Source organism: Eupeodes corollae, chromosome 1, assembly GCF_945859685.1.
Source record: "Eupeodes corollae chromosome 1, idEupCoro1.1, whole genome shotgun sequence".
Lineage (NCBI taxonomy): Eukaryota > Metazoa > Arthropoda > Insecta > Diptera > Syrphidae > Eupeodes > Eupeodes corollae.
Window position 1 is genome coordinate 56,136,589 of NC_079147.1, and position 144,179 is coordinate 56,280,767.

At 33.0% G+C, this 144,179-nt stretch overlaps 3 protein-coding genes and 1 long non-coding RNA gene across 4 annotated transcripts; 3 read left to right on the forward strand and 1 right to left on the reverse strand.

The window, feature by feature from the left end:
• The first annotated feature begins 688 nt into the window (after positions 1–688).
• LOC129940984 (polyribonucleotide nucleotidyltransferase 1, mitochondrial) lies at positions 689–3,459 on the forward strand. The gene is made up of 6 exons (XM_056049519.1): positions 689–893; positions 957–1,376; positions 1,440–2,111; positions 2,168–2,713; positions 2,773–3,130; positions 3,185–3,459. Exons 1-6 carry the CDS (start codon positions 739–741, stop codon positions 3,347–3,349), a joined length of 2,316 nt encoding a protein of 771 aa, XP_055905494.1. The 5' UTR covers positions 689–738; the 3' UTR covers positions 3,350–3,459.
• A 10,203-nt stretch (positions 3,460–13,662) lies between these two features.
• Positions 13,663–27,715, forward strand: LOC129938677 (eIF-2-alpha kinase GCN2). Its single transcript, XM_056046360.1, has 13 exons — positions 13,663–14,044; positions 14,182–14,351; positions 22,285–23,400; positions 23,471–23,762; positions 23,821–24,006; positions 24,066–24,175; positions 24,235–24,408; positions 24,505–24,997; positions 25,057–25,314; positions 25,376–26,113; positions 26,185–26,922; positions 26,989–27,158; positions 27,220–27,715. Exons 1-13 carry the CDS (start codon positions 13,976–13,978, stop codon positions 27,347–27,349), a joined length of 4,644 nt encoding a protein of 1,547 aa, XP_055902335.1. The 5' UTR covers positions 13,663–13,975; the 3' UTR covers positions 27,350–27,715.
• Positions 27,716–35,839: 8,124 nt separating this feature from the next.
• LOC129942959 (uncharacterized) lies at positions 35,840–36,937 on the forward strand. The gene is made up of 2 exons (XR_008781133.1): positions 35,840–36,323; positions 36,753–36,937. It is a non-coding gene; the product is annotated as an uncharacterized LOC129942959 (long non-coding RNA).
• Positions 36,938–41,273: 4,336 nt separating this feature from the next.
• Positions 41,274–97,935, reverse strand: LOC129940764 (Y+L amino acid transporter 2). Its single transcript, XM_056049215.1, has 10 exons — positions 97,043–97,935; positions 71,587–71,973; positions 57,500–57,746; positions 48,157–48,282; positions 47,977–48,070; positions 47,520–47,734; positions 47,198–47,427; positions 46,829–47,081; positions 46,601–46,662; positions 41,274–41,655 (listed from the first exon to the last, which is right to left on the reverse strand). The coding sequence occupies exons 2-10, from the start codon at positions 71,863–71,865 to the stop codon at positions 41,653–41,655; spliced, it is 1,509 nt and encodes a 502-aa protein (XP_055905190.1). The 5' UTR covers positions 71,866–71,973; positions 97,043–97,935; the 3' UTR covers positions 41,274–41,652.
• Positions 97,936–144,179: the final 46,244 nt, after the last annotated feature.

Sequence of the window (144,179 nt, forward strand, 5' to 3'; positions counted from 1 at the left end):
TTTTTGTCGCTGGGTCTCAACTCTCAAGAAATTTTTCTTAGGTGACAAACTACACTTACGATCAATAATGATAGTCAATTCTTAATGCTATGCAATACAAATACAAGATGTCAGATTATTCTTCACCATGAAAAAACTTTAAATCATCATCTGTCAACAAGCCTTAATTCGACATGAACGACTTTGTACCTTGTTTCCAAACATTACTAATTCATTGAGACTGATTTTTTTTACTGTCAACTCATTTTTTATACGTCTCTCACTATACTTTGTAAAAGACCTTATCAAAATTGGTGCAAACGCATGAAATAAATTATTGGTGGTCTTTACACCCAACAACTAAGTTGCTTGCAACTTAAAGTTGAGTACAAGTTCTGTCAATAGCCACCAATATTAAACAGTGGGACAAGAAATTCACAGTTATTTTAATAGTAAAAAAATAAACGTTTATGCTTGTGGAATTCCTCCACCCGTAAACTGTCAGAGATTAATTTGTTTAGTCTTTTAGAGCGATTGAGAATACAATTTCAACAACATTACAATCGATTTGCAATTAATACCCTGATTCTGAACATTTATTTTCGTTCACCAGAAGTGAACTTCCTTTATGTCGACAATGTGAACACAGTATTAATAAATTCAGCATTCAGCTGTCATCCAAATATTAACTGTCGCCTGTCATCTGTCATACACCATCCAGTCTCGTTTATCGTTTTTTTTTGCCTTTTCTCTTGAAAAATGTCGAGTTTCCTCTCGACTTCTACCGTATTTTTCCCTAGAAAATATCTAAAAATCCTGACCACAAGCCTCAAAAATGGATCACTTAAATCTACAAAATTCTGCCATACACTATCGGGTGCAAGTCCAGAAGCAGAAGTTAAATTCTCAAATGGGTAAGTTCACTCTAACCAAAACTCTAAAAACAATCAATCCTAATCTTATGGGTCTTCCTTTAGACGATATATGAACCTATCCTCTGGCAAGTATGCTCGTTTTGCTAATGGAACTGGGGTGTGTACCATGGGCGATACAGCAGTAATGGTTACAGCAGTTGCCAAAGCAAAACAAACTCCCGGCGCCTCTTTTATGCCTCTGGTTGTGGACTATCGCTTGAAAAGCGCTGCTTCAGGTCGAATTCCAACGAACTTCATGCGCCGGGAAGGTGGTCCTTCGGAGAAGGAGATTCTCAGTGCCCGTCTGATCGACAGATCTGTGAGGACTCTTTTCCCCGCTGACTTCAAAACCGAAACCCAATTGGTGTGTAATATGCTTGCGATGGATGCAGTCTTCTCACCGGATATTTTGGCCATTAACGCTGCCTCAATGGCCCTGAGTTTGAGTGACATTCCATGGAATGGACCAGTTGGAGCTGTTAGGTAAGATATTTATCCAATTGAGGAAAGAGAGAGAGAGGGAATACCAAATTCGATTCGCTCTAGACTAGGCCTTTACGATGGCGAAATCATTGTCAACCCCACCCGGAAAGAACTTCAGACCTCACAGCTGGATCTTGTAGTCACAGCGACGAAACAAAATCTGGTTGTCATGCTCGAGGGAAAGGGCAACGTTGTCCTAATGCAGGACCTACTGAAAGCCATCAAACAAGGCACCAGAGAAGCACAGTTCATCATCGCGGAGATAGAAAAACTCCAAAAAGCTTATGGTAGACAGAAGCGTCCACTGGACACTCCACCCGTAGTCGACCAGGAAGTGTACGAAGCTGTCAATAGTCTGGCGGAGATGCGTCTCCGTGAGGTTTTCCGTGACGGGAAACACGATAAACTCTCTCGTGACCATGCAGTCAACGATATTCGAAGCGATGTGGTGGATAGAGTCTGGTCGAGTTACCCAGACGTGGATCCGTCTCTCATCTCGGATATTTTCAACAAGACCTGCAGGTCCATCTTTCGTGAGCTGATCTTCGAGGAGAACCAGCGATGCGACGGCAGGAACTATGACGATCTGAGGAACATCAGTTGTCAGGTGGACTTGTATAAACCTCTGCATGGCTCGGCGTTGTTCCAGCGTGGACAGACTCAAGTCTTTTGCACAGTTTCTCTAGACTCCCCAGAGAGTGCTCTGAAGCTCGACACTGTGTCTGCTCTAGAATCGTAAGTATTTACCTGCTCTTTGCCAGATCGTGAATTCAATGTAATTCCATTTTTAGAGGTTTGAAAGCAAAGAACTTCATGTTGCACTACGAGTTCCCGCCATATGCCACTGGGGAAGTTGGTCGGATGGGTCCGGCTGGCCGTAGGGAACTCGGCCATGGTGCCTTAGCCGAAAGAGGTCTGCTCCCAACACTGCCAAGTGATTTTCCCTTCACTGTTCGCCTAACCTCTGAGGTGCTCGAGTCGAATGGCTCCAGTTCTATGGCAACTGTTTGTGGTGGGTCTTTGGCCCTCATGGACGCTGGAGTTCCTGTTATGGCGCCAGCAGCTGGAGTGGCAATCGGTTTGGTGACAAAATTCGAAAACGAAGACACAAAGCACCTCCAAGACTACAAAATTCTAACCGACATCCTTGGAATCGAAGATTACATGGGTGACATGGACATGAAGGTGGCTGGAACCCGTCGTGGATTTACTGCCATTCAAGCTGATTTGAAGATCCCTGGAATTCCGCTGAAGGTCGTGATGGAATCGCTACAAAAAGCCACAGATGCCAAAGCCTCGATTCTGGATATTATGAGTCAAACTATTCGGGAGCATAGGTAAGATGATGAGATGAACTTGGGAGTCGTTGTTTCTATTTTCATATTTTTGGTGGTAGGAAACATCGAAAAGATTGTTGGCCAGTAACGGAAAAGATGTCCGTAGAACCTCATCTGAGAATTCGATTGATTGGCCCAAGTGGAATCAATCTAAAACGCATCTACCTCGAAACCGGAACTCAAATAACTGCCGAAGACGAAACAACATTCTCTTTGTTCTCTCCCTCCCAAGAAGCCATGAATGAGGCCAAAGAAATGATCGATGGACTTCTGACAAAGGAAAGGGTTCCGGATCTTGAATTTGGTGGAATTTACAGAGCCACCATAACAGAATTGAGAGATACCGGAGTTATGGTGACATTGTATCCTTCAATGCCTCCAGCACTCTTGCATAATTCTCAACTAGATCAGAGAAAGGTAGGAAAGAATTTTGGACTTGGAATTTTTAGATAATAAAGTAAACTTTACTAGGTTGCCCATCCATCGGCTTTGAATCTTGAGGTAGGACAAGAGATTCAAGTGAAGTATTTTGGACGAGATCCTGTATCAGGATTTATGAGACTGTCACGGAAAGTCCTGCAAGGACCAGCGACTGCAATGGTTAAAAGTTACAACACAGCATCAGCAGAAGAATAACAACACGTTGTTTTTCTTCTTATTTGTAAATAAATGTTTTAGGCATCGTTTTATGAATCGTTAGGTTAAATTTAAAAAACAAATAAAACCCAAAGGGATACAAAAACAAAGTTAATTTCTAATTTTCTTAAAATTTTTAAATTATATTAGACCAATGTACAATTGAACAATTTAGAAATTCATATAATGGGTGTTTTTCTTTGAAGTAAGGAACTTTAAGTTGTGAACACTATTTTGACTGGCGGCCATTTTTTCAACTGTCAAATGATTTTCAGTTTTGTTTGGCGTTTCAAAATTAATACGAATAGACTGACGCCTGATAAACTCCTTAAAATTGTGAACATGGTTTTGTTCGAAGCAGGTTTTAGGCGAATTTTGTTTTGCTTATGAAAAATACTTGGTCGAATGGATACTTGTGCTGTATTTGGAGTGATGGTACGGATTGACATTTTATTTGACATCTTAAAATGTCATATTTCAATACATTTTATTTCTGTCCAGCTGAAATTTTGGGACACTCCAGCTGCCATTTTTAAATTCTGACACTTTTAAAAACTGAGAAAATGTAGATTTATGGTGGCTTAGTGGTTTATTTTTAAACCATTGGTTATTTTGACACTGACCTGACAGCACTATTCTCCGCTAGAAATTAGACAGAATAGACAGGTTCAGATAACATAAGGGACTTCATTTACAGTCAACTACATTCTTTGAAAATAAATTTGGACCAAGGCAACTAGTTAGTTTTTCAAGCGTCATGAATTTCCAATTCAGAACTTTACTTCGCAAATCTCTACTTTAAGTTCATAGAAAAAAAATACCAACAAAATAACTGTCTTAAAAACACTCCTCAGGGAAGCTACAAATCTACCATTTCTTTACCAAATTGACAAGGAAAGCGTTAAATAAAATTGTGCAGAAAATAAATAAATCATAGAGTAATAAAGTTCAGATTTCAGTTTTGATAGAAGTAGACTTGACTTAATAGTTAGGGAGATTTTTCTTGACTAACTTTCCAGTCAGCTTTCCATTAAAGTTGCCATAGTTGGAAGGAAATTTTTTGGCAGCTGGCCAATCAGATACTAAAAACTTGCTTAACTTTCAAGTCTCTTTTGTCGTCTGAACCTGCCCAATATCAGAATCATACACTTGAAGTTTTGGCTGATAAACAACACTATCATGTCCAACGTCACTATAGCCGAAAGTGTGAGATCTAAGCTACAAACACAGCTTGGCCCTTAAGGCCCAACTATAATAGGCATAAGCAAACATAAGCTTATGTCAAAAACCCAACGAAAATTCACTTAAGTTTGCTCACGTATCTACATGTCAGATTTTACCTATGCGGCGAGCGACTGGGATCGCTCTTGCTTAAGTGTGCTTAAGTTAACGAAGCTGAGAAAAATTGAACGAAACGGAGCTAGACTCCATTATGTTCACTCGTATTGAGATTCTTTGTATTCGCACGTTTACTTATGCTCGCATATGCTATTATAGTTGGGCCTTTAGAATAGCTTAAATTGCACAATAAACAGAGACGTATTTTCAATTTTTCATATCGGTGGTAGTCCCGTGAACAAACAAAATTGGCACATCATACGCTCGGAAAATTCTTTAGTCGTGTTGGCAGACGTCTTGGAGATGTCAGTTTGATTTCTCGAAACTGCAATTTAACAAATTTATATTGTTTATATTTTTGATTTTTTAAAGTCCAAGCTATGTCAGGAAGTCCAATTTTATAAATAAGAATTAAAATTTAATTCAATAACATTAAACAAGATGTTAATATTTTGTTGGATACCGTTGATTGATAAAACTCCGTCCAGTCGATTGGGCATTTTTTGTTTTAAATTTTTTTGAAGGTATTCAATGCCTTTTTTATCGATTCTTCTTGAAGCCGTTGCTTAAATGCACTTATTGACGAGACTAATTCTCGATTGGGTTAAGATCTGGAGATTGTGTAGATGTTTGGATAACTTTTGAACAGTTATACAGAAGCCATACTCTTAAAACATGTGCCTTGTGCTTCGAGTCGTTGTCCTGGTAAAATTTCAAATTCCTCAAAATGCCCATTTTCTGGACACTTTGCTTTAAATTTTCTCTTAGGATCCCTAAATAGCATTTCTTATTCAATATACCGTCGACGAATACTAATTTCCCATGCCTCTTGCCGAAATGTACCTCCAAACCATGATGTGCCCGCCTTCATGCTTCACTGTTGGCTTTTTAATCCTGCTTTTAAGCTCTTCATTTGGCTTGCGACACACCATAACTCTCCAATCCGATCCAAAGAGGTTGTACTTACTCTCGTCAGCAAATATTACATCATCCCACCCAGTTGCATCCTTATTTTTGTGTTCCCACGCAAATTTGATCCGAATTTGCCTGTTGCCCATATTGATAAATGGCTTTTTTTCGGGCAACACATTGAAGCCGTTTGCCTTTATGGTTCAGCGTACCGTTGATATAGATATTTTCATTTTGCATTCCATTAACACTTCTTGCACAATTTTTGGTGCACTTAAACGAGGATTTGTTTTAATTTTTCTTGCTATAAGCCGTTCTTCTTTCGTTGTTAACTTCTTTTGTTGACCCATCTGCTTCTTTGGTTCGATCCTTCCTTCCCTTTTATACCTCCGAACGATATCACCGACAGTGTTTGGCTACATGTCTAAAATATCAGCAATTTTTGTTTAATGTTTCACCTTTATTATGGTGAAAAATAACAAGATTTCTTTTTTCAAGGCTTGCATTTTTTATTTGTGCCCCATGATTAACTTTTTAAATAAAATCAAACGATCTTACACTAAATTGTTTTAAAAAAGTGAACACTTTATTGTAACGGTACTATTGAATAGACAAACTGTTAATCGGCAAATGTCAAATTTAGCAAACAAAAACGAAAAAACCGAATATTAATGAAGCGTTTACATGCGTCTTTTTTGCGTTGTTTATTGTATATCTTAATGCAGCTAAGTGATTACACTTAATGAAATATTTAGGGAATAATATATTTATTTATAAAATATCCAAATAATAAACCTAAATTCAACTTTACGAGAAAAACACAAAAAGTAGGTTTAAGAAAAAAAACGAACATTAATGACACTGACTGTATATTGCACCACCTTAAGTAAGTAAGACTGTATATTGCACAAAAAATATGATCGCATAATAATAAACTGAAGAATATCAAAAGTTAATATTGGTAGATGTTAAAACTATACATTTTAATATCACAAGTGTTTTCATATTAAACACTTTTAAGTAAAGTCTTCACCGTTCTTAGCATAGAGAAATATATCTAATATATGTATATGAATAGCCCCTTGTGGACTTTCGGCCTTTAACAGCTGTAGCCCAACTTGCATCGGCATATCCTACAAGTTTTGAATTTGTATTATATCCAACACAAAACTGTAGCTGTTGAGTTTCTTTCAGGTACCTTAAAATGCGTTTAACTTCGTTCCAATCACAAAATACTTTTCTGCTGAGAATTGAAACAGCTGCTGCTATGTCCGGCCTTATATTTCCTGATAGGTAAAGAAGTAAGTCAATAGCTTTTCAATTAATTTCATTGTCGTCTAAAACCTCATCTTTCGCTGTTGTGTTTTTGAAATAGTTATTTTGGATGCATTCGAATAATCCAATAGAGACCAACAATCCAACATCCAGTCCATAAAGGAAATAATTATCATATAATAATTATAATATATTTCCTCTATGATCCAGTCCATGATCCGGTCATCGCAGTTTGGATCAAAATCCTTCCATCAAATTTGACGTTTGTGTTGTATGAAGTGGTGAGTGTCCATTTTTCACAGTCTTTTTGAAATTCAAATTTCATTTCGTTTAAATTTTCGTGGTATTGCGGTCATACCTACATATTTTTATATTAAGTGAGTAAAATTAATTGAAGAAAAGTAAAATCTATTTAATTTCTTATATTGTTTCATCTTGAATATCCATTTACAACTTATAGCCTTTCTACCTTTCGGTAACTCCACCAACTCCCAAACGTTATTTCCTTGCATAGCCTGCAATTTTTCTTCCATGGCATATACCCATTGCGCACAGTCAGAACTTTCCAATGCGTCTTTATAAGTTGTGGGTTCATCTAGGTAAGTTGTTTTATAGCCATATCTCTTAGGAGGTACGCCTTTGTTGGTTCATGTTGATTTTCTTACATTATCTTCAGGATCAATGCCATCTTCTTCAGAATAGTAAATGCTTCCATCTTCTGATAATTGTTCTTCAAAATCAACATTGTTTTCATCTTCAACAATATCCTCATTTTCAACCTTATTAGTTGTTAAGTTGTCGTTTCCTTGGCTCTTGCTGGTAAAAAGATTAATTTCAAAAGTAGAATCATCTTCATAGTTTGTAGCATCAGTTAGTTTGTATTAATTCCAATAGTCTATGTGCCTTTGATTCATCACATAACTCTACAAGTACATATTTATGAGATATATCTTCCCCCTTATGTCAAAGTTTCTTATTAACATAATGGGCAGGTTCAGGCGACATGAGGGACTTGAAAGTAAGGAAAGTTTCTAGCATCTGATTGTCCAATGCCAAAAAATTGCCTTCCAATTAAGGCAACTTTATTGGAAACTTGACTGGAAAGTAAGTCAAGAAAAATCTCTATAACTATGAAGTCAAGTAAATTTGACAATCGATCTTGTTTTTTTAATTAACTGAAAGTTGAACTTTATTTCTCTACCACTTATTTATTTTTCGCACAATTTCATTTAATATTTTGTGTAAAGGAGTTTCTCGTTAAATTGGAAAAGAAATGAGTAAACGAAATGCAAATTAGAATGCACTTGTAGTTTGCTGAGGACTGTTTTGTAGACAATAAGGTTGTTGGTAGTTTTTGTAAGGTAAACTGAAGGTAGAAATTAGGGAAGTAAGCTTGAAGTTTGAACCTGCCCAATAATATGCCACGCATCCAAATGTTCTTATATGAGCCAAAGCCCGTTGTATTTGAAAATATATTTCATAAGGAGTTTTCAGAGTAGCTTTCGATAGTAATATATTTTGTAAATAATTATCAGTATTTAAAGCTTCTGCCCATCATTTTCTGTTCAGTCCAGATTGTATGAGCATGCACCGTTCCATTAGACTCCAGTTCTTTCGTTCAGCTACACAATTCTGATGTGGACTATAAGGGGTTGTTAACTGCTACTTTATAACTTTACTTTAAAGATAATCTTTCAACTTTATGCGGCGGTCAAAAGTATGGACATATTCCTTTTCAATGTGTGTTACCCTCTATGCATAAAAATCTTCATTTAGCCTATAAAGGTTTGTATGTAAACTAGCCGTTGCATATATTTTACCAAGATGTGATAGTTCACAATTTTCATCTTTAAATAGAACTTGCCAACTACTTTTTTAAATGTCCGATTCTTTCACAAGAAAAGCAAGTTTTCAGTGCAGCATCTTCTAATGGTCCATTCGAAGATTCGTCATTTTTATTCTTATATTTTGAATCAGCTTTAATTTGACTAATTCGAGTGTTAACTCTTACTTTTTTCTGACTCAAGAGCAGTTACCAAAGAATTGTAGTCCTGAGAGAAACGAAACCCCAAGATGATCTGCTAATTGCTAGCCTAAGCCAATAGACGATCCACAATGTCCAGCTTTTCAAAAATGTAATCTTCCATTGTTTATCATGTGCTTTCTTCAAAGCTTCTCAGCATTCTTTAGCAGTATTCAATTGCATATATATATTGCCAGCATATAAAAATGTTCGCTCCGCGAAACTCATGAAGCTTCAATTTTAACTACAAAAAGTGTTTTCGACAATGCTCATGGCTTTAGTGGACGCGAATTACAGATTTGTAATGGTTACCATTGGAGTTCATTCGTCAAATTCAGATTCAACAATATTTTCTTCTTGCTATTTTGGAAATCACTGGATAAATAACGCAGTTAAACTAAAAGTACCAGCTGATACTCCATTACCGTGCACAACTGAGCCACAACCATATGTTCTTGTTGGGGATGAAGCTTTTGGTTTAAGACATGCTCACACCGTATCCGGGGACTTCTCTGAGCCAAAAACAGCTAATTTATAATTATGTATATCCATTAAAAAAAAATAATAAATACAAATTAATTACGTTGTTGTTTTCAGACTTTCCAAGGCTAGAAGAATAGTAGAGAGCACATTTGGAATCCATGGCTTTCAGCTATTGCTCATCTTGCAAAAGCTCTTCAGCCAACAAGTTTAAAATTTTTCTTTGAAAATTAATTTGTCGTCGTTGGTTGAAATGTTACACTTGCTAAGGAAAGCAATGCTCAAGAAAAAAATCTCCATCGGTTTCTTCTTTTCGATGTTTTCGATGGCTGTTAGGACCCGCTCAATCGGTTCATCCACGGTAGCATCAGAGTATCGCTTCCTCAGTTTTTTCTTTTAGAGGCTACGGAATTCGAAGGGCATATCCAGGGTTTCATCATGGCCGCCAACAATGTCTATAATTTAAGTCCTTCGACTGCCTTCACCTCAACTTGACTTGTATCCTCGCTGTAGTTCCCACAGTCACTTTAAAACAAAAATATTAATATATAAAAACATCAAAGAAGTAAATAAACGAAACATACTCAGTTGGAACCTTTACGTAAGGAATAAGGAACCGCAAGCTTTGGAAATGGACCCATTTTATACTGCCCGAGTTGCCTGAGCCACTCGGAACATTGCTCTCCAGCTTGAAGTAGCTTCGGAACGAATCCCTCAGAAAACTCCATTTATTTGGCATTCTTCCACCACAAAAAAATTTTAAATATATATATTAAGTATTTATATTCAAGTATTAGTCACATTAACTAACCTGCCCAGAAAACTGGATATGTCCTCCCATGGCTTCGATATTTATTGCTGTAATAAGGGTCTTTTTCGCATAAAGACGAATATGATTCTTCACTTCCATTATAAGTTTTGCCTCGAACTCCTGTTTTCCTGCTTTCTTATAGTTTTTTCTATTTGGTTCATTTTTCTGAAAAATAAGATTTAAATGTTAATTTTTTAACCATACACTGAATCAAATCAAATCGTACTCACGCTTTATATTTTATAATCATGTAAATGTTAAATCAATTAACTCAGCTTGTCGATGAGCCAACTCATATTCCTGACGTTACAGGTCAATCCGCCAACACCCTAGACTTGTTTCTTACCTCTGACCCTAACAAATACACAATTAGTGTGTAACCGCCTCTAGGCACATCAGACCATTCTATCGTATCTGCAAAATTCTCATGTCGAAAAAAACCCAGTTAAAGAAAAAACTCCTATGAGAACCGTTTGGCAATATGAGAAAGCCAACTGGGACGGTCTCAATGAATTCTTCAGGAACTTTAACTGGTCACTATGCTTCCTCGATAGTGACGCGGATTCCAGCGCAGAAATGGTAACGAATTTAATTCTTTGTGGAATGAGAAATTTTATCCCGAATAGGGTGAAATCTATCAAACCCAAAGAGAACTCATGGTTTTATTCGAGCTGTAAAGAGGTTATTAGTTCAGAGATGTAAGTTTCCGTTGTTATAAAGCCAACCCGACTGAGGAAAACCGGCAATAATAAGAATAAGTTTAAACAAGCTAGAAAGACCTGTAATGGTCATATTCGACGAACAAAATTTTTGCATGATCAGAAATTAAGGCAAAAAATACTACAATGTCCCAAAGGTAATGAAAATTTCTGGTCATTTGTAAAAACCGTACGAAACACCACGTCATCCTCGGGTCCAACGCTCGTCCACAATGACACTTCCTATGTAAACTCGATTGATAAAGCCAATTTGCTTACAGCACATTTTGCTGTTAATTCGACGCTACCGGATAGTGTCATGAGTCCTCCTGTTCTTGCGAGCGTAAATGATTCTATGGGACGAATCTTCTTTCGTCAGTCGAAAGAGTACTGAAAGACCTTGACATACACAAATCCACTGGCTCGGATAATATTCCCCCTATTGTTCTGAATAGGTGTTCCTGAAAGGCGAATCCTTCTCTCCCTCAAACTATCGTCCAATTGCACTTACGTCCCTTCTTTCTAAGGTCATGGAAACGCTGATTGATTTTCAGCTTAAGAAATATCTTGAAGAACGGAAGCTTCTTAATGACCGACAGTACGGCTTTCGTAGCAATAGGTCCACTGATGATCCATGGTTCATCGAACAGTGGAACAAATCTTTACATCGTTTTGGAGAAAGTAAGATTATTGAACTTGATATTTCAAAAGCATTTGATAGAGTTTGGCACCAAGCTCTCTTATCGAAAATGCTTTCTTTTGATATTGATGAAATTCATAAAATAAATGCTGGTGTCCCCCAGGGGTCCGTTCTGTCTCCGACTCTCTTCCTTATTTTCATAAACGATCTTTTGTCTGTCACTTCTAATCCATTAAACTGCTTCGCTGGCGACAGTACCATCAGCTTTTCATATTCGTTTGTCCCTCGGATGTGGAATTTCAACGACAGCGTATGATAAGCTCATTAAATTCTGATCTTGGCAGCATTGTCCAATGGGGAATCAAAAACCGTGTAGAATTTAATGCTTCGAAAACTCAATGCTGTCTCCTGTCGTTAAAGCGTAACCCACCCCCAATGCCGCTATCCATGAGCGGCACTTGAATCCAGGAAACTAATGAACTTTCAGTACTCGGTATGTGTATTACAGACCACCTCTTATGGAATGATGACATATTCAATATCGCCAAAAATGCTGCCAGATGCTTAGGATTTCTCCGACGATGCAAGACATTTTTCACCCCTTCTGATCTGACTATAATCTACAAAGCTTTTATCCGTCCAAAGCTTGAATATGATTCGCATATCTGGACAGGTGCCCCCAAAACAAGTTTAAATCTCTTGGATAGAATTCAAAAAAAGGCTTTAAAAATTATAGGCACAGAACTATAATCCAAACATTTACATCGCTAGAGCACCGTTGCAATGTTTCATGCCTTTCGTTATTTTATAGATATTTTTACAAACAATGTTCTATCGAATTAGCCAGTTGCATTCCACCCCTTAAACAATTCAGCCGTAATACTCGCACTTCTAAGAATGCTCATCAGTTTACGCTTGAGCTCAATTTCGGGCTTACTGTCAAGTATAGAGATTCTTTCTTAAATCGCACATCGGGAATGTGGAATGCTTTGGCCATATATATATAATTCGTCAAAAATTGGGTTAAACTTGCGGAAACTGTGGAATGACGATGTCAGAAGCTAACTCAAACCAGTGGAAAAAGATCTTTTATGAAATAATCCAACTGACTGATGAAAACGAAAGATATGCCTTTATCGAAAAAGCTCGCAGTTCAACGGACCGAAAGTATTATTCATTAATCAATGACAATCTTAATGAAAATAACTACTTTAAAAGCTGTTCCTCGTGCTACAACATAGGAACCATCTTCAAAAGTAGAGGCGAACTCATCGAATTAAAGTTTACTCCACATCGAACGGTGGGGAACTGTAGTTTATGTAATCTGTAAGAGAGGGAAGACATCCTTCATTTTATTGGAGTTTGTCCCGTGCTTAAAGAAATAAGGCGTAACTACTTTGGTAAATATGTTCTACTCATCGAGGAAGTAAAGAGTTATCTAAATGGTTTCGACTTGCAGCTTCTATTCAACTATTATAGAAAGGCCTATGCCTATAGAACAAGGATAAACACCGAAAGTTTTTAATTAGCTATGCAATAATGTATGTTTTAGCACTTTGTTTTTAACTAAACTAAAAGTCATTCCGTTTTAACTAAACTAAAAGTCATTAATTTTTAACTAAACTCAAAGTCAACGAAAATTGTTTTAAAAATTGTAATATTACAAATATTTGGCAAAATGTATCAGTTAAAAATCAAATTAATGTTCAAAAATTATAAACGAATTATTATTACATAATACTGTATACTACAGACACACGACAAACTTTGTCATGTCTTAATTTATTCATATTCACTATTCAATAGAATGTATAAAAATTAGTTTTTCATGAATAAAATGTATCTATCTATCGATCTATATACAAAAATAGATATATACATTTTATAGTAAAGTATATGCATACAAATAGTTAGTAATTTATATACTAACAGGTGTTCTATCCCCTCTTCACTGGAACCTGGTGGTAAATTTAATATAAAAATTAACTTTGAAAGGCACATTTAAGGTCGACGCTGTGGTGAGCCAGTTATGTTCATTACTTAACATTCATTGCATTTCCAGCCTAAATGCAATATCCAAGAACTAAACATTAATCTACTACATTTTTCCTTATCACTTTGACAGCTTTCTTCTTTCGTCTGTCGAGTTTCGGTTTCGGCTGAAGTGAAGTGAAATTTTGCAACAAACTGAACCTGATCAAACGCGTATCGCGACGCGACGTCCTATTTACGCCACGGCTAGTTGCTCTCTTCTCTGCTAAAAAAATCAACAAAAATTAAGACATTTTCATAATCCCAATTTTCCCAAACAACTGAACCAAATTCCACTAAAAAAAACAGTCAAATTGATAAGAATAAGAACTTCCTTAAACATTTTATTGAAATTATAATATTGTGTCCAATATGTGTTCATTATTGAGCGCCCTTTAGCGCCCACGCTGCCTTTCCAACAATGGCAACAACTCCCGCAACTAAAGAATCATTTCGCGAACGACAAATCTCGGAACTCGAAGTGATAAAGGTACGTCTATGATGCGTAAATACATGCGGCATAAAAATCCTACGAAATTTCCAAAGTTTATTGCCTCATAACATAACAACTTCCTAGTTTAGTTATTTGGGCGAGTGTTGATAAAATTTATAACCTACATTTTTCAGAGCATATTTGGAAACGATGTTGAAGATCTGCGTGACAAGAGTGTTGCTGGCATCTGGAAGCCCCCGGATATACGTATTCTGTTGACCCCCTTACGGGATTCTTCCGGCAATGGAGAAGCTTATGTTAGGACGAAGTTACGGATTATTTGCCCGGCGAAATATCCTAAATTGTAAGTAGTTCTGTTATGCCTCGGGATACTAATGGGAACTTTAATTGACCTTGGAGTCTACGGTTTTAAGGGATGTACAAACAAAATTCCAATAAGAAGGAACAAATCTAGTTGGGAAGCAAATTGTTCCGCTTGATGTTAGATTGTAGTCCATAAGCATGCAACTAATGTAAATATTGGCTTATCAGTTGATTCATTGCGTCGCGCCGCCAATATAATTAATTTTTTCATACACTCCGGTTCACTTAATTATGCCCATTTTTTTTTCGTTTGTTCTTTACTGAAACTTGAATAATTTATTCTTAAAATCAAAACTTTATGAGTCCTCAATAAAATTGTCTTTTAAGTTGCTTCATCATTATCGTAAAGTAACTTGTCTCACCTTTTAAATTGATAATGCTTTAGAGAAATAGTCAGTTGCATACCTCCGTAATACTTACGCCTCTAGGAATGCTCATCCTCCAAAGTATGTATACCTAAAATCGAATCCAACTTCGCCGTACTATCAAGTTAGAGATTCGTTTCTTAGCCGTACAACGCGAATGTGGAATGCCTTGCCACGTTCTTTCTGGCAAATAAGGTCTCAAATGTTCAGTATTGTAATACGACTTTTGTTGAAGGCAAAAGAACCATGAAAGTTTTAAGAGCAGGTAAAACGAAATTCATAAGTACATAAACCTTGAACCAAAAGCTGGCAAGACGAAAGTGGAAACATCATAGTGGAATAGCAGTCAATGTTGGGGATATGGAAGGAATACTTCTGGAGAATGTATAGCGGCGACGACGAACCGATGATGATCCACTCATATAGACGACGAAAGCCAACAATCCCGTCCTCTCGACATAGAAGAAGTACAGATTGCCACATCTAAGTTGAAGTCTAACAAAGCCGCTGGAGCAGGTGGCTTGAATGACGAGCTCTTCAAAGCAATTGGATATAATCTAGATAGAAGCATGCACCAACTTATCTTTAAGAAATGGTCGAGAGAAAGCATGCCCGATGAATGGAACCTTAGTATTGTTTATCTGATACTGAAAAATGGAGACCCTCAGTGGCGATTCCTGCTCATGATCTCAGGGTCAGCTACTTTCTTCTAGAAGTTGAAGATAAGTTTTCAAAAATAATAGTTCATTTTATTCAATTTTTCTGCAGTCCGCCCTGAGCTTACATCGATAAAGGCAGCAAATTAGATAATTGGGACTTTATATGAATGTCAGACAAAGCTATAAGCTCTGGCTATCGGACTCTATCAAAAATGTGATCGCCTAAAACGTCAGCAACAGTGTTGATTAAATCATTTTGGATAGCAATTGGAAAACTTTAAAAACTGTTGACGTTTTAACACCGCACGATTTTTTTGAATTTTTTATTGGCCACTTCAAGATTCGTCTTTCCTAGTCTGACCAAAGGTAGCTAATTTAATTTCATATTGGAAATGGGAGGCATTTAGCTTTTGTTGTCTCTGAAGTGTGGTTAGAGTGTTCATATTGTCCACATCCGAGGAGCTCCATGCAAAAGAGATACAGGAAAAAAGCAAACAAGATCAACAAAATAATTTCTTGTTATTCTCGCCATCAAATAGCTTTTCGATAAAGGTTCGAAGGTTCATTTTAAATCTGTAGGAAGCCCATTATTAGCTTCTCCGAAAACGATATTGTTGAAAATGGTTTCTCTAATAATTTTTCAATTATGGTCTTAGCTTGAGAAGTATTGGTGATTCCATTTTAATTCCTAACAAAATAAAAGTTCCTATTGTTACACAAAGATCATGAAAATAAAGTATCTATTTTCAAACAAACAAAGAAGGCTCTGTTTACAACGTCTTATCTCATAGCCTAAAACCATATTCTTAGCTGGTCATAGAATTATGCAATTCCATGACTTAGAAATTAAATTCAATTTTTTATTGAATACAATTTAAAAATTAAACTTCATACAATTTGTATTATTTGTTTCATTGCAAAGGAATTGACGTTGGTCCAATGCAGCTGCATAAGTCCTAATGTTCTCTTATTCATTTTTTTTTCACGTTGTTAGCTTCCAATTTAAAGTCTTATAGTTTTCATTTTCGCTATGAACTCTTCAGAATTTTGGACCTTAGCTCGCCATTTAAATGGTACTAAATATATTATTGACATCAGCTTAAGCCCGCAAGTTTTGCAGAAAAATGTTTAGCAACTTTTAAACCCAACATCAAACGAGTTATCCAAGTACCACTACGCCCCACCTAACTTTCAAGAGCCTATTTTAGATTCACCTATCACTATGCAAGAAGTTTCTTCTATCGTCAATGGACTCAAGGATGGTAAAGCAGCTGGATCGGATAGGATACCTGTAGAATTTTACAAATACGGATCGAATAATCTCATTCAGACGCTAACCGGCCTAATTACCAGCGTCATGGAAAATAGTGTAATAACTGAACAGTTTAAGGAAGCTTTAGTGTTCCCCATTTACAAGACGTGTTGTGCAATGAATCCTGCGAACTACAGAGGTAATTCCTTTCTAAATGCCTCCTATAAAATTTTCACCTCAGTACTTCAGAATCGGCTCAAAATGTGGATTTCATCAAAAAATCTCTTAAGTGAATTTCAGGCGGGCTTCAGATCGGGCATTTCTACTATTGATCACATTTTCGTGTTCGAAAGTATTGCTGACTCATACCTTGCAAGAACTAAAAAGTTGTATGTCATCTTCGTGGATTTTAGAGCAGCGTTCGACACGGTCGACCGGGATGGCCTATTGTACAAGTTGTACGGGCTTGGAATGTCGTTAAAATTTGGTCAACTCATTCAAAGTATCTATCGAGATACGGAATCGTCAGTTTGGAATGGTGCTAATAGATCAGAGTGGTTTGCAACCAAAACAGGAGTCAGACAAGGCTGTCCTCTTAGCCCCGTTTGCACTTTTTATAAACGACTTGATCTATTGCCTACCTGGTGGCATAGAATTTGCGGGACTGCAAATTAAAGCCCTTCTTTTTGCAGATGTTGTAGTGATGATGGCAAACTCACCTGAAACTCTACAGTAAATGTTAAATAAGCTCCAAGAATTCTGTAAATTGTGGAATCTTGTGGTTAATCCGGATAAGTCCAAAGTTATGGTAATTCGAAAGGGAGGAGGGAGAACTAGCGCAAACAAGAAATGGTTTTACGAAGGGAATGCTGTTGAGGTTGTAAAAGAATACAAATATCTTGGTGTACTATTCACACAAAATATGAAAAAGGATAAACAATTAAAAGATAAATTATCTAAGGCGAAAACTGCAATAAACGCTACTTGGAAAAATTGCTTCAACAACAAATTAATAAAGCACAGTAGTAAATGTCGGGTCTTTGAAACTGTAGCGGAATCAATCATCGTTTATGCTGCACAGGTATGAGGAGGTTCAGAAAATGAATCGGTTGAGAAACTTTTAAGGTACTACCTGAAACGAGCATTTCATAGTTCGGTGATAATGATAACTCCGTTACTAATTAAAACACTCAAACACAAGTTGACTATGTTCTGCGTGTCATGCAATTGCCTGACCACCGGCTAACTAAGATGGTCGCCATTCAAGTGGTGCGAAGCAAAAGAGGATTTTTTAAAGAATGGGAATGTTTTAGCCGAAGAGTGTGGATTTGTACTTGTTATAAATGTAGATGATCCAAGTACTGCGAGACCCTTAGTGTACGAACTTATAAAAAAGTAGACCTTAGATAAAGGGAAAAACACGAGAAAGAAGCAGCAGGACAACTAGTTTCCGTGTTGGACGATCATGTTCGATTCGTCAGTGTTGTTCTTTCTTACATAATCCATACGAAGTATAAAGAGAGAAGACATCAAACTCTTGGTCGAGCCCGGTCTTCTATGTTGTGTCACTAATGTGTACCTTCATACTTCGCGTGGTTATCGCTTTATTTTGCGCTTACCTTTCTACTTATTTGTACAGGCTTTTATTTGAATGTATTTAACCCAAATATATCAAATCGACACCCACCATCTTTTCATCGATTTCAAGGCCGCAAATTACATCATATACAGGAACGAGCTGTATAGAACTATGTCTGGTTTTGGCATTCCTGTTCTTTTTCACTATCACTTCTGCTATGACGACACTTAACGTCGAATACTCAATCTGTGAGTTGATTAATCTAATGCTAAAAATCAGGATCATTAACTCTAAGATGGGGGATTTTTGTACGAAAAGGTCTGTAGGTAGAGGCACTCCGCAAGGTGTTGTTCTGTCCCCTCTCCTGTGGAACATAGTGGTTAACGAACTACTAATATCCCTTGAGAGGGAAGGCTACAGAGTGGTTGCATATGCCGATGATGTTGCTATCGCCGTCAAGGAGAACATCCTAATAGACTGAGAGACCTCCTTCAAAACACACTCAATATGCTCACTAGATGGGCTGATCACTGCGGACTTAGTATTAATCCTCAAAAAACAGACCTTGTCCTTTTTACAAGAAAATACAAGATCCCAGTAATTATACCTCCTTCAATAAAAGGTGTACCACTAATTTTTACCAATGAAGCTAAATATCTTGGTCTGATATTGGACAAAAAATTAAGTTTGAAATCTAATATTCAGGAAAGAGTTAAAAAAGCTACAGCAGCTCTTTTCTCTTGCAAGAAAGTCATAGGAAGCAATAACCTACTGGCTATACACAAGGGTCATCCGACCAATACTTATGTACGGGGTTGCAGTATGGTGGACTGCACTGGAGAAAGTCACATACTACGACAACCTCAGCAGACTCCAACGCACTGCATGTCTCCGCATAAGCGGGGCATTGAGAACCACCACACCCTCAGTAGCGTTAGAAACCTATAAGACAGCAAATAAGTGGCAGCGAGTACAGCTATTAGACTCATCGCCTCATCTTAATGGACCAACAACAATTTACGGTACTCCATCATTTTGAACCTATTTGGTTCTATACCAAAGTAAATGGTGATTTTTTAAGAGCTTGAGAACTTTTAAAAAAAAAAAAAAAACGCATAAAATTTGCAAAATCTCATCGTTTTTTTTTATTTGAAACGTTAGATTGGTCCATGACATTTACTTTTTGAAGATAATTTCATTTAAATGTTGACCGCGGCTGCGTCTTAGGTGGTCCATTCGGAAAGTCCAATTTTGGGTAACTTTTTCTAGCATTTCGGCCGGAATAGCCCGAATTTCTTCGGAAATGTTGTCTTCCAAAGCTGGAATAGTTGCTGGCTTATTTGTGTAGACTTTAGACTTGACGTAGCCCCACAAAAAATAGTCTAAAGGCGTCAGATCGCATGATCTTGGTGGCAACTTACCGGTCCATTCCTTGAGATGAATTGTTCTCCGAAGTTTTCCCTCAAAATGGCCATAGAATCGCGAGCTGTGTGGCATGTAGCGCCATCTTGTTGAAACCACATGTCAACCAAGTTCAGTTCTTCCATTTTTGGCAACAAAAAGTTTGTTACATTGAACGATAGCGATCGCCATTCACCGTAACGTTGCGTCCAACAGTATCTTTGAAAAAATACGGTCCAATGATTCCACCAGCGTACAAACCACACCAAACAGTGCATTTTTTCGGGATGCATGGGCAGTTCTTGAACGGCTTCCGGTTGCTCTTCACTCCAAATGCGGCAATTTTGCTTATTTACGTAGCCATTCAACCAGAAATGAGCCTCATCGCTGAACAAAATTTGTCGATAAAAAAGCGGATTTTCTGCCAACTTTTCTAGGGCCCATTCACTGAAAATTCGACGTTGTGGCAGATCGTTCGGCTTCAGTTCTTGCACGAGCTGTATTTTATACGGTTTTACACCAAGATCTTTGCGTAAGATCTTCCATGTGGTCGAATAACACAAACCCAATTGCTGCGAACGGCGACGAATCGACATTTGACGGTCTTCGGCAACACTCTCAGAAACAGACGCAATATTCTCTTCTGCACGCACTGTACGCATTCGTGTGGTTGGTTTAATGTCCAATAAAGTAAACTGAGTGCGAAACTTGGTCACAATCGCATTAATTGTTTGCTCACTTGGTCGATTATGTAGACCATAAATCGGACGTAAAGCGCGAAACACATTTCGAACCGAACACTGATTTTGGTAATAAAATTCAATGATTTGCAAGTGTTGCTCGTTAGTAAGTTAGTAAGATGAAATGTCAAAGCATACTGAGCATCTTTCTCTTTGACACCATGTCTGAAATCCCGCGTGATCTGTCAAATACTAATGCATGAAAATCCTAACCTCAAAAAAATCACCCTTTACATAGACTACACTATTCCTAAACCCCAATTTAGAAAAAACTTCCAGGTATCCATTCCATCCGGAGGTGAATGGGAAGACAAAAAACTCCTGGATAACAAAAGTATTCATTTTTATACAGATGGATCCAAGACAAATGATGGAGTTGGTAGTGGTGTGTACTCAAAAAAGCTTAATCTAAGCATCTCATTCTGCCTCCCTAATCATTGCAGCGTCTTCCAAGCGGAAATTTTAGCGATCAAAGAGGTTCTCTCCTGGCTAAGAGAAAACGTGATATCAACTTCTGATATCCGCATCTTCTCTGGCAGTCAGGCTGCTATTAAATCTCTTGACGGTGTCTCAACCAAATCTTAAACGGCCCTTGATTGTCGATCGTCTCTTATGGAGATTTCGCAGCAATTTAACATTCACCTATGTTGGGTGCCGGGCCACAGAGACATCACGGGAAATTGTAGAGCCTATGAACTCGCTTAAAATGGTACTATCATGCCTTTTTCACCTGAACGGAAGGAGATAGGTATACCGATAGCTAACTTATGCTAAAAGAAACAGCTTTTGCGGAAGCAAACTCTAGGTGGCACAATTTACTAACATGCGCACTTACAAAACTCATATGGCCTTCACTGGACCTAAAGACTTGTTATCTCAAAGCACACTTCATATTAGCTCCCTAATAGGTGTCCTTACGGGACACTGTCTTATTGGCAGACACGCAATACGACTTAGTGTAGCCTCAAATGACTTCTGCAGGAGCGGTATGGACGAAGAAGAAGAAGAAACAATCTCTCACCTCCTCTGCGCTTGCCCTGCTCTTTCACCCAGACTATGACAAAAGCTCAAGACAAGAGTTCTTCGCGTGAACGACAAGCTTCGCATCCAAACCCGTAGGACATCGTAGGTGGCTCACACAAGTGGAAAGTGATCTCACCCAACTTAAAGTAAGCAACCGGAGACATCTAACTAGGGACCGAACTAGATAAAGAAGTTTATTGGGTGAGACCCTATATCAAAAGCGACAAGAATCACCGCTAACGACGATCTAAGTTGAGCGACTTCAAACTTGCCATTGTTACTTATTCCTTATTTTTCTACATATGGAGCACTTTTTGGTCAAATTATCATAAGCACAATACAACTTTCGATCAAAAAGGACTGACAAAATTGTACCCATAGTCGAAAAATTATGAAAAGTAACCTAATCAAATGAGCCACAGTGTAATACCTAAACTGATTCACCTTTCCAGGCGCTGAACAAACAAAATAAAAAGATAAATCCCCCCATTAGTTTATTTTTGTTAAAATTTTTGTTACGATACGTCACATTTATTATTGCAATTATTTTGTAATAAGCTTATTAAAGGGTTTGATACCTTTTTTCAAGTGCTTGTGTGATAAACTGATAGTGATTTAGTTACCGTAACTTATTGTTTATACTTAAATCATTACTGATAATGGGCTTTTTTTAAGTGGGCTTGAGTGGCTTGGCGTAAACGCTATAACAATATCAGTTGGTAATTTCTTCTGATTTAAGTACACTAAAATTTGATTATAGTTTAAGCACTACCCGGTAGGAGGGGTAGAGGGGGCAGTTAGATCATTATAAACCTAAAAAAAATAACTTATCCCCTTTTAAACAACTAAAACAAATATAATTACAATTACAATTGCATTCGTTGGTTTTTCTAGACCACCAAAAATATCGCTGGAGGAAACCAAAGGCATCTCCGACAGCCTCATCGATGAACTGCTCAAAATGCTGCACCAGCAATCCGTTGAACTCCGCGGTGAAGTTATGATATTCGAGCTGGCCCAAACTGTGCAAGCATTCCTCCTCAAACACAACAAACCACCGCGTGGCAGTTTCTACGACGAAATGGTTCAAGAGAAACAAAAACGAGAACAAGAAGAACTCTACCAGAAAATGCAGAAGGAAACCCTCGAGCGCCAGAACCGCTTGGATGAGGTTGAGAGGCGCAAAGAGATTTACAAGAGTGAAGCCCGCCGACGAGGTGAACCCCGACGCAGCATGAGTGAATCGAATCGCAATCCATCGTCATCGGAGAGTTCGGAGAATTCTCTGCCATATTTCCGTGGGTTGGTGTATCCGAATAAGTGTTTGGATCATCGCAGCTGCGAGACGCTGTATTTTCAGCGAGTTGGTCGTCAGATTAAACGCGGCTGTTGCTTGGGACACTCGCCCAAGGGATGCATCGCTTACACGGGGCTCGACGTTGACAACGGCCAGTTGCTGTTCATAACCGAATGGAACATCAAGTACTCTCAGCTCGAACAACGCTGCACTGGCAGCTGCTTCTGGGGCGTAGAAACCAAATGTGGGGGCCACAAAATTGACGAGATGTGTTTGGCCATCGAGAAACAAGTCGCCCAACTCTCCCAACTGAATCACAAGAACCTAATTCCCTACGAGTGTGTTTTGTGCATGAAGCGCAAAGAAGGTGTACAAGTTTATCTCGCTCAGGACTTTGTCCTCGGAACGAGTGTTTTCAATATAAGTTCCTCTCTGGGATGGTGTATTGACGGGGCGAGGATGGTGACGAGGGGAGTTATCGATGCTTTGGTTTATTTGCATAACAAAGGCGTCTCGCACAGTCATCTATTTGATACCACTGTGTTTATGGATAACACTGGAACCATACGATGTACGGATTTTTCGCTAGTTCCCAATCTTCTTGACTTGGTGGGAGGACAGAAATCTTCAAAAGGAGATTTGCCAGCTTTGGGGGCTTTGGTGGAATCCCTGATGCCCACTCTAACGTTTGAGATGAGAGATTTTATTGACAAGTAAGAGTCAAGAATCAAGAGAATCTAATTCTTAATCCTTACAACTGCCTTCTTTTCCATTTTCCTCTAGGTGCAATTCGGATCGAACCCTTTCTGCTTCGGAACTCCTTGAACATCCATTCCTCAGATCAGCTGCGTATCATGACGAAAAAGAAAATGGTATTCCTCATAAGGCAGCTAACTGCGAACCGAGAGCTGTGGTGGAGAAGAACAACAAACGGGACACTTTAGCTGTGCCCTCATTCAATCCCGACCGATCCGGTTTCACTATACCCACTTTGATTACAAGTCATAGCCGACTAAAGACCGAATTCGAGGAACTAAAGTATCTCGGAAAGGGGGCATTCGGCGATGTCTTGAAGGTAATTGGCTTCTTCCAGTCTCAAACTAATAGACAATACTATGTGGAAGGTCTTTTAGGTTAGAAATATCCTCGACAATCGAGAGTACGCCATCAAACGTATCCCTCTCCCTGCAAGAAGTCGTCAGCTGTACAAAAAGATGACTCGAGAAGTGGAACTCTTGTCGCGCTTAAATCATGAGAATGTTGTGAGATATTTTAACAGTTGGATCGAGAGTGCAACCGATGCTGATATGGAGGAAATGGTAAGATGTTTAGTCTTGCGCATCAAGAATAGAAGCTTATGAAAACCTCCTTTAACTAGGATAATAGTGTCTCAGGAGATTTGTCTGTGAGCTATGAAAGTACAAAACCTAAAGCTGCATCAATTCCTGACATGGACGAAAGTTCCTCAAGCATTTGGAAGGGTTTTATGTGAGTTTGGTAAAATGATATTGGACTTGAAAACGTTTTAATTCCAAGTCATCCTTAAGGCCAACTATTGATGACTCGGACAGTGATGGCATTGAATTTGTCAATTCCAATGGAGAGGTAGCTGTCTACGAGGAGGAGTCGTCTGATGAAACAGTCGAGAAATGTGCTTCCCCTCGTCCAATGGCTCAAGTTATGTATATTCAGATGGAGTTTTGTGAAAAGTGTACATTGAGGTGAGTTTTTCTTACTCCAAATCCTCTTTCAAGCCTCTTCCTCCCTCCTTGAAGAATGCAAACAAACACTCTCAATCCTCTTTGTTTGATGTAAAGAACTGCCATAGATGACAACTTATACGAGGACACAGATCGATTGTGGCGATTGTTCCGGGAAATCGCCGAAGGCCTCTCGCACATCCATCAACAGGGCATGATCCATCGTGACTTGAAACCCGTCAATATATTTCTGGATTCGCATGATCAAATTAAGATCGGTGACTTTGGATTGGCGACGACGAGTTTCTTAGCACTACAGGCCCAAGAACACGTCAACCATTCTCATGTGCCAACAACCGAAGAAGGTACAGGAACCGGCAAAGTAGGTACAACGCTGTATGTCGCCCCAGAGCTGACGGGCAACGCTTCGAAGTCAACCTATGGCCAAAAAGTCGATATGTATACTTTGGGGATAATTCTCTTCGAGATGAGTCAACCTCCCTTTGAAACTGGAATGGAACGGGCTAAGACGATTCTATCGCTGCGTACTCCGGCCATCATCATCCCAGATTCTATGCTGAAGGATTCGAAGTGCGAGAAGACTATACAGGTAAGATTTAGGGTAATGATATCTTTCCGTTTCTAACAAGGGTTTTTTCTATGGAATAGATAATTCGATGGCTTCTTAATCATGATCCCTGTCAACGACCCACCGCCGAGGAGCTATTGGCCTCAGATCTGGTGCCACCAGCACAATTGGAGGCAAATGAACTTCAAGAAATGCTGCGACACGCTCTTGCTAATCCTCAGAGTAAAGCCTACAAGCACTTAGTGGCTCGATGTCTCCAGCAAGAGAGCGATGAAGTCCTGGAGCACACCTATCACCTCGGATTAGTGTCCCTGAATCCAGCCATTGAGTTTGTTAAGGTAGCTTCTTAAAATTCACATTGAACAAATAAAAAATTTGAATCTCTTGATACCTTTTCAGTCAAAAGTTGTGGGTCTGTTTCGGAAGCACGGAGCAATCGAAGTAGACACACCGCTTCTCTCGCCATTCTCGAAAAATAGCAGTGTCTGGCTGAATCCAGTCAAGCTTATGACCCACTCGGGGGGAGTTGTTGTTCTGCCAAGCGATTTGCGGGTGCCCTTTGCCCGCCATATTGCCATGAGCGGGGTGAATATGATCCGACGATACTCCGTCGACAGGGTGTATCGCGAGAAGAAGGTCTTCAACTTCCACCCGAAGCAGAACTACGAGTGCGCATTCGATATCATCACCCCGATGCCTGGGAACCATCTTATCGACGCCGAGATTATGTCTGTCGCCTACGAGATTACAAATGAGATTCCCCGCCTCAGGGATAAGAACATCTGCATACGGATGAATCACACAAGTCTGCTGCGATCCATTCTGATTTACTGCAATGTGCCAAAGTCAATGTATTCAGAGCTGTTCGGCAACATTTTGGACTACATCGAGGGCCGTTTGTCGAAGTTCCATTTCCACTCTGCCGTAACTGCCATAATGGAGAAGTCCAAGACAAGTGCCAGTGCATTGATAGATCTGCTGTTGGCGGATTTTATTGTGAATGGCCAGAGAAACAACGCTGATGAATCGGCTTTGAAGTCTCTGGTACGTGGGAAGGGGGAAGCATCTTCTTTGGCCAAGGGTGCCATAAGAGAGTTGGAGGCGATTGTTATGCTTGCCAAGAGTCTTGGAGTCACAGTAAGTTCTGGGGCACATTTTTTAGCATCAGAGAAGTTTGTTAGTTAGCTGGTTTTTGTTTTGTTTTAAAGTGTCCAATCCATGTGTGTGCTGGGCTTCCTATAAGTTTTGAAAGGGCGTCTTCCGGAGGGATAGTGTGGCAGATGATTGCTGACGTGAAGCCAAATCGATCTGCACGTCCCTCGGTTCTGGCGGTGGGTGAACGCTACGACACAATGTTGGTTGAGTTCCAGAAACAAGCGCAGAGCTTCAACGCGAACATCCCGAATCGAGGGATTTGCGGGGCGGGTTTATCGTTTTCCCTGGACAAGCTTGTCGCCGCTGTTGGCTCGGAGTTCGATGAGGAATGTCGAGCCATTGATGTTGGAGTCTGTGTCACCGGCTCAAGGCCACCCCTCAAGGATGTCACCTATATTATGCGAATCTTATGGTCTGCCGGAATTCGAAGCGGAATCGTAGAGGCTACCGGACCCGAAGAAGCCCAAGATCTGGCTAAAGATCTTGGTGCTGTTCATGTGATTCTTGTCGCAGAGAATGGATCGCTTCGGGTGCGCTCGTGGGATCGAGAACGCTTCCAAGAGCGACATGTTACACACGCCGAACTGGTCGAATACATACAGAAACTCCTCCGACACGATAACAACTCCCTAGACTACATGACGCAAGGCTTCTCTGGACTCAGCATGTCTGCCTCAACTACCAGTATTAAGAACAGTGGAACCCTCCTTAGTCACTTACCAAAAGTGCAAGTTGTGTTCATGACTCACGAGAAAATGACTGCTAACAGTCGACGACGTTATGAGAATCATGTAAAATTTCGATATTTTAAGGATTTGAATTTAAAATGTGATCCTGGTTTTATTTATTTTTCGAAGGTAACTCAACAAATGACAACAACTTTATTGCAATTTGGAAAAAACGAAGATTTTACCGTCCTTGTTGTGGATCTGCCATCAACAGCTATAAATGCCATCGTAGGTGCTATAAATCCTCGAGAAGTCACAAAGAAAGAGACTGAACTGGAATTGAATATTGTGATAGAAAGGTTCTTTTTGTTGAAGTCCAAATTCGACACTTGTCTTAAGACTCATCTTTTCTTCTTTTAGATTTCCTAAACATAGACGCTACATATCTACGATTTTTGATGAAATCATTGATATATTATCGGAAAAAAATAACACTCCCATTGTGGCCTTGTACAATATCAGCGATTCATATTATCGTGTGATTATTTAACTTAACTTAACTTAACGAATGTCGTTTTTGATTTTAGTTTCTCTTACTTACTTTTTTCTTCATATTTTTACATATAAATAGTTTCGTAATAAATCTCATCCTCGCGTCATTTTGTAAATTGTAAGAATTAATTAAAAAAATATGTTTATTTTTCTTCCTTTTTGTACGCTCGAAATATGTAATCATAAACTAAAATTATACTTTTCATCATTTAATTAAAAAAAAAATTAATATTAAAAGTTCAAAAGTTAGGAAAGTTCAAAAGTTTGAAGGGAAATAATAATCTCTGAAAGCTATTTGAGTGTTTTGTCATTTATTTTGCATTATTTTTGTTACCTAACATCTTTAATTAAATCATTTAAAAATATAATAATTATTACTGTAAATAGTAAAATTGATTTGTTTTATCTTTGGATTAAACTCATGTTTTATCCCTTGGGATTAAATAAATAGAGGAGAGATAGAAAGAATTTATGAAGCACTAACTTCCCAAATGTAACAGCCACGAACCGAAGCATATAACGACGATCAGGGGAACATCGTAGTAGATCCCCAATTTATGCTGAGAATATGGAAAGACCACTTCTCTAAAATATATAACGGCGATGACGAACCGAATTCCGCTGTAAGGGAGATAGAATCATTTAACTTAGGCTTGACTTGGAAGGGAGCATGCACCAACTCACCTGCAAAATATGGTCGGAAGAAAGCATGCCTGATTAGTGGAATGTCACCATAGTTTTCCCAATACACAAGACCCTCTGAATTTCGCCGACTAAAGAAGCGTCACTCTCCTGAACATCGCATATAAGATCCTTTCTGCCGTATTATATGAACGTCTGACGCCGTTCGTCAACAATCTTCGATGGCAGTGAAAGCTCGAGTGAGGAGGTTCATGTACTCTCGTCGTGTTGTGTGAATTACCAATTTAGCGTCACTTCTAAAGGCATAACACTAGTAGTGAGGTTCTATTGTAAACACCTTTTTGGTAATTTTAGAGAAGATTATAATAATGTTCGTGGGCTGAGATCGAATTTTCTGTCTGTGTACATCCACACTGTTTCTAACGGACAAGCTGTTTTGGCATTGAGTGAAATTCAAGAAGGTGAAGATTCCCATCCTGCTGAATTTTGAATTCATGGGTATTGCTTGGTGCCATTATTTTTCTCACATCATGGTCTCGCCATATATAGGAATGATGTTGCATTTCAACTTTTACCACAATATGGTCACTGTTCAAACTCCCTCTATAATTTTATGTGGTTAAAACTTTTTTTAGGAATTTAATGCTCCGACTGACTCCATCCAAAGAATTATCTCCCTGTATCCTCAAACTAAATCGTTATTACGGGCGATTTCAACGTTCACAATTCTTCGTGGCTTCTCCATTCGGTCCAGACAGCACCTGAAGGAATATGTGCTAACATTTTTGCTGAGTTTAACCATCTTACTCATCTGGTCAATGAGCCAACTCGAACATCAGACGTTAACCCTGCAGTCGTCGCGCACCAAAATGTTACACCAGTCGTCGCGTGGATTACATATGTAATCCATTTTAAAATTAGAATAAAACAAAATGCTTTAATTTTTTCAAATTTATTTTGGCTTTAAAATGTAATTACATGTTATTTTAAGTTAAGTTAACTAACTGTTCTAACTATTTAACTGTAAATACTAAAAGAGATGAAAAATCCCCATCACTAGTTTCTTAGGAATACTCCATTTTGTATGAGTGGAATACAATAGTAATCCGCGCGACGACTGCAGTGTTAACGGCCGGGTAGAAACTACATGTGACTTGTTTCTCACTGCTGATCCTGATAAGTACACATTCGTGTATTGATGCCTCTAGGCACATCGGACCACAGTGTCATATCTGCTAATTTTTCGTGTCAAACAAATCCAGTTAAAGGCAGTAGGAGAAAGCCAACTGGTCTCAATCATTTTTTCAGGATCTTTAACTTGTCATTATGCTTCCCCGGTAGTGACGTAGACTCCAGACTCCAGTGCAGATATGGTTACTAGTATGATTCATCTGGAAATGATAACTTTTATCCGGAATAGGGTTAAAAGTATTAAAACTAAGACTAAATCATGGTTCGATTCGAGCTGCAAAAAGGTTATCATGGAGAAAGAGGTGAGCTTCCGGTGTTTAAGAGGCAACTCAACTTAGGAAAACCGGAAAAAGTTTAAACAAGCCAGGAAGTCCTGCAACGCCCATATTCGAATGTTCCAAAGGCAGTAAGAATTTTTGGTCATTTGTAAAAAAACGGCGGTTTCGACGCTCGTCCTTAATGAAACTCCTTTTGTTAGCTCTTTAGAGAAATCCAATCTTTTTGCAATGCAGTTCACCGCCAATTCAACGCTGCAAGAGAGGTTTATGACTCCGCCTGCACTTCAGCGAATTAGTGATTCTATGGGACTAATCTTTTTTCGTACTCTTACTGTGGTAAGAGTTCTTAAAGAGCTCAACATTCATAAATCCCCTGGTCCGAATGGTATCCCCGCTAATATTCTAAAGAGGTGTTCTTCCACGCTAGCAAAACTACTGCGTATGCTTTTCCATCTATTCTATTCTTCTGGGCTCGTTCCGAGTAGCTGGAAAACTGCATTTGTTTAGAAAATTCCAAAAAAGGCGAATCTTCTTCCCACGCAAATTATCGACCGATATGACTAACGTTGTTTCTTTCTATATCATGGAAACGCTGATTAATTATCTGCTTAAGAAATATCTTGAGGGGCGGAAGCTTCTTAATGACCGTAATCTCACGGTTCATCTTACTGAACAGTGAACATATTTGTACATCGTTTTGAAGAAATTAAGATTATTGCCCTCTGATATTTCAAAGGCATTTGATAAAGTCTGGTATCTTGCTGTTTTATTGAAAATGCTTGCTTTTTGTAAATTTTCTTTCCAAGTTGTTTTTGACGGATTTAAGCCTGAAACCCATAAAATAAATTCTGGTGTGGCCAGAGCTCCGTTTTGTCTCCGACCCTTTTTCCCATTTATTTAAATGATGTACCGTCTGCTACTTCTAATCCAAACATTGTTTTGCTGACATAGCTTTTCACATTCGTTTTCGGATGTGGAACTGCAACGAAAAAATGTGATTAGCTCATTAAATTCCGTCCTAAAAAACCGTGTGGAACTAAATGCTTCGAAGCCCCAATGCACTCTTGTGTTGTTAAAGGGAGATATACCCTCTTTTCCACTATCTATGAGTGGTACTTGTATCAACGAAACTGAAAATCTCCTCGGAATGCGCATCAGCAACGAACTTTTGTCAAGCCATCACAAATGCGATGTTTCCAAAAATTCCGCAAGATGTCTAGGTTTTTTGAGACGATGCAAGAAATTTTTTCTCCATCTGATCTGGCTACAATCAACAAAACTTTTATACGTCGTAAAGTTTCTTGTCTCCCATTTTTTACCGTAATTTTAACGGTCTATGCCCTAGTGAAATAGTCATTTGAATTCCTGCCCTTAAATAATTTAACCGTAATACCCGCGCTTCTTCGAATGCTCATCAGTTTTCCCTAGAACCCAACCTCGGAATGCAGAGATTCATTTTTTAGCCGTACTACGCGAATGTGGAATGCCTTGCCACGATCTATCTTTCCCTTCTATTGAAATATCCAGGAATTTAAAAATTAATATACACCGACACCTCATATCCAAACCTTATGCTCAGACTCACACTGTGTCCTTGGCCTATTTAAGGGTTTACAAAGACCCTTTCGGTGTTCACTAATTATAAACAAAAATATTTGCTCAAATACCCCAGAACTCTGTAATTTAAACTGATTATCCAAAAGCTTTTAACCAACTTTCTCATGATATCATAATATTTAAGCTTAGAGCTTAAACATGGATTTCATCTTATCCTCAGAATATATCAAGTAAAATTCACAAGTTCTTTGTCCGACCCTTTTATTGCTAAATCAGGAGTTCCCCAGAGTAGTAATTTAGGACCTCTACTTTTTATCTAAGTTATGATTGTGTAGGATAAAGTAAAATTTTAATCTATGCGGATGATATGAAAATCTTCAAAAGCATAAATCTATAAATGATCGATTAAAACTCCAAGAGGATATTAAAAGTTTTGTTATTTAGTGCAAAAGAAGGGGCTTAACATTAACCCAATTAAATGTCAGACAATGACTGTCTCTAAAAAAAAGGACTTCTAGATTGATTGATTATAAAATATCGCGTTGATAGTTTTAATAATCTTGAGTTTTTTTTTTTAATTTGAATCTCAATTTCAGGGCGCATATTAATTCGATCGTTAGTAAAGCCAACTGTATGTTAAGATTCGTTAAACGTTGGCCTAAGGAATTTCAGGATCAATATATTGCTCTCAATCTATATAGCACTTTAGTCCGCCTTATTTTGAGCGCGCATTTCAGGTATGGACTCCTTAACAAAATTGAGCGTAAGCTTCAGCCTGTAGAAAATTGTTTTAAAAAATGGAGATTGGAAAATAAATACATGCATATGCGGATTGACTTGTTTTAGAAACGCAAATGGTAAAGGACATTATCTAGCGGTGAAAGAGAGTGAACAATTAAGTCATTAAATATCGTCGAGATTCCATTACGATCTGAAAAAAAGTATCTAGGAATAAATTTTCAAAATCGATTTATTTTTAATAAACACGGCAGAGCAGTTCTTAAAAAATGCGAGAGTGGTAATAGGATCATTATAAACTTTATTCAATTCGTAATCTATGTCAGTAAATCAACTTTTGATGTAAAAGACGATTATAAGACCGTTCCTAACATACGTTTTTTGTACTTCACATAGCGTAATGAATTGGAGATTTTTGAACGGAAAATATGGAGATTTTACTGTGGAATGATTAGAAAATCATTTAAGAAGTCGTTTTCAAATCAAACAATATACGAAGTTCGAAGCAACTCAGGTTACGCCATTTATGAAGTACCAAATAGGTATTCTTTCTAAAAATAATGAAACGGATAAGTCTCCAAGCAAATCCACTAGTAACATCCTTAATGTTAAAGCAATTTTTTTTTGTCAGTTGAAAGTCTGACATTACGAAAATGGATCACTTTACAATCGAACAATGCTTACAAATTGTTAAAACCTATTACAAAAATGGTGATTCTGCCACTGGGGCTTTAAGAGAAGATTATGGTTTACATAATGTTCCAAAAACGCAATCAGTTGGCAAAATTGTGAAGAAATTTGAACAGACATTGAAACTAAAAATATCGCTGCTGTAAGTAAAAATGTTGCCTAAGACCCAAATTTTTCGATTCCTCCTCTTTCTCAGGAACTAGGACTATCTTACCGCACTAAAAGGGTCGTATTTTGCATTTATATGACCGTTCACAACGGCGTAGAAACGTCGAATGTGTGTTTGAACAACAGGCGGTGGACGGTAATTTTTCGAACAAACCTTCCTTCAGCGACGAAGCACATTTCTCAATTGGTGGCTATGTTAATAAACAAAATTGTCGCATTCGTTGTTCTGAGAATTCAAAAGTAGTTTAAGGGAGGCTATTCCATCCACAGAAAGTCACTGTTTGGTGCGCTCTATTGTTTTGTAGGTTTTATTGGACCTTTCTTCTTAGAAAACGACGATGGAAGGACAGTAACCCTCAATTCGGAGGGTTATGGTCATACTTTTTCTGTCTGTTATTAAAGAATACGACTTGGAGAATATGTGGTTTCAACAAGACAGTAACACATGCCACACAACTCCAACGAATATGGTTTAGTTGCAGGACACATTTCCTGGCTGCGTAATTTCTCATCGTCGCGGTAGTGACGATATCAACTGGGCAGCGAGATCATGCGATTTGAGAGCGCTGGATTGTTTTTGTGGTGCTACGCGAAAGACCAGGTTTATGCCGATAAACCTTTAATTCTTGAGCATTTAAAAACCAACATTCGTCAAGTTATGGCTGAAATGCCGCCCAATATGTGTTAAACATTTTTTTTTATTGTCCGCGTACTCAAGGGGACATGCATACCCGTATAATGATTATACACAATGTGATCAATTAGGAAGAAGGGTTAGGATTGGAAAGGAGATACCGATGCACATTGGTTTTGAATGCGTGCACAATGCAATGAAAGGGAAATATTGAGTCTGGTAAAGCATTTCACATTCGTGTAGTGCAGTTAAAGTAAGAATCTCTGTACTTTACAGGACGTTTGAAATAGGGTTTAAGGCTGATAAGAATTCCTCGAAGAACTATTACGGTTGAATTCTTTGAGTGAAGGATTGTAACTGTCTATTTCATCAGAGCATTGTTTTTGAAATTAGCGATAAAATAAAAGATACAAAAGTTTTAGTTATACAATAGTCACCTATCATTTTTAGAGCTCTCTTTTGAATTCTGTCCAAGATGTCCAAGTGTGTTTTTGGAGCGCCTGCCCAGATATGGGAATTGTGTTTGGACAAATAAAGGGTTTTCAAAGCATTCAATTCTACACTGTGTTTGATTCGCCATTGTACAATGCTGTCAAGATCAGAATTTAATGAGCTTATCATACGCTGCCGTTGTTAGTCCACATCCGAAAAACAAGGATGAGAATCTAAAAACGAATATAAAAAGTAAAGGGTGCTGTCATCAGCAAAACAATGTAGTGGGTTAGAAGTTTCAGACAAAATATCATTTATGAATATAAGGAAGAGAGTCGGAGACAAAACGGAGCCTTGGGGCACACCAGCGTTTATTCTGTAAATATCATATTTGAACCCATACTTCTTGAATTGAACGGCCCGAAAGGTAATTTATAACGAAACAAAGAAGAGATTTATCAATACCAAAAGCACGCATTTTCGATAAGAGAGCTTGATGCCAAACTCTATTAAATGCCTTTGAAATATCAAGTGCAATGATCTTACTTTCTCCAAAACGATGTAAAGTTTTGTTCCACTATTCGGTGAGATAAACCATAAGATCACCAGTGGATCTATTGCTAATAGTTTGGGAGGCGGCGGCCGCCTCCTGGATTATAAGAAAGCCAGCGAAGAAGCTTTCGTTCTTCAAGATATTTTTTAAGCTGAAAATTAATCAGCGTTTCCATGACCTAGCAAAGAAGGGACGTAAGTGCAATTGGATGATAGTTAGAGGGACAGGCTGAATAAATGCTGTTTTCCATCAACTGGGAAATAGACCTGTAGAATAGGACAGATAGAAAAGCTTACGCAGTGGTTTTGCCAGCGTCGAAGAACACCTCTTCAGGAGATAAGCGGGGATACTATACGAGCCAGCGGATTTGTGAATGTCAAGATCTTTAAGTACTCTAGCAAGTGGTTGAAAATTACCTGAAAATTTGCCAGGTGGCCAATTAAATGATGTAATGTTTCGCGCATAATGTCAACGTTCAAACTTTGTTTACTTTAGCCCATATTATTTATAGGTAGCCATTTAATATTCTTGTCATTTTCCTTGTTAACACTCGATACAAACTTTAAATTCCGCTTTGCGAAAGAGTTTCCCTTTTTAATTAGAGAGGGTACTATTATATAATAATCGAAATATTTATGTTTCACTCTAAACATAGAATTTTGTAGAATAGTTACCGTCAGGGTTATCCATAAATAAAGGTTGGAAAATTAAGCCTTTCCGGGTTTTTGTCTTTTGTATTTCGCGGCTATGTACAAAGCGCTACATTGGTCTTGTTGTAGAGGTATAAACATTGAGTTTACTAACGCCGAAGTTCGCGCTATTTTAGAATTTTCCTTCGTTAAAGGCAAATCCCCTAGAGAAACGGGTGGTACTCTATCACTTCGAACCGCGAATGATTTCTACGATTCAGAGCCGGTGAAAACAACACCATGGACAAGCTAGACGGCGGAAGACCGGTGTAGACGAATACCGATTAAAATCATGGAAAACATCGATTAAGACCGGCATGTGGCATCTCGTGACATCGGCCAGGAGATGGGAGTTAGTCACCAAACTATTTTAAATCAGATGGATAGAAAAAAGCTTGATGTCTAGGTGTCGCATGATTTGGAGCAAAAAACCTTCTGGACTGAATCTACGCCTGCGATGGAGCGCATGGTGACTGGCGAAGAAAATGGATCACATACGGCAATATTAAGCGAAAACGGTCGTGGTTAAAGGCCTGTGAATCATCCCAAACAGTGGCCAACCGGGATTGAGGGCCAGGAAGGTTTTGCTGTGTGTTTGGTAGGATTGTAAGGGAATCATACACTATGAGCTGCTACCATATTGTCAGACGCTTAATTCTACCATCTACTACGAAAAACTGGACTGCTTGAAGCGATCGACCAGAATTATCCAGAATTGAGCAAAAACGCAGAAGGGAGATATTTTCCAACTTTCAAAATTTGGACGTCTTTAGTTTTAGTTTCTTTTAAAAACCCTTCCCTATACGATACCATTTTTTTTTTAAATTAATAATAATTTCATTCCATTTTTTAAATCATATTTATTTATATTATAGATTACATATAAATACGTACATATATATTTTTTCTTGCAGAGAGTATAATAATTTTCTTTTTTTCTTTTTAGATTTAAAACAAAAATACATAGGTATAATTATGTATAATATACTAGGTATAATAATATTATTGTCAACAAATCTTTATATATTTTTTTTTAAATTTATTATACTGATAAATTCTTTATTTTGTTTAACAGTTCTTCAGATAAGTAATACATTTTATTTTGTGCCAACACAAACTTTCAACAACATACAGAAATATACACATGATTTTATTTGTTATAATTATTAAAAAGTTATGCATTAAAAGTTTTTTTTTAATTTATATTTTATGGATTTGATTTTTTAAATAAAAGTGTTGTAAGATTCCTTGATAAATGATAAAGAGCTCATCAAGAAAAAGATAGGAGCGAAAATGCAATGAATTCTGTGTACTGTTTGTTTTTTTTTCAATAAATTAATAAATACAATTTTTGATATGTTTCAGGAAAATGTTTAAATCATACTAAATTATTTAATTTTGTTTAAAGCCTAGTACGCTGCTGATGCGAAACGAAATTTTTCGGTGGTCTCCAAGTGTAGAGCGAAATTAAAACGAAAACCACAACGGAAAAATATTTGTGTAGAGTTCTGTCAGCTGTGGAAAACAAAAAACAAAAACACCGAAAGTCACGAGTAAACAATTTTCAATTTTGATTTGTAAACAATTTTTTCCAATAAATAAATTAAACGTCAAAATTTCGCAAGCAATTAATATACCGGGCAATTAAATTGAGAACGAAAAGAGTGGAGAATTGTACTAAAAAATCTAGTACAGCTATCCACTAAAATGACACATTTCGTTGTTCAGCAGCGTACTGAAAAACGAAAAGCACAGCGAAATTTTTCGTTTATGATTTCGTCATGTCATTTTTGTATGGGAAATTTCGTTTCGCATCAGCAGCGTACTAGGCTTAAGCTGGCAAATATAATTCAAAAATGTTTTGATTTGGTCAAGTATAAATTCTAGGTTCTAGTTTTACAAATACATATGTGGCAGTTATTAATTTTTTCTCGCAAATGTTAACATTATTTATACTTTTAAAAGCAATGTTTTATGAGTTTTATTGGTTGCAAGCATAAAAATGATAAGTAAATTATATTTAAAGATAAAAACTGTAAATATAAGAAATTTTAAGCTATGAATGTTTTGTTTTTTAACAAAATATAGACAATTCTAAGATTAATATAAAAGTGTGGGAAAAGTAGTTTCATGAGTATTTTATTATTTAAAAAAAAAAATAAAATTATAAAAATAGTCAATTGTTAATGTCTTATGCACATAACTCTAATTTTTCTATAACTGCATTAATTTTTTTATAAATCCAATCTTAACTTTTATAAAAAGAAAACCAAAAGTTAGAAAAACAAAGATCATACTCATCAGCGGGAGACTGAAGAGACGAAATGTGTAAAAAATGTACCCAAAATCTTAACTTAAACAAAACGTCCTTTCCTCCAGCCATTTTTTCTGAAACTTCATTTCGAATCTTTTCATTTTAAACCGAAAAATTTTCTTTTAGGGCATTTCATTTAACGGTTTTGGTTGGAAGCACTGACATATGACATCTGTCAAACTTAACTGTCATTTAAAGTGTCATAATGGATGCGTTCAATCTTATGCTATATTTCGATTTTTAGATACTTTAATTGAACGAGTTGGATACCTAAACTAAGAAGGCTGTCAAAAAATAAAAACTTACATCTGTTCACAAATGAAAAACGAATATTAATATTTATAGGTCTGAAATTATTGTTAAGTAAAATTTCTATTATTTACTGGATTTTTAGCAACAAAAATATACACATTTGAAACCAATTTTCAGGCTTCTTTACATTAAATCATATGTTGAATCAGCGTTCTATTAGGCAGAAAGGTATAGGTAATAGAATTTTTTGGATAGGGTTATTGATAATCCAGATGTTATGGATCAAAAAGCTCTCTATCACTATCTATCTGAAATTAAACTCAGCCAATATGAGTTGAATCTTTGTTATTTATGATAATGTTTAGCTTAACAGTCGAAGAATGCGTAGCGATTATTAAAAATAGCTGCAAAAGTGTTAATTCCAACATAGCCACATTTTCTCACTAGGAGATGATTAACCGACCAACTACAAAAGCAATCGGTAAGATTGTGAAGATATTTGAGGGAAGTGATTTCCCAGCGACGTTCAAGACAATTGAATGTGTTGACACTTTTTTTTTGCCGGAAGCCCTGCGATTGGAGGTCATGACTTGAGTAAAAAGGCGCTCGAATATACAAATTATGGTTTTATTGCGTGAGAAGTTTCCTGGGCGTAAAATATCACTTTTTGGCAACAAAGATCAGGCGCGATTGTGCAATAATCATTAAATACCATCATTTCTCAAGGTATAACCGAGTTGCCGCCCAAAATGTGCTTAAAAGTGGATACAACAGCCTTTTAAATGATATTGTTTTTTACAATTAACAGAAAAGTTCAAATTTTAAGTTTAAGTTGTAAGAAAAAAAAAACTTCGCTTCTACAAAATATGCACAATTGTTTTCGAAAATGCTTTTTACATTGTATTCAAATATTGAGGGTTTTTGTGACATCTGTCGATGCAATTTAAGTGTTTTTTAATGAAATTTAATCTTATTTTAAGACCAATGGATATATCTACATGCCTTACAAGTGTTTCAAAACCTTAAATCGTCAGCTGATAAAACTGGCCAAAATCTTATTGGCTTTTATTCTTACTTAAAAAATCTAGATTGGTACAGATGAAAAGACCTGCAACAGCAGCTTGAGAAGACGAGCAATTTTAAGGCCTGCATTGTTGTGATTCTGGGGCAAAAATAAAATACAAGATTGGCATATACGCAAGTCTCTTAACATTTTAAAAAGTTGTTAAAATAGAGGCGTCATACACGAATAAAAATTAAGAAAAAACCGGTACTTGAAGAACAACTGAAAGTTATTCTATTAGAGTTTTTCAAAACTCAAATAATCTTGAAAAAAAATGGTATCACGAGGTTTTTTCAGACTAAACAACTATTTAATTTCTGGGACCTAATTGGTCAACCTTTTAATTTTACAATTTGGTGTTTCAAGCTCCTTTTTAACATTATGCGTCCACTAAAGGGGTTATAAATACCCCTAAAATGATTAGACACAGTGCGATTAATTAGGAAAAGAAGATAGGATTAAAAAGAAGAAGCCAATGCACATTGACTTAGAATGTCTTCTCACATTGTAATGAAAGGGAAATATTGAGCCTGGAAAAGCATTCCACATTCATGGAGTGCACCTAAAGAAAGAATCTCCGTATTTAACTGTACGTCAGAAATTGGACTCAAGGGTAAACTGATGGGCATTCCTAGCAGTAAGGGTATTACGGTTAAATTGTTCAAGGGGAGGAATCCAACTGGCTATTTCGCCTGGTAAAGAATTTCACATTCGTGTAGTGCAGCTAAAGAAATAATCTCTGTATGTAACAGTACGTCTAAAAATGGTAAAACTGTCAGTTATTATGGAACAGTTAAGGTTGAGGTTGTTAATAATATTATAAACAATCTGACTAAGCCTACCAACATGATAACGCACCTATTCACTCGGTGCTCATAATAAAAGCTTGGGAATGCGAAGAACCTACAATTAATGAAGGTGCACAGAAAAAAAAGTTGTCACATTAATAATCTTCGATAGAAATTTGTCCAAATTGGCAAAATGACAACCTTATTTTTAAAATTGACAACAGGATAGTCAATAGAACAATTCTCGATTATCAATTTTGGGTTTTTAATATGACAATAAAAGTAGTCAATTGAAAAACTTCGGTGAACTTCAACTTGATTGTCATATTGACTACCAAAATTAACTATCGAGTATTTTCATATTGACTACCCAGTACTCAAATTACATTTCGGTTTTCAACAAATATTGTCATATTAACTACCGCAGTTGTCGTTTTGACTATTGCAGGTGTTATATTGACTACCGTAGTTTCAACTTCTTTCAACCAAAATTGTCAAATTGACTACCGCAGTTGCTATATTGTCTACAGCAGTTGTCGGATTGACTACCACTTTAGTCAATATGACAACCGTAGTTTCAATTTCCTTCAACCAAAAGTTGTCATTTTGAATACTACAGTTGTCATATTGACTACCATTTGTAAGAACATTTTGGGTCCCAAAATTGACAACCGAAAATTATTCTATTGATAATCGCGGTTATCGTCTGAAAATTGACTACCAAATGGTCAATTGACTACTAAAAATATTTAATGGGGTGACTTTTTTAGTGTGATCGTAAGTTTGAAGACAAGGAATGCTTCATTTCTGCAATTAAGTTAGCTGGGAAATTTCGTTGCAAAATGTCAAAAAGCTGTAGGATTCATATTGAACTTGTTTTATTGGAAGAAAATAACAATCTTAATTTCTGTACCTATTCAGTTGACTCAACAAAATATTCAACTTTTTAAAGTAGAAAGCTTTGCCAGTTGGCGAAAGAAAAGCTAGTGATTCATTTTGGACAGTTATTTTCTTAAAAATCTTAAGATACTTATCAATATTTGGAAAATATGTAAAAAGTATTTTAAAAATGTTTGTGCGTATTCAGTGTAAGCGGAATGTAAATCAATTTTTTTCAAAATTGAATATACATATAAGTCAATACTGAAAAGTCATAGTGGTCCGAACAGATAAAATAAATATATTATTTTGCAGAAAATTAAATTACCACTTGTCATTCTATATTCTTCAAAACCAAAAGCACTGCAAAGAGTTGCTTATAGATTTTTTGATTTTGTCCCAGCAAAACTATAATACCATTTTAAGTGACGTTAGTTTTTAAGGTTAAATTTAAATTCGAAGTTAAATTTTAGTTTGACTTTTAGTTCTTGCTTATTTTTTTAGAAGTAAATTTAAGTTCTTTCAGAAAAAATAATTGAAAGTTTTCGGACAACTAATCCAAAACGGAACAAGCGACCGTTACTGAATTTTTAAACTGAAGTAATCAAAATGTATTATTATTAACAAGCGAGCACGATAAGATTTTTAACCATCAAAATAGATTATGATTTTTAATATGGAAATATCACTTGAAATCGAATTATGCGTAAAACTTTGGTTTTAACGTAAAGTATAAAATAATAGGAAAACTTTTTAAACAATTTCTTCATAAAATAAAAATTTATTAAAAATAACTATAAAAATCATAAATTGTAGGCAAACTTAAAATAATATAAAATTAAAGTTTAGGAAAATTAATGATCATTATTATCATGATTTTACTTATTATCTAAAACATATTTTCACTTAAATAAAAAGTATATCTATTTATTCAACAACATTATGAATTTCGATTCTTATGAACTTATATAAATAATTTAAAAAAATAAGTTTTGTAAACAAAATATCTGTAAATCTATTTGTATGTATACAAATAAATGTTTATTTATTAACATTAAAAAAAATGCTAAGCATTGAGTTTCACAATAATTTGTATATGGGTGCTTTTTAAACTTAATAAAATGCAAAATGAAATACTTAAAAAAGAAAAGATATACATAATCTGTAAATACGAAATGTTATATTCTTTTTTTTTGTATGAAGTATAATTAATAATATTTATATTGATTCTTGTTTAAATTTGTTTGTTTATGTTTACGACAAGCAACTAAATAATAATTAAATATTAAACTGTAGGTATAAGTTATGTTTTTTTTTTTAATTTTTACTTTTGTTCTTTATTTTAATTTTAATTAATTTATATTATTTTTACACCTGAGCTGGTTTGGTTTTTCCTAAAACCATGAGCATCTTTTGCAGGAAAATTGTTATATTTACTGAAAATGAAACAAGAAACAAATTTATTAGTGAAATGGAAATAATGTTATTATAAGTACATACATGCATCGGTCTAAGTTTTATTTGATAAATGTTTTAAAACTAGATTAACCATTTATTTTATGAAAACCTTTTTTTTTTAATTTATTTACAAATATTGTTTTCGTCAAGCATTTATGAAAGCATATTCACAATATTTGCAAAATTTCGATTTTAATTTAAATGAGTTTTAACGTATTTTTCGTGACTTGAAGTGGAATTTTAATTTTTTTTATATTCATTTTTTTATTTTGTTATGGTGACATCTGTCAAATAGTTTTTTATTATTAAGTTGCTTATGCCAAATCATCATGGAAAGTTTTACGATTGAACAGCACGTTCAAATGATACACATTTATTATCAAAATGAGTATTCGTAAACGAAGACGTTGCGCGCATTGTGCCTATTTTAAGGTAGACGTGGTAGCCCTTCACAGTCGACTCTTTAACTCTTTAGTAAACAATCAGCCAACACCCGTACGTTCAAGGAACGCAAGATCGGACGAGAACATTGCCGAGGTCCGTGAAAGTGCACTGGAGAACCCGAGGCAGTCTGTTCCTTCCATGCACAAGATCTCAGCCTTTTGCTGACTTCAGGTTGGTGAATTTTTCGTTGGAACTTGGGCCTACGCCCGTACAAGATACCAACTGACTTAGGAGCTCAAAGTTCATAGCCAAAGACAACGTCGTTTGTTCGCTGGCTGGGTTTCGAATAGTTTGGAAGAGGACTTCAATTTTGGCCGAAAAAATCATCACGAGGCGTATTCTTAGATGAATGTCTCTGTTAACAAGCAAAATTCTTGTAAATGGGACGACACCAACCTACGCGAGGTTACTAAAAAAGTTACCGTTTGGTGTGGATTTTGGGCGGCGGCACTGTGTAATTGGCCTGTACATTTTTGAAAACGATGTTAGAGTGGCGGTCACCCTCAACAGCGAGTCCTACATAACTAATTTCTTATGGCCCAAATTGAACCATATGGACTTTGACCACATGTAGTTCCAGCAGGATGGCACTACGTGCCACAGTGCAAAAGTTATGCCACAACATCTACACACAACATCTGAAAAACTCTATACAATGGATAAGTTTTAAACATAAAGAAGAGATCAGTAGACAATGTGGACCCTTCAGGTACACTACCATTTATTTTGCAATTTTTAAATGGGCGAATTTTGCATAAGGTAAGCCTACATTTACTATGAAAAATGTGACCATTATACAAATAACTTCCCTATTTCTTGTTTTGTTTAAAACTTGAAGAAAATGCTTATTTTAATGGGAGCTTTACTTCCATTTATGTTGCTTAATTGAAGCTGTTAGTATGGGGGTGGGTCAGAATGAGTTTGAGGTTATAAGTGCTAATGTTGAAATCAAATGAATGTGGAATAGAATTGACCAACCGAAACGCACGGGTCAGAGGTTCGTTAAGCCCATAGGAGGTGCGGTGAGTTGGTAAATAGAAGAGGCAAGAGTTTCTCAGGTTGCGGGTGTTAAAAGAAATCGAATTATAAAGAAAGGAGCAGTCAACTGAGCCAGATAGAAGCCGGTGCATGAACAGTATGTCACAATTTTTTTCCATTTCTGGAATGAGTTGACAATCACAAATAAGGTGGAAAACCAAAGGATTTTCAAAAGGAAGAAATCGTTTGGAAATCAAACCTGCGACGCATATTAACGGAGAGGTCGGACATGCGAGTACGTCATGCATAGCGATCGGGTCACGTAAGGGTTAGAAAATTCTTTGGACCATCTTTTAATAAAACCTAATTCAGAGCTGGCCTTGTGAATTATTTCCTCAATATGAAGTAGAAATTTCAGAGCACTACGATTATAAGATTTTTTAATGCGTTTACGCGAAAAAGTGTCTGGCATTTGCCTTGAGATCTAAGACATTTTTTGAACACTGGGAGGAGAAATTTTCGAGATATGTTTGGAGAAGAGATAAGTCTTCATGAGTTGCAATGATTAAAAAAAAAATTGGTATCAAAAGGATATTTGACAATGTGTAATGAATATGTTAATGTCAGTAATTGTAAGGATAAAAAGTAGAGTGCCTAAACAACTAACTTGGGGAACACCAGGATTTGCTAGAATAGGATTGCAACGAGTGGATCTAAATTAGATATAATATTCACTATATTCAATTAAAGAAGTAATCCATTTCAGGAAAAGAGTTTTAAACCTAAGTAGAAAAGTTTGAAGAATATAAGACTATGAGAAATTTAGTCAAACGCTTTGCTGAAGCCAGTTTTCTAAGGCTCTTAAAGTGAACAAAATGAACTGTTCAAGGTTTGTGGTAGTTAGAGATGTAAGGGGTTCCTATAGAATGCTTTCAAACATTTTTGGGGTATGAGAAAGTTTAGCAATCGGTCGATAGTTTATCACCTTTTCGTAGGTCCTTTCTTTTGAATTGAAGTTATAAAATATGTTTTCTATATTTTAGGAAATATTCATTGAGATAAATCGTTGAAATGAGAATAAGCACTAAAGTACGTAGTGTAGTCAGGTAGGCATTAAGAGCGTAGGAATATTTTCCACAGCTTGTTGGTTTGGTTTTGCAGATATCGAAGTTTACGATTATATAAAGGCACATTAATAGAAGAGTTAAACAAATTTAGGCTATTGATACAGATGATCAGATTCGTTTCATTCAAAGTGTAGACATCTAAAGGAAGCAAATATGATGATCTTGAGACTGACTGAGTTGCATTTTAATAATAGATAGTTAAAGGCAGTTGTTGACGTGTTTGAGGGGAGTTTTGATTAGGAACGAAAAAAACGGTTGCGATCATTTCTGTTGTGCTGCAGATGAGATATTCGCTTTATCATTTGCTTTTGAATGTTTGATAAACATTTCATAAGCTTCATGATATTCTTTTTGTTTCTTTAGATGGGCTGGAAGTACTATGAGGGATTGAAGGAGCAATCTTGAAGTTAATATCTTTGTTCTCCTAATAAATGAAGCGACAATCATTACTTATCTATCAGTTTGTTGTTGTTTTTGTAGGTTTTCTGGGTTTTGATCGACAAAAATTGGTATCACGAACATATGAACACATCCATATCTCTCTTAAAATCTTTGCTGTAGATTCTAGGTACCTTGAAACGTCGAGACCTGTCTTCAATTCGACAAATCAGAATGACTACAATAGATTCTTATATGTTAAGTTAAAAAGAAGCTAGGATGAGACCCACACTGATAACTTCCCATCCCGTCTGTCCATTTGTCTTGCTTAAAAGTTTGTAGGTTTTTGAGTTGGGTCAAAAAAGTTGTCAATTGAATTATTTTCACAAATTTCTAAATTACCAACAATATTTTCATATAATGAAACAGTTTGATTTAAAAATCTATTTTTTTTAAATGGGATTTTTAGTTGAAAACAATTTTTCCAATTTTAGTATTAATTTTTATTAGGTTTTTAATTTTTGTAAAAAAAAAACTGTTGACTCAATTTTTCTCAAATTTTTACGAATGTTGAAAGCAATATTTCTTATAAGTGAAAATTAATTAGAAGAAATAATCTCAAATTTTTGAAAAGATATTTGAGTCGAAAATCGATTTTTACCAACTTTTGTTATATTTTTTTTAAGTTTTTAGTTTAAAAAAAACTGTCAATTCGATTTTGCTAACAATTTGATTGAATCTTTACAAGAATATTTTTAAAATATAAAGTAGTTTAAAGCCAAAGTTTTGAAAAGATATTCGAGTCGGAAATCAATTTTTACCAACTTTTACTATTCTTTTGGTTAGGTTTTATTTTTTTGTAAGCAAACTGTCAATTCGATTTTTCTCAAAACTATATAATAATATTTCTTATAATTTAAAGTAAGTTAAAAGCCATATTCTCAAATTTTTGAAAAGATATTTGTGTCGAAAATCAATTTTCATCAACTTTTGGTTAATTTTCTTTTAAGTTTTTATTTTTTGTAAAAAAACTGTCAATTTGATTTTTCTCAAAATTTTACCAGATTTTAAAAACAATATTTCTCATAAGACAAATAAGTTTAAAGCCATAACCTTAAGAATTTGATAAGATATTTGAGTCGAAAATCAATTTTTGCAAACTTTGATAAATGTTTTTTTAGGTTTTTATTTTTATAAAAAAACTGTCAATTCGATTTTACTCAAATTTTTATCAGATACTGAAAACGTTATTTTTAGTTGCACATAATTGTTTTGGAGATGAAACCATTTTTTAATCGTAAAGTTTCCGTACAAATTGTCCGTTCTTTTATTTCGACTCTAGGGACCTTGACACGTCGAGAAATGTCAACATTTTCAATACGACAAATCAGACCCATTAAAAAGGAGTTATATTTTTAAATTGAGGTTTAATCCTTAGGCAACCATCTGAAACTGACTTGTTTTTAACGATCTAAAAGTACTTCACAGGTTGTGCTTTTTAGTTTCTTTGAAATAAGCCGTTTTAACCTTGAAGAAAGTTGGAAAATATTAAAAAACTTATTTCCAAAGTGAGGAATGCTGTAGGTGCAACCATTATCTTTGTAAATTCAAGTGACAGAATGACATTTTTTTGAAGCCAACCCAGGCAAAAAATTGATCTTAATAGTAAAGTCGTAATTTAAATGGATAAATCTAATTATATTATTTTATTGCATTTTTAAAAACAGTACGAAAAAGATATTAATGAACACGAAATTCAAAATAAAAATGTGTGCAAGTGTAAGTAGATTGTGTGTATGTACAAAAAAGCATATAAAATATCAAAACTTTTCAATACAAAACGAAGTTAACATAAAAAAATGCTTAATTTTTCTTTAAACAAAAATCTAAAAAGTGCATGAAAATTGAACGTAAGTGCATTTCTAGAATTCAAACATTCAAAATAAATATTTATTTTTTAGAAAATAATTAAATAAAATAAAAATTAAATAAAAACCTTGGAAGCAGTTTTAGGTCGAACAACCATCATCATTTTTTGCAGTACTTGTGTAAATCCACCTAAAAAATAGTATAGGTATTTTTTGAAAAAATAAAATAATAAATTAAATTAAAAGAAAATTAAAAAAGAAAGTAGAAGAAAAGAGGAAGAGATAGTTACGAATATGTGTGTTGAAGTGTTTTAAATTTCTTAAAATAGGAATAATCTAAATTGACTAGAACTTACCCATTGTTCTCTGGAACCATAATGGCTTATTTTTCCACGCAATAAATACCAAGTAAACTGGCACACTGGACAGAATCATTAAAATACCATAGCCAGTCTCTACCGGACTAGCATACATTGGGACAATGGTGACGAAAAGTGTAGCAAGCAAATATACAATTGGGAAGACAAGGGGCACACGAATTGGTCGTGGCAGGTTGGGTTGAGCCCATCTCAACCATGGCAGGCAAAGGACCGACACTCCGATACTCAACTGCAAAATTACCATTCAACATGAGCCAGAAAAGAAAAATTAATGTAAGCATATTTTATTTCTCAAAAAAGGATATAAATATCCTTCTCACAAGACTAATTTTTCTTCAAACTTACCCATGTGGCAAAGCCGACATAATTAATCAGTGCAAAGATGTTGGAGCTTGTAAGATACAACATCGAGAGGAGTGCCATTACCAGAACAGCAGGGGTTGGAGTGAATCGTTGTATTTGGATCATTGTAAGAATCTCAGGCATTTGTCCCTCGCAAGCGCCAGCATAGAAAAGTCGTGATGACGTTAAGAGGATTCCGTTGACAGCTCCGAAAGTTGATAATGCCACAAAGACTATTAATGTAGAGGAAAGATGAAAAAGCACGTTATACCCAACTTACATACACACATAAATGAGGAAAAATAAATATATTGCGAGTTCTTACCAGGAATTGTCCATGCGAATTGTCCAAATATCCTATCAGCGTAAGCAACAGCGACAGCTTCTGACCCAAGGACTTCTTCCGGCGATAGAGTTGTGTAGAATGCAACATTAGCCAGCAAATACACCACCGTCACCAGAGTGCATGATATCGCAATGGCTCTTGGTAGATTTTTCACTGGGTCCTTAAGTTCCTCAATAATGAAGTTGAGATAGTTCCTGGTGATGGGGATGTGAAGAAAATGGAATTACATAGGATGATTGTTTATAAAAATATTCCGCTCTTATAACAACAGAGAAAGATCCCTTGAGCTTTCAAAATAATAATACAATTTTATAATAGGATTGGTCTAGATTTTGTGTGTGTAGACTGTAAGTTGATGTGGGGGGTTTCGGTTTGGATGGTTTAAAATTGAAGGTTCATTCTAATTGGTTTTCAAGAGGAGGCGGAAACAACTTACCATCCATTGTAGGCGAATAATCCAGAATAGAATGAAAGTGCCAATGAAGTCACTTGAGTATTTGTATTTTCAAATGTGAAGTATTCAGTTTTTCCTGTAGGATACAATTTAAAAAAAAAACAGAAGAAGATTATAGTTACTATAAATAGAAGCATAACAAAGAATGGTTAAGATACTTACCCAGACTTAATTGATACATGCCAGTTGCAATGACAATAAACAAAGCTAATAGCTTGGCGTAGGTGAAAATATCCTGCACCCATGTGGCCCATTTAACATCCCAGCAATTTACAAACGTCAAGACCACTGAAATGAAAAATAAAACAAAATAAGTTATTACATTGTTATGTTTATGGTATAGTGTTGTAAGGTAAGGGAATGGATTAACTATGCAAAATGAGTAATTTTTGATGCAATCCTATGAGGGTTTGACAATTTTTTTAAAGAAGAAAGCAGAATATTAAATGGTCTGTGAAACCCTTAATCTTAATAATTTAAGGAGAATTTGCAGATCAATACTTATAGTTATTAAAATAAGGAAAACATAGATCGGATATATAAGTACGTGACCCAAGACTACTCAAAAGTATATATCTCGTCGAAGATTTGTTGGTTGGTGAAAGAAGGTGTTTGATTTCCGTCGAGTCGTTCAGAAATCTTAACAGAAATGCCAAGAAGACTACAAAATTCACAGCTTTTCGGGCTTTCGACTGCATTCAATTGGGAAAACTACTACAGCTAAAAAAAAAATGTACTTGAGTATTTGTTAAATACATCACATGAGAAGTGTGCGGTCAAAGATATTGAGAGGTCTAGAAGTAGAAATTAAGTTCGAAAGTTGTATAAGCAGGTGAATCGAAATTCACAAGTCCATAAACCTCAAACCGAAAGTTGTCAATGTAGAGGATATGAAATGCCCACTTCTACAAACTGTATAACGTCGAAGACGAACTGAATTCCACTGTCAATGTGGAACACGAAAGCCGTTTTTCAGATTTAGATGAAGTAAAGTTAGCCATATCCAAGCTGAAGTCTAACAAAACCGTTGAAGCAGATAGACTGAATGCCGAGCTCTTTAAAGCTGCTGGAGATAATTTGGTAAGGAGCATGCACAAACTTCCCGATGAATGGAACCTCAATACTGTTTTACCCGATACTGAAAAAAATGAGAACTTCTAAACTCCACCGACTATAGAAAAATCAGTCTGCTTAACATCGATTACAAAATCTCTCTCGAAATCATCGATTTCAAAGCTGCATATGACAGCATCTACAGGGACGAGCTATATAGAGCCTTGTCTAGTTTTGGCATTCCTGCCAAACTCGTCCGTTTGTGAAGAATGGCTATGGAAAATTTGCGCTGCTCCATAAAAGTTGGAAAAAACTTAACAGAACCTTTCGATGCCAAAAAGGCTCTAGACAAGGTGATGCGCTGTCATACGATTTCCTTAACATCGTCCTGGAAAGAATAGTGTAGAGCTCCAATGTCACCACTAAAGGCAATATCTTTCAAAAATCAGTTCGATTACTGCTAAACGCTGATGACATTGACATAATCGGAAGAATTCAAAGTGATGTCAATGTAGCTTTTGTGAGTATTAAAGCAGATGCGGCAAAAATGGGTTTTGCGGTTAATGAGGATAAAATAAAGAATGATTGATGGGCTGTACGGGCTGTGCAGTAACGCAAAACTTTTTGTTTAGAATTTGTTCAAAAGATCAAGTTCAATGTCTTCGAACGAATTGATGTAACGTCTGAGTATCTGTAGCCCATTTTGCGCTTTGACAACCTTCCTCAAATTTCTGAAATATGCAGGCTATGCATTCTGGAGAAAGAAGCAAGAATAGCGACGAAATAGGACGAAAATCAATACGAGGAAAAGAGGCTGGGATGCGACCCACACTGATAACTTTCCATACCGTCTGTCTATTTGTCTTGCTTTAAAGTTTGTAGGTTTTCGTGTTGGGTTTTTGTAAGTTGGATTATTCTTACAAATTTTAAAATTACCAACAGTATTTTTCATATAAGAAAATAATTTAGTTTGAAAATCTAATTTGTAAAAAAAGATTTTTAGTGAACAAAATTTGCTTACCACTTTTTTTTCTTAAATTTTTACAAATTGGATGAATGAAATTAATTTAATAGATATCAAGAACCGAACATCAATTTTTACCAAATTTGCGTAGATTTTATTTTTGTATGAAAAAACGTACTGTTGGATTTTTATAAAAAAAACTACTGAATATCAAAAACAATATTTTCTGTAAAATAAAACAAGGTTTGAAGGCAAAATTTTTAATTTTTGAAAAGCTTTTTAAGTCGAAAATCAATTTTTAACAACTTTTATTAATTTTTTGTTTAGTTTTTTTGTATGTAAACTGTCAATTCGATTTTTCTCAAAATTTTTCAGAATGTTGAAAACTATATCAATAATTTTATAAGAAATAAGAAGAAATTATTGGGAAGCCATGATCTTAAGTTTTTGAAAGAATATTTAAGTCAAAATTCAATTTTTACCAATTCGAAATTCAAAATTATGTCTGCTTTTTCCTTAATTAATTAATTTATATGCAGGCTTTAATTCAGATAGTTAATGTTTTGAGAGCTAAATGTCACAGATAATTTTGACAGTTGTCAATTATTACAATGGATTGTAATGGCCAAGTTGAGTCGACATAAGGGATTTAGAAGTAAGGCAAGTTTCTAGTATCTCATTGGCCACTACAAAAAATTGACTTTCAATTAGACAACTGTATTGGAAAGTTGACTCCCTAACTACTTATTTCAAAATGACATTTGATCATGATTCTTGATTAAACTGACAGTTGAACTTTATTACTCTATTGTTTATTTATTTTCTGCTCAATTCCATTTAATGTTTTCTGTAAATGGTTTCTTGTGAAGTTGGAAAACAAAAAAGTTATATTTCTTTACAATATAAAATACAAATTGTGATGGCCTGAAGCATGCCTGAGTATTGTTTTGTAAACAATAATATTTTGGTAGTTTTTGTACGATGAACTGAAGATAAAGGTTTGTGAACTAAATTTCTGAGTTAGAAGTTTATGACACTTAAAAAACTAACTAGTGGTTTTGGTCAAAATTTACATTCAAAGAACGCAGTTGACTGCAAATGAGGTCCCTTATGTGACCTGAACCTGCCCAATGTGACTGTCACTAATAACTTTACAGTTGTCATTCTTCACCAATAGATTTTAAAATTCTCCGAAAGCCTTGGAATATTAAGAAATTGGTTAAATATTTAGAAAGTAAAAACTTAATAAATCCATTGATCTAAAACATACAACATCAAAAAATAAGTTAAAAAAAAGTTGTCAATTCCATAGTTGCGTCAATGAGAATTTTGTGTCACTTTTTTATGCTTTTCTTTGTATCATTGATTTCTAGCAATTAAACAATTGTTGGAATTGTATTTATGTACCTCAAGTTTAGAAAAAAAAGAAAGGGGTAAAAAGAAAGAAATACATTATTGACATAAACGCCTCACCACTCTTCACCGTACTTCAAACAAAGACGACAAAGATACTTTTTTTTGGATTGTGTAAAATCGGAAAAAGTTTCATCATTCAATCTTCAATGTTGTCTTGACTCTGAGACATAGACATAGGTAGAATAAAAAGATAAACGTTGATGTTTTGTCTGATCATGATGTTTGTCTTATAGCTACATTAATTTTAATTTCATAGGAAAAAGTAATTGGATTGGATGATGAACAAAGGGTAATGATTTACTGATTGTTTTCATGTATATTTATTGATATTCAATAATAATAATAATTACTTTTAATGACCTCTTTCATTTGACAAAAACTAAGTCACAGCCTGTCTGTCTGTCTGTTTGTCTGGGATGTTAAATATTTAACAATTAAATGAAAATAAATATTTACCTCAACAACAAAAGATCGAACTATTACAAATGTCTCATAGAAGTTCCGGTGCATTAATTGATTTAGTGATGAGAGAATTTATTATAAGATTTATACTGTACCCTTCATTCATATGATGCGATTGGAAAATCACAGATGTTTATAAAGTTGGAAAAAAATGCAATTCAAAATTTATTTTTAATCTAGTTCTACGGATATGTGATAATTCTACTCACGAAATTCACTTAATAATGACAAGGTTTACTAATGTAAGGTCATTCATGGGGAAGTTTTACTTTCTCGCCTTCGCCTTCGAACAGAGGGAACATGACATCGATAAATTATTCAGTCTAATAACATTACAGCATGCCTTTGCATTATTAAGCAAGACTAGGATAAAGATGATTTATTGGATATTTAAAAGGAAAATTTAAGGAAGAACTTAACTTTGCACTGTATAAACTTTTTTTCTTGAACGAAAAGCCGATTAGTCAGTTTTTTTTTTATTCATTGCCAAAGGTTTTCTTCTTTGATTGTGCTTATCTTTTATAGCACAAAACGAATTGCAAAATATTTTAATACTTGGCAATCTCAACGGAAGGATCGGAATTTTCAGAACCCAGCTTAAAATGTTTCTCCTGTGTTTGAAGGTGTAAGGAAATCTATGGATGAAGTAATTAATAGATGCGGGATGTAACTTCTAGAATTTATTGATGACTTTGGTTTCATGGTATTAAATGGAATAAGTAAAGCAGACAAAAAATTAGGAGCATGAAGTGGTTTGGAAATCGAGCGGAAGTGTACAAACGAAGACTTGATGCTCAATTAAACTACCTGCCTGAACAAAAAAATTGGAGTAGTGACCAGGCTAGTGAAAATATTTTAGATGTTGTACGTCAAGCATATAGTATGAGAAAAAAACCCCAAGGTGGTGGCATATTAGCGGCTGAATGGTTTGTCTGGGAATACATGAAAGGGTTTAGCTCTTTTTAACCTTTTAAGGAAGAACTATTCCGTGTTTTTCAAAACACTTTACGTAGTGGTGTAGCTACCGGTCTTTCATCATGGAAGGACTCAAAAATATTTTGGTCAAAGGTGAAGTTCTTAGGTGGTTGTAAAAGTGTGGCATCTTCGGTGTTGGCAGTTGAAAAACTTGCTGATCACTTCAAAGTTCTTCTGAACCCGTTATCGGTTGAGCTAACGTTTGAATATGCTCTACCTTTGTGAAAATCCTGGAACTCGATGGGCCAATTTCAATGTAAGAGTTGCAAGATACTTTGAAAACAAGGAAAAATGATAAGTCAGCGGGAATTGACGGTATTCCCGTTGAATTTTACAAAAACTCATCAGAAAATTTTTTGGTTCGTATTAATTTATTCTTTAACAGGTTCTTGATGAAGAACATATCCCCAAATCTTTTTTAAGAGTATGGATTTGCACAATATATAAAAAAGGTGATCTCCAGCGCCCAGACAACTACAGGAGCATATCGATTTTACCGTGCCTTCGGAAAATATTCACCCATCTTCTATACCATAGGTTAAAGAAATTGGTTGAAGAAAATCAACTACAAGCCGTCTTTCGATCGGGTCTATCAATGGTTGACTATATATGTATTTGAACTCCTACTATAGTCAAGATGTTTTTAGAGAACAATTTAAAAGCGGCCTTTGATACAGTTAACAGGAGTGCTTTAATTTATAAAATGTCTACCCTATCAACAAAATTTCTCAACTTATGTATGCTTATTATAACCGTTACTTCTGCTGCTGTATGAAATGGAAGTAGAATGTCTAATTTCTTCAATACAAGTGCTGGTGTTCCACAAGGTTGTGGATAGAGACTATTAATTTATTGTGTTTTATTAGGCTCTTTTGGTCTTTTTGTTTTTTGGAATGCGAATAAATAAAAAACTATTCCATTCTTTTACCCAACGTTTCGTAAGAATTCCTTACTTCTTCAAGGGATTTTTTTTGTTCTTTATTCAATACTTGTATTAAATCACATTATAATTGTTAAAAACTCCGTATTGCATCCTCCCGACAGCACTGACACAAATTTAAAATAAATAACAAATACAATATAAAATGAAACAAACAAAAAAAAATAAATTATTAAACTAGACGAGAAAGACATTTATATCACAGCTTAATTTTAAGGTACTTGATGTTAAAGTGCTACAGCATAGCTTTGTTTGATGTTATCGGTGTCTTCTATCCAAACATTGATATAAAGGTTGGTGAAACATTTATAAAAATGCTCCTATACGCGGATGACATTCTACTATTGGCTGATAATCCCACAGCTTTGTAGTTACAAATAAACAAGCTCAAGCGTTTTTGTGATCTATGGGATTTAAGTATAATTGTTGCAAAGTCGAAAATCATGGTTTTTGAAAATACTCATCGAAGAACACATTCCCAAAAAAAAGGTTTTTGGAACTTGAACCAATAGAAATAGTTAATGAGTTCAAATACTTAGGTTTCTTGATAACTAGTAATCTTGGTTTTGGTACACATGTAAAAGAAAAATGCACTGCATCCAAAACGGCAAAAAAAATCTTATGTGGAATAATTTCTCCTGCAACAAGTATGTGGATGCAACTGCTAAATTTAGAGTGTTCGATGCAACCATTAACACATGCCTGTGCTATGCAAATCAAATGCTTGGCTATCAAAACTTAGAAGAATTTGAAGTTTTTAAACGCTTATTACATAATAAAAGTTATGAAAGGCCTGATTCAAATCTTCAAAAATAGATATTAAAATATGCACTTAGACGTCAAATATCGCCTTTCAAAGAATGGAATGATCTAGCTTTTAGACACAGCGTAGACTAACCTCAATAATACAGCCCATATCAATTAGCAGGACTAGTACTTTTATTATACAGCTGTATCACTAAAATAGATAATTCCCTGTATTAGCAATGTCTGAATAGAGTGCAAATATCGACAACTAGGCTTATATGTAAAGAATTAAACCACACACTTATTATTTTAACGAAAAGCTATCTCTTAATCAAATGAGTGTTATCTTTAAAATAAGGACTAAAAAGCTTTGTTAAAGTTATATACCTCATTGAACTGACCTTCGCCCGATATGTAGTTTGTACAACCGCAATGAAACTAAAGACGTGTATCATTTTCTAGCTGTGTGCCCAATCTTACAAGAAACCCGCTTGTATTTTCTTAAATGTTATATTATTTTTAACTTTTACCTTTTCTTTCTTTTTTACTAAAAACTCGAAATAAGTCAATTAGGCAGAAGGCAAAATTTTTGTCAAGCTTTACAATTCTTATATCAACAAAATGTAAACAATTATCGCGAATAAAAGAATATATTAATAATAAAAACAATATCAGATAACCTTTAGACCTTTTTAAGTTTGAAGTTATTTAAACCAAAAACTTTCTTCTGAGCTAACTCTTTCCGTTCGGTTAATAGAAGTGTTTTAATTAGTACTATTTACTAGGTCCTCCTCTGATTGCAAGTAAAACATTTCTTTTCGTCAATAAACTTTAGCATTGCTACCTAAAGCTGTTATATAATTTAACTACAAGAGTACCATTACACCGGCTTATGTTATTTTTTTTTAATAATCTTATAACGGAACTTAAAAATGTTAAGTGCCAATTTATTTAAAGTATCTATGTATACCAATTTCCAAACATCAGGTACTTGAGGGGTACCTATATTTAAAATATTTCAGCAAAAGTGTCTTTGAAAGACTTAGTGATTGCATTTAGTAATAAGTAATTTCAAGACTTTTATACTTGAGCAATACTTCCGAATACTTGATTAGCAGTGCTTGAAAGAAGTAGTCATTATTCAAAAGAGTCAAATTGAAAATTTTGACATTTCTCGATGTTTCAAGGTCCCTAGAGTCAAAATAAAAGATGTTTAGAAAGATGTCTGTGCAGTGCATGCGTGTGTACGTACGTTCGCGATTTTTTTTTCGTTGGCCATAGCTCAAGAACCAGAAAAGAAGAAAAGATATCGACTTCAAATAAATTTTGTTATACACATAATAATGCACAAAGATGCAGAAAGGGCTCTCAAAAAAATTGCGCTAGTTTTTTTGTTACTATAGTAGTTTAAAAAAAGGTAAACATTTTCGTTAACCCTACATATCTCACGAACCAAAAACACTAGCGACTTGAATTAAAATGTATGTTATATATTGAAACGTGATACCAAACAAGTAAAAATCTAACTAACGGTTTGTTTTATAAATCAAAATAAATGAAACAAAAAATTTGTCACTTCAAAAATTTTACGAAAAATAACGTTTTTAACATCTGGTAAAATTTTGAGAAAAATCGAATTGACAGTTTTTCTTATAAAAAATATTATAAACCTAAAAAAACATTACTCAAAGTTGGTAAAAATTTAATTTCGACTCAATTATTTTTTTTAAACTTTGAGATATTGTTAATACTAATTTCATCGTTTAAAAAATATTGTTGTAATATTGATCAAAAAATAAAAAAATATGAAAAAATAAACAATACTGAAACTTTACTTTCTAAAAAACTACTTTCGACTCAAATAGTTGTTTTTTTTTTATAAAAAAATAAAATCTACAAAAAATAGTACGCATATTTGGTAAAAAGTGATGTTCGGTTCTCGATATCTCTCAAATTAATTTTATTCATCCAATTTGGATTTGTTTATATAAGAAATAAAAACTTTTAGGAAATGCTACTAAAATTGCTAAAAACTGGTTTCCGACTAAAAATTTCATTAACAAAACTAGATTTTGAAATAAAACTATTTCATTATATTCAAAATATTATTGGTGATTTTGAGATTTGTATGAATATTTCAAATGACAATTTTTTTAACACAACACGAAAAACTACAAACTTTTAAGCAAGACAAATCGACAGATGGGATGGGAAGTTATTAGTTTGGATCGCCTCCCAGCCTCTTTTTTGTAATATTTTGTATTGATTGCTTTTATTGTTTCGAAGTCCTCGCTGTAAAAAGACTTATGACATTTTTGATTTCTACATAATATATCCGATGTTAGAACGTCCATGACATCATGACTTACGTTCATAGCATTGAAGTTACCGTGCCGGGGGTAAAGGGTTCATTATTGGGAAAACATTATTAAAAGTAACCCGGATTTTAAACTTGTACATCGTTTTGCAACACAAAGTATAGCTAAATGAACATTATGGATTCTTTAAAAGATATGATGTCCCTACATTTGAATTGACTTCTTAAATCTGTAGTTTTTGTGAGCTGGACTTTTCCGCGTCCATTATAATATTGTCTAACAAATTATTATTATTTTACATTGTAATACGTTTTTTTTTAATCGTTCAAAGATTTAAAATCCATGATACACCAAGTTCTAATATCCTAGACGCTCAAATTTAGGGATCTAATAACTCGTTTTATCTCAGACTTAGATACGAGTTCTAACGCCCGAGAACTTGACGAAGAAATGAGTTAGAACCCAATAATAGAGTTCAAAATTTTCAATAAACCAAGTTTTAGGAATTGACCGTAAGGCATTTGAATTTAGCGTTTTTAAAGTTACAGAAATAACAAATCAAAAAAAAATCCTTAAATAATTTATATCTCTTATTTTAAATACAAAAAAAAAGTTTCCATTTTTACTTACAAATACAACACACAGCTAATAATCGTGCTGAATCTTCTGGCGGTTGACAGTCTGGGAAGAATGGCTTTAAAACATACACGCTAAATGTTAGTGCAACAATTGCTTGTGAACATGGTCGCACTATCATACACTCAATCCACAGTCTTATGAAGGCCATAAATGGTCCAAAGGTTTCCATGATATATGCATAATCTGCACCGGATTTTCTTATCATTGTTCCCAATTCTGCATAGCAGTAAGCACCAACCTGTTAACGAAATAATAGAAAAAAAAATGAATTTATTTATATAAGACATGAGGTAACAAAATAAATAAAAACGTGCAGAATGACCAGCCCCCTTTTTAAGAATATCTACATATTGATAAAATCTAAAGTCATGATAAAGAAATAAAAATAATATTCAACTTTGAAATTGAATGTGTTAAGAAATAAAACCCTAGGGCTATCGGGCTATAGGCATTTCCATATTCGAATAATAAATTATTCAAACTAATTTTCAAGCATACTGCCAACAGGTGTCACCTCTTAACGAGCTGTGAATAAAACTATAAGACCAATTTAAAAATTGATTTTTGACTCCTTTCCTTTTGCATTTCAAATATTTCTCTTGACTATCTGTACAGTTTTGATTGATTCATTTTTATTTAGAAAAAGAATCCAATTCTTATTTAAATATGTATGAACATTTATTAATATGAACGACTGGGCCGATTTGGCTAATTTTGTTCTTGAATTATTTGTGGAAGTCCAGAGAAGGTTGTTGAAGAGTTGAATACATTTAAAAAACTCTTATGAATTAAACCATGAGTTGTAAGGAGAACCACATTGAAGCATTGGCAGAAATAGTTCGTTCAAATGTTTCACAATCAAATCAATAACAAAGAATTCCGTACGACTTTTTGATGGGAGTTGTCAATAGTGGATTTGGTGGAGGAAACGGAAAAACGTTCTTAATTTCATTGCTTTTGGCAAGGATTAGATCGCCAAATGAATTAGCTCTAGTGTTGCCTTATTTGGACTAGCTGTTGCTCTGCTAGAAGGCGGGTGACCTGCTCATTCTGCTTGAAATTATCATTAAATATATGCAAATCAACGAAATGCAAATTTTCAACGTCTTCGGCAAAAATAGCGTAATGGCCAAGATCCTGCAGGAAGGAAAATTGATTGTATGGGATGAATGCACAATTACCTATAAGATGTCACTAGAGGCACTGGGCGAAACGTTGAAAGACATTTTTGCAACAACATAAAACTGCAAATGTGTTTCCAAACATTAGAAATAAGAAATTCGCAGTTGAAACTTTGACCAGATTTCATTACCCACAGATTTCTGTTAGATCACAGACTCAAGGGAGAAGCTTATTCAGCGTGTTTTCCCAGATATAACGCAACCGTAATTGGTTAGGTGAACCAATGTCGGTAAAAAATAACGTTGTCAAGGACAGTTGGTTCTTCAAATCAACTATTCCACGGAGTTTTTATAAATTCACTGAAAATTCCCACAGATTGCAGTTAAAAGAAGGATCAGTTATTATCATGCTACTTAACATTAATGAACTTCAAAATTTTTAATATTTCAAGACTGGCTATGCAAAAGGTGATGAATAATGTCATTGAAGGAACCATCATAAAGGAAAAATATAAACTAGACAAATTGATGTCTGAAATCTGTTTATTCCTCCGAATAAAAATGATTTCAACAGATATACAATTCGATCTTAAATGTTTAGAATTTTCATTAAATCTGGCCTTTTCGATGAACATAAATAAATCGCAAGGCGAGTTTATATTATATAAAAAGTGCGTATACACCTAAGTGTACCATATTTTTTTATCGTGCACCGCGTCGTTTAAAAAGTGAATGAAACTTCAGTTAATTGGTTGTTTTATTATTGTTTTTTTTTTTTATAGTAAACCATTTTGTTGCTAATGTAAAGTGACCAATTTTTATCTTCAAATTATTTATAAATAGTTCTACCACTAGTCCCGGAAAATCACATAAAAAATCTATTCTTGAAAAAAATTGTGACAAAACTGAAACTTGGAGCATAAATTAATTTAGTGCCATATAATTCTTTATGAAAAGTACCTTTATCTTCTAGAAGAATTTAAGGTGGGCTTATTTAAAGTGCACTTCTCTATTGTTTTTTTTTAATACCTACATCAAGAAGATGTAATAAAATTATATTTTTTGGTGAGGAAATTTAGTTTGGGTTGGTTTGAAAAAAAAGTTATTTAGTTAAATTAACAAATTTCACACTGCTACCGGAACTTAATGTTTGTTTTGCAGTTTGTTTAATAACTTCCAAGAAGTTAATTTTTTTCAAATTAAAATATCTAGGAACCTTAGACAACTCAGTAATTTACAAACTAGAAAATAAACGGCGCGGCCGGCGTCTGTACTTTTAATTTACTCCCGTGTTAAAGCAGCAATGATTTTTTTTTTTTTGTCAGTACAGATGTTAGAAAGCTAAGATCATTCAAAATCCTACCTTACTCTAATATAAGTAGTATATCATGATGAAGTACAAAATCTTCTTAGGCTAGATGGCTGTTTCAATCTATGTTAAGTTTTAACTTGTTTTTCAGTGAAATTTTAAATGTCTGATAAAAATAGGTTAGATGCCAAAGGTTATGAAAAAATATAAAGAATCTTTAAACCTTCTCTTCAAACTTTTCACTTGTTCTTACTAAAATTATTTTCTTTTTAAAATAGGATGTTATAGGAATATGAACATCAAAGAAAACAAATAAAACGCTTTTTGGTTTTAATTTGATTTCTTGAATTCATTTCAATTAACTTCCCATAGGAAGTTTAGTCTGAATTGTCGACTTAAAAATATTTCGTGTCGTTTCAATCTCCCTGGAATCTAGTACCAGTACCAGTATCGGGATCAATGGCGGAATCAGACTTTTAATGAGGGGGGGGGGGGGGGTTCACACGCTTAACATATAGACGAGTTTTTACTCACAGCATAAAAATGTTCTTTAATGGTATGTAAAGGATGCTAACTTTCACAAACTAGCCGTTCGGATTCGGCATAAAATTGTTGGTCCCTTCCATTCCTGACAACAGTACTCGCACACAGGAATGGTTGAGAGTTTTAAGTCACTAGGCCCTGGTTCACAACGGACTGTTTCGCCACCCCATTTGATTTGATTTTTTTTGAAAGGATGCTAACAAAACTTATATAACATAATGCGTATCTTTACCTTATATGTACACATTTTATAGGCTGAACTAAAAACTTAAGTTTTTAAATTATTTACGAATGCTGTTGTTCAGCAAGGTGTAATAGTGTAACTATTTAATTTGGTTGACTCTCTACGTATGAAAGCATTCCAAAATTCCAATGGTTTTTTAAATGTGCCATATATAAAAGGGAAACACAACAGTTTAGAGGGTTGACGCAAAAATGTTAGAAATGTTTTTGAAACTTTTTTCCAAAAAGAACATTTTCATTTTGTTGCCATATCTATTAATGCGAAAACGTTACAAAAATTCAAGACCACAAAAAATGAGAGGGAATCTGATATCAAGAATTTTCTTGCTTTTTTTGGCGTATTTTTTTCGGGCTCAATTTACGGGAATGTGTGCTAGAAAGTATTTTGATGTTGAACGAGTTAACACAACTTAAAAATTGTGGAGAGAAAAATGTCAGTTAGTTAGTTTAACAAGATTTCACTTTTGCTGTTTTTGGGACATTTATAATTTTGAAATTCATGTTTAAATCTCAATTCTAGAAAATCTTAAGCAAATTCACTTTAAAGAGTAGATTTCTTAATTTTTAAAGATCTTAAAACAAAAAATCAATGTAGAAAGAAATATAATGCACGACTTGGTCGCTAGAACTAGCTTATTTCTTCAAAAAATTCGGTTTAAATTTTTTATTATACTTTAAGATTTAAAAATGTACCTGCAAAATAAGTTTTTCCCAAAACTTCAAATGTCATTTCTCAAGAAACCGAGATTATCTTTTTTTTTTTTTTTTTGAAAACACTAGTTTACAGTACATCTGTTGCCAAAGAAATGTTAGTTGTTGCTGGACTACACATGATATGATATTTTCAAAAATATAATTAAAAGATTTGTATCAGCTCTAGTTTCTGAGATTCAGCTTTGTAGGATTAAACAGGAAAAATATGTATTTATTAAAAAAAAACTTTATTAGAAAGAATTAATCGTTCTAAAAAACTTTGTTTTAAAGCTTTTCGGTGATGTGTAGACTTTGTAAAGTGACGCATTAATGACGAACAATAGTCAGACATCATGTTCTAATCCCAGAAATCTGGTAGTGCTCTTCCATGACCCGTAAGCGTTGATGCATACGCTCTCCCTGCTATTTGCTCATATCTCCTAAATTTTCCGGAAACCTGTAAAGGCGACTGTGGAGGAAGTGGAGTTTTATGTTCATATTGCACCCCATATTTTTTAACTGTATCAGAGTGTCTTCTACGAGTTCAATATAATTTCCGGATTTCTTATTTCCGAGAAAATTTTACAGAGACGAAAGCTGTCCAAGCCTTTAGTTCTATCTCAGTCATAGAATTTATAAATTGGGTATCTTTCGTCAGTTGTCTGATTTGGGAGCCATCAAAAATACCGGCTTTAATTTTTTGCATAGTGACCCGAGGAAATTTTTGGCAGATGAAAGCAAAACAGTTCCCGTAATTTTGTTCAAGACTAGCGAAATGTTAAAATATTCTTCCTTCAACCTGGTACTGTGGGAAATAGGTACATCAGCATATTTGTTTCCATTATGTAAAAGAATACATTTTGGGTTTCGTTTTGAACTGGCAATGAATAAACGCCAGTCTTTTGGTTCGTATTTTTGTAAGCCCATTTTTAACAGTAAGTTTTTGATATCTGAACAAAAGGTAATATCGTTTTCTTCGAAAAAATAACACCGTTATTCTTTATCTCTCTCACGATAAAAAGTTATTTTTTTCTTTCAATCTTGATGCTAGCAGTTCTGAAGCTTGTTTAGACAGACTTAAATCTCTTACAAGATCATTTAACTCCTTTTGGGAAAAGCATTTTGACTCATTTGACATACCTTGAAAATCAGCATCAGCATAAGTATCATTTTGTGATAAACTTGGTCCTTCAATGTCTTGTTTTAAGGGTTCAGATTTATTTTTAAGCACTGAAGAGTAAGGTGAACGCTGCCCTGGACGTTGAACACAACTAGTACTTGGGTTACTGCCATTAAGCTCTATATAAAGTATTTAAACCATTTATATTCACGCTACAAAAATAACAGTCCTCGAGATAAATTTGTGGTTCTCGCCAAATAGTCGGTGTTTTAAACTTGAAGACACTTCTTTTACCACTTTTCATAATCTTAAATATTCTACACACGACTTACAAACACAATTAGGGCTAGCACTTCCCATTTTTATTCAAGAGGATTATTTATCCCACAAAATATTGTTATGAATATTTTGTCAAACTTTAAAGCAAGACAAATTTACAGACAAGATGGAAAGTCGAAGTCGCATCCCAACAAATTTTTTTTTCAGAAGTTGTCCTGTCAACTGATTTCCTGGTTCATGTAACTTATGACTTTTGATAACTTTTTATGGTGCTACACTTAACCTCATTGGTCTATGCCGACAAACTATTAGCTCTTAAGAACATTTGAAACCAACTGAAAACTAGACCATTCAAATGGGCTATAAATTTTCTATGAAACAGATAAATAAAACTATCTAGCCTTGTATTATTATTTAAAGTTCTAAAGCTATTAAAAATAAACACTCCATATAATATATCGCAATTTGTTACACTTTGCAAACCGGAAGTATCTCAAACCTTCACAATATTGTAAAAAACCCAAAGCACCATATAATTTAAATTCTTATTCCTCAAGAGAGTGTTAAATTTTAACATTAATTTAAATTAAATATCTTTATAAACGTTATTTTTATTTATTCAGGTCATTTCTTTAAAAAAAATCCCCAATGTACCATTCTTAATAATAAAATTTCCGTTTGGGTATCCTTAGAAACTATAGTACGGGGGTTTTTCCTGTCTTCAATATTAACTTTTATGACCAACCATCTCTTCAAACAAAACAATTGTATCAGACATGTGAATATTATGTCGATTGATGGTGATTCAACAGTCGTTCAGTGATACATTTCCAATGAATGAAATTCCATATCTCAAACCACAAGTCCACAACCCACACTCATTATATTGACCGTAAGTCTAAAGTAATAATATTAATTCCTGTATAAAATGTCAACCGAACGATTTGCCTTTTTAAGAAGTGTGAATTACAAAATACAATGATTGTTATAAAACAATCATCACCATCATCATCATTATCATAAAATTCAGTCAACATCATAAGTGAGAGATATTGTACATCAACAAAATGATGCGAGAGACATCAAAACACAAGTCACAACTTAGAAACACGCTAAAAAACAAGTGTAAGCACGGGAGTATAATGAGTACGGGTAGTTGAAGTATTTTGATCTCGTTTTCAGAACCACTCACCTACTTAAAATGTTGAACTCGTCATCATCATCATCGTCATCAGCATCGAAGAGTACTCGTATAGTTGTTCTGTTTATTGGATTTTTCCCTCAATTTTCTTTCACATTCTGAATTCCATTTAAAGTGAAGAGAAAACCAATAAAAATAACCCCAAACCCCTCCTCTTGAAAGCTGTCGCACGCATAACTATCTACGTACTGCTCCATTCATGTCTGAGGCAGGCTTTAACATCGGTCGGGTCTTCACTGTCAATGTGCGTCCGTCAGTCGTCGTCGTCGGTCGTTGGTTGCTGCAGAGATGATTCATTTTTTGAGAACAAAAGGATTCAAAGAGAAGATATGTTAGGTAGAGGTATGTTGGGTTCGCATTCAAGACCGACCAAGAAAATAATCCTTATTGGGAATTGAGAATCTAAGGAATTCACATTCAGATCTAATGAGATAGATGAAAACTCTCATCTCAGTGATAGAGGCTATGAGCCCCGAACGACGACGACGAATATGGCGGCTATGAGGCTCCAAGAAGGCACGAAGAGCATTTAATTAAATACCTATACTCTATTTGTCGATTGAGTTGAAAACAGAAAACACAAAATGCTGTAATATAGTTCAAATCGATTGTGCAGTACCCTATTTTCAAAAACACTGTTCGACAAAATCTAGCAGGGATAAGAATTACTTTTATATTTTTGTAAGGCAAGTGAAATCTAAATGAAGACTTTTCAAATATTATATGAAATAATGTAAATATTTCACCTGAATATTAAAAAAAGTATTAACGATTTGAAAAACAGACTGCTTAATAAATGTGTGTATATAGTCTCAAAAGGTCTTAAATACTTGTTTTTTTTTTGTTTGTCGAACTATAAAAATTAATACCTCAAAAACCTGACGTGTTACATTCATTTTGAAGCCGGAATTAAATTTAGACAATCGAAACCTATTCGAAAAGTGCCATTACAGGAAGAAAACCTTGCAAACCTTGAAATCGGATCTTTTGAAAAGGAAAAAAAAATGTTTAAGCTTTGAAATTGTAAGTTATATAGATAAGGATTTCAACATAGCTGGCCTGGCCTTAGATTTAACCTTCAAACTTAATTTTTGGTGAATGAAAAACATATATTGTCATATTAAAGCATCAGCACTCTTGAAGCTGTCATTTTTGACATTTTTATAAGTTAAAAATACAAAATTACTAAAAATGGAACGTTATACGATTCAAAAAGTGTTAATATTGTTAAAATTCACTTAAAAAATGGTGATTGTTTTGCTGTTCAAAGTTCGAAAAAACAAAACACTTTTGAGTAATCGCGAAGAACCTTCTTAGTCGAAATTAGTGAGATTGTTTCGAAACAGTGACTTGCTGCTTTAGCCCGTGGTGTAATCAGAAAGTTTGTCCGCTTCTCTTACATCTTTGGAATTAGACATTCCACAAACCACATTGCGCGGTTTTAATAAAGAAGTCTTAGGGCTTTTAAAGTTCAGTTCAGTTCAGAAATAAAATACAGGGTGGCATATTTATGTTTTTAAATACGATTATTTCATGACGTAATGAACAGTGCTGTGGGGGGTTCGTTGGTGTCATTGAAATAAGTGATGGTGCTGATTTTTCAGTCACGATGTCACACTGGTCAACTGAGGCATTTGACAAAAATAATTGATGGGATGAGTTTGAATTTAATTCGGTCGTGGGTGCATAGGTTCCACGCAACTGCTTCGGCTATGAACACTCCATTGAAGTGGCCAAAGAGAGTTTACATGCAAATCCACTACTTTAGATACAGAAAAAGGCAGCATCACTGGGACTTCTAAGAGCGATTATTCATAAAGTTAAAACAAAGAGGCTGGGATGCGACCCACACTGATAATTCCCCATCCGGTCTGTCAATTTGTCTTGCTTAAAAGTTTGTAGGTTTTCGTGTTTTGTTAAAAAAAGTCGTCAGTTGAATTATTCTTAAAAATGTTCAAATTATCAACAATATTTTTCATATAAAGAAAAAATTTAGTACCACTGCTTAAATTTTTATAAATTGAATAAATGAAATTAATTTGATATCAAGAACCGAACATCAATTTTTACCCAATTTGCGTACTATTTTTTGTAGATTTTATTTCCGGACGGTTGGGTTCTTTTTAGGTTTTTAGTTTTTGTAAAAAACTGTCAATTAGATTTTTCTCAAAATTTTACTGAATATTAAAAACAAAATTTTTCAAAAGATAAAAGTAGTTTAAAGCCTATATCTTAAAGTTTTGAAAAGATATTTGAATCGAAAATCAATGTTTACCAACTTTAAGTAATGTTTTTATTTTTTACGAAAAAAAAACTGTCAATTTGATTTTTCACAAAATTTTAACAGATGTTAAAAACGTTATTTTTCACTGCGCAAGATTGTTTTAGAGATGAAATCAATTTTTATTCTTAAAATTTTCGGGGTGACGCATTTTTGTTGAGATCTTTCTGACACATCTTTCTGAATTATTATCTGTGTAACAAAACTTATTTGAAGTCAATATCTCTTCTGGTTCTTGAGCTATGGACGACGAAAAAACATTCGCGAAAGTACGTACCCATGCACGCACAGACATCTTTCTAAAAATCTTTCATTTCAACTCTAGGGAATTTGAAACGTCGAGAAATGTGAAAATTTTCAATTTGACAAATCGGACCCATTACAATAACTTCCTATGGAAAGTTAAAAAGAATTTATAATTCCACCCATTCAAAATTCAAAACTCAAAGAAAGTGATTTTGTTTCTACCAAATTTTGTGTGATACGATGTTTTAGCGTTTTCGTTCTGTGAATCAAATTTTTAAAGTGAAGAGGCTTATTTAATTTAAACAGGCATGTTAATGAACAAAAATGCCGTTACTGGCCTCCCAAGAACCCATAATTCTCTTTTGAAATACAAAGGCAATGCATTGCCCCACGGTAATTGTTTGGAGCGCCTTATCCCGTATGGGAAAATTAGAACATTTTTTTTAAAGTGCTCGGGCCCAAGCGACAAACGTCAATAGTCAATAGGATTTCTTTTGCCGAATCTGCAAGCTTATTCATAGTCGTTCCAACAGGATTTGAGATTCGATGAAATTGCTTCGGGAAGCTTTCCCTCAAAACCTTATCAGTCACTTTGGGTCATCCCCGTGGTCTGCCAACTTAACCCTAATGGATTTTTTTTATGGGACTCCCTTAAAGATAGGCGTACCCGTGGCATGATGGTTAGTGTGTGTCTTGGGTTCGATACCTGCTTGTGCCACTTAAAGTTTTTTTTTTTTAACGGGTACTGACTCTTGCGAGGAATTGACAAATTCCCCAAGAGTAATTCTTATAACGAAAAAGTGCTTTCTCAAATTAGCCGTTCGGATTCGGCATATAAACTGTAGGTCCTCTCCATCGCTGCAATTACTCGCACACAGGAATGGTTGAGAGTTGGAAGTCACTAGGCCTTGATTCTCTACGGACTGTTGCGCCACCTAATTTATTTATTTATTTACCTCATAGATAGAGTTCACAGCAACAAACCCTGAGCTCAGTGCAATTGAATTACATTTACTGCAGCGCGTGGCGCATCACGTGAGGGTCTGTTTTAAACAGTGCGTGCAACTTGACGGAAGGCATGAAAGGGACCTACAGTTTTTCTTATGCCGAACCCGACCTGCTAATTTGAGAAAGCCATTTTTATAACAAGAATTACTCTTGAAGGATTTGCCAATTCCTCAGAAGAAGCTGTGAAGAACCCTTTTTTAAGTTGAGTTTGAACCAAGTCCTGTTGCCTGACGGTCCTTCTCACTAACGCTCACGCCTTGAAAAGCTGCTGTGATGCATTTTCATAAAACTTGAATTTGACTGCACTAGATCTCATGAATTAACAATTTTTTCTCAGTGTTACAAGCAACCGAGAAAACATAGCACACCCTTTTCAGCAAGCAAAAGTATAGGTATTTAAATAATTGCGGAACCAATGATGACGTCCCATAAGAATGAACTTGTGAATGAACATAGTAGGTTAGGTATACCCAAGTATCTGTTGTAGTATTTGCATAAATTCCAAAGTCGATGACGCCAATGACGTCTGACGACAACGGACGACGTGGAGACTCACTCATGGAGATTCACTCATACAATTTATATTAAATAATTTGGTTATAGGACTTGCATCACTCTCTTATCATCTTGACATTTATGAAACGTGATAAGGATACGTAAGTTCGTATTTAATTTCATATTACATTCAGTCTCCCAGACAACCTCCCAGGATGTCTTTCTATTTGTTCTAAAAACAGTAAGTAGCTTTTTCTTCAAAGTACTCGTTTATATCTGCCTACTACTTAATCATAAATAAAAGAGGAAAACAAGAATTGTCTTATTTACCCAATAAGACTTTATTATCAATTACTTGAATTTATTGGCAATCGAACCACACCCACTTTATTGTGGAGGTGTGTAAAAAAAGAAAAAAATAGCACATAATGGATTGAGTGATTAATTGATGCACAGGTTATTATGAACAACCATTAAATAAAATTCAATATAAAGGGGTGATAACATGTCGATAAGTTGTGTCGTTTTGTAGAATGCCTTAAAGAGACTTTTAAGTCAATGGTGCACGAATTGTATGGCAATTAATAATAAGTTGATAATTTAAGACACAAGGATGATATAAATTATGTATACAGTAGCAGGGTTTTCCAAATACTCCTAAATGATTAAATGCAGTGCGAGTCATTAGGAAAGGAGCATAGGATTAGAATAAGATACCTATGCATATTGGTGTTGAATGTCAGAGAAATATTGAGCCTGGAAAGGGGTTTCACATTTGTGTAGTGCGGCTGGGGAAAGATTCCCTGTACTTAATAGTCTGGAATTGGGAGCAAGGGTAAGCTGATGAGCATTCATAGAAGAACGGGTATTGAATTGTTTGAAAGGAAGAATACATCTGACTATTTTGCGATGGTATTGCTTGTGAAAATATCGATAAAACAATGATAGGCAAGCAGTGTCTCGGTAAAACAACTTTTTTCTTTCATTTTCAAAGTTTTCAATTCTATCCAAAAGACTTAAGTACGTTAAGCCCAAATATGAGAATTTTACAGGAGTTTTGGACGAATATGAAAAGCTGGGGATACTGTCATCAGTGAAAAAATTAAGTGTGTTAGAAATTTAAGACAAAATATCATTTATGAAAACAAGGAAAAGTGTCGGAGACAAAACAGAGCCCTGAGGCACACAAGCGTTTATTTTTTGGATATCAGGTTTTAGCCCATCCAATACTACTTGAATTGAACAGTGTGAAAGATAATTTCTAAAACCAACAAAGAAGAAATTTATCAATACCAAAAGCACGCATTTTTGATAAGAGAGCTTGATGCCAAGCTCTATCAAATGGCTTTGAAATATCAAATACAATAATGTTCATTTATCCAAAACGATGTAAGGATTTTTCCCACTGTTAGGTGAGATATTCCATGGGATCACCCGTGGACAAATTAGAACGACGGTCATACTGTCCGTCATTAAGAAGCTTTCGTTCTTGAAGATATTTTTTAAGCTGAAAATTGATCAGTGTTTCCATGACCTTTAAAAGAAAGGATGTAGAGGGTAAGGAGCACTTGCCCTTTTTAGGGACAATCTGAGCAAATGCTGTTTTCCATTAACTTAGAAAGATACCTGTAGAATATGACAGATTGAAAAGCTTACAAAGTGTCGTTGAAGAACACCTTTTCAAATCAAAATCGGGCATACTACCCAAGCTAGCTTATAGTCAAGGTCTTTCAGTACTCTTCCAACTGCACGCGTGCGAAAGAAAATTATCCTTAACGCCGAGATTACAAAAGGAGAGGAATTGCCCCCATGGCCACTGTGATTTAGTCATAAAATGTATCATGAAACCAGTTTAAGTTCCTTTCGAAACATGAAAGACTTATTAAGTTGATATCATTGAGATCGTTTAGATCATTATAGAAGAATTTTGTTACTTAATTTTTGAGTTTTTGAGCTTGAGCAGGGCATGTAGAGAGGAGGTGAAGAACTGTTCTCTCCTCTACCGCATCCATACATTTTCTGCAAAAGTTAAAAAGTTGAGAATGCGCATAGCTACGTGGCGTCCTTTCCTGTTAGACAGTGCCCAAGCTTGTATGCGACATAGGCCAGATGCTTTTTGGGACCTAACAAATGGTTATGACAATCCACCTGATGTTTGTCTTTTTCATAGCGTCCTGCATTAGCAATAGCTTACATGTAGCGATTATTATTCCAGCATTAGCCAAACGTGATAAAATGGGTTGTACTGTAGCTAAGCCCAGCACCCAGCAAAGATGAATATTAAACTGTTGTGCTATATCCAGTTTTGGACCGTTATAGAGTTTGTAAAGACAGAGTCCATAGATTTGATAGCGACCTGACTATCTGAGAAAATACGGATGTCAGATGGTAATACCACGTTTTCTTTTAGCCAGGGCAAGACTTCTTTTATCGCCAAAAGTTCCGTCTGGAACACATCGATTGGGAATGCGGAATAAGTGACTTAATTTCAGTTCAGAGTACACAAACCACCAACCACTTCATTTGTTTTTTATCCATCTGTTTAAAAGTGGACTTACACGTCTTCCAGGAATGCCCTATTCTCCCAGAAAGATTTCGAAGGTATACAAATCTGGAAGTGTCTTTCTAAATGCACTTGAGGGATGGTGGAAACAATTCTAAATACTTAAGAATTACAGAGTGCCCAATGCTGTGGTTAACGCACCAAAATGAAGCTTTGAGGCAAATAGTAAAGCTTGCAGCTATTTGTTTGCTAAGTATATCAAGAGCTGTTTGGTAGAGTAGGGTATCCTATCTAGTGCCGAAAATGAGGCCCTTCGAAGAGATCCTCTTATACATAGGCAAGCTGAACATTGAAATTTATTTAGTAGGCATGTTGCCATATAGACAGAAGTCATTTATCAATACTTAGCTTTTAATGAATATCAATTAATGTTTCTAGGGTCTTAAGAAACTTGTACTATTTGTAGGTCGTATATCTTTAAGGATGACTTGTGACCATTTTGTTGCTTTCATTTCTCTCCATTTTAAGAGAATATTAGACAGCTGTTAGAAATTGCTTCAAGGATTGGTGCAATTATGTATAAGGCTATAAGTAGTTCGGCTGATATTATACTATCTGGCTTTGCAGATTTAAATGTTTCGAAGCTGTTGAGATCCCACTGAAGCTTGTCCCTTGTGGTCAGACTTTGTTGTTATGTTACAATGGAACTTGAACGAATTTGATTGTTACAAGCTGTGGTAAGAGAGCTACTAGGAAAGTAAGAAACTGTCACCCATCTGCATTTTTCAGACAGCTTGACATCGCTGGATAAGTTGAAAGAATTGTGTGTAGTCTGGAGGCCTGGAAAGATCGCTTAGATTTTCTTAGTGTATTTTTATAACTTCTTAGGGATTCTTTATAAGAATCCTAGTGCGAAATTATTCTTGTGGCATTAGCTCAGTTAAAGAGCTGCATTCTGATTCCATTCATACAATTTTAAAAATTTGAACTATCTTTGACTCTAAGATGGTATTTATACTTAATTATTGTTACTTACCATTGAAAACAGTCCAGAAGCTACCCAAACAATCAATGCCAAATTAACACTCCCCGTGTGCATTAGAACACCTGTTGGTGAAACGAAGATTCCTGAACCAATAATCGATCCGACAATCACTGTGACACCATTTAGCAGACTCATTTTGGCTTTGAGTGTGACTTCTCCACCGCCTCCATCACCTCCCGAGGGTTTCTCATCTCCACCACCCGTACTGCCGCCATTTGCAACAGAATTTTGTCGTGATGTAGATTTGTTGTTAAGTGATTCTGTTTCCATTTTTAAGTTATTTTGTATTTTTGATGTGAGTAATGCAATATTTGTTTGATGTGTTATTTAAAAGTTAACACTTTTAGTTCCTTATCGCTTTGATACCAGTTTTTAATTCTGAAATAAATAGAAAATAAAAACATATTTATTAACATATTAGAGACAATTCGAGGAAATTAGAAAAACTTCAATGTCATTTTTGTAAATTAGATGTTTTTTTTTAAAAGGAAGAAAATGAAATCAAATCTTGGCGATATAAATAAGCAGTTTAATCAGTTTAGAAGATTTAGGGGTCAAGTAGTTCTCTCAAAAGTGTTTTTCTTTTATTTTTGCTCAATTTCTAATTAATTTCTATTTTTAAGTTTGATTTTTTTGTGTGTCTCTATATCAAGCGGTTGTAAGTAAAGATAACCCCATAAAACGATGAGAATCCAGATAACCATTATTATTATTACTAACTCTCATCATACACTAAGCTTATCATATGATTATGTTTATTTAGAACAACTTTTTATAAATATGTTTGTATCATGCTTAAACTACAAATATGACATTGAGAGTCAAATTATTATGAAAGCAGAGCATCTTATTTATGTTTATGATTTGAAAGAAATCTCATTATCACTTTGGGTTCAATGACAGTCTGGTTTTGAAAAAAGCTAACTACAAAATTAGGTATTTGTTTAAGAATCTAACCAATGTTGATTGTGACCTTAATATTTGAGTCAATACTATTTGACTATATTTTTGTGTTCATCAAACATAAATGGAAAATACTGAAACATTTATGTTTGATACCAAAAAATAGTAAAATCTTAAAATCAAGTAAATTTCTATTCTTCGGAAAGAAATTATAACAAAAATTAAATGAGTTTTGTTTTTTGTTAATTTTAGTATTGGTTTTTTTTTAATGCCGAATTTCAAATATTACATTTTCAAGAAATTTGTTTAGTTTCCAACATTTCGTAACTATCTGTAAAAACTGTTAATTTACATAATTTAAATGATTGGTGGATTTATTCATACAAAGGGCATACAAATCACTTTTATTATTTGCCAAATTATGAGCTTGTGCTTTGTTCTAAAATTTAAATCTATGGTTTTTTCTTAAAATGACGACTTACTAAACAAAAAGAAGTACTGATGGCGAAACATTGTCCGGGCTCAGAATATTGCAACCTCGAAACGCTTAGAACTCTAAATACTAATCTGGCATATGTAAAACAAATTAATTCTGTTATTTCAAGAGAAAGCATTTCCTAGGCTGTTAATACTTTCTTTCCCTTTAAATCTCCAGGTTTGAAAGGCATGCTACTAATAATGCTTCAAAAACTGCAAAACATAAAAGTAACATTGCTCGAGACCCCATCTTCAAAGGATGCTTCTATCTTACTCATGTACCGGAGACATGGAAACAGGTTAAAGTAATTTCTATGCCAAAGCAGGTAGGCGGGGCGGTGAATGAGAAGACACTTTCAAACTTTCAACAACGTCCTTACTAAATCGATTCACGAATCATTTACTCACTTTTTTTCAGGAATGGATAAGTGATATAAGGATTTAAGCCTCGTTATGTAATACAATTTCTTCAACATGTGAGTAGAAGAACACCACAAAAGCGAACTTGGTTTTACTGGTGTCAATAAAGTTCGTAACTGTGATACACGAAATCAAGGTTCAGAAGACTAGAGTGGACTAGGTGTTAATCAGAGCAAAAACTGAACTGATGCTTCTTACGTCCAAAACCAAAATAACTGTATCCACCCTACCCCGACTCAATCCGTGAAATAGCTAGGAGTCATTCTAGATTGCAAAATAAACGTGAAGGTAAACAACCGGGTTTGTAGTACCCGTAGCATGATGGTAAGTGCGATGGACTATCATGCGAGAGGTCTTGGGTTCGATCCTTGCCTATTCCACTTAAGGTTTTTTTTTCACGGGCACTGCCTCTTGCGAGGAGTTGACAAATTCTCCAAGAGTAATTCTTGTCATGAAAAGTGCTTTCTTAAATTTGCCGTTCGAATTCGACTTAAAAATGTAGGTCCCTTTCATCCCTAAAAAAACAGTACTCGCACACAGGAATGGTTGAGAGTTGTCAGTCAGTCAGAAGTTATTTATTAACTTCCCATAGGAAGTTATTGTAATGGGTCAGATTTGTCAAATTGAAAATTTTGACATTTCTCGACGTTTCAAGGTCCCTAGAGTCGAAATAAAAGATTTTTAGAAAGATGTCTGTGCGTGCGTGTGTACGTACGTTCGTACGTCCGTACGTCCGCGACGTTTTTTTCGTCGTCCATTGCTCAAGAACCAGAAGAAATATCGACTTTAAATAAATTTTGTTATACAGATAATAAGGCAGAAAGATGCAGAAAGGGCTCTGAAGAAAATTTCGTCTGTGGTTTTTTTACCATAGCAGTTTAAAAAAAAGGTGAAAATTATGGTTAACCCTAAATATCTTACGAACCAAAAACGCTAGAGACTTGAATTAAATTTTATATAATATATTGTAATGTGATACAAAACAGGTGTATTTTTTGAAAAAAATCAATATAACGCTTTTTTTATAAATCAAAAAAACTAAAAAAAAAAAATTTGTAACCTCCAAAATTTTACGACTGAAATATGATTTCATCTCTAAAACAATTTTGTGCAACGGTGAATAATGTTTTTGACATCTGATAAATGACAGTTTTTTTTACAAAAAATAAAACCTAAAAAAAAGTATGGATCGATTGCTTCGTAGTCTGCGCTTAACAAGAAATACAATATCGCGAAACTAAGGAAGGTTCATAGAATACCCAAAGTTGACACTACAGGGGCCCTTCGATCCTGCCCAACAGATAGGATCGTGTAGTTTGCGAAGACTTAAGGAATCAAAATGTTGGTTTTCCAGATCTTATGGGCAACACTAACGAACTGTTTCCAACTAATATTTTTGGCAGGATGGCATGGTTACGAAAGGAAACACTTCGATACCACTTTCTGTAGTGAAGGGTCATATATGGAGTCCTTAAATGTCTCTTAGTCTTCTCGGCTACCTGATTGTGCCAGTTTTTTTCAAGCAGAATTACTAGCAAGCAGAGAAAAAATGTAAAATACTCAAGTCCAACTTAAACCTAAATAGAACCACAGCTATCTGCACTGACTGGAGAATATTTTACGAAGAACAAATTAATTAATATCCAAAATATTTTTATATATATATGTTAGGAAGAACAGCGTTTTTGACATCTGGTAAAATGTTGATAAAAATCAAACTTTAAACTTTAAGACATTTCAAACTAATTTGATCTTATCGAAAATATTGTTTTCAAAGTTTAGTCAAATTTGTATAAAAAACCAAATAATAAAAAATATTACGTAAAATTAGTAAAACTTTATGTTGCGTTTTAACGAGAACGTGAATTTACGTTTTTTGCGTTCTAACGTTTGCTAAGCATGGTCTAGAACAAAAAATAATACCGGTATTTAGCATAGATCATAACCCCAGTGATACCGGTGGCCTCGTACCCTCTAGTTTATACAACTGACGTGGTGGCCCTCCACATTCGATTTTTCAACGTTTGGTGATTTAAGATGAGACCGGTTCAGTAAACAATCAGCCAACACCCATTCGTCCAGGGAACACAAGATCGGCCGAGAAAATAGCCGCGCTCCGTCAAAGTGTGAAACAAAACCTAAGGCAGTCTATTCCTCGCCGGGCAAAAGAACTCGGCCTTTCGCAGACTTCAACTTAGCGAATTTTGCATCGGGACTTATGCCTACACCCGTACAAGATCCAACTGACCCAGAAGCTCACAGTTCATGATCATAGACACCGCCCGCCGTTTGTTCGCTGACTGGGCTTCGAATCGTTTGGAAGACGACACCAATTTTAGCCGAAAAATCATATTTAAGGACGGAGGCGAAGTTTTAGATGAATGGCTGTGTTAACAAGCAAGACGACACCAACTCAAAAAGTTACCGTTTGGTGTAGATTTTGGGCCGGCCGGCGCGGCGGCAGCGTAATTTGTCTATTCCTTTTCTGGGACAAGAAACGACGTTAGTGAGGTGGTCACCGTCAACAGCGAGTGCTATATTATAATGTAACTAATTTATTATGGCCCAAATTGAACCATATGGACCTAGACGACATGTGGTTTCCGCAGGAGGGCACTACGAGTCACACAGCAAATTCCAAGATTGAAATTTTGCATGAACGATTTGATGGTCATGCCAAGGTCATGCGATTAGACCCCGCTAGCCTCTTTCCTGTCTATGGTCTATGCAAATAAGCCATCGTTCTAATTCAATCGGATCTATGCCACCGTAAGAAGCTGAGGCTAAATGGCATACATGCGCCTTTCAAATACAAAATAATTTTGTTAATACCTCACACACAGCTTGTTTTATTTCATTTTAACGTTGGATAAGAGGTTACGCTGTACATTAATTTTGAATTCGTGAACATTGCGATGATAGGGAAATATAGATCAAGGCAAGTCATTCCACATTCGCGTAGTACGACTCAAAAGTGAATCTCTGTACTTCAAAGTTGGACTCAAGAGTAAGCTGATGGGCATTCTTAGAAGCACAGGTATTACTGTCAAATTGTTGAGAGGGAGGAGTTCAACTTGCTATTTCACTAGAGCATAGTCCTTTAAAGTAACTGTACAAAAGTGGGACAAGAAACTTTACGACGATGTTCGAGTGACGTAATCGAGTTGATGATGATGCTAATTTCACTGATCATTTTAAATCATTTATATTGCAATTTTTGTTTTTACAAGTGCTACTTGTAGATAGTGGCAAGGAGGGTACATCATCTTTGACGATACAAGACAGCATTGGTTTTTGGAAGCATTAAATTCCATAAGGTTTCTTATTCCTCATTGTGCAATGAATCTGCTAATCATATTTTGTCGTTGCAATTTCAAAAATTTAAAACATTAGCTTCAAAATATTTTCATCTTATAGAAAATATTTTTTTCGACGTTCAGTAACATTTGTATACAAATCCAAATTTTATTTGTTTTATAAAAATTAAAATCTACAAAAAATAGTTCGCAAAATATTGATGGAAAATTTTGATGTTTGATTCTCTATATCTCGTCAATAAATGAAGGTATTGACTTCAAAATTAGTTAATTCTGTGATATATTTTCTTAGAAAAATCCAATCCATATTTTTGTTTTTAAGAAACAAGAACTTTCAAAAAATGTAATTAAAATAACGTGTGACCACAGATAGATAATTTTCATGGATACAAAATAATTTTAAAAACATATTCTTCTATTGTTAGTTAAAATCAACTTATAACTGGAAAAGTTTTTTATTGATCTTTAAAAGTGTTACCATGCTATTGTATGTTTCAGTAAAAAATAATGTGCTTTCACTTTATAATTTTTAGAAGAGGACATTCAACTTTTTACCTACCAACCTCAAAATTATCAAACATTTCTGATTATTCTTTGGAAAAGTTCCGCTCATGCTTATTTTTTTTATTATCATCTCAAGAATTGAAAATAAGCTATGTTACGATTACCTTTCCTACTTTATCAGTATTGTTATTAAATTACGTGATTCCTTTAATCTTATATTCTGACGCATTATTTGATATGACGTACAAGTATGTTTAAAACGAGTTTAAGTATTGATATGAAATTCATTCCTAATAATTTTTGGTTTTATTTGAAGAACATGGATTTTTTAAAATAATTTTTCCACATAAATTAAAAATGCCAAGATAACCTTTGTCAAAAATTTTTAAATGAAAAATATTTTTTTCTGGGTTTAACTTCCGAATGAAATCAACAAACGAAACGTGTGCACGTGTGTTCTAGATATTGTTGACCTACATAGAGGCATTTACTTTAGCGGATTCTATTTAATTTGAAAACAATGTACATAAATAAAATATTCAATAAATAGGATACAAATTAGAATGGATATTTGTTTAAAGTAATATAAACTAAAAATAAGTACGCATACGCCCCAGTGCACAATTTGTGTTTGATTTCTTTAATGAGAGAAAATGAAGCAAAGGCATGTTAATTGTTTAATTTTGTCTTTTAATGTATCTACAATATTGTATGCCCATTTGCATGACACAGTGATGTAGTGACGTATTTTTATGTTTCACTGAAAAATCGAACCTTAAAACAAGCTTTTATATCAAAGGATTCGTGAACTGTGTTTTACTCATAAACTTCGCAGTAAGTTGACACTTTGAATTGTGTAAAATTAATTAATTTCTTTTTGTTAAATGCTTTAAATGTTTTAAATTAACAAACAATTATTATAAAGTATGTAAATTAAATGTTAAATACAAGTCATAAGTTATCATAGAAATAATATGACAACTTTATTAGCTTTGTGCACCTGTTGATGTTTTGTTTAATTTTTTTAGATGCAAAACAATTTGTTTGTCTGAGAAATGATATATGAAAAGTATTTTGAAACTTTTATGTCTATGGTAATTAAGGAGACAGATTTCACTCTCAGTCAAAAATAAAAATTAATAAATGCAATGTATGAATAAATTATAAGTCTTATTATGGAGTTTCCGAAAAAACAAGCTGCATTAATTTATTCATCAAAATTAAAAGAAACAAAAATAAATATAAACAAACAAATAGCAGATTTTAAATAAAAATGTTACTCATAATAGGGCTTAATTTTAAGATTTCAAGAACATTTTAAAAAGTTGATTTAAATTTCTTATAGGTGTTGAGTGTTTGGTTGTTTGGTTGGGTGGGCGTGTGACACATTCTAAAATACCAAATTGAATTTTATTTATACGCAAAAAAGGCGTTGCAGTTGTTACGTTTATTCAAAAAGAGAATACAAATTGATAAATAAAGTTTTGATTTTGTTTTTCTTAATTCTGTACAACGATAGCAATGTTTTTATTTTATTTTTGGTAAAAATGATGCCATGGGAATTGACCAATAATAAAAATGATAATTATTTTTGAATTTATTAAAAGTTGATATACGAAAATAAAACAACAAAAAGACTGTTTAATTGCATGATAGAAATGAATCGGCAGTAAACAATTTCATCTTTAGAGTGCATTGCATTTTATGCTAATCAACTTGATGATTGTTGTCTTTTTTGAATTAGCAAACTTATCTAAACTCAAATAGCGAGTAATTCAGATTTAATAAGAGCCATAAATCTTAGAAATACAAAAATCTCAAGAATTCAAGGTAAAGAGTTTATGAGGTGATGTTTTGAGTAATTAAAATGTATGCAACTTATAAGATAAGCTTAAAGTACTTGTTTCAACTTTTTAACTACTCTTAAACTTAAAAGTTCAAACTAACAAATTATACAAAAAAAAACAAGTTCGCAAAGTTTTGAGTTTTATCATCAGTGGTCATTTCTTATTTTGATTTTTCTGTGTAAGATAAATTATTGTTTAAGTGATGAAGCACAGCTTTTCTAGGTTAACTCCAGCTACTTTTAGTGTTTTCTCTTGCGCTTCATAACTACTGTCATAACAAAATTATCGTTAATGGGGAATTAAAGCCTTTTGAAGTGGAATGATAAATCTGTAGGAGTTATTGAATTCGAAGAATAATAACATTTTTACCTTTTCACCGGTTAAGAATTTGGAAACTAAGAACTTTCCAGTCTCTTAACTACCACAAAAAATCATGTCATAATATTGATCCGTTGCGACGTGCAGGACGGACAAACAAACAAACTGACTTTTCCATTTATAATTTTAATATATGATTGAGGTTATGCGTTATGAAAATTTCAATTTTGCATCGAATAACACAATGAAGACAAACAATTCATAAATAACGAGATAATAATACTCCGTCAAAAATGTACTTAAAAACTATTGAAGCATTTAAAGATAAAACAAAATTGGACTTTTACGAAACATTAAATAACTCTTCCTATGCAAGCTCGATTGATGAAGCCAATTTGATTGTAGAACATTTAGCTGATAAGCCGACGCTACCAGAGAGTGTCATGACTCGTCTTGTTCCTAAGAGCGTGGATAAATTTTCTTTCGAACTCGTGCAGTTGCAAGAGAACTGAAAATCACTGGTCCGGTTAGTACTCTCAATATTGTTCTGAAGAGGGTTTAACAAAAAAAAAAACTACTGCGTAAGGTTTTCCATCTTTCTTACTCTACGTTCTCTTAATAGCAGACACTTCCTTTCTTTCACAGGTTATGGAAACACTGATTAATTATGAAGCTTAAAACATTTTTCGGAGAACGGAAGCTTCTTAATGACAGGCATTATTACTTTTTTAGTAAAAGTTCCATCGGTGATATAACCAAAACTAAGATTATTCCACTTGATATTTCAAAAGCATGTGATAGAGTTTGGCACCGAACTCCATAATGCGTGTTTTTGGTATTGAAAAATCTGTTTCTTATTGGATTAGAAATTCTCTTTCTTTCCATTTAAAACAAGTTTAATTGGATGGTTTTAAGCCTGAGAATCTTAAAATAAATGCTGTTACCGAGGGCTCCGATTTGTCTCCGACTCTTTTCCTAATATGCATTAACTGTCTCTTGCCTGCTACTTTTAATCATTTCACATCTTTGTCTTATAAAGTGACACTTGCATCCACGAAACTAATGAACTTGCTTAATATGCACTTTCATCAATCTGATGCAGAAATGATTTGCATAAAAGTTAAAACTGAGACAGGACTGCTATGTATTATCGCCACATATATACTTCTCGGACACACTCAATGCTACCATTGCTGTAAATTAAGCCAATACCTTACTTGTCGAAGAAGACCGACATCACCCAACATTAGACCTATCTTTTACTTTAAATGTATGTAATGTTTCTAATTGCTCCAAAGAAAATCTTGAGTTTAGCTTAAAAAATGCAGACTTATTGATCTTTTTAACTGTTATGTAATGTTAACTGAAATCATTTGTTTAAGAACTGTGTAGTTAATGCTTTGTGCTACAAATTCTACTCTGTTTTCTTTAACTTTTTTTATAAGACCACACCACTGCAAAAACCGCGCAATATTTCTAGATCTCCTCCATGGTTTGGCTCTTACTAACAAAACCTACAAAATAAATGAAACAAGGCCTAGATTAAATATAATAAAACAAAAGCTGATAATGACTTGGTAATATACAATAAGCTCAGAAATATGTTTACTGACTATTCAGATATTCTTTATAATGCCTTTCTTTTGAATACTGAAACCGACAGAAATAAGAGGCGACCCACATTGATAACTTCCCATCCTGCCTGTCGGTTTGTCTTGTTTTATTAAAAACGTTGTTAATTGATTATTTAAATTTTTTTAAAAATGAATACATAACAATTTCTTTCAAAAAATTTTACCGAATGTTGAAAACTATATTTTTTATAAGATAAAATTAAATTGAAACCAATATTTTTAATTTGTGAAAAGATATTTGAGTCGAAAATCGATTTTTACCAACTTTTGTTAATTTTTTTGTATGTTTTAAATTCTTTGTACAATCAATTCAATTATTTTTCAAAGTTTTACTGAATGTTGACAACAATATTTTTTGAAAGATAATAGTAGTTTTAAGGGAATATCTCAAAGTTTTGAAAAGATATTTGAGCTGAAAATCAATGTTTATTAATCTATTTAGGTTTCTATTTCTTACATATGTAAAAAAACTGTTATGGGTTTTTATTTTATATAAAAAATGTTCTTTACATTTTTTTACAAATTTTATCAAATGTCAAAAACATTATTTTTCGTGAATTGGATTTTTTTCCAATAATATGCTGGTTTGGTATCGCGTTACAATATATAATATAAAATTTAATTCAAGTCTTCAGCGTAATTGGTTCGTGAGATATTAAGGGTTAACCAAAATGTTCACCTTTTTTTAAACTCCTATGGTTAAAATACCACACACACAATTTTCTTGAGAGCCTTTTTGCATCTTTATCTGTATAAAAATATTTATTTTAAGTCTATATATTTTCTGGTTCTTGAGCTATGGACGACGAAAAAACGTCGCGAACGTACGGACATCTTTCAAAAAATCTTTTATTTCGACTCTAGAGACCTTGAAACGTCGAGAAATTTTAAAATTTTCAATTTGACAAATCCAACCCATTACAATAACTTCCTATGGAAAGTTAAAAACAACCCAAAAACTTTTACAGCTATGTTTATAGTAAAAGAAATACTGACGGGTATCCAAACTACTTGTCTTTTAACAGCGAACTTAGAAATGACTTTGAAAATTTTTAAATATGTTTGCAAATTTTTTCAAAGATTCTTTCGAAGTTGCGATCTCCTGTCAAACGCCTTAGTACTTGCCCCTCTTATTCATTTAGTCTTTTGATCTCTGAAGATGATATCGTTCACAAGGCTTCAAAACTTGACGTTTGTTATAGCCCTGGTCCAGATGGTGTTCCTTCTTATATTTTGAAATATGAAAAAAATGAAATACAAAATTATCGTCCTATTTCAAAACTGTCCGTCATCCTTAGGTTATTTGAGTCCATTATTTGTAAAGTCATATCGTTTAATTGTAAGTCTATAATTTGTGACAGCTAACATGGTTTTGTTCTAAATATGTCCACATTTACTAACCGCTTTCATTTCAGTTCTTTTTGTTTAGATTCATTTTAAAAACGGAAACAAGTTTACTGTGTCTTCACAAGTAAATGGCCTTTGATAAATTGTGCCATAAAACATTAACTTCCAAACTTAAATCCCAAGGCTTTAACAATAAATTTGTTAGTTGGGTTTCGTCGTACTTATATAATAGATCATACAGCGTAGTTTTTAGGAATGAGCGGTCATCATATTTGTATACCAACTCTGGCGTACCACAAGGAAGGCACTTAGGACCTTTACTGTTTATATTGTACGTTAACGACTTACATTTTATTATAAAACACTCATCTGTTTTAATTTACGCTGATGTTATTATAATTTTTTAACGTATTGACACACTGGACGACTGTTAACTTCTACAAGATGATCTAAATAGTTTCTCGCGAATGATGTTTTATAATTAAGCTTTTACTAAACAGAGACAAATGTAAATCAGAGTGTTTTACACGCAAACAAAATGTTTTGACTTTCAATTATCAATTAGACTCTTATTTGACTAAACTCTCTACTTTCTCTGACCTAGGTATTAGTCTTGATTCAATATTATCTTTTACAAATCATTATGCCTATATTATTAAAGAAGCAAGTAAGATACTCGAATTTATAAAACGGTTTTCACGTGATTTTCACGACCCTTATATTCTTTATCTTCTTTATATATCATTTTCAAGACCAATGTTGGAATATGGCTGCATAATGTGGACTACTTTTATTCAGTCCATATAAACAGAATAGAAGGAGTACAAAGATGATTCATGAGCTTCTGATTCCGTTTCTTCCCATAGTCCAATAGGCTCGAACTTTCACGCTCGAAGGCTCACGCTCATAAATCTTTCATCGCTTTCTAATCAATGGGTCAGTCATATCACCATCTATTTTGGAACAATTAAACTTTATTTAAAGCCGTTCAAGTATTAGAAGACATGTTCCTCTAAGTCCTATATCAAGCAGATCCAACTATAGTAAAAACAGTCCCCTCAATCAATTGATTTCAGATTACAACAAGTATTCCTTTTTGGTATATTCCTTAAGCGATGATTTTAAAAGTAAATTTTTTCAATACTTCAGTATTAGTTAATATTAGTCTTAAATTCTAACGTTAGTTTGTTTAACGAATTCAATCAATAAATAAAATTTCAGAACTCGTTATGCGTATGAGATATCACCTCTTATGGAATGATCACATGTTAGATATTGCCAAAATGCTGCTAGGTGATTTCTCCGACGAAGGTGCAAGAAATCTGTCACCCCTTCTTATCCTGCCTTTATTCGTCCAAAGCTGTAATATAACTTACATACCTGGCAAAAGAATCCAAAACAGTGCTTTAATGATAGGTTATAAAACTATAGCCAAACAATTTACATAACTCGAACATCGCTGCAATCTTCATGCCTTTCATTGTTTAACCGACATTTTCTACAAAAATTGTTTTATCTTAAACAATTCAGCTGTGAGACTTGAACTTACAGTAACGCTTATCAGTTTACACTTTAGCTCAATTTCGGACGTACTGTCAAGCATTTTAATATCTAAAATTTTAATACCAATGTAAAATGGTTTCAATCTTATTTATTGGATATATCATACTCTGTACTTTTCAATGGTTGTGAATCAAACAAATTCAAAGTTAACCCTGGAATTCCACAAGGTAGACTCTTAGGCCCTTTCTCTTTTAATTTATTTATCAACGATTTACGATCTGTGTTGAATCACTCTAAGCGCACTATGAGCTTTAAAAGAAAGCTTTCTATTATTGCTTTTCATTAAAAGTGGCGAGAGAACGCTAATTAGAAAAACCTTTCTGACTTGAAATGATTATAGATAGAACATATGGACATAGTGACTCACAAATAATAAGAGTTTAGAAATAAAAGATAATCTAGCAATAGGTACTTAATGTTTAAAGGAATTATAAAGAAACTTTTCCAAAAAGATAGAAACACACAAGAAATTATTGAGAAATAAAAAAGAATGGACAAGAGAAATGACTTACAAGACAGTTGATGGCATACCATCTGGACCTAGAATTTTAAGAAACGTCATTGATTTAGATTCCAAGAATCTAAAATGTCAAGATTGCCATAACTTCCAATAGGAATTTTATAAATTTGTTGGCAAGAAAATTTATCAAAAAACTCATTCCTAATTTGCTCTTACAAGCAACATTTACTTTTTGTCTCAAAATCATTTTCTGTAAACTAAATAAATTTAAATTCCTAATGTAGATTTTTGTCTGTACACAGCTTAAGTTTATTTTATTATTTTCAGTGACACGTTTTTAAGTTGAAATTATTACTAAAACAATAGAAATTCCAAACTAAATTTAATATTCATAAAAAAGTTCTAATTAAATTAATACATTTTTTAATGTATTGAGCTAAATATAGGCGTTTGAATTTTTAATACCAGTCTTTAAAGGGAATGAGTTGACAAATTTTTTCATAATAACTAAAGTTGTACATTTTTGTATACAAGGCAATTCAAATATAACAGAAGAACAAAAAACTTGATGACTAAAAATAAGACTAAATATTCAATTCTAAAATGTATTCTAAATTTAGTATTTATTTAATTGTATGAATGCGATAGTAAAAACCAGTTTGTTGTTAATTTTTGTCTTAATTTTATACCCATAGCAAAAATCAGGTGATACAAAATGATTACCTTTTTGTTGTTTGGGACACTTTGGCGTATACGTACTTTTTTGAATAATTATTATATTTTTTTTCGGTGACTGTGTTTATTTTTGAATATAAGACTAGATTCTTATTTGATGAACTTTATAAATTGAATATATTTTGAAACAGAGCTTTTATTAAACTCAAAGAAATATTTTTACATTGAAATCATCATATTTTGTTTAGAAAAAAAAAAAACAATTTTTAAATATTTTAAATAAAATATATTTAACTGTCATTAAAACCAGGTGTCACACCTAAAATACAAAAACATTTGCTCTCCCTTTCTTGTTTAATAAGAACACAACAAAATAACTACATTTATTCACAGCTTACTAAAATTCTGGTTTTATATTAATCAAGAATAATTTACATTTTTGTATTAAATTTGTTTAGACTTTTTTTGTTTGATAAAATAATCACTTTAAGCAAAATAATTTTTTTATTTACACTGTCTGAGAGTCTGAGTATGGGATCTTTGTTTAAAAATAAGAATAAAAATAAAAATATAAACAACAATCATAATAATTATTAACAATACATACTTTGTCTGGTTATAGGTTGTTGACTGTTTTTATTCACTTCAATAATAATAAGCTTAGATATGCAAAAGCAAATAATATAAGATAATATAGTGATAGTAATTAAACAAGTCTATAAAAAGTTACATAAAAACAAACAAAATTAACATACATTTTCATCTACGTCATTATGGAAATTATAATTTTATATGAAGAAAGATTAAACCAGATATATTTATATTAAGTTTATAATACGAGAATCATTTAAATGAATCATCAAGTTATCGATATTTTAATGAAGAACTATAAAACTAAGGTCCCATTGCGCCTGGTAGGTACTTGTTAACAGGTGGGATATGAAATGTTTTGAATACAAACTGATCATAAAGTGGAAATTCGTTTTGAAGTAATGGGCGTGTCGATGGGCGGGAATTCCATATCACATCAGATTAGTTGAAACATTTTATCATATTAGAAAATGTGGTAACTCTAAGCTGGAGATTTTCGATTGTCATTTTTATCTGAACTTGATTAAAAATTAGGTTCTGAAGAGATTTGGAAACTTGAAGCGGTATTCTATTGCACTTAGAGTTATTACGTATTTTTACTTTTTTTATTGATCTAAGGCCAATTCTTTCTGTCCTTAATCAGAAATATTGGAATAAGTATAAAAATCATGGTTTAACAAACAAAAGCTTATTATTGTAACACTGAATAAATGTTTTGTATTTATATTTTGAACATTCTGCTAAGCTGCTACACGTTTCGTAAACGTTCAGTCTTTCGCCAAATTAACAAGTTTGTATTATACGAGTACATCGCATACAACAAGTCACATCCCCATCCCTTATCATTGTCAATAGAAATAATATTTTTATATTCAGTTTTTTTTTCTTTATGATATGAAATTATTATTATTATTAACGCACGCATTGTGAGTGCCAAAATTTATTGCTTGTGTGAATAAGAGGTTATGGTATATTGTATAGCAAAAAATTAAAACTAATATGACTTGAATAGAGTTCACTTAAATTTCAATTGAAACTGATTAAATTTAAATTCAAAACAAATTATAATTTAGTAAATGTATGTTGTTTGCTTAAAATATAATAGACACTTTGTTGTAAGTTGATAAATTTAATTTGATAGCTTTTTTTTGGGTTTCATTTATGGAATATAATAACTACGTGATTTAATTATATAGATTTAACATATAAAGTGCGTAGGTGAATACATTTTTTTTGGTGGGATTGTGTCGTTGCTTGATATGACATAGAGCGGATTTTTTGAAAGAAAACATTGTCTACATCAATTTTTTCAAGTTCAGCTGTACCAAAAAAGTTGAGTCCCATTACACAGCTACGCCGCGACAGTCCAAAAATAGTTACCAGACAATGATATGTTGAGGATAAAGGGACTTGCTTTTCAATTTAAAATTTTATCAGAAAATGGGGCATTTTTATACATTTTAAGGATCCAGTCAGCAAAGATACGATTTTGCTGGTGATAGACCGGCGTCATTTTTTCATTGCTCTCTAAAGCCTTTAATTCTTTATGGAAAAAAGCGCTTGCGTGTCTAAGATTTCGTTCTACCAAGCTTTATATATTAGTTTCTTTACAATGAGCGGAATTAAAAAGAACCATAACAAGCTGACCGACTCGCACAACAGTAGGAGGCATTGCAATATATGTCACAAATTATATTCAATCTCGTCATGTTATGTGTTCTGATTACACTAAGGTATTTAACTAGTATTGTATAGAAAAGCAATGTCAGTATTTTTTTATATATAAGTAAGTAAGTATATCTTCTTCCCGAATGATTGCACGGATTGTAGAAGAAATATCCTCTTATTTACTTAAATTGTTCATTTGTAAAGATTTAAATATGAACATTCTTCAACCTTCATTAAATTGTTTTAAAACATCAATGAATTTTCTAGGAGTCTCTTTTTTAATATTTTTTTCATAGTCATGTATTGACTTAAATTTCGAAAAAAAATCGGTCCTCAAAGTTTTTCTTACAAAGAAGCTAAGAACATTGGCATAAAAAAAGATGTCCAAGATTGTGTTGACGATATTGATTTGGAGGACATTAACCGTCAATTCTTTACTTCCCAAGCCCAATTCAGTTGTACGTCCTCAAGAATTGCAGAGAACGATAAGTAAGTCGCATTATCGGTAAGTGCGTTAGATGAGTATCAAGAAGGAAAAGCAATATTTTCTATAAAACCGAACAAGCACTGGACTTGACATAATGTATCCTGATTTTAATAAAATTCTCCTAATTCTCCTACTTCCCAACATAAATCACACCTTCAACACAATTAAAAGGACTTCCAAATATCCCACTTCTTAGGAGATGTCCAAGATTATTCCTATCCCGAAAGAAAAAGGAGTACAGACCCATAGCTATTCTTCCTATTTTATTTAAGGATTTAATTGAAAAAGAACTCTTGACTCTTCTGCAGCCAGGATTCCAGTCTAGACATTGTTGGTTTTCAGCTTTGCTTAATGTGTCCGATGATATAAGATAGGTTTTAGAAAAAAAAGTACTACTGTGGTAAACAAATTTGACCAATTGTACGTAAACCGTATCTTGTAATGGTAAATAGTCTTCGTTCCTTTCTGTTTATACTGGTGTTCCTCAAGAATTAATCCTTAGACCTTAACTGTTTTTTTATTAATAATCTTCCTTCCATTTTGACCTTCTGTTAATATCATATCCAGGCTGATGATGTTCAGTTATAAATAAGTTTTCCTGATGTCATGATTAAGGATGTAATAGCTAAAATTAACATTGATCTACAGTCTTTACAGGATTGGTCAATCCGCAACGGACTTAAACTTAATCTTGTAAAAATTAAAGCTGTTTCAATATTAAATAAGAAACTCAAACCTGAAAACATCTCTTTCGTTATATTAAATAAATCCATAATTGATTCTGTTTCAAAAGTCAAAAATTATGGATTAATCTGCAACAATAGACTAAGTTGGGATACCCACGTCGAAACTGGTGTGTCAAATATTTATGCTCCAATTAGAGGAGTTCCTATTATTAGTTCAATTCTACCCACTTAAATTAATAAAATAAATAAAATTTAATTAAGTCACTCGTTCTGCTTATAATAACGTTTAAATGCGAGCTGTTTGCAGACCTTAAGAAAATAAAGGTAACATTGAATGTTTTTAACCTGAGTAGATTTGATCATGTCTCGTTTCAGGCTCGTCAAGTTTTTAAATGTAACCAGGAAACCTTCTGCAAGTATCGGTATGTAAGTGTGTTGTATCTTACTTTCCAATTTGATTATTTAAAAGGCTTCAAGTTATCAATCTTATAGACTTCAAGTTATCTATCTAACAGACTTAATTATTGTCTCGCTAACCTGCCATAGGAAGTTATTGTAATGGGTCCGATTTTTCAAATTGAAAATTTTGACATTTCTCAACGTTTCAAGGCCCCTAGAGTCGAAATAAAAGATTTTTAGAATGATGTCTGTGAGTGCCTGTGTACATCCGTACATCCGTAGGTCCGTACGTTCCCGACGTTTTTTTCATCGTCCATAGCTCAAGAACCAGAAGAGATATCGATTTCAAATAAATTTTGTTATACAGATAATAAGGCAGAAAGATGCAGAAAGGGCTCTCAAGAAAATTGAGTGGGTGGTTTTTTTACCAAAGCAGTTTGAAAAAAAGGTGAAAATTTTGTAACATGATACCAAACAAATATATTTTTTGAAAAATTAATTAAAAAACTGAAAAATAAAATTTGTCACACCCAAAATTGTACGACTTAAATATGATTTCATCTCCAAAATAATTTTGTGCAACGAAGAATAATGTTTTTGACATCTGATAAAATTTTGAGAAAAATCGAATTGACAATTTTTTTTTATAAAAAATAAAAATATAAAAAAAACATAACTTAAAGTTGGTAAAAATTGAATATCGATTCAAATATCTTTTCAAAAACTTGAAATTTAGGCTTCAAACTTATTTTATCTTATAAGAAATACTATTTTTAACATTCGGTAAAATTTTGAAAAAAAATCGAATTGTCAGTTTTTGTACAAAAAATAAAAATCTAAAAAAAAATGTATAAAAGTTGTTAAAAATTGATTTTCGACTCAAATAACTTTTCAAAAATTGTAGATATTGGCTTTAAACTACTTTTATCTTTCAAAAAAAATTATTTTTAATATTCAGTAAAATTTTGAAAAAAATCGAATTAACGGTTTTTGTACAAACAATTAAAAACCTAAAAAAAAAAATTACAAAAGTTGGTAAAAATTAATTTTCGACTCAAATATTTTTTCAAAAATTTGAAATATTTGCTTCTTTGAAAAAAATCGAATTGATAGTTTTTTTTAAAAAAAAAAAACAGAAGTAAAACTTGGTAAAAATTTACTTTTGACTCAAATAGCTTTTCAAAAATCAAAAATATTATATTTAAACTTATTTTATTTCCCAGAAAAAATTGTTTTCAATATTCAGTTATTTTTATATAAAAATCCAACAGTCGGTTTTTTCATAAAAATAAAATCTACAAAAAATAGTTCGCAAATTTGGTTAAAATTGATACGAGTACATACTACATGTAGAAAAACTTTTAAGCAAGACAAATCGACAGATGGTGTGGGTCACATCCCAGCCTCTTTTTTTATTTTTTTGTTCATATTTTTAGACTGTTAAACAATCGTCCCAGTCATATGAGGTCTAGAATCGAAAAAAAGAAAGTTCCAATATATTTGTTTTAAATATTTCTCGAACTTGACTGTACCTTTAATATACTAATTTGTATTTCTTTTTTCGGAAATGTTAATTAATTTTTTTTAATCTTCTTTAATTTTAACTAATACATTTTATGGATTAAAATCTGACTATTCATAAGTCTTATTTGATGTTCACCTGCTTTATAAATAAATAAATATCAAAATGCCTAGTTCCAAATATCGATAAAAACAGAATTCTTTCAACAGCAGCAATATTCCCAGTTATTCCTAAGAAACACACAGGTTAAACATCACTTACCTCCCAAAATAGCTCAAATTTGTCCACATGTGTCACTATTGTCGCTTAAGAAATTTCTAAGTGACGAATTATGACTGCTGAAAATTCACCATTTTTGTAGTGTAGGTTTATAATTCCATCATTACTAATAACGTGGTTTTTACGTGTCCAATGTCAAAAGGTGACAGCTTAAAAATGAAAACTCTTATTGGCAAACACTTTATGTGTTAAAACTTGTCTTTTAATACTTTTAACATTATAATAGTGTTTACTTTTTGGAAAACAAGAAGGAAGTTAACAAAAAGAAAATCTTGGGGTTAATGAAAAAAATGTTCTTTTTCTCTAATGTTTTTTCTTTTGTATACGTTGTTTATCAGAAAGATCTCTTCTCAAAATCATACTTAAGGCACAATATCTTAAATTGTTAAACTAGGTGAGTATCCAAAAAAAGATAATTTAAGATAAGATATGAAGTAATAATTTGTATTTATTAAAATAAGCCAAATGTCTAGTTCAAGTATTTTCAGTTAATAGCAATGATATCAGAATGCGCGACGTGTTGATGTTAATAGATAAGAAAGACTCGCAGTATTTTGAAATATCTTAATTTAAGCTTTTAGTCCCCGTTTCGAATATCAGTTAAAATTCGAGCTAAATTCTGGTATGGAATCCTTGTGCATTACACAGTAAAACAAGCATTGCAATTATTAACCAATTCTCAGAATTATATTTCAAAGCCTGAAATCAAGCTAAATAATTAATAACAATATATATTTTGTACGTATTTCACGAAGTTAGAACTTTAAAATTCAAATTTGTATACGGACCGCTGAATAATTTAGCTTAAAGTTGTGATCAAAAAATAGTATAGTTTTGGTACACAGTAGAAAAATATTAAATTTTGTCTTATTTTTATTGGGTCACATTATTTTTGAACACAAAAGCTAAAATTTAAAAATTGTACTTTTTGAAACAAGTCAATTTTATTAATGTGATAAACTATTTAAGAAGTAGATATGCAATCTAAAATTTAAGTTTAATCTGTTTTATGTAAAAATCTTTTTGAGAAGTTAAATCGATATATTTTTGTAGGAAAACACTGTTTTTAAATATAACAAAAATATTTACAAAAAGATTCATGTGGCATAAAATAACTTGGAAGTCAATTTCTTCTTTTTTTCTCAAGATATTTAATTCAAAACTTAATTTTTAGTACTTTTTCATGTATTGTTGGTTCAGGTTATTTATTCTTCTCTCAATTGGTAATAACTTTAAACAAATAATAATAACAATTTTGTTTTGTGAAATAAAGAGAATTAGACGTCAATTTTTTTTTTACCAAGATACTTAAGTCGAAAAACAATTTTTACCAGTTCTAAGTTTTTTTTCGCAGGTTTCGTTTTTTTGCAAATAAAAAGATTTTTTTCCAGAAATTGATTAAATGTCAACAACAATATATTGTACAAATAATTTTGAAGTAAATTCAATAATTTTGTATCGAGATATTCATTCGAGATAATCATTTTTTACAAAATTTTAGTTGTATTTATGGAAGTTTTTTACTTTGGTTTAAAAAACTGTCAATACGATTTTATTAAAATCAATACATAATATTGGTAACAGTATTTTTTATAAAATGAAGTTATTTTGAAGGCAGGTCAATTATTGATCCCCGAGATATTTGAGTCAAAAATCGCATTTATCATTTCTCAGTAGTATTTTTCAAGTTTTTGTTCTTGTTAAGAAAACAGTCAATTGAATTGAACATCGTGTCTAAGAAATCCTACGTTATCGAATTTTTAGTAATAATTATTTAAGGTTTTTATTTTCAGATTTATTTTCAGATCTTCTTATAATTTGACCAAATGTTTAAAACGTTATCCTTAGTAATAATACTCGTATGTTCGGTTCGACAAATATTCGAGGGGAAAATATTGGTATTCAATTTCTTCACGTTTTAAAAATCTATAGAATCTAAATGAATGGTTTTAAGAGGAATGTATAGAACCTTGCAGTCTTAAAGGGTTTAACAATTAACTAGTTAGCAATTTGATTAATATTTACTAATCGATTTTAAAATTTTTAACTTTTTTTGTTTTACTAACCAGTACATTTTTAATTGCCTTTTATTTAAAAATAAGCAATTCAACTAATAAGAATTAACAACTGTTTACTGGACCATTCTATCCACTTCTCTTATAAGAATAATTGAACAGATGTCATATGGATTAAGCTAGTTGCTAAAAGTTAAAAATTTAAACAAAATAATTGCAAAGAGATTAAATCATTTAAAATTACTTGAATCATCTTTTCCGCTTAGAAACCTAAAAATGTATTTTACATTTTACTTTATGTAATTATCTTAATTTAATGACAAGTTATTGGACCGAAAATCAAGTTTAAAAAATGTTTGGTACTATTCTTTTTTTGAAATTTTCTGTCTTAAAATTAAAATTTTACCAGATGTTAAAAACGTTGTTTTTAGTTACATACAACAATAAAACAATGGGTAAATTATTTTACTATATTTTGAATAATTGAAAATATCTCGCAAAAAAATTACTTTCGGTTACTAAATCAATCAATAAAAATAAGGCTGGGATGCGACCCACACTGATAACTTTCCATAACATCTGTCGATTTTTCTTGCTTAAAAGTTTGTAGGTTTTCGTGGTGGGTTAAAAAAGTTGTCAGATGAATTATTCTTAAAAAATTTGAAATTGCAAACAATAATTTTCGTATAAAGAAATAGTTTAGCTTGAAAATCTAGCTTTGTTAAATAGATTTTTAGTCGAAAACAAAATTTTAACAATTTCTTATATTTTAAGTTTTGCAAAGCTTTTTAATTCGTAAGTAAATGTTTACCAAGTTTAAGTATTGTTTTTTTTTATGGGTTTTTATTTTTTGTAAAAAAAAACTGTCAACAATATTTCTTAAAAGATAAAAGTAGTTTAAAGCCAATATCTCAAAGTTTTGAAAAATTATTTGAGTCGAAAATCAATTTTTAAAAACTATTATTCATTTGTTTGTTTAGGTTTTAATTTAAAAAAACTGTAAATAATATTTCTTTTAAGTTCAAATTAGTTCGAAGCCATAATTTGAAATTTCCTAACAGATATTTGTGTCAAAAATAGAATTTTACTTTTGTTAAATTGTCTTTTAAGATTTAATTTTTTTTTTAAATTGTCAATTCGCTATTTCTGAAAATGTTTCTGAATGTTGAAAACAATATTTATTATAAGATAAAATAAGTTTAAAGCCATTAGGTATATCAAATTTTTGAAAAGATATTTGAGTCGAAATTCAATTTTTACCAAGTTTTAGTAATGTTTTGTTTAGGTTTTTATTTTTTGTAAAAAAAACGTAAATTTTTTTGTTGGCAAAATGTTTTCAAATATTAAAAACAAAATTTCTTATAAGTTAAAATTAATGGGAAGCTATAATCTTAAACTTTTGGAAAGATATTTGCGTCGAAAATCAATTTTTACTAACTTTTGTGAAATTTTGTTTTAAGTTTTATTTCTTGTTAGAAAAAACTGTCCATGCAATTTTTTTCAAAATTTTACTGAATGTTGACAACGATATTTTTTAAAAGGTAAAAGTAGTTTTAAGCCAATACCTCAAAGTTTTGAAAAGAGATTTGAGCCGAAAATCAATTTTTACCAACTTTGAGTAATTTTTATTTTTGGTTTTTATTTTTTATAAAAAACACTGATTTTATAAAAAACACTGATTCAATTTTTCTTAAAATTTTACCAGATGTTAAAAACGTTATTTTTCGTTACACAAAAATTGTTTGGAAATGAAATCGTTTTTTATTCGTAAAATTTTCGAAGTAAAAATATTTTTTGTCTGTTTTTTTTTTTTTTTGATTTAAAAAAAACTCGTGAATTGGATTTTTTTTCCAAAAATATACTTGTTTGGTATCACAATACAATATATTTCATAAAATTTAATTCAAGTCTCTAGCGTCATTGGTTAGTGAGATATTTACGGTTAACCAAAATGTTTACCTTTTTTTTTAAACTGAAATGATAAAAAAACACCCCCCCCCAATTTTCTTTAGTTCCCTATCTGCATCTTTCTGCATTATTATCTATGTATATAACAACATTTATTTGTTGTTGACCTCATTTGGTTGTTGAGCTACGGACAGTGAAAAAAACTTCGCAAACGTAAGGACGTACGAACGTACGTACGCACGCACGCACAAATATCTTTCTAAAAGTCTTTTATTTCGATTCTAGGGGCCTTGAAACGTCGAGAAATGTCAATTTTTTTAGTTTGAAAAATCGGACCTATTAAAATAACTTCCTATTTAAAATAAAACATAATTTTCATTTCCAATATTTTACGAATAAAAATTGATTTTATCTCTAAAGTAATTGTATAAAACGAAGAGTAATTCTTTTCGCATCTGGTAAGATTTTATAAAAAAATCGAGTTGATAGTTGAAAATCCTGAAAAAAAAATATTAGTAAAAGTTGTTAAAAATTGATTTTCGACCTAATTACACTTTTTTTAAATCAAAGATATTGGCATCAAATTAATTAAATCTCATAAAAATATTGTTTTGACATTCAGCAAAACTTTTAAGAAAATCATGCAGCCAGTATACCATAAAAAAGTACCCAAAATTGGTAACAACTGGTATTCGTTTCTCGATATCTTTGTGAATAAATTAAGGTTTTGACTGCAAAATGATTTCTATAAGTTTTGTTGTAAAGTTAAGTTATTGTTCTTAGAAAAATATAAACGAAAATCGTTATAAATATAATAAATACAAATTTTCAGAAAATTATACTAAAATTGGTAAAATTTTGGACTAAAAACTCGTTAAAAAAAAATCTTGAAATCAAACTTATCTTATCATATGCAAAATATTCTTTCCTTTAGTTTATTTTTAGAAAAATTCAATTAACAATTTTTTTTGCAAGACACGAAAATCCACAAAAATTAAATAGAAAAGGTTTTCCAGTCAAGTATTATAAGAATAAAGAGAGATTTTGTATCTCATACAAAATATTTAAATTAATAAACAATTTAATTTAAATAATATTTTGTCTAAATTTTAAAAACATCGAGAGACGAGCACAGATGGTAGTTTTTAGTCGAAATAAGATTATTGGCTCATTAGTTTAATTAAATAAATTCTTTCGAAATCAAAGAATGGAATCAACACACTGTAAAAAACTATTGCTCAGTACTGTAACAATCTTTAGTTTTCTATGAGATTTTAAAAAAAATGTACACTTGATTAATTGTTTGAAAGGCTTTCTTGACTATTATGAAATATGGTAACAATTGTGAGTTTAGGAGTGCAAACAATGAGGAATATACCAATTTTCTTCTAAACGACTTTGAAACCACATTTGTGTCAATTGAGAAACTAATTTTGATTTTAATGTAAGATGTACCGATGCAATATTTGTATATTGTATCAGTCACAAGGCTTAAATTTAACAACAACAAAAAAAACTACCCTAAATCCTTAAAACGGACAAACAAACAACAAACTATATTTTAATTATGTATGCTAATTTTTCATCAACAATTTTAAGGAGATCTTTCTTCCTTATAAATTGGACATTAGACAGGTAAGAAATCACAGTGAAATCATTATGAAACTCATTACTATAGAAATGTTGAAATAGTACTATTTATACAAAAGCTACCTGTTTGAACCAGACCTCTGTTAACATTCCAATTTATCTCTGAGTTTTTAAAAGCAATTTCAGTATTTGAGTTTAAAATAAGAATTAGTTTTTGAAAACTGAACTTTTAAATAAAGTGTTCCTTAGAATTTCTTGAAGAAATCTCAATTTAACCATTTCACTATATCTTCGAGTAAAATCTGGCCTAGGGTTTTTCAATAATCACAAGACCCAAAGTCACAATGCTTCCATTTCAACCCTTTATTCACTTCTTAACACCACACCCCTTTGCTCTATAAATAATAAGCATCTATTATGATGGACTAAAAGCTAATGTTTCAAAGATATAAATCAGTTCAACTCACAATCAACATTCACTTCATTCACCATCAAAAAATCCATTAAAAACACAAAAAAAACTAATATAATCATTCTCGCTAATTGACGAATAATAGAAAACGAATCATTATTATATCTATTTTAATCCTCACTTTGCTCATTTGAATAAAAAAACTGTTATGTCTATTAACTTTCAAATAACACCAACTCTAAAAAAAAACGTTATTAATGTAATTTACTTCAATCAAAATCAATCATCCACAAGCAACACCTAACACATTTTATTATTTGCCAATTTATGGATTTATTAATAACATAGTAGAGATAGGTAAAATCTGCTATTTTAGAAAACATTGGCGATGAAGAGAAGACAAAAAAAAAGTTTAATTAACTTACAATCTTAGAGGTAACTGTACTGGCAATGATGATTGTTCATAATTACGAAATATACACAATCCACAAGAAACACTTAAAATTTCAAAATACCAGTGCGCGCTTCAGGTATATAAGAGGTATAAGAGCTCTAAGCTTCAAAATGCTTAGTAGAGGTAGAAAGAGATTAGCTCTGACTAATCCTCGTTTAAATAATAATTATCAGGTTTTTGGTTTTTGTTTTGTTGTGTGTTATTTTTTAGGGTAAAATAATTTCAAATCTTTCTTTCGCTTGACCAATCATTTGTAACGAGAACAATATAAATTTTAGAAACACATAAAATACAACGTTTCTTGAATTCAAGGATTTATTTTTTATATTTTTACAGTTTGATTTTGTTTTCTTTCTATTGAATTTAACGAAGAAATAGGTGCACACAATTGAAAAGGGTTGTTTTTGCAACAATCGAATTTGAAAACCGGCTTCAAATTCATACAACCCTTATTTTCAAGGGCACAAAGTACCGAGATACCGACTGTTCGTCTCTCGAGCGACGAGCTTAAAATGTACAAACGAGATTAGCAAGACCACTTTGAAAAGATTGATTTTTATATTTCAAACAGAAATTTATTCGCACGTGAAAATCAAATCACACACAAGACCGGGAGCACAAAACACCACTCACTACCGTGATGAAGTGATGTTCTTTAAAGACTGAAACTGAATCACGGTTCACGGAATCCACCACCACCCGGCTTAAATTCAGAACTCAGATTCGCTTTACAAGAATAACACCAGCAACAGCAACAGCACGAACTTAACTTACTTATATTCTAAAGTATCTCAATCTCAAGCCAATCTCCTCCTCAAACAAGGTAGAGATACAATACGACGCGTCGCCGACGAGTACTTCGAGCAATATTCAGAAAATTCGTACTAAACCAGAACTTCTATCTATTTGCCGTATTTGTATCTGGTGGTGGTTTAGTTAGACTTCAGAGACTTTTGAAGAACCTATCGCTATCGAACACGAACCAGATTTTGCGAACGAACAACAAGTTCAGAGAAGTTAACTTGGGATTGGGCTTAGAGACCAACCGAACATGTATGAAATGTTAAGCTTACTTTTCTTAAAAGAGGAGCATGTTGCACGTATGAAGTTCTTCATTTAGAGGCACGAGTAGATAATGTGTCACATAGTGGATGGCCGCGTCCTTCATTGCAGTTACCTATCTACCTGTGGTGCATATACCTTACCTTCTACTTGACCGAGCTATGGATTATGTTAAGTATCAATGTAGGTAAATACTCGAATCAGGTTGGTAATGTTGTTCGACCACGTGGTATAGATACAAATCAGTGATGTTATAAAATATTTATTCTTTTTGTATATGATAGAAGTAGTTGAAATGGAAAGTGACGAAAAAAGTTTATAGATTTCCAAAATTGACAAACAAATTTAACCGATTAAGATGAAAATTAAACTGATATTTATTTTTTTTTTCGTGTTTTGTTTAACAAGTCGTCAGTTGATTTTTTCTAAAAAATAACTTAAAATTACGATTTGATACTACAGTTTGATTTTAAAATCTATTTTTGTCAACAAGATTTTTAGTAGAAAACAATTTTTACCAATTTTGGTAGCATTTCTTGAAAAATTTTACTTCTTATACATATAAATAAATACAGATTAGACTTTTCTAAAAACAATTTATTGAGTTAACAACAACATTTGACACAGAACGTAATTATTTTGAAGACAATAACTTCATTTATTATCGAGATATAAAGAATCGAGTATCAATTCTTACCAATTTAGCGTATTATTTTCGTAGATTTAAATATGAAAAAACTGACTATAGTATTTTTATACAAAAATTTACCGAGTGTTAAAAACAATATTTTTTTTAAGATGAAATTGAAATAAAGCCAATATCCTAAATTTTTAAAACGATGTTTGAGTCGAAAATCAATTTTACCAACTTTAAATAATATTGTTTATAGGTTTTTATTTTTTATAAAAAACAGAGTCAATGCGATTTTTCTCAAAATAATGCCAGTTGTTAAGAACTATTTTCTTTTTCTTTTTATTTTTTCAGTTTTTTTGATGGATACAAAACATGTTAATTATTTTTTTTTATTTTTAAAAGAATTTGGTATTACGTCACAAAATATAAAAGAGGCTGGGATAACCCACACTGATAACTTCCCAACCCGTCTGTCGATTTTTTTTGCTTACAAGTTTTTAGGTTATCGTGTTGAATTTAAAAAGTTGTAAGTTGAATTGTTCTTACAAAATTTAAAATTACCAACAATATTTTGCGTACCAATTTTTGTAGATTTTATTTTTTTTTATAAAAAAACGAACTGTTGGATTTCAATAAAACAAACTACTGAATATTGAAACAATATTTTCTGGGAAATAAAAAGTTTGAAGACAATATTTATAATTTTTGGAAAGTTATTTAAGTAAAAGTAAAAAAAGAAAGTATATTTTTACCAAGTTTTAGTAATGTTTTTTTTAGAGGTTCTTATTTTTTGTAAAAAACTGTCAATTATATTTTTCTCAAAATTTGTCCAAATATTGAAAACAATATTTCTTATAAGATAAAATAAGCTTGAAGATAATATCTCAAAATTTCTAAAAGATATTTGAGTCGAAAATGAATTTTTACCATCTTTTGTAAATTTCTTTTAAGTTTCTTTTTTTATAAAAAAGACTTTCAGTTCGATTTGTCTCAAACTTTTACTGAGTATTGAAAGCAATATTTTTTATAAGGTAAAATAAGTTTGAAGCCATAATATGAAGTTTTTGAAAGGATAATTGAGTCGAAATTCAATTTTTACCAACTTTGAGTAATGTTTTTTGAAGTTCTTTTTTTTATAAGAAAAATTGGCAATTATTCGTAAAATTTTTAAGGTCACAAATTTTTATTTCAGTTCAGAGTCAAAATCTATTTTTGTCAACGAGATTTTCAGTCAAAAACGAATTTTTACCAATTTTATTTGCATTTCGTAAAAAAATTTGAATGTCTTATATAAGCAAATACAGATTAGACTTTTCTAAGAACATAATCTTAAATTTGCAACAAAACTTAGCATAGAATTAAATCACTTTGAAGACGATGCCTTCATTTATTTTCGAGATATATCAATTCTTACCAATCTTGCGTACCATCTTTGGTAGATTTTAAAACCAAAAAAATTATTATTGTATTTTTAGAAAAAAATTTACCGAATGTTGAAAACAATTTTGTTTATAAAATGAAATTAAACTGCAGCCAATATCTTAAATTTTTAAAAAGATGTTTGAGTCGAAAATAAATTTTTATTAACTTAAAGTAATATTTTTTTTAAGGTTTTTATTTCTTGCAAAAAACAGTCAATTCGATTTTTCTCAAAATGTTGTCAGATAATAGAAACTTTTTATTACTATTTGTTCAGTTTTTTGATATATAATAAACCTGTTATTTAATTTTTTTTTCAAAAATAGAATAGTTTGGTATCACTGCACAATATATTATAATACATGTAAATCAAGCGTAATTTATTCGTGCGATATTTTGGTTCTCTTAAGAGTTCTTTCTGCATCTTTCTGCATTATTATCCGTATTAATTCAAGTTCAAAATTAACGTGAAATCGATATTTCTACTGTAGGTTAACGTATTTTGTTAAAGAAAAGTTATGTATTTTTTTTTTCTAAAACATTAACTTAAAGTTAGCAACAATATTTTGCATATAATAAAATAGATTTTATTTCAAAATCAGTTTTGTTAACAAGATTTTGAGTCGCAAACCAAATGTTATCAATTCAGAGCAGTATTTTTTAAAGTTTTTATACTTTTTCTAAATCCACTTTTTTACATTCATACCAAAATTTAGGACAAAATGAAATGATTTTGAAGTCAATACCTGTATTTATTCACACATTTTGGGATTTGAACATTAGTTTTTACAAATTTTTGTTGAAATCAACATTTTTCATAAAGTACAATTAGTTTAAAGACATTATCTTAATTTTTTGAAAAAATATTCGAGTCAAAAATTAAATTTTGTCAACTTTTAGTAGTGTCCGTCTGTACGTTCGGGATACCATTTTTCGTGGGGCATATTTCAGGAACAAGAAGATATATCGACTTAAAAAAAATAACATCAGAACACAGTTAAAGCAATTTAAATGAAAGTGGTAATGTTGATTGGCCCTAAATATCTCACGAAACGATAACGCTGGAAACTAAACCTAAGTTCTATATAATATTACTTATTAATAAATCCGTTTAATTTTGAAAAAAAATAATTAACGGTTTTTGTATCACAAAAACAAAAAACAATTGTTGTCACCCTGAATATTTTTTGAACAAGAAATAATATCAATTCCAAAATGATTACATAATACAAACAATAACATTTTTAAGTTCTAGTTAAATTTTTAAAAATTGAAGTGGCAATTTCATTACTCAAAAACAAAAAAACCCATAGAAATTATTACTGAAAATTGGTAAACATTTATTTTTGACCCAAACATCTTGGAATTAACCATTTTGCTGTCTTTAAAATTATTCCATTTAGTACAAAATATTGTTATCAGTACTGGATACCTAATTGTTTTTTTTTTTTTTTAATATAAATAAAGTTCTTCCAAATATACATGTAAAATTTGGTTAAAAGTTACTTTCGACTTGAACAGTTCCAAAGTATTAACTTTTTTTATTATTTGATTCTGTACAAAATATTGTTTTTGATATTTACAAACATAATTTTTCAGAGAGAACTACAAACCTGGAACAAAGCATTTTTAAAAGTACGAAAATTTAAATAAGGAGTTAATATCTTAGAATAAAAGAAGATACTGACTATCAAATTCTTGTCAATGCCATGGAAATATTGTATTAATGTTTAAATTGTGTTGATTTTACTCTTCAATACATCTCCACAAAAAAGAGAAGTCGGAAAAAGTTCGTCGCCCGGTTCTTTTCGTCTGTCTGTCCTCACTTCTATACCTCAAACAATTGGGTCGATTGACTCCAAATTTGTAAATGAAAGTGTTAAGTCGATTCCCGTTTTCTTAAGAACTAATTAACTGATTTCAATAATATTTTTCTGACAAGCTTTTACGCTGTATCAATAATATTTGATAGTCAAAATCGTCATTGTTTTAGTGTTTGATTTTTAAATAATTTAATATTGGATTGATGTTTTCGATAAGACTGATTTAATTAATCATATTACATCAGCATAAAAATCATTGTTAGATATGAAGTGAATTTATTCCTGTACGATTGCTACTTTCTTAATAAATTAAAACAAATAAAATATTAAAAATTAGTTAAATTGAAAACTCGAAACATCTAAATAAAATAAAAAATAAAAAGTCATTTTCCTTATTCAAAACATAGGAAAACATATGGAATTCATTGTAAGAAGACAATTAAGTTATTGATAAACTTTAAAAATGTTTAGTTTTTTTCTTATGGAAGAAAATTTTATTAAAAATCAACTCCTAAATGTCTACCCTTTTTCACCCAGTTTAAAACTTCACCTTAAAATTTCAGGTCTCTAGAATTAAATTTGAAATCAATCTTTAAAAAAAAAACTAAACAATTCGAAGACTAAAAAACAGACCTACAATTTTTGTTTGTGTCCTTAAAAAACTCCATCCATTTCAAGGAGTACATTGAGGACAAATATTCCTGATCCAACTTTAAATGATACTAAGAGGCTTTATTGACTTAAAAATTAGAAAATATATTGATTAACAAGTGGCTATGCGTTAGGTTCTTTTATATCTAAACGAAAATATTACAAAAAATCTTTAACCTACACAATTTAAATTACAAATATTAAAATACTCCCACGTCCGTTCGTGTTTATTCTATAAAACATTATGAAGCTATAATTAAAAAATTAAAATTATAATATTAAAAAATGATTATAAGTTATTACATATAAACACAATACCAAGGTTAGATTAAAATATTTTTGGAGGTTTGTTTAGCGTAGATTCATCATCATGTGCATATGATTCATCTTTTCATTAAAAATTGCAAAATTCAATTAAGAAGGAAACAAAAAATTACATGTGAATATTTAAATAAACACTAAAGGCAATTTTAAAATGCAAAAGAATGACAATAGCTAAGAACTCTATTTAACGTCACTGTCTAATTTGGCAGGTTGCTATAAATTTATATGATAACATCACATATTACCTTTGTACATAAAATAAGCTGAGATAGTTTGTTTTATTTTGCACGTGCTACTATGTTTACTCTTCAGCACACAATTGTTAAGATGTATATACGTACAACAGCGAAAAAATGTTCGATGTTGCATCTCTTGTTGCACTGTTAAGTTGCAGTTTAAATATTGTAGCTGTTATCGCTATGAGCTTTAACCTTTAACTGGGTATTAAGTGTTGAATTTTAACAAATATTCCAAATAAGAATAAACAATGTATTATTAAATATCTCAATCTTATAAATACATTTTTAAAAATGCTAATAAAAATAACTACTATTTTTTATTTAAATATGTGTAGCGCCTTCAAATAACTTTCTTTTGATCGATGAACTACTCGAAAATTGTTTAAAGGGTTTCAATCAAGTGTTTCTTCTGGAAATTACAAAACACAAAAGATATGCATTAGAAAACCATGCATTCAATAATAGTGATTTTTTATAAATATAAAAGAATTTGTTGTTTTAAAAGACTTATTGGAATATACAGTTTGTTGACCAGTGTAAGGTAAGGTAGACGGCTCTCCGCCTGTTAAATTTTACTCTTAGTTGGTATAATATTTATCGTTTTTCTATACCTTAAACTTCGAACACAGAAATAAGTCTTACGGAATATCTTTTACAAATGAATTAAAAAACCAAAAAATAATTTGCATTTAAGATTCTGTCAATGTTCAATTGCTTCAGTTTGTTAAGCTTAGCTTAAAACTTTTGCATTGTTCAAATGCGTTAAATATTTTTTATTTTATCATTTAAAGTGTCACGCATTTTTTTCTTCACAAAGATTTTTAAGTATCAATTAACTAAGATTTAACATTCATTACCAAATCACTAAACCAACACGTCATATCAACTTAAACTGTGAAGGTAATTAATTTTAATCTAAAGAAAAGTGGCAGACCAAAACAAAAAGCAGTACAGGCATTAATTTATTAGTAGACTTGTATATTCTTATGGGTCTAGGCAGCTGGTGTCGATTCAATGGCGGTAAAATGTGACTTTGGTGCACGATACACAAATAAAAATAATAATCTTTAGATTTGAAAAAAGAATGGAAAATGACCAATGGGATTGATTTTTATTTTTGAAAATTGTGAAATAATATATTTGAAAACTTTTTGAATTTCACAAAATTTTGTAAGGCAAAGTACGAATATCCGTAAATGATTAAAGGTAGAGTTAGAAAAGAACATTTAAATGTAGAATTCCTTGACGGAATTAGGTAGGTCTTAAACTCGATTTTTGTCTTCTTTTATTTTCTTCAAAAATTCAAATTTAAAATATATTTAAAATATTTTTCAACCACATTGATAACTTCTCATTCCGTCTGTCAATTTGTCTTCCTTAAAATTTTAACAAAATATTCACAACAATATTTTGTGTGCTATAAATAATTTGAAATCAATATTTTTCTTTCTTTTTTTCCTAAAACTCAAATCGAAAACCATTTACAAGTTTTCACCTCGAATTTTTACAAATAAAAATGATTTTATCTCCAAAACAATTTTGTGCAACGAAAATAACGTTTTTAACAACTGGTAAAATTTTGAGAAAAGTCGAATTGACAGTGTTTTTTATAAAATATAAAAACCTAAAAAAACATTACCTAAAGTTGTTAAAAATTGATTTTCGACACAAATATCTTTCAAAAATTTAAAAAAATGTCTTTAAACTTTTTTATTTCACAGAAAATATTGTTTTCGATAGTCAGTAGTTACAAATCCAACAGTCTGCTTTTTTTGTTAAAAAAAAATCCACACAAAATAGTACGCAAATTTGGTAAAAATTGATGTTCGGTTTTTGATATCTCGTGAATAATAGACAACATTGGCTTCAAATTAATTTCATTCATTCAATTTGTATTTGTTTATAAGCGAAATAATCTCTTTTAAGAAACGCTACTAAAATTTGTAGAAACTGGTTTTAGAATAAAAATCTCGTTAAGCAAAATAGATTTTGAAATCAAACTATTTTATCATATGCAAACATTTTTAATTTTTTTAGAATAATTCAACTGACAACTTTTTTAGCAAAACACAAAAACCTACAAACCTTTTAAGCAAGACAAATCGACTCATCCCATCCCAGCCTTTTTTAAACTGTCAGTAAAATGTGTCTTAAAAATTAACTAAAAATTATCAGCAATATTTTTCATATCAAGAAATAGTTTAATTTCAATTTTAGTCAAAAACCAATTTTTATGAATTTAAGTAGCATTTCGTGAATATTTTTATTTGTTTTTTTATTTTGTAAACATATCGTATTTTCGTAGAACATTTAGCACAGAATAAAATTATTTTGAAGTGAATACTTTCACGACATATTCAGAATGGAATATCAATTTTTTCAATTTTTGTAGGTTTAAATTTTTATGAATCTTTATGTTGACAAAATAAACATTACTGAATGCCGAAAATAATATTTTATATTAGATGATATGTATTTTTTTAGAAGAAACTGTCAATTCGATTATTCCCAAAATTTTACCAGACCCCAAAAACTGTATTCCTTTTTAACTTCCCATAGGAAGTTATTGTAATGGGTCCGATTTGTCAAATTGAAAATTTTGACATTTGTCGACGTTTCAAGGTCACTAGAGTCGAAATAAAAGATTTTTAGATAATAAGGCAGAAAGATGCAGAAAGGGCTCTCAAGAAAATTCCGTGCGTGGTTTTTTTACCATAGCAGTTTGAAAAAAAGGTGAACATTTTGGTTAACCCTAAATATCTTACGAACCATAAACGCTAGAGACTTGAATTAAATTTTGTATAATATATTGTAACGTGATACCAAACAAGTATATTTAAAAAAAAAAAATATAACGGTTTTTTTATAAATCAATAAAACTGAAAAAAAAAATTTGTCACCTCCAAAATTTTAAGACTGAAATATGATTTAATTTCCAAAACAATTTTGTGCAACGAATAATAATGTTTTTGATATCTGATAAAATTTTGAGAAAAATCTAATTGACAGTTTTTTTTATAAAAAATAAAAATCTAAAAAAAACATTACTCAAAGTTGGTAAAAATTGAATATCGATTCAAATATCTTTTCAAAAACTTAAAATTTAGGATTCAAACTTATTTTATTTATAAAAAATATTGTTTTCAACATTTTGAAAAATTTTGAGAAAAATCGAATTGACAGTTTTTTTACAAAAAATAAAAACCTAAAAAAAAAAATTAATAAAAGTTGGTAAAAATTGATTTTCGACTCAAATATCTTTTCAAAACTTTGAGATATTGGCTTTGATTTACTTAAATCTTTCAAAAAATATTGTTGTCAACATTCAGTTAAAGTTTGATAAAAATCGAATTGACAGTTTTTTTTACAAAAAATAAAAACCTAAAAAAAAATTTATAAAAGTTGGTAAAAATTGATTTTCGACTCCATTATCTTTTCAAAACTTTGAGATAATAGCTTCTAATTAATTTTTACTTATAAGAAATATTGTTTTCAACATTAGGACAAATTTTAAGGAATATCGAATTTACAGTTTTTTTACAAAAAATAAAAACATAACAAAAATTACCAAAAGTTGGTGAAAATTGATTTTTGACTCAAATATCTTTTCAAAAATTTGAAATATTTTCTTCAAACTAATTTTATCTTATAAGAAATCTTGTTTTCAATATTCAATAAAATTTTGAAAAATATCGAATTGACAGTTTTTTTTACAAAAAATAAAACTCTAAAAAAAAAACAATACTAAAACTTCGTAACAATTTACTTTCGACTCAAATAGCTTTTCAAAACTTAAAAATATTGGCTTGAAACTTATTTTATTTTACAGAAAATATTGTTTTCGATATTCAGTAATTTGTATATAAAAATCCAACAGTCCGTTTTTTCATTAAAAAAAAATCTACAAAAAAGAGTACGCAAATTTGGTAAAAATTGGTACGAGTACATATAGACAAACTTTGAAGCAAGACAAATCGACAGACGGGATGGGAAGTTATCAGTGTGGGTCGCATCCCAGCCTCTTTTTTTTTTATTCAAGTTAGCAATTATTTTTGTTCAGTATTTTTGATTTGTAATTTTTGTTTTCAACATTACATCAGTTTTGTACCACGTCACAATATATATTGTGAAATTGAATTCAAGTCGCCAGCGTGATTGGTTCGTCAGATATTTTGAAGTAACCAAAATTTTCACCCACCTAATCAATTTTCTTGAGAGTCAATTGTCGAGATTTCTATTAGTTCTTGAGATAAGGACGAGGAAAAAAGTTTTCTAAACTTACGGATGTTGGAAAATATCTAAATTTTCAATTTCACAAATCGAACGTATTACAATAACTTGAAACGGGAAGTTAAAAATTACAAATAAAGATTTAACTTGCATGTACATATATGGCAAGTATTAAATGTATACAAACATTTTCATTCGATTTTTTTAAGACCTAACATAACGATGATAGAAAAATCCAAAAAAGTTGGTTCAAAAAATGTGCACAGCTGGTTTATTTATTTATATAACAAAGACTTTTGATATGGTTAACCATAAAATCTTACTGCGAAAATTAGAAAATGCAGGATTCCTTGGTTTTATGTTAAAGTGGTTTGGATCTTATCTTAAAAATAGGTGTCAGAGAATGAAGTTAGATGAGATCAGAAGCGAATTTCTGTTTCTCAACCTCGTTGTACCCCAAGGATCTGTTTTGGGACCTATTTTATTTCTAGTGTACATAAACTCTCTGTTTCCTCTTAATTTCAGAGGTAAACCAACTGCGTTTGCGGATGATGGTGGCCTTCCTTATGGCACTAATAGTTGATTGGATTTGGTCTCAGATATAAATTGGGACCTTGAGTTATGGTTTTCGGTACATAATTTGGTTATAAGTTCGAAAACGAAGCTAATGTTGATCAGCTTATCATGCTTCCAAAACTTTGAAGTTGATTTTCAGTACCATGCCCCAGAATGTCAAAAGTTCAAGCTTCCTATCTGTAACTTTTTAGCCGGGACCAAGACTTATCTAACTTATACTAACCAAAGCTGTGCGTCCAACTGTTTTTTAATAGGAAAAGTGAATGATTTTAAATACTTAGGCCTTGTAATTGATTCCAAAATGATATTCTCAATTCACACAGATAACTTGGGAAAATACTTTAGGTGTACAATGAGGCACTTCTACTTTTTGCAAAATTTAGTTTCAACTGAGCTTTTAAAAACCATTTATTATGGCATTTTCCAGTCTAAGCTACAATATGAAATTGTTTATTGGAGTGGTATCTACTTCAACAAAATTCAGCGTTTGCAAAAATATGTTATTAGAAAAATTTGGCGTTAACCAAGTAAATACCCGAGTTTTCCTCTTTTTTATGACCTGAAAATCCTTCCAGTGCGTCATTTGTATTGTTTAAAAGTCCTTAAATCCTTTTTAATGAAGTCTGGTATGGTAAATTTCAAATTATAGTTTACGCGGAAACTCTTCGATTATCGTACCACATCGTTTCGCTTATTTAACAAGCTTCCACTTTCTTAAAGAACAGTTACTTGCAAGTCATTTACAACTATGGGTTTTAGATTTTGATTATTCAAACTTGGAATTAATTGTTTCTGGTACTCTAGGTTAGTTTCATGATATGTTCTTTATTTTCTCTTTGAAATGTTTTTTATATTGTGTAACAAAGTAATTTTATTTTGATTATTGTAATTTAACAACATCTTTTTATTCTGTGTATTCTCAAAAGGATTCGATTAAAACTTTGTCTAAACTTTATTTTTTACACCCATTATCTTTAATTAATTGAAAAGAATTATTAATTGAATACACAATTTTATTTTTTCACTTTATTAGATATAAATTTAGAATCTTTATTAAAATCATTGTAAATATTTACTTTAAGTTTATACGAAATGAAATGAAATAAATAAAATATGTAATATAAAAAAAATAAAAACTTGAGACCTGAAGATATGTTGCCCTTTTTTAGTTCAAATGAAGAACTTAGTTTAGCCAATAATTTATTAAATTCAATTATTGGAAAAAGAATTCATAAAATATAAAAGCCAATGTTAATGTGGAGGGTATAGGGGCTTTAATTTTTCTATTTCAAAAGCAGAACTAAAATATAAGATGATCCCTGCCCAATGTTGATTTTTCCCAAACAAAACTTTAACAAAATATTAACACTTTAGTCAAAAAGAATTTCTCATCACTTTTTTATTAAAAAAAAATTGTCAATTGAATTTTTCCTTAAAAATCAACTGAAAATTAGCAACAATATTTTGAACATTTTAAACAAGTTCGATTTTAATATCTGTTTTTACTATCGACATCAGCTTCAACAAAATTTGTTGAAATTTTTAAATTCTTATAAACAAATATATAAATAATTTTATTTTCAATTCCACAAATCGGACCGATTTGAATTTAATAACACACAGTAATACATTTTCATGAACATTTTAAAGTTTCGACACCTGGAAAGATTCACAGCATTTGATTCTTTTGAGCTATCCCATCGCATAAATTGAGTAATGTTGATTTTTGATGAGTTTAGAACTTAGTTCGGGGAATATTTGAAAAATTACAGCATAGACGACTTCATCTGCAGTCACCTGCAGTCTTTGAACGAAAAATAAGACCAAGGCAGCTAGATAACTTTTAACTTCCCATAGAAAGTTATGTCAATATCGATTCCAAATGCATTTTTTTATACAGATAATGCAGAAAGGGGTATCAAGAAAATTGAGTGGGTGTTTTTTTTTTTTACCACAGCAGTTTAAAAAAAGGTGAGCATTTTGGTTAACCAACAATAAATATATCATGAACCAATGACGCTAGAGACCTGAATTAAATTTTAATAATAAATTGTAACGTGATGTAAGACAAATATATTTTTGGAAAAAATCCAATTAACAAAAAAAAATGTCCAAAAAAATATTTGTCACCTCAAAACATAAACGAACAAACAATTATTTTATCCCCGAAACACTTTTGTGCAACGAAACATAACGTTTTTAAAGTTTGAGAAAAATCAAATTGACAGTTTTTAATATAAAAACATAAAAAAATTACTCAAAGTTGTTAAAAATTGATTTTCGACTCAAATATCTTTTTAAGACTTTGAGATATTGGCTTAAATTAATTTAGTGTCATAAAAAATGTTGTTCTCAACTTTCAGTAAAATTTCGAGAAAAATCGAATACCTAAAATAATTTTTTATACAAAACAATAAAAACCTAAACAAAAGTTAGTAAACATTGATTTTCGACTAAATAGCTTTTTTAGAAATTAAAAATATTGGCTTCAAACTTATTTTATCTCACAGAAAATATTGTTTCCGACATTTATTAAATTTTGTATGAGAATCGAAAAGTCCGTTTTTTCATAAAAAAGAGGCTGAGACGCACACTGATAACTTCCCATCCCGTCTGTCGATTTGTCTTGCTTAAAAGTTTGTCTCTATGTACTCGCATCAATGTTTACCAAATTTGCGTACTATATTTTTACATTTTATTTTATATGAAAAAAAGGACTGGTGGATTTTTATATACAAATTACTGAATATCGAAAACAATATTTTCTTTGAAATAAAATAAGTTTGAAGCCAGTATTTTAAATTTTTGAAAAGCTATTTGAGTCGGAAGTAAAATTTTACCAAGTTTTAGTCTTGTTTTTTTTTAGTTTTATTTTTTGTAAAAAAAACTGTCAATTCGATTTTTTTCAAAATTGTACTGAATGTTGAAAACAATATTTCTTATAAGTAAAAATTAGTTTGTAGCTATTATCTCAAATTTTTGAAAAGATATTCCAGTCGAAAATCAATTTTTACCAAGTTTTGTATTTTTTTTCGGTTTTTAATTTTTTGTAAAAAAACTTTAAATTCGATGTTTTTTTAAAATTTACTGAATGTTGACAACAATATTTCTTATAAGATAAAATAAGGTTGGAGCCTAAATTTCAACTTTTTAAAAAGATATTTGAATCGATATTCAATTTTTAGCAACTTTGAGTAATGTTTTTTTTTAGATTTTTATTTTATATAATAAAACTGTCAATTCGATTTTTCTCAAAATTTTATCAGATTTCAAAAACATTATTCTTCGTTGCAAAAAAATGTTTTGGAGATGAAATCATATTTTAGTCGTACAATTTTTGAGGTGACAAATTTTTTTGTTTTAGTTTTTTTTTTATTTAAAAAAAACGTTAATTTGATTTTTTTAAATATACTGGCTTCGTATCACGTTACAACATACCTATAATATAAAATTTAATTCAAGTCGCTAGCGTTATAGGTTCGTTGGGTTAAAAAAAATGTTCATTTTTTGAGTTTGACAGGTGTCAAATACCAGTGTCACCAATTAAAATCGCAAATGAAATGGAAAAAAATGAAATTCTCAAATGCAAAAATATCAAAACTTAAATAATACAATTTTCCTTTAAATTTGTAGTTTCGTTTGAACAAAAAAATCGATTTGTTATTCAGCACTATTTGTATCGAAAACATCAGTGACAAATATATTTTTGCAGATGAATGAAAATACGGGAATTTTTTATTTTTAATATGAAATTCAATTTCAAGGAAAGGATTCTTGATGACGAAGGTTGAATAAAAGAGAAGTGGTTCCCCATTCAGGGTAATTTATTTTGCGAAGTGAATGTATCACTGTTTTTTTAATTTCAGCTTATTAAATTTTTTCGTACAAAAGTTTCTTGGTTTACATATTTTAAATTTAGTATAAAGCAATAAAAGAGTTTTAATTAAAGCATCAGTAAAGCCTTTGTTGATATTGGTCTACAATAAGAAAAAATGAGAAAAAGTTAAACAAGTGTCTGTCGAAATTTACAGAACCATTAGATTTTAAATCTATTTTCAAAAAAAAACTGGAAATACATTTAAAGTAATATAAAACCAGTAAAAGACTTAAAATATTTGCTAAGAGTTTTTATTTCAGTAATTTCCAAGAAAGCTATTAAAATTCCTTAAATGACTTTTTAATTTTTTAATATAATTTGTTTGTATTACAAAGAAAAGGTCATGACCCGAAATAATATTTGAAGGTCTCCAAATAAAAACTCTTTCAAAAGAAAGCATTCATTTCACTATCACAAATTTATTATTGTCTACCTCTCAAGATTTATTTATTTGCTTTCGTCGAATGTAGAAACATTCATCAAAGTCATATGAACTGGATAATTTAATTGTGCTGAATCTTGAATACATTTTAATACCATATTGATTATAATTCAACAGAACAAAAAAAATCAATCTTGTTAAAAAGTCTCTAAATAAATTCTATTATAAACGGGTTCACTATCCTTGCTGTCGCAAACAGATCTTTTTTTTGTTTTATGTTCGTGACAAGCTTACATTGTAACAGTGAATTTTGCAAAAGTCTGAAACAAGTTTTGCAATGACAGAGCCCCACATTTAGACGACATGACAATAAAAATGGTTGTAGCCGTTAAGAGGAGGTTAGATGATTATGAGGTTCAATAAATCTGTACAATTTTGTGAGTCAAAAACTTAAAAAAAAAAAACAACTAAAAGGCAATCTCAAAATAATAATTAAATAATTTAAATAAGCTGAATATCTAATTTGATCTATTTACGGGTTTTCCAATTAAAGGTTCTATTTAGCCAGCTATTATTTTTGAAGCAGAAATTTGACCAGTAAAAATACCTTCTTACTAAAAATGAAATGTACAAAATACATTCAAGACCTTAAAGACGAAATTCGTTAATATCAATTCAAAAACTAATAAATGAAAAATCAGTAAGATCCTTCAGAAAATTATCATGTTATCTTTGCAATGTTGTTTTTGGTTTGACATCTCGTAGGAAAAAAATTAATTTTCTAACTACGGCCTTGACAATTTGACCACATCAAAGAATGACTTTTTACTACACAAAACTTTTGATTGTTTCCTTTGATTTCAGTTAGTAAAAAGTGTATTTTTTTTCCTCCTCCATTCTGCATCAAGCATCGTTCTCATATTATTATACATATGAGGACATAGAAAGTACATATACACTTAGCGACATTAATCCAAAAGATACAAAATCCAAATAAGAGAATAATAGAAAGTACATTTATCTGCAAAAATATCAAACAATTCTTCTGTACTTGAAATAAGTACATTTTACCGACTTTTATAAACGCATAGCTGTGATTTCATTTTGTACTTCAGTCTGTATAAACTCTGATCAAAGAAGAGGATACATTCAATTAAAGATACTTTTTATGATGTTTGAAAATGGGGGTGTGGAATGAGACTTTATTAGATAAAGTAGATGATGTTCATGATGAAGCTCATTATACTGAGGTCACCGCACGATGATGTTTGGTGTCTAGCGAACTTAATAAAATAGATTCAAATTAATTTTTGCAATGGTTTGTCGTGACTGATAGCCCAAATGGTTTGAGTCTGATTGTTGTTATACATTGTTAAAGCTTGTCTGTCAAATTGACAGTCATCTATTAAGTCTGCTTTGCCAAATCCACAACATTTTTAATTTATTGAAGAGGGTATAAATGGGCTTCATGTTTCCCACACTTTTCTATATTCATCATCATATTCTTTGAGGAAGATCGGTTTTGGTTCATCAAAATAGTGAACACCTTATAGGGCTACTATTACATATTTGGAGCCCAGGCATGTAAGGACTGATATGCCGACTTTTACACTTGGAGTTAAATCAAGGATCATCTGTTTCCTAGGGTTAAAGGTCGTGCGTCAGAGTGATTTCTTGACCAAACACCCTAGACTGCTATAAAACAGATATCACCGCTATCCAGGAAATGAGATGGAATGGGCCGGGCAGAGCTATAGGTGCATCAACGAGCGCCCCATGACCATCAAAGCTAAATTAGGTAACATAAGGTTTTTATTTACACAAGCCCATGCAGAAGAATAATGACAACGCCAAGAACATGTTTTTCGAGCTCTTGGACAAAGCAAAAGAGCAAAGTTCTAGCTACGATATTTAAATCTTCGCACCGATTCACGAGTCACTTCTTTCAAAGTGAAGATTACCATATCTAAGCTTAAGTCTAAGAAAGCCGCTGAAGCAGATGACTTGAATGCCAAGCTTTTCAAAACAGATTGAGATAGTTTGGTAGGAGTATGCACTAACTTATTTGTAAAATATGTTCGGAAGAAAGCAAGCCTGATTAGTGTAACCTTAGTATTGTTCTTTTCAGATACTGACAAAATTAGACCCTCTAAGCTGAAACAACGGAATCGGTCTGCTTAACATAGCTTACAAAATTATCTGCCGTAATATGTAAGCGTCTAAAGCCCATCGTCAACAACCTAATAAGTCGCTGTTAGTTTGGTGTAAGACCAGCAAAGTCCATAGTCGATCAATTATTCACATTACCGCAGATCCTGGAACATAGATCAATAACATAAAATCGACACCCATCATCTCTTCATCGATTTTAACGCCACTGCTTAGTTGTATAGAACCTTGTCTGGTTTTCTCATCCCTGCAAACTCGTCCGATGATCATGGAGAATTCGCGCTGCTCCATTAAAGTTGGAAACAACTTAACCAATCTTTCAATGTTAAAAAAGGCTTTTGGCATTAGGTGACGCGCTGTGATTTTTTAACATATTCTGGTAGAAATAGTGCAGAGCTTCCAAGTTAACACTAGGGTCACTATCTTTCAAAAGTCAGTCCAATTACTGATATAGGCTGCTAATATTGGCATAATCGGAAGAACTCAGCATGATGTGAATTGGGCTTTTGTGAGTATTGAAAAAGAGGCGTTAATAATGAGTTTAGCGGCTAATGAGAGCAAAACAACACACATGGTGTCAAAACGTAACAGACGTAACTTTGTGGAAATTATGGCTGAAACACTTCAGCTTCGGCTTCGTCTGCGTTACGTTGGGCTTGCTTCGAGGTTGCTTTGAATGACACTTCCAATATGACATTTCAAAAATGTGACTTCTGTCGTTAGCAGCAGTTTTTTTTTCCTCAAAATAAAAAAAAAATGAGTTTTGAAATCGAAGCAAATTAATTTATAGCGGAAGTAGCTTACACAGGCTATAATAACCAATGGGAATCCCTCCAAAAGCAAATGTATTTTGTTTGTTGACTTTTTACAGCTGTTGAGCTGTCAAACAAAGCAAAAGTTAAGCAAATTTGAACTAGAGCTTTCGTTTGGAGTCACATTACGTTGTTTCCTTACGATTGTCAGATGAAACGTAAGGTTAAAGCTTCATTGTCTGAGTTCTATCTCAGACAGATAGAGTATCCGGACCGAATTCACTTTTGTTAGTGTTTTACGTGTAAAATAACAGCTGATCGAAAACAGCTGAGATGTTAAAAAAGGAAATCAAAGCTATTCAAGAATTTCTGGGGTATGTAGGTGTCTGACAAATCAGCTGATTCAACACATGGTTGAATTTCAAGAAACTTGAAAATTGATTTCAGCTCTCTGTATTTATTGGTTTACAAAAAGATACAAAATGTTAGTTGAAGTCGTATTTGAGGATATTCTGTACATAATAGACGATGTTTACCTCCAAATTAAAGAAGATAAATATGATCTATTTTTTTAATAGTTTGCTGTTAAACGAAAATCGTTTAAGACCGGAGATTTTGCAAGTAAATTATTAATCGTATAGAATTCCAATTGAACTAAATTGTTGAGCTTAGATAACAGATTTAGGTTATCTCTTATTTATTAAATTGTTACACACCTATCAATTCATCTTCGTCCAACGAATCAGTTGAATTTTTATCAATTAAATGTTTTATTTTACAACAATTTTGATTTCGAAGCTTAAATGTTTCTCTGCTTTTTGTGAATAGCTGAAAGTTGTTTTTGTTTTTTGACAGCTATCTCAATACATCTATCCAACTCGTTCAACAAGGTCTCTTAAAATCCACCTATCCAAGAACTCGTAAACGTCAGGTGAAGCCGAAGCTGAAGCGTGTTTGTGTTTCAGCCATTAAGGACTTTGTCTACCTATGTTTCGCAATGAACACCGATCAAACGAAGAATTATTTTTGCTTACCGCTGTTTTTTTGAGTTAAGGAAGCAATTGAGTAGTAAGGCTCACTTTTTAGCGACCAAAGTGTGGCTATATAAAACTCTCATCATTCCCGTCCTGCTATACGGCGTAAAAGAATAGAGAAAGTTTCGAGAAAAAAGTGATCTACGGTCCCGGATACATAGAAGGTGAATGGAGGAGAACATGGAACGACGAACTCTGCGAGCTGTACAGTGACTTAGACTTAGCCAGAATGATACAATTGCAACGACTGAAATGGCTATGTCACGTAGAGAGCTTGGAAACCAATGCTCTGACCTGAGAAAATATTAAATCCACTCCCACAGGACAGAGCAAAACATTAGGCTCTCACAAGTGGTAGATGAACTTATCCAACTTGGAGTGCGTAACTGGAGAGCGTGGCCACCTGAGCGAAATAATTTTTAAACATAATTGCAAACCTTTACATTTAGAATGAAGCTCTTGGCCTAAAAATTATATTACATGCGTTATATTTATTCTTGAAAGTCACACATTTAAAAAAGTAGTCTATATAAAGGAAATACTTGTGATGTCTGAAATAATTTTCAAAGAGATTGAGGGCCGGATTTAGAGGTCCAGAGGATAATTTTCAAAATAAAGTAAGCCATTTTTTTCACTCAAGTTTTTCAATAAATAATTTATTATGAAACCAATTAGATTCCTTTAGTATTGAACAACCTACGGAAAAAAGAATTATCTAAAATTTAATTTGAGCTTTAACTTTATTTCGTTGAAATCCAGCTCTTGGAGTAAATCGCTTTTAATGCTCAGGAGAGAAAGCTTTGATAGACGGTTTTGTATCATCGTGGCTTTTTAAGTTTCATTTTTAAAAATGAGAGCTCTCGAGTGCAATTTGTTACCATCAAAATCAAATACATTCTCAATGAAATTTCGAGGTTTGGGAATGCAGCTCTGAAATTTTGATTTTCGAGAATTCGGTAGTAAAACAGTTCCGGCTATTGATATGTACCATAGTTCTTTTCCTTTTTGTATCAGTCAATCAATGACACAAATTGAACCAACTCATTAACAAGACTTGGCTCTAAATCATCCGGATACACTTTCACCAATGCCTCTGTTGCAACGTGCAAATTTTCAGAATCCATCTTTTCGATGTGATTCAAGAATATAAATCTCGCACATATACATCTTTGTGGCATGCAATCTTTCAGTAAGAGAAATGGATAGCTGGTCAATCACTGGGATGAAGGCGGATACTTTGTATTTTTAATTGAGTGACAGATTTGCGTCTTGTGCTTTCCGATAATCGAGCGGATTCAACCTCACATTTCTCGTTCTGGTGCGAGTGCCTGATTGTACACATTCATCAGCATGGAATATTTTTGTATCTACTTCCTCGTATTTATCAAAATAATTTCGTTTGGATTCCACGAATGATTTCAATGATTCAAGAATCATTTTAGGGTCTTGCAACATCTTGTTTATAGCGTTGAATCGCTCCAAAATATCGTTCCAAAATGTTGTAAGGAAAGCGGTTTCGAGACCACTCATCTTCTGTAGAATGTGCGTTCCTTCATTCCTCACGATGTCTTTTTGCTCTTTATTGGAAGATATGCTAGAGCTTCTTCGATTTCCGAATAGCCGTTGCCTAAGGCTTTCGTAGCTTCAGCTCGACAAGACCAACGCGTGTCGTTGTGCATTTTCATGACTAAAAACTGGCCGCTTTTCTTCTCCGATAATTTCTCAATCAGAATTCGGTGTCGTTTTGTACTAGCTGTGCAAAACGTTTACAAATTCAGTACAAAATCAAAGAATTGAACAGCCGATGGACAAATTACCAATTAGTCAATTATAATTTATTTTTTAAAGAATTGAAGAACATCGATGGGTAGTGAATTGGAAGTGCTTCTTATCAGGGCCATTTGATATTTTGATATTTCACTGATTGCCTGAATTTAACGAACAAATATAGATCAATAGTTTCTGTTATTTAAGAAAAATAATTTTATTAAATAATCATGTATGTACAAAGGTAAAGGTAAGAAAGCGAACAAAATACATATCAAAGAAAAAGATGTTTACTAGTGTTTATTAGTTGGAATTTGAAACAAAAATTTTCTGAAGTCTATATTGTGGGGCCCCCAGTTTGTGGAGGCCCCGGGCTTCCACTCCGGTTGCCCTCCCCTCAATCCGGCCCTGAATAGATTTATGTAAGAAACCCATGTCTAACAAATGTTTCGCATGAATTTTTACTAAACAAAATAATGATTAATAAAAAGTCTTGACGAAAACACATTCTTCAATGTACATCAATGTGGTTTTAGACCATTTTCTATAAGAAAGTGTTATAAAACTAAAAACAAGCACATCATTGCAAACATAAATATCTAAAATCAAAAAATATCAACTCAAAAAGTACAGATGCAAAATCCACACAGAATTGACAAACCAAATGTAATATCATCAACAGCATTATTCATAAGCAGCTTCCTTCATGTGGATGAGTTTCATTTATATAGATCTTACCTTAACTAAATAATTGTTTCATTTCAGTCTGACCTTGCTCTTGCTCAATGAAGAACATCATGCAGCAATAATTAAATAATGATGCAATTAAAACAAAAGTCAAGACCAAATGAAGACACATATTTGTACGTTTAGATGTTCATAAACTCAAGTGCATTATTTTGTGGTTGTTCCATTTCGTTTAACAATGACAATGACATTATGAGAACATCAACTTCGATAAAATGAAGCTACATTGTCGTACTTTAATTCTTCGTTCATTTAAACCCTGATGTTAAGGAAAACAATAATGATGGGGCGATAAAGAAGCCATACATGAACCAAATAATATATCGAATTCCTAAATACATTTACCTAGTTTATATGATTATAAGGAGAAGAAAAGGGAGTACGAGTATATTGAATTACCCAATATGTCAATTGTTTTAAGTGTCCTTAAGTGGAAGTATTATGGGGCGTAAAGAAGATTTCAACATAACATCGCTCTTCTCGGATAAGGTTTCTATTTGCTTAAGTATTTTTATTTCTGACATAAAAACACAATCAGGATAATATGCTTGTTGCATTGAACAGTTGGCTTATCTGAACAAAAATGAACTTTAATTCTATAAAATTGTTCTATTTTCGTAAAGACGTTGAATATTTTTAAATTTATTGATAAAACAAACTATTAGAATAATTCTTAAAATTTTGAAGTTATTTATTACAAGGATTGTGCTGTTGAATGACTTGTCAGTGTTATTTGATATTTTTAAAGTTCTGGGATTTTTCATTGATTGATTCCTTTCATTATGATTTGGGGGTGTTAAATTAAACATCAAATTGATCAGAATTGTTCTTAATTTATAAATTGAATGGTTATCAAAAACTGGAAAACCGTATTAAAAGGTGCTTTATTAGGATGAGGCGGAGGCCATTGATTGTGAATATATCGGCGCAGGATTTTCCATGTGCGAATTTTAATTCGAAACGCAAATGGATTTGTATAGCAATAAAAACGCCAACAATATATGCTTTCAACAGAACGTGAAAAAGCGAGGAGACTTAACAGAAGTAAGACAGTTTTAAGCAATTATCTTGCTGATCCACAAACGTATGCAAAAAAACAAAAATGGGGCACGTTAGAAGTAACAACATCAAGGGATAAGCAACTGAATAAAGACCAAAAGCTGAGAATCAGAAAACTAAAAAATAAATCTGTTTTGAGCAATTACACAAGTTGCATGGGGAGCTATAACCTACTATGGTACCATCAACTTTTATTTTTTGTCCTAAATAATTATAAATGCTTGCTGCAACTGTATTTTCCAAAACGAAAGACATTTTTGGACCTTTGACTTGGATTTTTCAAAAAAAAAAAAAAAAGAGGCTGGGTTGCGACCCACAACGATAACCTCCCATCCCGTCGTCAGTTGAACTGTTCTAAAAAGATTACCAACAATATTTTGCATATGATAAAAGAGTTTGATTTCAAAATCTATGTTGGTTAACGAGATTTTTATTCGAAAGCCAATTTTTACCAATGTTTGTATCATAAAATAAAAGTTGGATGAATGAATGAATGAATCAATTTTTAACAATTTAAAAAAAACTGTCAATTCGATTTTTCTCAATTTTTACTAAATGTTAAAAACAATATTTCTTATAAGATAAAATTAGCTGAAATCAATTCTCAACTTTTTAAAAAGATATTTGAATCGAAAAACTATTTTTACCAACTTTGCGGATTTGTTTTTAGGATTTTATTTTTTATAAACAAAACTGATGATTCGATTTCTCTTGAAATTGTACAAGAAAACGTTATTTTTAACTGCACACAATTATTTTGTAAAGCTTTCGAGGTGACAAATTTTACTTTTCAGTTTTTTTGATTCAAAAAACAAACCATTAATTGTATTTTTTTTCCAAAAATGTATTTGTTTGGTATCACGTTACAATACATAATATAAAATTGAATTCAAGTCTCTAGCGTTATTGGTTCGTAAGATATTTTGGGTTAACTTGGGTTCGTACAGACGCACACACAGGCATCTATCTAAAAATCTTTTATTTCGACTCTAGGGACCTTGAAACGTCGAGAAATATCAAAATTTTCGATTCGACAAATCGGACCGATTACAATAACTTCCTATGGGAAATTAAAAAACTTTCCATCCGTGCCCGTCAATACTTAAGTCGAAAACCATTTTTTAGCATTTCTTTGTTCTTTTTGTAGGTTTTCACGTTTTGTGAAAAAAGTTGTCAATTAAATTTTTCTAAAACAACAATTAAAAGTTAGAAGCAATATTTTCCATGTGATAAAATAAATTTGGTTTTATTAAAGGGTGATTTTTAAAAAGCTATAGAAAAGTCAAAAAAAACACATACAATTCATAAAAATGCATGAAATCTTTTTTTGAATCGATAGTACGGTCCATATAATGTAATTTTTGAAGATTATTTCATGCAAATATTGATCTTGACTGCGCCTCAAATGGTCCATCTGCTTAGTGAAATTTTGGCACACTCTTTCCAATGGGCTTGTCTGTATAGACATGAGCTTTAACATTGACCCACAAACATTAGTCTAAAGGCGTTAAATCACGCGGTGGCCTATTGACCGGTCCGTGAACTTTTTTAACAGAGTACGCATTTTGATAATAAAATTCAATAATTTGCCAGCGTTATTGGATTGTAAGACGATTCATGGTTAAATTATAGACCAAACTGGAGATGTTTGACAGTGAAACAAAACACGAAACGTGCAAAACAGCAGTTTAAAGCAATGTTCCCAAAAAGATAGTAGCTAAAAAATCATCCTTTGTCTGCTTTCGATTATGGCATTTTTAGTCGAAAACTAACATTTGTCAATTTTGTTTTGTTTTGTTTTGTATGATACAAGAGGTTATAAGTACCCTTTATATGTTTATATGCGTTAGCAAAATAGGGAAAGATATAATAAGAGATACCGATGCACATTCGTCTTATGAACATCAAATTGGGAGGGAAACGTAGAGTTAGCCAGAGCATTCCACATTCTCGACGTGCGGTTTAAGAAAGAATCTATGTATATGCATGACAGTACGCCCAAAATTATAATCAAGGGTAAATTGATGAACACTCCTGGAAGTGCGAGTATTATGGCTGCATTGCTTAGAGATGGAAGGGACAGGACTTTGCTTGTAAAAATATCAACGAAAGGCATGAAACATTTCGGCGAAGTTCGAGGGATGTAAATGTTTCGTTTTCAAAGCCATTGTTTTTGGGCACCTGCCTTATATGCGAGTCATATTCAAGCTTTAGACGAATGAAGGCTTTTTAAATTACAGCTAGATTAAAAGTGTTGACAAATTTCTTGCACAGTGTTTGTGTGATTAGCGTTTACATGACCTTAGAAAGAGAGGATGTGATTTGCTTTGGACGATAGTTAGAGGGGAGGAGGATTCGACTTTTTAGGGACAGGCTTGACAAATGCTGTTTTCCATTCGCTCAGAAGAGACCTGTAGAGTACGAAAAATGGATTTGTGTATGTCAAGGTCTTTCAGTACTTTTGCAACTGCACGAGTGCGAAGGAAGATTCTTCCCGTGACGAATGTTTTTCTTCATATTTTTCGATTTATAAAAAAAAAACAGTTGAACAGAAGGATACAAAAAGTTTAAAGTCAGTACCTTTAGTATTTGACAAATCGAACCGTTTTGAATTATTTTTTTTTGAAAGAAAAATTAAATGAAATAAAAAAAAATTAAATTCATTCAAATAGGACAGCTAAACAATATTTTTTTGAGTCACCCTCATGTGTCATAAAATCAGTTATTACCTCCTCGTTTGTATGACTACTGTAGTTTAAAATACTTAGACTTAGATTCTTGTCCAATTAAACTTTTTTCAATGCTCATCTTGAGATTATTATTTGCGTTGGAGCTACGCAAGGTATTATTAAGATATGATGATATTCAAGTGGGTTGTTGTGTGTTCTTTTTTAAAGACATTTTTCTTTGGAGACGTAAATACAAATTACTGATGTTTTTAAAAAAGTATACATATTTATGAGATTGAAAGTACTTTCTAGAAAAAGAAGGAGATTATTATAATTTTTGTTTAGAAAGCTAGATTGATTCCGTTTGCGTTCTAAAGATATAAATCAACCTTTTGAAACATTTTTTCCAAGAATTTCTTTCAATATCAAAGAATTTTCTTAAAAGATTTTTTATGAATTAAATTTTTCTCACAGTTCATTTATTTCGTTCGTTTAAAATAAATCCCCAAGGAAATAGTTTACGCGAAATGTAGATTTGTATGTTTTTTTAAACTTTCCATAGCAAGTAATTGTAATGGGTCCGATTTGTCGAATTGAAAATGTTGACATTTCTCGACGTTTCAAGGTCTCTAATAAAAGAGTCGAAATAAAAGATTTTCAGAAAGATGTCTGTGCGTGTGTGTGTACGTACGTTTGTACGTCCGTTTGTTGGCGACGTTTTTTTCGTCATCCATAGCTCAAGAACCAGAAGAGATATCGACTTCAACTAAGTTTTGTTAAAAATGATTTTATCTCCGAAATAATTTTGTGCAACGAAAAATAACGTTTTCAACATCTGGTAACATTTTGGATTTTGGAACCTAAACAAAAAAATTAATAAAAGTTTGTAAAGATTGATTTCTGTATCTTTTCAAAACATTGAGATTATGCTTTTCAATTAATTTTAACTTATTAGAAATATTGTTTTAAACATTCGATAAAATTTTGAGAAAAATCGAACAGACAGTTTTTTTTTTTACAAAAAACCAACATCTAAACAAAAAATTTAATAAGAGTTGTTAAAATTTGATTTTCGACTCAAAAATCTTTTCAAAACTTTGATATATTGGGTTTCAACTACTGCTAGCTTTTAAAAAATATTGTTTTCAACATTAAATGAAATTTTGGAAAAAATCGAATTGACAGTTTCTTACAAAAAATAAAAACCTTAACAAAAAATGTATAAAAGTTGTTAAAAATGATTTTCGACTCAAATATCTTTTCAAAACTTTGAAATATTGGCTCTAAACTACTTTTATCATTTGAAAAATGTTGTCAACATTCAGTAAAACTTTGAGAAAAAATCTAATTATTTTTACAAAAAATAAAACCCTAACAAAAAAAAATACTAAAACTTGGTAAAATTTTACTTTCGACTCAAATAGCTTTTCAAATATTAAAAATATTGTCTTCAGTTATTTTCGATATTCAGTTGTTTTTAATAAAAATATAACAGTCCATTTATTCGAATTTAAGAAATGCTTCCAATGTTGGTAAAATTTGTTTTCAACTAAAAACCGATTTAAAAAAAAAAACTAGAATTTCAAACTTAACTATTTCTTCATATGAAAAATATTGTTGTTAACTTTAAAATTTGTAAAAATAATTCAACTGACAACTTTTTTAACCCAACACGAAAACCTACAAACTTTTAAGAAAGACAAATTGACAGACAGGATGGAAAGTTATTAGTGTGGGTCGCATCCCAGCCTCTTATTTTTAATTTTGGTTTGACACACATTTTCCAACTTTTGCAGTCACGATAGCTAAGTAAGTCTTTTTTGAAAATATTCTGTTTTAACTTTCAGCAATTCTAAAAATGCTAAAATATAGAATAATTTATAAGGATATTTGATAAATAAGCCCAAAAATGTTTTGCCTACACTTCAGATTAGAATTTAAAATTTTGACCCTATATAGTTACTAAGATTTTTGTTTGCAAAAAAATCGGACCACCCTACCATTTTATAAAATGTATGTACTCCTTCTTAAAGACTTCCCTGGGATCCAATAATGATGTCTCGTTTGTGCTTGTTATTATACTTTTTATGTCTCTAACTTGATGCTTGGGGCATTCTCAATTTATGGTTTTGTATTGAGGAACAAGCTCCAAGCGTTTTTAATAATATAATGCACAGCATCAGATCAGATCTGATCTCTGTGATTTTGAAATGAAAAAGTAAAAAAACATAACACATATTCTCGATTACATCTTTTGTACCTATTGTTAAGTCTTGATGATTTCAATTAAACTGGTTTTAGATTTCAATAAGAGAAAAGAATTTATGTACATAAGTATTAAGGTTCATTCTATTCAGACCAAAGATAAATCAACATTGCAAAATGCCTTTCACTTTATATTGGGACAGTATTTTTGGAAAACATTAATATAACAAAAAAAAATAGAAATACAAAATTTTTATATTTTTTGATTGGAATCCTGCAGTGCTAATTTATAAGACATACAAATAGTTTAAAGCTGAGAAAGAATAAAGATCATATAAAATTGAACATAATGTTTGTCTAATTGGGTAAAAGTATGTGATCTTGTATGTTGTCGTTTTGATGGCTCATGGTTTTAAGTTAAAAGGTGAACCAAAATAATTCCGTAATTGGTGCGGTTTAAATTTATAAAGGAAGTAATTGATAAACGATCAAAGTTATTTCAATTATTTAATGAATTTACAATCAAAACTAAATAAACATGAACATATGTGTGTCTACTTTTGAAACTAATATAAAAAATGCATATTTAAAAGTTTATCATTGGTTGATTAATTACAATTCAATAAACTGTGAACAATTCATATATTATTAAGTTTATAACCTTTTAGTAGTGTTAATTCTTACCATACACATAAATCTATGTTTGAAGCGAATATAATGTGTTTTATTATAAATTTTACAAGTAATTTATTATTATTATTAAAGTTTGGAGGAAGAAGCGATACAAGCTTAATTACTCCTATGTAATTCTCTTGGGGTGCCTGCGGCGTGGCAGATCGGGTAGTTGGTGATTTCCTGAAACTTGGTTTAGGCCAGCAATGCAACTTTCTTGTCATGTCGAAGTTCTTGCTTTACATCCTCGTGGTGGCCCCCGGGCAATAATTTGTTTATCCCTATATACATAAGATAGAACAAATTGCAAGGACGAAGTCTCCTGACCCTTCAGGATAGGTTACGGAGATTACCACTTTTTGTAACTGAAATCCATCCCGCTACGGAAACCGAAGTTACGCCTCGGATAATTAATGACAACTCGTTGACGACTTTTGGCTATTGTACCCGGACAAAGATTGGTTTCTGAAACGTGAGGACGCTTCTGGACGCAGGAAGTGAAGGTCCGCACAATGCCAGATTCCTACAATTAGAGAGAGAATTTATGCGGTACAGGATAGATATTTTACGATTAAGCCAATTGCGATGGTTGGGATCGGGCAAATACAAGTCACCGACAAGTAATACTGTGCTGCTCTGCTCTGGTCACGATCCAGGAAACGCTCGAAAAGCTGGAGTCGGGTTATCTCTTAAAAAAACAGCAACCATGAACCTTATTTCGTGGGAGCTCCTTGAGGAAAGGCCAGGTTTCAGAGTAGAGTACGACCCGTCACCATTATACAGTGTTACGCACCAAGAGCTCGCATCTGATGAAGAGGAAGAATGGTTGGTTGTGGAAGAGCTCAATCAAAGAGCTGACCGATGCAAACAGCTCAGAACAACACCTGGTGAAAGAAGTAGACGGTTCTGTGAAAATCTCGGTGGATGAGAAAGTCAGAAGGTGGAAAGAACACTTTTTTCTCGGTGTTAAACCAAGTGTTTGCAAACAATGTGCAGCCGATACATTCTGAAGTGCCTGCACAAACTAATACCCGAATTCACAACGCACCTCCCAGTAAAGATGAGAGCTTATACAAGCAGCGTCAACGTCATCAAGCGAACTGCTTCATCCGCTCATAAAAGAAGCCTGGACCACCGAAAGCTTCCCCCATGAGTGAAAGAAGATAATTATCGTCAAGCTCCCAAAAAAAGGAGATCTTACAAAGTGCGTAAACTGGAGAGGAATTTGCGTTCTACCTGCCGTTGCCAAAATAGTAGCAAAAGTTATATTGGAACGCATCAGAGAACAAAATTCCGGATCCTCCTGTATTGATGATATTAAAACAATGCGGATCATTTTTGCACAGTGCGTTGAATATCGATCACCACTACACCTACTGTTCATATACTTCGAGAAGGCCTTTGATAGCGTTAATAGGGTGTATATCTGGTTAGCTTTGCGGAGGAGAGGCATCCCAGAAAAACTAATTGCTATTATTAAAGCAGCATATGATGGATCCAAGAACGTGACTTCTGCACGATGGAAAGTTGTCAGATGATTTTGAAATCCGAAGCGGAGCCAGACAAGTCTGTATTCTGTCACCAATATTGTTTTTGTTGGTGATAAGCGATGTACTGAGCTCAGCTTTGTCAGGTAGCGGAGGGATCCAATGATCTTTGACAACCTATTTAAAGCACTTGGATTAGGTAGACGATGTTTGCTTACTCTCTCATAGGATCATAGATCTCCATCAAATAGCAACAAGTGTAGAGAGAATGAGAAGTTGTGGGATTGAAAATAATTCCGGCAAAAAAAATGATCAGCCTCGGAACCCGACCATCCTCTTAAATAAATATTTTCTCGTGGAAAAAGTGAAGAGCTTTCAATACCTTGGAAGTATCGTTTCCATCGAAGGCGGAGCCAAACAAGACGTCAAAAATTTGGAGGAATAACTCTATCAGCTTAAGAACAAAGCTACTACTCTTTCGCATAAATGTCGAATCTGTGCTTTTTATGGGTGCAGCATTTGGATGGTTACTTCAGCCATAACAAGAAAGCTGCCAACCTTGGTGAATAGATGTCTTCGTAACATCGTAAGGATTTTCTGGCCAAACCGTATATCAAATAAGGTTCTTCATAGAAGTACAGGTCAGGAACCTATAGAATCGATAATACGAAGGCGTAAGTGGCAATGGAGTGGACATACGCTTAGAAAAGTTAACGACTGCATTGCAGGCTAAGCAATGCAGTGGAATCCACTCACACAAGAATGAAGAAGAGCTGGACGACCGAGAAGCACATGGCGCAGGACAGTCGAGGCGGAATCAGCGTCACTAGGCAAGAGTTGGAGGGAGCTGAAATACATCTCGGGAAACCGTGCACAATGGCGCGTAGACGTAGTAGGTGTCCAACGGACTTATCCGGTCTGAGGACCTAAGTAAGTATGTAACTCTCTCAAAAATATTAAATTGTTGTCAAGGTAGGGTTTTGGTAGGGTAAGGTTAGGTTATTAGGCTAACGGTTGGCCTTTCTACCTTAACACTTAGATCAATATAGATCCATTATGAAACTAGATAAAAACCTACGAAAATAGTTCAATGATAAACTTAGGATGGGAGAGGTTAACGCTATGTTCTAATACTTTTCCCCACAAGACCAGCTAGAAGTGTCTTCTGATTAATCTTTTTCTAAAATGATATAGCGTAGAGCAGTGACACAGGTAATGAGTAGTGTCTTCAAGTACTGAGATTCATATTCTTCTTGCTGTAACACTTAAGAGAAGGGAAAGGAATTTTTTGATTAGTTGGATGATATTTTCGCTTTTTCATTCGTTTATTTTTGGCCTTAGTGTTCTGGTTCCATAGTAAAGGTATAAACTAAGTTCCGACTCTTGTTGTCAAGAATTTTACCCTCGATTACCTATTTTAGATAATATCTTAATGGTTGAGTCAAGTATTAAACCAGCTCTTCACTTTTTTCATTACCTGAAACACTACACCAACGGCAGGGGATTAGGGGATTAAAAAACCGTGTAGAATTTAATGCCTCGAAAACTCAGTGCTGTCTACTCCTCCCTGATACTATCCATGGGTGGTACTCGCATCGAGGAGATTGAAAAACTATAGATATATCAGTCCTTGTTGTGGAGTGATCTTATATTTGACATCGCCAAAAACGCTGCTAAGTATTTAGGTTTTCTCGGACGATGCAAGAAGTTTTTACCCCTTCTGATCTGACTATAATTTACAAAGCTTTTATTCGTCCAAAACTTGAGTATTACTCTCATATTTGGGCTGGTGCTCCAATAATGTAATTGAGTCTTATGGATGGAATTGAACAAAGAGTTTTAAAAATGATTGGAGATCGTTCTCTTACCGACTCTTACCGAAACATTGATTCTCTTGAACCCCTAAGCTCTTCACGACAGCAAGTCACAAACTTCGAGTATATTTTGATGGCAGAAATTGCTTTTATTATCGTTTGGCTGCCATAATATCAGGGGTGCCAGCACGCAACTTGATACAACCGAGTTTAGTCGATACAATCGAGCATTGGCAGCACACATTTTGGTTCAATCGATTGTCCTCGATTGTTTCGCCATATTCGGCAGCACACAAACTTCAAATTAACGTTTGAAACAAAAGTTTTCACTCGACAGAAATTAGTTGTCGTTGGCAGTGATTTTTGTGTTAGAAAAATGGAAAAACTGAAAAAAAAAGTTGATTTAGAGAGGGGAATTCTTAAAACTGCCCAAGGGAGGAAAAATATGAGTACCATCAACGCAGCCCAGTGTCCCCGGCAGTTTAAATTACTTATAATGTAATAATATTCCTTGCTGTCTCCAAATTTAGAGCTATCAAATTTAATCCATTGCGGACAATACTTATTTTCCAGGAGACTCAACGTTCGGCGAAAGAACTTGGCAACTGTTGTCTGTGCCATACTTAGCAACACATTTGTTCAAACATTGGTTTGGTAACTCCCACTGGCTGGGAGATTTAATGTTGCACATAGCTGTAGAACTGACGGAACTGATGTTCTTTTTCTGTCTTCTGGAAGATCTAACGAGCTGAGTATCTTGTGAAAACATTCCTTGTTGACTCTAAACAGCCGCAAAAAGTTATTGAAAAATTGTATTACAAATGTTATACATAATCTTTCTTTTCTTTTTGGTGGCTATTATCTCTCAAATATCTTCTTTTGATTTTAGCACAGGACACTTCTTCGCCTTCACTTTCACTCTCCGAATCAAAGAAAAACGTTTCGGAAAAGACTTAAAATTGAAAGTAGAATGAAATAATTTCGAAGTAAACTCATTTGACATTTCATTTTATAGTTCACAATGACTTTTTTAATTAAAAGTCACAATGGAACTCGTCTCAAATTACGTGCTGTCAAAAATAATTTGTTTCGAGTTGATCGACGATCGACAATCCTCGATTGTATCAAGTTACGTGCTGGCACCCCAGTTTCTCATATTACCATTAATAAAATTTGTCTAGCAAATTTTGTCACTGCCAAGACCTTAGTTTGGAAGACACTGCTGAAATAAGGAAGTCTGCTCTGAAGTCTGGCTAATCCAAGAGTTTCTAAATAGAAACTCAAACGAATACTTAAATTCATCTTTGAGCCGTTCGACATCGGTTTATAAGTCTAAGACGAACATAACTTGATTTTTTTAGTTTCGAGTTTTAAGTATTTCAAACGAAAAATGGGATCTTCTAGAAACTAATGTGACAACTTAAATTATAAGATTATTTTAGAAGACTGTAGTCTAAGCATGAGATATAAAAACTAAATTACAAATTTTTAGACGGTTTTTGGTACATTTTACGTATCTTAAACTGTGTTGAAACGTAGCTTATTTTCCAAAAATAATAAGTTTATTCTGTTCTTGTTGCAATTTCTATAAATGCTAGGAACATTACAAGAATATAGTTGCAAAAATCCAGAAAATGAGAAAGCTTGCCTGATAAAATTGATCTTTTTTGCTTTTTTTAATAATAAGCACACACTCATGGGGATATTACTACCCTTATTATGCAGACACAGTGTCAGCACTAAGAAAAGGAGAGAGTGTTTGAAAAGAGATGTTGGTGCACATTGGTTTTGGATTCCTGAATATTGCAATGACTACGAAAAACAGAGTATGGTAAGGCATTCCACATTCCCGTAGTACGGCTAAAGAACAAATCTCTGTATTTGATAGTACGGCCGAATTTTAACTCGAGGGTATAATGATGAGCATTCTTAGAAGCGCGAGTATAACGGTTGAACTGTATAAGGGGAGTAATGCAACTGGCTATTTCACTAGAGCATAATCAGGGGGGGGGAGAAAAACTTTTGGGTTTTGAAACGTCGTTTTACAAAAGGTGGTTGGTGATACACATACCGAGAATATCGAGATGTTCAGTCTCCTCGATGCAAGTGCTATCTATAGATAATAAGACAGAATTGGATTGGAATTAGAAGCAATAAATTCCACGCGGTTTTTATTCCTCATTGAACAATGCTGTTCATGTCGGAATTTAGTGAGCTTATCATATTTTGTTATTGCAGTTCCACATCCGAAGAATAGGGATATGAGTCTAAAAACGAATATGAAAAGCTGAGAGTACTATCGTCAGCGAAAAAATGTATTTGATTAGAAGTTGCAGACAGGAGTTCATTAATAAAAATGAAAAAGAGTGTTGTAGATAGAACAGAGCCCTGGGGCACACCAGCATTTATTTTGTGGTTTAAAGACTTAATACTACTTGTATTGAACGATCCGAAAGGTAATTTCTTGATCCAATGAAGCAGAGATTCATGATGTTAGGAAACGTATTTTTTTCGGACTCAATTCGCGGGAGTCTTTAATTATTATCATAATCAGTCTGTTTACTGGTAGATTGGAGCAGATGCTAGAAAAAAAACCCTACAAAATTATTGTTTTGCTTGAATTTTTTGAATTTTTTGTTCTTAAAGGAGTCAACAAAACTTCAAAACTTTTTATATTAAATTAATAGATTTTAAACTTGTACTATGTTTTTTAATTAGCCATTAGTGTACCGATAGTACCCCATTTGTTGTGTTTGGGACATTAAATCTCAGGTCTGGAACATCCAAAGCAAATTCACTTCAAAAAGTAGATTTCTTTAATTTTTAAGATCAACTAAATATCAAATTGGCGATCGATATAAAATATTAAATTCGAGGTTTCTTCTTAAGAACTTGAATACATGCTCATTCTCTCAGAAAAGTTCTAATGAAGACAATATAAAACATCACTAAAGTTTTTCTAAATTATAAATTGTGTGAAAAGAAAGCTTGTAGTTGTTTTTGACAGAAAACCGATTTTTGGTGAATATCGTTAAATTGCTAACAAATCTTTAGATGAAATCTTTACTTAAACAACTTATCTGTACAGGCTATATGGCTCATATGCCCCCTCCCCTCGTACTTATAGCAATAAAGTTTTAAGCAGTCAAATACAAATTTTATTCTCACACAACAAATAAATAATTGAAAATATAACTAGCGCAATATGATGCAGTTTTAGATTCAAGCTAATTTATACGAAAATTACAAAAAAATAATCTCCCAAGGAGGTCATGACCCAAACGATCAATTCCCTCCATGGATCCGCCATTGGTGCCGTGAACATAATCATAAGTAAGATAAAATTTGAAGGGGTGTGACTGTCTACACTGGTCTTGAGTTCCTAAATATTTCAATGGCAACGATTGACAGAATCGGTTTAATCATTTCACATTCACATTGTACGCCTGACAAATGAATCTCTGTACTTGACAGTAAAACAAAAGTTATGTTCGAGAACCTGCTGATAAACATTTCTGATTTAATTTAAAAGTCTAATAATTAATTCGTTTAGTTGTAAATTGAAGTTTTATTTTTAATAATTTTCAGTGACATTGTAAACATTTTTTCGAAGATATGCCATAGGTTCACTTTTATTTAAATAGTTAAAATTTATTTTAGTACTGAAACATACAGTTTTGAATTTAACTGAAAGTTTTGGTTGAAAATATAAAGATAGTATAGGTAAATTTTGTCCTACTTCTATTCTATCACAGTCTGTTATTGACCTTAGTAAATAGCCATAAAATTTCACACAAAATACAATATTTCCTTAAAATAATGACTTTTAATACACTCTGCAAACATATCTAATCCACCGAAAAAAGTCGGTGGCAGATATGGATTTTCTAAAGTCGTTTGGAAATAAACCCCTTTTGTTGAATGACACAGTTCTATATTTTTATACGACGATATACACAGTGATTGAAAAAAGTACATTTTTAAAAAACAAAAAAAAAATCGAAAGAAAAACTCAATTCATCATCATTCTTTATTATTTCGTGTGAGTTTTCCACAGAAAAAAAAAACGAATTTTACAATTTAAGTAAAAGCACATGCTTTCGTTTGCAGACACAGGCGTTAAAGATATGTATACAGATATTCATATACACATAAATTCAGCCGACCCTAAAAAAGTACACCCCCTTTTTCACTTTTGCAATGTCAAAATTGTCACACTAGTTGAAAAGATTATAAAAGCTTAGTCCTTTTGAGACTGATTCCTCTTTAGATTGATATTGCATCAGAATATTAAAAGCGTTGCAAGTCCAATGTGAAGAATTTTTGCTGTGTCGAGTCTATTGCAACAAAACTCTTCCTTCCTTTTTTTTTCAATTGCCTTAGAGCGCAAAACATAAGGAGGATAAGGCCCAATGACCTCTTCACTACGTTTAAAAGTTATTTCATTTATGTCGTTGTAGGAATTTACCTGCGGAGTCTTAGTTTCCACGAATTCCTTTATCCTTGTACCAGTATGTAGGTTAATCTGATGTATTCCTTTTTGTATATAGACACATCCTGTTGGTGTTTTGGTTAAAAAATTATTCACAATGGCACTTTTTTCACTTTAAAGAAATAACAAGCCAAACTAAAACCGATTGAAATCCTTAGAATATTTAAGATGTCTAGAGCGAATCCCGCAGGTAGAAGACCTACACACGCCTTCGCCGCGAACAAAACGAACTACGTTGCGTTGTGCGGTGATAAGGATTTCAATCTCCGAGAGGACGACGAAGAAAAATTGTATTGTCGCATTCGAACATACACATCCCAATTCCCCGAAAACGTCTCTTTTCTTGCCACCCACCTTAAAGCAACCTTCACAATACTGTGTCCTGTCCCAACAGCCCTTAAATGGTTCTTTTTTTGTTGCCTTATACGTCAGAACCTAAAATTTACCTTCAAAAATGGTTAAGTGAATAATTTTGAACTGTTGGTTAGAATGAGAGCGAGAACTAGTGAGGGTTAAGACGCTTTCTCTGTTTAGCATATGCTCTTAGGCTGGATAAACATAATCAATGACGTCACAAGCTCCAGCGCAGATGCTGTAGCCGGTAATTGTTCTCTTCTGATGTTGAATATTGTGTACCACATTTATTTTATATTCTGATGTTGTGCACTTTTGGTAGCAAGATGTAGATATTAAGGTATGTTGTATATCCGATGGCTTCACGATGTCCACAAACCTTCATAATACTCGTAGATGCCGATGTATACCATCTTAATGATGATGATTGAATAATACCATCAACTAGGTCGCATCTAATTGCTTTTTATATATAAAATAATGTTGGGATTCTTAAACAAACTCTTTTTATTCCTTTTCAATACTTAATTCTTTAAAAATTGTATTTCAACAAAATTAATTTATCCAGATGTTGCTATAACTAACGCATATTATTTGGTTTCTTTCTATGATTTAAACGGGTTTTGAGTTTTATGTTTTTTTTTTTTTTTAATTTAGTTTTTATGTCAATCAAATCAAAATGGTGATTTACTAATAATAACAATAATAATTTTATTTTCAAATGTATGAAAAACTTGCAACTCTATAAACCGTTCTAAAACTAGTTTTGGCCTTAAACCAGTTTAAAGGAAACTCAATAATGTAAAAATTTTTGTTTGCATCGAAAAAAAAACATGTATTCAACGACTTATTGATGATTGTTTAAGGTCAACATCTTAATTTTTGAACCTAATTCCAAGGTGTAGAAATGAATTTGAGTACCGAAATTTGTAAGGATACTAAATACACAAAACTTCGAAAGAGTGAAAAATGAAAAAAAAGATTGATTTGAAAGTTAAAAAAAAAAAACACATACAATTGAAAAAAATTCATGAAATCTTTATTTGAATCCATAGTACCGTGCATATAATTAATGGTTTAAATATTATTTCATGCAAATGTTGACCTTGGCTGCGACTCAAATGGTCCATCCGCTTAGTCCAATTTTGGCATAATCTTTCCAACATTTCGGCCGGTATCTAACCAATAAATTCTTCAATGTTGTCTGCGAATACGTAAATTGAAGCGGGCTTATCTGTGTAGCCATGAACTTTAACATAGCCCCACAAAAAATAGGCTAAATTCGTTAAATCGCATGATCTAGGCGGCCAATTGACCGGTCCCGAACGTAAAATAGAATGTACACCGAACTCGTCTCTCAATAAGTCCATTGTTGCGAGTGCTGTGTGGCATGTGGCACCGTCTTGTTGGAACCATATGTCAAGCAAGTCAAGCCTTGCATTTGGGGCAAAAAAGTTGGATATCATCTCACCGTAGCGCTTAACATTCACAATAACGTTACGATTCGCATCATATTTGAAGAAGTACGGTCCAATGATACCACCAGCTCATAAACCACACCAAACTGTGACTTTTTCTGGATGAGCTGGTAGTTCTTGCAATGCTTCTGGCCTATATTCACTCCAAAATCGACAATGCTGCTTATTTACGTACCCATTGAGCCAAAGATGAGCTTCGTCGTTGAACACGTTAAACGTTGGAGTGCCCCTTCACCAAAAATTGTACGTTGCAGTATGTCGTTCGGCTACAATTCTTGCACCAGCTGTATTTTGAATGGCGTCACACTTAAATCCTTCCGCAAAATTGTCCACGTTGTTGAGTAACAGAGGCCCAATTGCTGCTAACGGTGACGAATCGATAATTGATGGTCATCATTAATACTGGCCGACACAGCTGCGATATTTTCAGTTCGCACAATACGTAAGCTTGTTGGTGATTTAATGTCCAACAATGTTAATTTGGTGCGAAATTTAATTCAATAATTTGCAAACGTTGTTCGTTCGAAAGACGATTTATTGCTAAATTATAGACCAAATTGAGATGTTTGACAGTGAAAAAAAACAGTGTTGTCAGAAAGATAAAAGCTAAAAACTCACCCTTTATAAGGATATTTCAGATTTGACTAAAAAGTGTATTAAACTTAGAAAGATTTTGTTGAAGCATCTCAGAAGATTATACCATCGGTATCTTGATACAGTCCACCCTACATACTGTGATCTTCAGTCCAACGTTCAATGCATTAGTAAAATTATAAAATTAAAGGTAAATGTGGATTTCAGTAATAGCTGCGTCGAGACTTAAAGCTTTCAAGGAAATCGACAAAATTAACGGTTGAAAATGCGGATGCTCCACTCTAATTGAGTAAATTTAAAGATTTATACTTTTCAAGTTATTCTGAGAGAGTCACAAATGACCAAGTAGTTGACTATGAAGTTTAATCAATAATACATTTTTTTATAAAGGAACCATTTACCATGAAACATTCATTTAATGTTTCTCTAAAGATTGTGTAAGTTACCTATTGTTAACACCGTTTACTACACCTTCCAGTGCACGAACTTATTTATCCTCCCTTAATAATAACAAATCCTGATGCAATAGCAATCTCACTTCTTTCTTATATCGGTACATTTTTTTAATGTGTTTTAGCTAATTCTTTAAATAGATCTAAATAAAATAAAAATAAATTAGGTGGCGCAACAGTCCATGAAGAACCAGGGCCTAGTGACTTCCAACTCTCAACCATTCCTGTGTGCGAGTAATGTTGTCAGAGATGGAAGGGACCTACACTTTATATGCCGAATCCGAGCGGCTAATTGGAGAAAGCACTGTTTCTTGACAAGAATTACTCTTAGAGGATTTGTCAATTACTCGAAAGAGGCAGTACTCGTGAAAAAGTTAGGTGTCACAGGCAGGGATTGAACCCAAGAACCCTTGCATGACAGTGCAACGCACTAACCGTCACGCTACGGGTACTGATAGCTCTAAATAGGTTTTAAAAAAGGATACTCAACAGAACACGCCCTGCTCTTATTCCAGGATAATATCATTTAGAATGTAAGCTATTGATTCGCTTGGCATGGTCTTACTTATAAACTCATTCACTCATGAATTTTCTGAAATTTGTTTAAAGTGAAATCAGGTGCTCCTCAGGGATCAATACTGGGGCCATTGTTGTTTAACATTTTTCTGCAAAATTTTCCTCTTTCAGACCCTATTTCTGATGAACCTGGATCTTTGCATAATGCTGATGACACAATTATATTGGTAAGCGACGATCGACCAATCTGAGCTCTTAACAAAATTGTGCATAGGTTTCCGCTTGTACAGGGTTCTTCAATTGGGGCGTCATCTTTTGTTTATTATTCAGTTATTTATGCCAAATCATCATGGGAAGTTACACGATTGAGAATCACGTTCAATTGATTAAACTTTATGAATATGGGTGTTCCAATTTTCGGTAGACGTGGTGGCCCTTCACAGTCGACTCTTCAACGTTTGGTGACCAAATTGGAGACGACCGGCTTAGTAAAGAATCAGCCAACACGTTCAAGGAACGCAAGATCGGCCGAGAATATCGCCTCGGTTAGTGAACTATTTCTCGCCGTAGACAAGAACTCGGCCTTTCGCAGACTTCAACTTGGCGAATTTTGCGTCGGGACTTGGGCCTTCACCCGTACAAGATCCAACTGACCCAGGGATCATGACCCATAGATAACGAAGTTTTTTCGCTGTTTGGGCTTCGAATCGATTGGAAGAGGACCCCAATTTCCAATCTTGGCCGATCTGTATAAACAAACAAAATTGCAGTGTATGGGAGGACGCCAACCCCAAGCGAGACTCACAAGATGATAATGCATCCTCAAAAAGTTTCCGTTTGGTGTGGATTTTAGGTCGGTGCGGCGGTGTAATTGATACGTACTTTTTTGAAAACGACATTAGTTAGGCGGTCGCCGCCAACAGCAAGCGCTACATAACGTTGATAACTAATTTCTTATCGCCCACATTGAACTAAAAAGACCTAGACGACATGTGGTTCTAGCAGGAAGACGGCACGGGCGGCACGCTCTACGTGCCACACAGCAAACGCCACGATTAACATTTTGCATGAACCTGCCCTTATTGAAAAAGCTTTTATAAAATTATTATATTCAAAATCAATACACGCAAATGCAGATTGTCTTGTTTTAGAAAGGGCATTTTCTAGTGGTAAAAGAGGTAGTCATTAATCCCAATTTCTTTTTAATAAACACGTTAGAGTAATTCTCAAAAAGGGGAGGATAGTAATAGGGTTTAAAAACTGTATTCAATTTGAAATCTATGTTAGAAAAAACTTGATCGATCCTTACATAGGGTTTGTGTACTTGGTTTTCGATTTCACTTAGTGTAGCAAAAGAATTAGAGATTTTTCAAAGGAAAGTATTGAGATTTTGCAATTAAATGTATGGAAAGCCATTAAAAAGCGGTTTCCAAACAAAATAACATACGAAGCAAATCAGGTTTCACCATTAATGAAGTATCAAATAGATCTGCATGCTAAAAAATTTACTTAAATGCTATTGACAGTTTAGTTAATAAATGTTACTTATCACCATTTAATGTTCTTAATGTCGGGTCATTTGGCCTAGTAAGACCAGGTACAAACTTTGATGTTCCGTTTTACGAAAGGTTTTCCTCTTTTAATCATGGGGGATAATATTGCTAACATAGACACCTATAGAATGCTTACCGTTAGGCTCATCCATAAATATAAAATGTTAGAATGTTAGATGGACCTCTTTAAATGTAGTTTTTAGCTTTAATTTTAGTTATAGTTTTAAATTTAGTTATAAAATGAATAAATAAATTGGGTGGTGCAACAGTCCGTTGAGAACTAGGGCCTAGTGACTTACAACTCTCAACCATTCCTGTGTGCGAGTAATGTTGTCAGGAATGGAGGGGACCTACCGTTTATATGCCGAATCCGAACGGCTAATTTGAGAAAGCACATTTTCATGACAAGAGTTACTCTTCGAGAATTTGTCAATTCCTCGCAAGAGGCAGTACCCGTGCAGACTTGAGATGGCATAGGCAGGGATCGAACCCAAGACCTCTGTCCTGACAGTCCAACGCACTAACCATCATGCCACTGGTACTAATTTTAGTTATTAAGTTATATTTTCCACAAAAGGGCATAAAAAGTATCGTTCGTCCTGAGCAAGCAGTTTAATCAAGGTGCATTGTTGGACCATACATCTTTAAAGAAAACGGTGTAACACTAACTGTCGATGTGAACGCTTATTTAAAGAAATTGTATGAGTTTTTTTACCCAGAACTGGTTCCAGCAAGATGATGCAACTGCTCATATAACCAGGCCAGTTATGGCGGAGCTTCAAAGAAAATTTTCAACCAACTTTATTTCCAGGAACTGTTCTTTTCGCAGGCCACTAAGGTCACGTGACCTGACTGCACCAAACTTTTTTATGGGGCTATGTCAAATAGGAGGTGAAGTAATAAAAACCCAGGAATTCGACTGAGTTGAATCAGTCCTTAATGACAATACTTGAGGCGATTAACACTTAACAATTTTTAAAAAGTTTTTTTTTCTAAGTAATTTTTTGTTTTTTAAAAAGTTATATATTTATTAATTTTTATGAGCACATAACACTTCCCTTAACATATATTATTCTGATTGAATGTAACCATTAACCGTGCATAATTCCCATATTGAAAAACAATATTAAGCGATAAAACAGTGAAGAACAAAGATAAAGGAACGCATTGTAGCAACATACAAATTCCAGGAGTGATTACCTGTCGAAAGTCGAAGGGAATTCAATAAAATGTAGCTTCCTCAACTTCAATACACGAAGACGACGAACTGTTATGCATTGTACATCTAAGGAGTACAAATTGGATCGTAATTTTGCTAATTTTATGTTGAAAGAAGAATTTTCAAACATTAAAAAAGGTTTTTTCTTGATCTTGTGTTGTTGGTTGTGTTTTGAGTCTTGAGTCTCTATCGCCAGCTTGGATTGCATCATGTTCAAGTTCAATATACAGAGACAGACCTCGTGATGTGTGACTTCTTGGTTCTTGGTGATTTTGTATGCGTGTACAATGCGTTGTGCGTTGTGCGGTAATAGGTAGTTTTGATTGCATCATTTTCGATCATTTGTGGCCCTTTTTTATGGTTGTTAATATTTGTTATTTGGTATTGAAGCCGATCGATAAAAAATCGAAGAATCGATGATGTTTGACTTCTTTGTAATTTTCCAAAGACGGTTATGAAAATCTTATTAAAATAAAGAGTAATGAAAAAAACAGAAGAAATGAAGATGGGGAATTCAGTAGTGCCTAAAGATGAAAAAGTAGAAAAAGTGCACACCACTTAGTCGGATGTACTTGCTTTTTTAGTTAAAATGTTTTCATTTTGATTTGAAAGAAGGTTAGGTAAAGGTGGATGTCCGCGATGGAATAGAACACACCAGGGCTAGTTTAATGGCCCATTGTGATACCGCTTTCTTCTAAGCTCATTGAAACCAGTTTAACTCCCTTACGAAATTTAATAGACTCATTATGTTAATATGATTGAGATTTTTAAAGCCGTTATAGAAGAATTCTACTAGGATATTCTTGCGTTTTTGAGCTAGAGCCGTTCATGTACAGAGAAAGTGTGGAACTTCCTCATCCATAAGTGTTTTGAAAAAGTAATTTGTGATACTTATAACCGCGTGCAGGCTTTCCTGTTAGTCAGTGCCCAGTTATGACACCGATTATCGAGCTTATATGGGATCTGCTTAGGGATATCAAGAACCTTGGGCGCTATAAATCTACTGTAGGTCAGATGTTTTTCGTGACCTTACACGTGGTGATGTTATTTCACCTGATGTTTGCCTTCTTGATAGCATCTCGCATTAGCGATAGTTTACATGCAGCGATTGGAATGCTAGGATTAGCCAAATGTGGTCAAATGGGTTGCATTGTGTCACTTCTGTCGAGGTTAAGCGATTCTTCACTTTAAATTGCTTAGGAGCCATCTGTATATTTCAGACAGCTTGGCATAGATTAGTTAAAAGAGTTGAAGATGCCTCGGAAGTTTCTTCTATCGTGCCAAAGAAAGACCACCAGGGAGATCGCTTAGATTTTTTAGTGCCTTTTTATAACTTCTTAAGGAGTCTTCATAAGAACTCCAGAGAGAAGCTAGTCTTCTGGCTTTGGCTCGCTTAAAAAGTTAATTTTTTCTCTTATGACTATAATAAATGATCTACTTACAGCTAAGGTAAGGTACTTGACTTTATTATCAAGTTCACTACCTTTAAAAGTAGAACTAAATGGTTGCGTTTTTATTAAACTTCGTAGAATGTTTCTGTATGCAGCCCAGTCAGTTCTCCGATAGTTTCGAAATTGAATTGATTATATCTATGATGTTGCTTAATCAGCTCTTACCACAATATGGTCTTTGCACCAATTCCTTTTTTAATTATATGTGGTTTAAATTCTCCGTGAATAAGCAAATCATTCACTACTGCTTCCTTTATCGAAGCCCAAATTTAGACAAAGTATCAACTTCTCGTGAATTTGATGCTTTGTCTGATTCCATCCAAAGAATTGTTTCGTTCTATCCTCGCACTGAAATCGTTATTACGGGCGATTTCAATGTACACAATTCTTCATGGCTTCAACATTCAGGCCAGACAACACCCGATGGAGTGTGTGCAGAAATCTTCGCTGAGTTGAACCACCTAACTCAGCTTGTCAACGAACCCACCCGAATATCGGACGTTGAAGGTCGAGCAGAAAACACTCTTGGCTTGTTTCTTACCTCTGACCCTGACAAGTACACTGTTAGCGTTCTATCTCCTCTAGGCACATCTGACCATTGTGTTATATCAGCAAATTTCTCATATCAAAACTGTTCAGTTAAAGAAAGAGCTCCTAAGAGAACCGTTTGGCAATACGAGAAAGCCAACTGGGACGGCCTCAATAATTACTTCAGGATCTTTAACTGGTCACTATGCTTCCTCGATAGTAACGTTGACGCCAGTGCTGATATGATCACAAGTTTAATTCTCCTGGGAATGAGAACTTTTATACCAAACAGGTTTAAAAGTATCAGACCTAAGGAAAACGCTTGGTTTGATGCGAGCTTTAAAGAGGTTATTAGGGCCAAAGAGGTTAGTTTCCGTTGCTATAAAGCCAACCGTACTGAGGAAAGCCGGAAAAAGTTCAAACAAGCCAGGAAGGCCTGCAACGCCCATATTCGACGGACAAAATTTTTACATGACCAAAATTTACGGCAAAAAATACTGCAATGTCCCAAAGGCAGTACAAATTTTTGGTCATTTGTAAAAAACATGAGGAATTCTTCCTCTTCTTCGGTTCCTACGCTCGTTGTTAATGACACTCCTTTTGTTAGCTCTTTAGAGAAAGCTAATCTCTTTGCTAGGCAGTTCGCCGCCAATTCTACGCTGTCAGTGAGTGTTATGACTCCGCCTGTACTTGAGCGAGTTAGTGATTCTATGGGACCAATCTTTTTTCGCACTCGTACTGTAGCGAGAGTCCTGAAAGATCTTAACATACATAAATCTGCTGGTCCGGATGGTATCCCCGCTATTGTTCTGAAGAGGTGTTCTTCATCGCTGGAAAAACCACTGCGTAAGCTTTTTCATCTGTCCTACTCCTCAGGTCTCGTTCCGAGCGGATGGAAAACCGCATTTGTCCAGCCTATTCCCAAAAAAGGCGAATCTTCTTCACCGTCTTATTACCGACCGATTGCACTTCCGTCCCTTCTTTCCAAGGTCATGGAAACGCTGATTAATTATCAGCTCAAGAAATATCTTGAAGATCGAAAGCTTCTTAATGACCGGCAATACGGCTTTCGTAGCGATAGGTCCACTGGTGATCTCATGGTTAATCTCACCGAACAGTGGAACAAATCTTTACATAGTTTTGGAGAAAGTAAGATTATTGCACTAGATATTTCAAAAGCATTTGATAGGATTTGGCATCAGGCTCTCTTATCGAAAATGCGTGCTTTTGGTTTTCATCAATCTCTCCTTCATTAGATTAGTAATTACCTACCTTTCGAATCGTTCAATAAAAGTTTTATTGGATGGATTCAAGTCTGAAAACCACAAAATAAATGCTAGTGTGCCCCAGGGCTCTGTTTTATCTCCAACACTCTTTCTCATTTTTATTAATGATCTCTTGTCTGCAACATCTAATCCAATACATTGTTTCGCTGACGATAGTACTATAAGCTTTTCATATTCGTTTTCAGATTCCCGCCCCTCTTCTTCGGATGTGGAACTGCAACGACAAAATATGATAAGCTCATTAAATTCCGACCTAAACAGCATTGTACAATAGGGAATAAGAAACCGCGTGGAATTTAATGCTTCGTAAACGCAATGCTGTCTTGTATCGTTAAAGCGAAATATACCCCCTCCTGCCATTATCCATAAATGGCACTTGCATCGAGGAAACTGAACATCTCGATATTCTCGGTATGTGTATCACCAACCACCTTTTGTGGAACGATCACATACGCGATGTCGCCAAAAATGCCGCAAGATGTTTGGGTTTTCTAAGGCGATGCAAGAAGTTTTTCTCCCCCTCTGATCTGGCTGTTATTTACAAGACTTATATACGTCCAAAGCTTGAGTATAACTCCCATATCTAGGCTGGTGCTGCTGCAACTTACTTAAGCCTCTTGGACAGTATTGAACGCAGAGCATTTAGACTGATTGGTGATATTACCATCATAAGATCGTTTACGTCACTTGAACATCGTCGAAATGTTTCTTGTCTCACCCTCTTTTACCGTTATTTTAATGGTTTATGCTCTAGAGAAATAGCCAGCTGCATTCCTCCCCTTAAACAGTTCAACCGTAATACTCGCGCTTCTAGGAATGCTCATCAATATACCCTCGAGAGCCCAACTTCGGTCGTACTGTCAAGTACAGAGATTCATTCTTTAGCCGTACTATGCGAATGTGGAATGCCTTGCCATAATCTTTCTTTCCCAGCTATTGCAATATTCAGGAATTCAAAACCAATGTGCACCGACATCTCCTTTCAAACCCTCTCTCCCTTTCCTAGTGCTCACACTGTGTCTACATAATAAGGGTAATATATCCCTTTGAGTGTGCGCTTTTTATAAAAAAAAAGCCATTCCGGTTTGCAAATAATTGCAGGAATGGCGGGGACCTACAGTTTATATGTCGAATCCAAATTTGAGAAAGCAATTTTTATGACAAGAATAACTTTTGGAGGGTCTGTCAATTCCTTGCGAGGTGCAGTACCCGTGAAAAAACTTTAGATGGCACAGAGAGGGTTTGAACCCAGGACCCCTGGCATGTCAGTCCTGCACACGTCTTCATTTTGGTGGTGTTCAGGCGGTGTAATAATGCTTCGGTTATAGTTCTTTAATCTATCACCTGGCCCTTTCCTGGATTCCTCCCAAGAGATATAAACTTGTTTTTTGGGCACCTGTCCAGTTATGCGAGCTATATTAAAGCTTTCGATGAATGAAGGCCTTCAAAATTACAGCCAGATCAGAATGGGTGAAAAATGCTTAACTCCTAACAGCAATTTTTGCAATTTGGACAGTGTCGACTATGTGATCATTTCATAATAGGTGATCTGTAAAACACATACCGAGCACTTAAAGTTCATTAGCTTCCTGG

Bases quoted from the DNA above. Each gene is read 5' to 3' on its own strand.
- LOC129940764 (XM_056049215.1), bottom strand. From the start codon at position 71,865: ATGGAAACAGAATCACTTAACAACAAATCTACATCACGACAAAATTCT. The intron at 47,082-47,197 runs GTAAGTTTGAAG...GTAATTTTGCAG, and splicing joins ATGTCGGCTTTGCCACATGG to TTGAGTATCGGAGTGTCGGT. The intron at 46,663-46,828 runs GTAAGTTCTAGT...ACTATTTTTTAG, and splicing joins ATGGTTCCAGAGAACAATGG to GTGGATTTACACAAGTACTG.
- LOC129940984 (XM_056049519.1), top strand. From the start codon at position 739: ATGTCGAGTTTCCTCTCGACTTCTACCGTATTTTTCCCTAGAAAATAT. The intron at 2,112-2,167 runs GTAAGTATTTAC...TTCCATTTTTAG, and splicing joins ACTGTGTCTGCTCTAGAATC to AGGTTTGAAAGCAAAGAACT. The intron at 2,714-2,772 runs GTAAGATGATGA...TTTTGGTGGTAG, and splicing joins CAAACTATTCGGGAGCATAG to GAAACATCGAAAAGATTGTT.
- LOC129938677 (XM_056046360.1), top strand. From the start codon at position 13,976: ATGGCAACAACTCCCGCAACTAAAGAATCATTTCGCGAACGACAAATC. The intron at 23,763-23,820 runs GTAATTGGCTTC...AAGGTCTTTTAG, and splicing joins CATTCGGCGATGTCTTGAAG to GTTAGAAATATCCTCGACAA. The intron at 24,998-25,056 runs GTAAGATTTAGG...TCTATGGAATAG, and splicing joins AGTGCGAGAAGACTATACAG to ATAATTCGATGGCTTCTTAA.